Source organism: Chamaea fasciata, unplaced genomic scaffold (assembly GCF_029207755.1).
Source record: "Chamaea fasciata isolate MVZ Bird 193981 ecotype frontalis unplaced genomic scaffold, bChaFas1.0.hap1 SCAF_7, whole genome shotgun sequence".
NCBI classification, from domain to species: domain Eukaryota; kingdom Metazoa; phylum Chordata; class Aves; order Passeriformes; family Sylviidae; genus Chamaea; species Chamaea fasciata.
In genome coordinates, this window is record NW_027094092.1 from 60,298,524 (window position 1) to 60,438,079 (window position 139,556).

General features: G+C 48.1%; 2 protein-coding genes across 6 annotated transcripts in view; both read left to right on the forward strand.

The window, feature by feature from the left end:
* The first annotated feature begins 46,803 nt into the window (after positions 1-46,803).
* On the forward strand, positions 46,804-108,391 carry DDHD1 (DDHD domain containing 1). 2 transcript variants are annotated; one of them, XM_066189120.1, is made up of 13 exons: positions 46,804-47,503; positions 60,584-60,757; positions 72,428-72,556; positions 74,235-74,382; positions 85,096-85,202; positions 85,533-85,639; positions 95,102-95,266; positions 95,327-95,367; positions 96,744-96,819; positions 101,492-101,641; positions 103,457-103,709; positions 105,553-105,732; positions 107,824-108,391. In XM_066189120.1, the coding sequence occupies exons 1-13, from the start codon at positions 46,813-46,815 to the stop codon at positions 108,003-108,005; spliced, it is 2,403 nt and encodes an 800-aa protein (XP_066045217.1). In that variant the 5' UTR covers positions 46,804-46,812; the 3' UTR covers positions 108,006-108,391. The 2 variants fall into 2 exon arrangements, with proteins under 2 accessions (XP_066045217.1, XP_066045216.1); XM_066189119.1 differs by having other exon boundaries at positions 95,102-95,367.
* A 17,270-nt stretch (positions 108,392-125,661) lies between these two features.
* Positions 125,662-139,556, forward strand: part of FERMT2 (FERM domain containing kindlin 2) — a 50,681-nt gene continuing 36,786 nt past the window's right edge. For 2 of the 4 annotated variants that reach the window (XM_066189121.1, XM_066189125.1), the window contains exons 1-3: positions 125,663-125,790; positions 127,114-127,179; positions 128,066-128,234. In XM_066189121.1, the coding sequence (XP_066045218.1) occupies positions 127,117-127,179; positions 128,066-128,234 (232 nt within the window). In that variant the 5' untranslated portion in view covers positions 125,663-125,790; positions 127,114-127,116. Of the gene's footprint in view, positions 125,791-127,113; positions 127,180-128,065; positions 128,235-139,556 lie in introns of all 4 variants that reach the window. The other 2 variants (XM_066189122.1, XM_066189123.1) reach the window with 2 other exon arrangements.

The window sequence follows — 139,556 nt, forward strand, 5'->3', positions numbered from 1 at the left end:
GAAAGGTGATCCTGGTCTTGGTTCTGGTCCTTGGTGAATACCCCCAGCTCCTGCTCTGTGTTTTCCTCACTGGAAGCACGGGATGGTGATATGTTCTCAAGCTGCACTGTAAATCAGTGAAACTCTCTCCCAAGGATTTGCTCACGATTTGAAAATCTGACTTGAAACAATCCCCTTTCCCCCAGGGCACCATATGCAACTTCAATATATTGGTGGCGAAGGAAAATATGCTGCGCTTGGCGTTTACAATTCCCACTCTAATTTACCAGACAGGTGTTTCTGAGGAACAGCTCATCTGGCAAGGAGAAGGAGGGTCACTGGGCTGGGGATTGTTTTTTTCCTCCCTCGTATTTTCATAAAGGGGGCAGGCTTGCAAACAGTTGGTATAAGGAATTGCTCTGGGGAATGTTGTCCCGCCAGGTGAAGGGAGGCTCAGGAGAAGATGGCAGTGCTTGCTCAGGAAGGGCCCAGCCAAAATTCCTGATTTCCTATGAAACAGCTCCCTCATTATCAGAGGTGACCAGTGAACCAGACTGGCTCCAGTGAGCACCAGGATCTTGTCCAACCCCAGAGAAGCAGCCATTTCTTGAGACCTTCTCCAGGATGAGCAAGAACTTTACTGGTCCTGAAACTTGTGACTTGCATTCCCTGTCAGTCAGCCAGCAATTTCTTCCTTAGAGAGAAAAAAAAAAAAAAAAAAGAAAAGAAGAAGAAAAAAATGCAGCTAAACTAAATGAATCCTGTTCTGAGAGCTAAATATGGTCAGGACATCTGTGACCTCCCCCGACTTCACCCTGGCTGAGCGAGGACAATAGCTGCCATGTGCCACCCTTTGTTGTTGAGCCTGGAAAAGATTCCTAATCCCAGAATAACACACGCGTGGACCCACGCACGTAGGCACACACACACAAACACACATACCAGTGCTGCTAAAACTTGGATTTCTCATCCAGCAGGGAAGAAACTGGCAGCAGGACAGCATTGGGGGGGATGAAAGAGCCCCCCCCCCTTTGCTCCATAAAACCCGTGTGTACACCAGGGGTTTCCTTTCGTCTACAGATGTCCATTCCTAGTGTTACAAGGTGCAAATTCCGAGGTTGGGCAGGCGCTGGGAGCTGTGTTCTCATGTTGAAATGCCGGTATGTGGTCCGCGTGCCTCTGATCTCCAGAGTTTCCTAGCATGACATCTTTCATCATCATCATCAAGCCGGAGGACGCGGATACATGTGGCCACCAGATCCCCTTCCAGCGGGAAGACCGGGCCGCGTCCTTCACCTCCCTTCTTTCCCCCATCCTTTAAAGCTGCTCTTTCCCAACTTTGCGGGATACCTGGGCTCACGGCACCAAGCCAAAAGCTCCTCTGTTAAGGGCTGGAAGGAGGTGGTTGGGGCCAGCACAGCTCTAACCTCTCCCTGCTCCTTTGAAGGGGACGGGCGAGGGTCTCCCCGCCATCCCCTGCTGCTCCTCTCAGCTCGTTTTGCCCCACGTCAGGAAACGGTGGCCTTCTCCTTGGTTTTTTTGGAAGGAAGTGGTTAACTCTTCCTTCACCGCCCCACGATGGGATTCATTTGCAAATGCCCTCTTCAATCAAGAGCAAGGCGACCACAGAGATGGTTTGTGTGGGAGGGAACCAGGCTGGCTGGGAAGCCTGTGGAGAGCGGCCGTGACCGCCCGCAGCGATGGTCCCCTACCACGGGCACTCCCTGTTAAAGCCATCTCTCCTGGTCCCACAGGTACAGGGCTCCCTGTGTCGGAGATCTCCCTCCAGGGCTATCACTTGCGTTCGTGGGATGTTTCAGATTCACATCAAAGTGAAAGCTGCAGCAAGCGTGCGTCAAGTCAGCTTTGGCAGGACTCGTGGCCCTCCCTTTATTTTTTTTTTTTTTTTCCCCCAGTCCTTTTTCTTGTTGCTGCTCGGCCCTGCAGAATGTAATTAGAAAATGAGCCATTTATAAAACAAATGTTTCCGGGAGAAACTCCCCTGAACACCCGTGTCATAAAATTATTGAACACAGCGTCTGAGAGCGTTCAGGATCCAAGATTTCCTCGGGGCTCACCCTTATCCATTATTCTGTCACTGCTTCAGCTGGGCGGTGACATTTTACTGGCGGCACCCTGTTCCCCTCCAAAAGAATTTGGTCTTTTGGCTGTTCTGCTCAACCCTTGGTGTCCTCCTCCATCTGCTAAAACCATGGTGGGGATGCAGTAAGCCTGGGACCGCCTGGTTTATCTCTCGCTCCCCTTCCCAGAACATCCAAAGAGACAGAGAAGGACGATGATCCCCCCCCACCCCACATAATGGTGACATTTCAAGGGCTGAGCAAGGCAGTGTGACTTTCCCAGCTGGGATGTCCTCTCCTTTTAAAAATGCTCATAGCTTTTGCTCAAGGTAAACACTCTGAGCTGGAAAGTCCCATATTTCACCCTCCGCTGGGACCGGTTTTGCCCAACGCCTCAATTCCCACCGGAGCACCATATAACTCGCCAGAATTTCCAACACATTCTACAAAGTGCTTTGAGATCCCTGCCAGCTCCCTCTCTGGTCCTCTGGCGCAGTCCAAGAGGCAGATATTAATCTTAACAGCTATATGCTGGCCGGGCCCTGGTTGCCTAAGAGATTCTCCCTGAATTTATTTATTTGGATTTATTCAAAAGAGCATAAAAAGGAACACTCCTCCCAGACTCCAGGCTCACCAGCCATAAATTACAAAAACAACTACAATGAAACCACCCACAGCACCTCCCGCCCCTGACACGACTGTTTTCCTCCAACACCCGGCTCTGCAGCAGCAGCGTCCAGCTTCCCTGCAAGCCTCAGCATTCCTGCCTGGAGATGTTGACTGCAGGTGGCCCAAGGATTGGTGCTTTGGGAAGCCCTGTCCTCACTCCTTCTTCAGAGCTGCTGGGGTAGCACTTATGTGAGATGTGGAAGAAGCTGTTGATGTAATTTCCAGAGGACAGGATGATTGCCCAGCACTTTTAGAAATCCCCATGGACAAAGCAAGAGAGAATTCACGTGGGGCAGGGTTGGCCAGAGAGACTTCAAGAGGTCCAATCCCTGCAGGTCTTCTCATCCACCCGTCTGTCCAGACACATGGCTAAATAACTTGTTCTTGAAAACCTCCTGTGGTGGAGCTTCCACCTCCTCCCACACTAGGAATCCTGGTTCTCGCCCTTGGAAAACGTTTCCCAAAGCCTGACCTTGGTGACCCTTGCCCTTAGCCTAATCACTTTATCTGCTGGCCCCGGCAGACACAGATGAACTGCTTCCTATCTCCCATCCAGTGGGGAAATCCAAAATACTTGAAGGCTATTATCATATTTTCCCTCCGTTTTCTCCACTCTAGACTAAACAACCCCCAATTTCTCAGGGCCTCCTCGCAGGTCATGTTTTCTAGAGCTCTGTTCCCCTTTGTTCTTCCCCTCTGGATCCTCTCCAAGGACTCCGCATCTTTTCTCAAGTGTGGTGCCAAAAGCTGGATTCAATATCCCAGCCGAGGTCTTCCTGGAGCTGTGCGGAGCAGATGGATAACTTCGCATGTCTTCCTGCAAGCCTGATGCGTGTTTTGCTCACAAAAGGCAGAGCACTGCTGGCTCCTCTTCAGCCCACGATACCCTACGCCCTCCTCCAATGCACCCCAGCCCCAGACAGGGTCTGTTCTTATCAGCAGGGTCCTCTCTGACTGAAGGTTTTTTGGCTCTTTTTGCCACTCGTGCTGAGCTTTGGCACTTCCAGCGATGTGGGAGCAATCCCTGGAGGTTTGAGTGTCCCAGGGCCATGCTCCTGCTGAGGGAGGGAAGACAGCCTTTAAGCATAATGTCCTGGATTCCCATCAAACATTCCTTGGAGCAATCTGGTTTAGTGGAAGGTGTCCCTGCCCATGGCAGGGGGTTGGAACAAGATAGTCTTAAGGTCCCTTCCAACTCAAACCAGTATTTTGCTTCAAAACCCAAAAAGATTTGGCCCAACAGGGTAAGAATTTTCCCAGGCCTTGTTTCCTTCCCTGGTGAAGCTGTACCCAAATCCCAGAGGGATGCTATGGATGCTATGCTGGCTTGATTTTTGGGGCTGTGCTCATCCAGTCCATGTTTTCCATGCCATGCCAACACATCTTAAGGACTACCTTCAGCCCTGGGATGTGGAGACCCCTTGGATTCTGTCTGTTCTTCCCTCCAGGCCTGTCTTTGCCTTAGACAGCTGTGAATAAGGAGTGATGGGATGGCCACCATTGGATGGGAACCCTGACCTATAGGGCCAGATGCCCAGGGAAGTCCCCAGCTGGGACCAGGGCACAAGATGAAGTTCACGCACTTACTCTGCTGGACTCCACCACAATTAGGGACCAAGCTGAAGGTGTCACAGGGCACATCAGCTGTAGGTGGCCACATGGTCTGGAAAATTATGGAACCACAAAATCTTTTAAGTTGGAAAATACCTAAAGACCATCAAGTCCAACCCATTACCTGATAAAAACAAGTCCTCTCGGGCTGAAAGGAGCATCAGGAGGTCCCTAATCTGACCTCTGAGCTCAACCTAGATCTTTATCCAGTGTTAAAAACTTCCAAGGATGGAGACTGCACAGCCTCCTTGGGTCACTCACTCCGATGGCTGACCCTCCTCATCATGAGGAAGGTTCTTCTATGTATCCAGTAATTATATTCGTGGATCACAGTGATTTATTCTGTGTGATTTATTCAGTCCTCAAACCTAGACACAGGCCTAAATGAATCCTGAGACCTCAGTTTTAGCTCTACCGACCCTTCTGCTGCCACTTTTACGCAGAGCAGAGGCACAAAGTGGGATTTAGTGACAGGTGGGGATGTGCATGGTGCAGTGGGATCCAAGCCACCAGGACAGCAGAAGGATGAGGCAAAGAGAGGGCACTGAAGGGATAGTGTGCCTGTTCTTCCACAGTGGGGTCTGATCCTGGAGGGGATTTTGGGGCCCTGAGCAACTTGATCAAGTGGGTGGCACCCTTAACCATGGCAGGGGGATTGTAACAAGACCATCTTTATGGTCCCTTCCAAGACAAACCGTTCTGTGATTCCCTAATTTTGTTGCAATTTTGAAAAAGAAGCAGTCTTAAACAGAGATCCAGGCTGAAGTGGAAGCTGCAGGTGGAGTAACACCATTACAGAGATGTTGGACTCATCCCAAGCCCCAGGAGCTAGGGTCAGAAAAATCAGAATTAAATTGCAATGGGAAAGAAATCCAAACCAGTCCAGGGTGTGTTCATTCAGGATATTCTTTCTTTAACTCTGCCCTACAGTCAAGAAATAATGACGCAGTTATAATTCGAGCATGGTTGTGTTTGTAGACCTTGATTAGATTCATCTAATTAGATTCAACAAAGATTTTTCTTTCTCCCTTCTGTTTTCCTTTATGCTCTTCTAAGTTACAGTGTCATTTTGGGCAGATGAGGGCTGCCAAACAGTTAATAAACCGACCAGCAAATTCTCATAAAGATCAGCTTATTCTGCCATGTGCTGTTCCCAGAGCTCTGAGGAGGTGGAGCAGGGCAGGAACAACCTCCACCTTGCTGACAGCATTGTCTAAATCCCCTGGATTTGTGTCTGGGTTTAATGATGGACCCAGGAAGTGAATTGCTTTTTTTTTTTTAATTTCTGCTATGTGATGTTATGATCCATTTTTCGTACCAGAGTCCAAGGAGCTTAGGGCTGGAAATCCCAGCCCCACTGGATGCAAATGCAGAAATCACTGACCCTGTCCGACCAAGGTCTCACCTTGTTGAAATTAAAAGGGAAAACATAGTCCATAAGATAGAAACAAAGTCTTAAGAAAGCCTCTTAAGCAAGCGTGGCTGCACTTTTTATTCAAGAGAAAAGCGAAGTTCAGGAGAAAATAAAAACACCTCAGTGTTTTGCATGACTGATCAAAGACATCTGGAAGATTTAGAAGAAAACCCAGCAAGCTGCTGCAATTGATAAAAAAAGATTAGTGCAGAGCAATTTTCTTGGAGATAGCCAGGAAACAGCAGAATACCAGAGAGCAGAGAAAGGGATCCACCCTGAGGTGTCCTGTCCATACCCATGACTGACTCCAACAAATCCAAGAATATCCTGAGCTGGAAGGGGCTCACAAGGATCATGAGTCTGACTCATGGCCCTGCACAGGACATCCCACCATATGTCTGAGAGCCTTGTCCAAACGCTCCTTGAATTCCAGCAGCCTTGGGGCTGTGACCATTCCCTGGGGAGTCTGTTCCAGTGTCCAACACCCTCTGGTTCAAATCTGATGAAAACTCCACCAGGACAGAGTCGAAACCCAAACACTAAGGAAAGTCAGGAGACCTCTTGGGAATCAGAGGGCAGCTTAATACACTGAATGTCACAGCAATAGATCCATGATTCAGAATGGGCAATCATCAATGCAAGATGAACTCTTTACAGGAGTCAGAAATAAGCTGAAGTGATATAAATTCAGGTTTTTGGTCTCACTGAAAGGCGCAATGGCCACAAGGTTTCAACTGAGCATTCACGGGCAGAAACATTAGATTTCCTAAAAGACCAGTTAAGGTTTTGGAGGAGGGAGTCCACCAAGACCTCCAGAAGTAGGAGAGGGGCTGAAAGGATGAAGTCAGCAGGGACAGAAATGGGAGAAAAGCTATACATGCCAAGGAGATTCCAGGAGTGGTGATGGCAACAGCAGCACTGGCTCCAGCTTCTTCTTTAAGGTAGGACAGGAGGAAAAGGGGGGGAAGGTGTTCTTAGAAGAAGGGAAGGCTTGGCACTGATGGGGCTGTGGACCCCTCACCTGAAACTCCCTGAAACTGTGGCACTCGCTCAAACAGCAGCATTTTTTAAAAGCTAATTTTCAGGTCTTGACAGCAAAATTTTGAGTCTTGAAAGTGATCTCAGGCTTCACACCTTATCTGAGAAAAGTTTTTAAATAAACACTGAAATTCTTAGTCACATAACTCCAAGAACTGCGATATAAGGGTAGGCATTGAGAACTCCTTGATTCCCCTGGATCGTAATGCATCCTATGATCAGATTAATAAAGGAGGAATGGATTTAGGTGCTGGATCCAGGTCAAAATTCATTAATATTTGTGGATGTGGAGGTTGTGACTGCCCCATCCCTGGAAATGTTCAATTCCAGGCTGGATGGTCTTGGAGCAACCTGGGACAGTGGAAGGTGTCCTTGCCCATGGCAGGGGGTGGGACTGGATGATCTTTAAGGTCCCTTCCAACCTGAATCATTATGGGATTCCATGAACCTGTCTTGCCTTACTCCAAATGTGTCAAGCAGGGGCAGGGGGTTGGCAGTCCCCAAACGACAGTGGGCAGGAAGAGATGAAACTGGCAGAGATTAACTGAGCTGCTTTTCCCAGAAAGAGCAGTAAGGGGGATTCTCAGCCAGGACCAGCCACAGAGGGACACCAGGTCTTCTCTGGATGAGAGGGTCAATGCAAACAAGAGGCGTCACACATTCCTCTGTGCATCCCTCACCTACAGCTGGGCCCGAGGAGGTGGCCAGCTCGCCGCCGAAGGGAAGGGTGTGTTTGTGCAGCATCCCAGCTTCCATGTGGGCCATCCCAGAGCCAAACTACTGTTTGATTAATCAGCCCTTCGATCCAGCTCCCTGCCTCCCTCCGCGTGCACGGAGCACGATCCGAACAGCACGCACTGCTGGCCTTCAAGGGCTGGCTGAGGCAGCTCCTGATAGCGCTGTTTATACAGCTTCCCGATGGAAACAATGTGGATTTTATTAAATGATCCCATTAGTGTTTCTCCATGCTGTCATTGCAGACTTCAAACGATGATTTATGTTGGCTCGTAGGTCTTTGTCCTCGCACCGAGAGCGGCATCCAAGGACAAAGTGTTCCAGGACAGGGCGGTGGGAATCCTGCTGCTCTGGCTGCGGGGCTGTGCCGGGGTCTGAGCCCCCTGTGCCACATGCCAGGCAACAAAGGGGACCTTGGCTGGCCAGCCAGGGACAGTGACACGAGGCACACGGACACCTGCGACGGTCCTTTGTGTGGTGTGAGTCTCCCACACGGATGGCTTAAAGGCAGAGAGGCACAGCCCATGGAGACCCAACCGCAGGCGAGGTTTTTACGCTACTTGAAGTGGGACAGATCCTTTTATCCCAGAAAAATTGCACCTGTTTGTCACCTGCTGGTTCTTAGCCCTAAGAATTACATTTATACTGCCAGGCTGGTTTTCCCACTATTTTTTGCCATTTTCCCACCCCATTATTCCCTGGCTGATTCTATCCCCTAAACCAATTTTGTCCATTTTGCATGCATGCCGCTTTTCACCTCAGGAGTGAAGCAAATAATCCACTCAGTGAAGAAAACACAAGTTTGGAGTGGAGGACTGACCCCTCTGGGACGTAAAAGCCACAGACATCCACACTTGGACAAAGCAAGCTGTGGCAATGCCAGGAGTGACTGTGTAGTCAGTATGGATGGAGCCAGGAGTACATTCCCCAGGGAATCCTTTACATGAGCCTTGAGAGGTGTCAAAAATGCAAAGCCCATTCTTTTCAGAGTACTCCCCTGTGTTGCTCTGGTGTGCGCTGAGTTTGTGCTGAGGTTGTGGGAATGAGGCAATCTTGAGATGCATCTTCCCATACTAAAAAAATCCAAGGTTTTTGCTGGCAGGCACCACTTTTGTGTGCGTGTGCGTCCAAGGGCTTTGCTCTCAAAGCTCACCCTGCAGATCCACCAGATGACTTGGTCACTTTTTCTCTTTGCCAAGTGGGCAGAGGGCTCAGTGCCCTCATGTTCATCACCTCTGGGTGAGGGGGTCACAAAAACACATCCAGCAACTCCATGGCCCCGTGAGCTGCTGAAAAATCAGGCAAGAAGGTCTGACGCTGCTTTTCATGCACATGGGATGGCTGAGTGAGCCTGCTCCTCACCCTCCTGTTCAAACACAACCTCTTGCCCTCAGCTGCAGCGAGAGTATTTTACCCTGTGGGAGTCTCCCAGGGAAGATCTTCCTCTTTGGGAAACTGCAGTTGGAGTGGATATTGTGGAGAGGTTCAAACCTCCTCTCTCTCACCCATGTAAGGTCACTGTAACCACTGTAAAACAGAGCTTTCAAGTTTTTGGAGCCTAGCCTGTGACTTTCCCACTGTTTTTGTCAGCACCTGCACACACCAAATGTTTCTGTGCCTAAAACAGCACTACTGAGAGCTGCAGAGTGAAGTTGTAGAGAGGATTTGGGGAGAGCCTGTGCAGGATAGCAAAAGTGCAGTTCAGTTTCTGGCATATTTTTGGTTTAAAAATCACCACATGCTGAAAGCAAAAGTCAGAATTAAACCAAACAAAAATGCATCTTATCATCCACAGGTAAGTCTAAGATCCTGCAGCATCAAGAAGCTTTCCTTGCCCAGTTTTGGAAAGATCATATCTCTTGTGCTTCTTGTTTCTTCTTTATTTCTTCATTTCTTTTTTTTAAATTCTCCTCAGGTCTTCAGTGTATCAAGCCATCATCTGGCCAGGCAGGATTTGACTTCCATAGCACTGCAACAAACCTTGGACCAAACTCCAGGAGTTTGTGGCAATGCCCAGAGCAGCTCACCAGGGACTGGCTCACGAGGACTGGAGCAGGGCTGTCACCTTGCAGAGGACAGGCACCAGCACAGAGCTGCTCTCCTTCCCTCCGTGTTGGCCCCGTGTTGGGGGATGTGTTTCTTCCTCTGGCTGCAGAGAATGAGGGTCCAAAATCTGGCAGCAGTGACAAGAAAACGAACAGTCTTGCCTTTCTTCAGGATGAGGCCTGCTGTGTCTGGATTTCAACAGCACTTAAAAGACCACCAAGCCAGCACACTTCCTGCCACTCCAGTGGGAAATGGAATGAAAGCCCAAGTCTCAGGTGTCCACATGGACATGCCTGAGCGGGGACAAATCACAGAATCCCAGAATGGTTTGGTGGGAAGAGACCTTAAAGATCATCTCATTCCACCCCTGCCATAGGCAGGGACACCTTCCACTATCCCAGGTGGCTCCAAGCTCCTTCCAACCTGGCCTTGGACACTTCCAGGGATCCAGGGGCGACCACAGCTTCTCTGGGCAACCTCTTCCAAGAACTGTACCCAAAAAGGTCACAGAGGTATCCACATGCACTTTGCAGGTGAATCCCTCTCCTGGGCAAGGAGATGAGCTCTTTCCCGTGGGTCTTGCAGGGAAATGTTCCCCCAAAGACAGCATAAAGGCTGCCCATGTCACTACAGGCTAGAGAAACCCTTAAAATCGTGAAATACAGCAGAAGGGAAGAATGTATTGGGAAGGGAATCATATGGCTGGCTGGGAAACGCAGGGCTTTGAAAGGGGATGGGGCGGGGCAGGAAGAACATTCCTTTCTCACTACAAACGCCTCGAGCCGCTTGGGAAACATTCGCCGAGGCCGCCCGCTCGCAGCCCGTGGCCGGCAGCGCTGCTCCTGTCGCCGGCAGATGCTGCGCTGTGCGGCCGCAGGCTCACCCCAGACCACCACCATGGATGGAGAGGGATGAGGTGCCCGGAAAGAGGCAGCCTGAGCCCCAGATGCTGCGGCTGGAGATCGCCACGTGTGCCGGGTGGAGATGGCCGCAGGCAGCGGGGTCACCTTGCCCTGTGGCCGCCGCTGGGCTTCGCGCATGGAGAAGGAGGGAGAGGGAAGTGTGCTGCTGCTGCTGCAGGGGTGTGTTTTGCAGGTCCACGCGGTACTTGCTTCCCTCTGCCCTCGGAAGATGGGGAGAACTTGCAGTTGCTTCGTGCTTTCAGCTCAAACGGGGTTTTACAGCCCCCTCCCCACCTCGCTGAGAGGCACAGAGGATTGGCACCAGCCTCAGAGTAGGACTCCTTTCCACCACCCTCTTGCTCATCCCCCTGTCCATGCATCTGCTTTGCCGCATTGTTTAATTAATTTGTCTGTTCTTCGCCAAGTTTCTGAATTATTGTCAAAACCAAGGCTTGTGGATACATGGAAGTGAAGAATTAAACCCGTCCTCTGCATCTCAGGCTGGCAAAATTACTTGGGATGTCAAGGCCAATCCAAATGACCAAATGAGGATATAGGAACTGCTGGGCCCCTGGCTCCCCCTTAAGCAGCACAACCCCCTACACTGACTTCTGCAGACACCCAAAAGAGGGGACCAACCTTGCTCCCCCACTGCTGCATGTAATGCCACCAAAATTGGCGTCAGGACAGACCCCACCCTGTAATGGGTTAGTTTTTTCTTATTATTTACAAAGATCTGGCTCTTCCTTTTGATAATTATCAGCCACCCTTTGAAGTCGCTTGTCTCCACAGATGTTTGCTGCTGCCTGGAGACACGTTACTGTCCCGAATTGCTGAGGACACCCATGAAGAGTCACGGTAGGGAATTAATCCCACTGCCTCCTCCCTGGCACTAAACCACATGGGAAAGGTCTCTGCTCCTTCCTAAACTGGGACAAAACTCCCAAGTGCCAACAGAGTTTGTGTCCTGCTGGAACAATATTGAGTGAGTTCTTGTTGAGAAAGCATTAGTGTTCTGAGCCCCAGGAGACCCTGAGGGGGAAAAAGAGTCTGATTGCAGCAGGGGTGGGAGCAGGGTTTCATGCATCAACACCACCTGGGGCTGAGCTGGGTCCAGCATCCCCGGAGCTCAGTCTTTCCCACAGCTGGAAAAAGGCACTGCAGAAGGTGCAACAGCTGCCAGTGGGGATGCAGGCAGAGCACATCTCACCCTTGGCAGGCAACAGGTAGGAAGCAAATTTCTCCTTTTATTTTCTCATCCTGACCAGAAAGGCAGATTTTTGGAGCTGGTGGGAGACGCGTGATAGTTTGAACCAACAGTTTGCTGTTAGCACTGCAGAAGCGTGCTCTGCACGTTACCTGGTAAACAAACCATGCTCTGAGAAAGGAAGGCCTGTTTATAAAAGCTCCTCTTGACATTTGCCTCCTCAAATGTAGCAAAACATGTGCTAGGAATAGATGCATGAATGATCGAGTCTGTTTTGAGTCTCCTCTCTTCAACAACCAAGGAAATCCCTATGTACAAACATTTAAACTGGAACATCTGGAGCACAGTAATTTTATCTTGAAGATCCACATCAAACAAACCTGCAGCTCAGCCCGAGAAGATCCACAAATACTTCCCCAGGGAGACTCCAGTCTTACAGCTCGGGTACCAGGAGATCTCAGATTTGAAAGAAAGATAATTCAGCATCTCTTTATCCGCACCTGACAAATATTCCTTAAGAGGGCATTAGCATGAAATTATCGCTCTTAGTCAAACCCAAAGTGAAAGAGATTTGTCCCAATTATCTGGCGCAGGCCTTGAAATACCTGCTTTTAAATTTACAACCCAGAAAACCCCATGCATCGTCTGCAGGCAGAACTTTACCCGAGAAATCTCACTTTGGTTGCACTTTTTCTGTGCGGCTGAACTGCTAAAATAAGCACCCAGCCATATATAGCACAGTACGTTGGCACTCACAGCGGTGGGGGATGACTGGATTCAATTTTCCATGGAAGATGACAATTAAAATTGCTTTCTTTGGTATATCCCATCCCATTTCTGTTGTTTTTTCTGTTCCCTCCAAGCGCAGAGTAAATTTAGGACTCCGAGCTCCTTTTCCTTCAAAATCTCACTTCCAGTTTCCATCTTATTAAAGACATGACTTAACTTTAATGTGTGTAACATAAACGGCATCGTAAAGAGGAAGAATTAAAACAGCATGGGAACATTGGTGGTTTCAAGAGCAGGGGGGGAAAATGGCACAGCTTCTTTCCTTTTGGGTTGTTGTTGTTTACCTAACGGATAAACCTCGGCGTTCTCGCTCCTACCGAATGCTTCGCCTCGCCTTGCAATAATTGGGAATTCCACGTTTTGCGAAGTTGTTACATTATATCCACAAATAATCCATCTTGTCAAGTCCATCTCGTCCGTCGAAGATAAAGTTGGAGCTGAGTCACTGCAGACATCTGGAGAAGGTTCATTACTTGTAATTGCGAGCCCCTCTGTTAATGCACCCCATGAGAAAGGAGCTGACAGGCTGCATATTTCTGCAAACTGTTCCCAGAAAGAACCAATTTCCTGACTTCCATGTGGTGTCAATAATATAGGCATGAGATGGAGCAGTGCTTATGAAATATTAAATCTGCTTACAGGACCCAGCTATAAGCAAATTCAGACCACCTGGGAGGTAGAGGTTTGCACTGGGTATGTGGAGTTTGGCACTCACCTGGTACATGAGATGGGCTCTAATCTACACATTTTGGCGTATTTACCACAAAACTTCCTGACAGTAGTGCGGGGGGAAGGGAGAAAAAAGGTAGAGGGTGGAGGGGGTGAAACACATTTCTTCACGTTTAGAACTCAAACCTTTCAAATCACTGACATTATTAAATTTACTATCACATGCAGCCAGAGATCTTATTATTCATCGGCAAAAAAAAAAGAAGGCTGATATTTCATGGCTTTTGAGTTAGATCATTTTGGTTCATGCCAATGAAAACAAAGCATTAGTGTTTTGATGTTTTAATATAATGATTTAATTCTCTCATTGATATTAGAATCCAGAAACACAACAAACACGAAGACCCCTTCAAAATCCTTGAGTCAGAGCAAAGGCTCTTAAATCACTTCAGCACTCTGACCTCCTGTTTCACAGAGTGGATTTTATGCCAGGGACTTGGAGAAGAAGGGGTCCTTCCCAAACGTGCAGCATGACAGTGCTAACCTGCCTTCGGCGAGCTCGCCTGTGTAAATTGAAAAACATCTGGGCTCTTTTTGCTGGCAAAAGCAGCAGGTCCTTGACCTCAGAGCAGAGCCGTCAACTTGAGCTGCAAATGGAGCCTCTTTCAAAAATTCACCCCCAATTTTCCACCCTCTGGGCACTGCTACCCAGGAGGAAACCCAGCACCCCTGGGATGAGGGCGGACACGGAGATGTGGGAATGAGGACGAAGAAATTTTAATGGCATTAGTCCACCACCCATGTTTCACTCCCCTGTGTTCAGGGCTGGGGATGAAAAGTGGTCTCCATTTTTTCCAGCAGGAAATAAAAGACATTTTTCCTTCAAGAAAGATGAAGGGAAGAAGCAGAGCAGGAACAGGCTTTCAGCAGAGCAACAGGAAGATGCCAGCAAGCCTAATGGGGACATTTTGCTCTGTGCTACAATAGAAAATCATAAAACCTTAAGATCATAATCACAGAATGATTTGGGTTGGAAGGTTCATCTTGTCCCAACCCCTTACCATGGGCAGGAGCACCTTCCATTATCCCAGGTTGCTCCAAGCCTCCAAGCTTGATCCAACCTGGCCTGAAACACTTCCAGAGATGGAGCAGACACAGCTTCTCTGTGCCAGGGCCTTCCCACCCTCACAGGGAAGAATTTCTTCTTAAAATCTAATCTAACCCTGCCCTCTGTCAGTGTGAAACCAAAAATATGGGTAAAACATCACATGGAACTTACTAGAAACACCTTCCGTGAGAAGCTCTCTGAGATGACAGAGGTGGTGGAAGATGGGAGATGCACATGGTGCTGCAGGCCGAGAGCTGGGACACGCAGTGTGTAGATGCAGGACCGGGCCAGCTTGGCATCTTTGCGCCAGCCTTGCCACATCCACCCCATTCCTGGGAGGCCACAGGGAGCACCCCTTTCCTGATGCTGAGCTCCTCTGCTGGGGCACAGCACAGGACACAGAGGTGTGGGTGCACGTAGGCCTTCCCATCTATTCATTTCATGTGTGAGGGAAGGGCCTATTTTTGGGTCGCAGCCTCTTTGCTGCAGCCAGGATCTGTCAGCGGGACGTGACGTACGGCACCGTGGGACAGCGCTGCTCCCTGTGCTCCCCTCACACAGCAGGAATGTCTCTTGTTTTCTCTCCTCCAGACCATGTCAGAGCTGAGAGCATCCAGCCGGGACGGCTCAAGGCACAGGGAAATCAGGCAGCTGCCCAAAGCAGCCAGGGCCTCCCCGCCTCTGCTGGAGTGCAGGAACACCGCTGGGCTCCTGCCACTGAGGGAGGGCTGGGAATGAGCATCCATCACTTCCTGCACCAGCAGCCACCAGGACAGCGCACAAAGATCTTCTCCCACTCCCCTTCCTCACCCTGACTCTCCTCCTGAAGATCACCAGGCACAGACTGAGAAGCTCTGAGCTGGATTTGTCCCTTGCCACGCTGCTTAGACCTAAAGGTCTGGTGCTGCGGGGTGGATTTTTGGGGTTTTCTGCCATGTCCATGTCCTTCATCCACAGGTCATTTCTAGATACAAAGCGTAGATTGTATTTGTGATGATCAAGGCTAAAATCTCTCCCACGTCACGTAGGCTGAGCCTGGGGTTGGGCCCTATTCTTGGCCTGGTGCAGCTGGGTTAGAACTGGGCTGAGCTGGTGCAGGACCTCGTCCAGTCCCTGCCTCTGGTTATGCACAGGAGCAGGCACAGGTCAGGCTTTGCTGGGGCATTCTGGTCCCCTGGGCTTGAGGTGATACTGGAGTGAGCACCTGCAGCTTTGTAGTCACTGGCATGCTCTTCTTGCTTGCCTCATCCCTGGTTTTCCACAGAAATTCCACTGACATCGTCCAAAACCTGCAGTGAATGGCACTTGCTGGGGTTTATCCACTGAAGTCCCCACTTTTTCTACACTGTCTCAATCCAAATGACCAAAGTGTTCCCTAAAACTGGATTTGTTTCCATATTTGCCTTCACCCTCTGGCCACCACATTTTCCCAGCAGGGCACAGCTGATTCTCCCAGCCCTGCCTCCAGCCCTCTGCTGCCCAGCAGGTTTGTCTCTGCTTAGGCTTCAAACACTTCTGCTCCAAATTCCATCTGAGGTTGTGATGCCTCCTACAAAGCAGAGTTTTATCTGGTGAAGACTGGCATTGGTGCCTGAAGTCTGGAATGGGTGCAACATACTCTCTATATAGAAACAGTCTGTCCCAGCCTGTATCAAGGTAGAAAACACAGGAGCGTGGCTTTGCCTCAGTTTGGGTTTTTAAAATCAAAACATGTACAAGCAGAGTTGCTTTTACCCAACAGTGAAGCTCTGGCCATGACCTCTGTCACCTTCTGTGTCTGTGCAATGCCTGTCTCCCATCTCCTGCTGGTCACTAAAGAACCTGAGCCTGTGACTCCCGCATCTCCAAAAGGAAATTCAGCATTTACGTTTCATTGCAGGTGCCACACTCTGGTAACATCTAGAGTTTCATGCTTCTCATGCAATGGCTGTCCTGCACTACCTAAACAAGATTATTTAAAAATGTTAATAAAATAAATGAGTTAGGTCCTTTGTGTTCCTCAAAATAATAATAATGATAAAAAAACAAGTTCTGTTTTAATGAAGGGTGGAATCTGTTGCTCCTGAGAGCAAAGATTCATAGCTGGAATAAAGAGGGTTGAGCCCAGCTGTTTCTACTATGATGCCATATTTCATCCTTCTTGTTTCCACAGACAACTGTCCTTGCACAGCCCAATAAATTCCAACACCTCAGCTGACCAAACAACCACCGTGGTCAGGTGGGGTCTGACCAGCTTCCAGGATTCCAGCCAGCTTTGGGAGCTTCATTTTACCTCCTCTTCTCCCAGTGAATACCCAACATCACCATAACTATCATTGGCCTGGCCAGCACAGGGCTAATTTTTGCATCAGCCAGGAGGAGCTGCTCTGCCTGGCTGTCCATCTCAGCCTCAGCACTGTGACCCCAAATCCTCCATTCTGGCCCAGTCCTTTGGTGCCGAGCATGAAAAGTTGTGCAGACAAAAACAGGGAGGGAATCTCACCAGCCGCTTATCACCTCAGCAACATGGACTTGGTAACAGGCTGTTATCTTTAGCAGAAAGCAGCAACAGAAAGGAGACACCAGATCGCCAGCCCCAGGTCAAGCCCCTGGCGGGTGTCCTTACCAGTTATCAGCGTCTGCAGCTCTCCAGGAGCTCAGGGAACAGGGATGCTCTTCACCACCTGCAGATCATCATACCCATGCACCCAAAACCACAGCCAGCTGTGTGCTCCTGCCCACCAGCACGTGCCAAGGCACAGGGTGGGATTCTTGGGGAGGCATCTCCTGCAGGGCCAGGATTTTTACTTGATCCTTGTGGGTCCTTTCCAACCCAGGATATTTCGTGATTCTAAGGCTTTGGCCAGCCCAAGTTTGAGCCAGCTCCATGATCCATGCTGATTTACCCCAAAACAGGCCTTCTCTCTGTCCACCCTCCCAGTGCAAGCAACGTTTGCATCAATCCCAGCCCCCCTGCTTGTCTCTGATGGATCACAGTGACCTTTTCAACATATTTCTTGGAGTATTATAAAACATTCTTTGACAAAACAGAACAAAACAAAACAACCAAAACAGCCCAAACCAAAGCAATTTGGGTAATGATGGCCTTTTGTTCCACTTTATCCTGCACCAAACTCCATAGATGGCAACTCTGAACATTTCCCAGACCTTCACAGTAGAGCTTGGAACTGTCTCTCTGATTTATCGGTTGTTTCATGACACATGCATTTCTCCTATATAATCCCAGTGTTTTGCTTATAAGCCATATTATAACTGTGAATCAATCTTCTTTATTTGAACATCTAGGACAGATTCACACATCATTTCACCATTAACTAGGATAGACTCAGCCTTGCAGATCTTTCAGGTTTCAAGCCTGGCTGTGTTGTTTCAGTTCTTTGCTGCTGCCTGTGTTTTGTGAGAAAAAAAAGAAAAAAAAAAATTAAAAAATTAAAAAGCCAGACTTTGGGGCTTTCTGTTGCGGCTTGAAGAAGAACACAGGTTGTTTCATCACTGGTTGTGAGACATGTGTTACCCGGCTCATTAATTCACAACAGTTCTTGTTTTCTCTGCCTTTTTCATGCTGATGTGATACATTTGTGAAGTCCAGGGTTGTACTGCAAGTGATTAATGCTGCAGTAAAGTCTAATAAACTGAGATTCCAACAAGAAAGTGTGAAAAATGTAATCTCTAAAGTTCTGAAAGCTCACATATGACAAAACCCATAAATCACCCCAGAAGCAGTCATTATGGTGAGTTACTAACTAGATTATACAGCTGCATTTGTCATAATTTCCCATTACGTAGAGAATAAACCTATCAGGCTGATTTATGGCAGAGGGCTCCACAATATGGGAACTGGGACCTGTGCTGTTCTGTGGAAAACTATGAGAAATGTTGTGTCTACTCAAGCGCTGAATGGAAAAGGAAGGAGGGGAGATAACTGTCATTTGAAGGCACTGATTCAGGGACAAGGACTTCAGAGAGGAGTCAGGCTTACACCCATGGGCTGGCAGGAAGAGCATCCACCAACCTGCCCCAACACCACCAGCAGCACCAGAATGTGCTCTCCACAGGTGGAGGGAAGAGAGGAGATAGGATATCTTTTGAGGGGACCAAAGTCACTCATGGGAAATCATAGAATCCTAGAATGGTTTGGGTTGGAGGGAATCTTAAAAACCGTCTTGTTCCAACCCCTGACATGGGCTGGGACACACTGGAGAGTTGAATGCCTGGCTACTCAGAGGATACTCAAGGTTTTGGATTCCATGATTGTGGATCTTCCTTGGAGCAGCTGGGTCTTTTGGGAGCAGATGGTATCCACCTGACCTCAGACCACAGGCAAAAAGCTGGGCAAATGTGGGACGCATCTCAGTGGCCTCCCTGGTGCAGGGAGACCATGGCAGCTACACAGATGCTTTTTGCTCTTGCAATCCCTTTGTACTCAAAGGCCATGCTGGGCATTTCAGCTGGACTGGCAGGTCCGGCTGGGCAGGGAACAGGCAAGAGGCACTGCTGTTGTGACCTCCATGTGTTCACTGGGGACACAATGAAGATTCTGTTCATCTCGGACACAGCAGGAGTGGCCAGTCCCAGCTAACACAGCTGTGTGACTCTTGTGCAAAGCACCTCAAGTTCTCTGCCAGAACCATCCCTCTGCAGCTTCTTGATCTGAAGGAGATTGGAAGTGGTTTGGCTACACTTCCTTATCTCTGATGTCCAATAAACAGAAGGTTTCAGAGAGGCCTTAGGGTTGTGGGATCCAGACATAGTCATTCAGGAAAAACTGAGAAACACTCACTCAACCCCACTCACAGAAGAAGCAGTCCCATTACAAAAGCACCTCTGGCGCTTTCATAGTTGATATTCGGGATCATGTTCCATATAATTGATTCTATTCTTTTCTCTTTGACAAGAGCTCAGCAGTGGCTTCTGCACGCTTTGTGAACGGAGCCCCTGGGAGCCCATTTCCTCCCAGAGGGGCTGCTGTTGGTGGGTGCTGGGGCTTTTGTTGCTGGGCCCACTCAGAGCCCCTGAGCTGGGGTGGTGACAAAGGGCAGGGCTGGCCCGGCTGTGATGCCTCTGGCACGTGTGACAGCAGGGGGAGGTGTCACAATGGGGGCAGCTATAAAAGCGCCCCGCAGGTAACGCTGGCCCGGCACAGCCTGGGCAAGCGGTGAGTGCGCACGTGGCGGGGCTGGGCCGGGCCGGGGCCGGGGCACGAGCGCCGCAGCCGGGGCTGCATTGTCCCCCTGCATCCAGGGCCAGCCCGTCGTGTCGGCACCTTGGGCGGGCCACGGGGCTGCCGCTGTCCCACGGGGACAGGCCTTGCTGCCTGCCACCTGCCCGGGGCTCTCTGCCTCCGGACCTCACTTCAGCCACCACACACTCCCTTTGGTCGCCCCACTGAAAGCCTTGTCTCTCTCCTCCTGCAGACCATGACGTACAAATCAGTCCTTGCCCTGGTTGCGCTGCTCCTCTTCAGGGTGCCACAGCCCGTGCACGACGGTTTGGATGAGGATGCCCAGATGAGCCCTGAGGAGCTGGAGCGGGCTACCCCAGAGCCACCTGAGCCTGGTTGGGTGCCCCTGCTCGATGCAGCCTTGCAGCAAGGGCCCTACTGGGCTGCTGCTGAACTGCTCTCCCTGCCTTTGTGCCTCTGGTTTAGGCACATAAGAGCAGCCATGAGACGGAGAGCAGCGGCCCGGCGGGCTGAAGAAGAGGCGAGAAGGGAAAGGAGGGAAATGGAGCAGAGAAGGCAAAGGAACGAAATAGAGCAGAGAAGGCGAAGGAGTGACATCATGAAGACAAGGCTTATGTTTAAGAGGATGGTCAGAGAATTGAAGGAGATGTGGAGGACCATGAAAATGATAAGGAAGAGAATGGGCAGGCTGGTTGGAATGAGAAGGAAGGTGAGCAGGAGGGTGAAGGCCAGCTGGGCAGGCTTTTGGAGGAGCACAGACAGTGGCCTGTGTGAAGAAAAGCTTCCTGCTGGAGATGCTCTTTGGGCTGGCCAAGGCGAGCTGCACATCTCTGTGAGCAGTCAGCGCACCTGGCTCAGGGCTCCTGCCAGAGCCTGCCCCTCTTCACTGTGTCTCTGAATTGTATTGTATTAACTGCACCTAACGATGCTTTTCCCCGCAGAAGCCTCGCAATTACCCGACGATGTAGCCAACTGAAGGAGAGTTGGACGGGACGGATACACGTTAATTTAAAGTCTTGGATTGTTTAGAAATAATTTAGATATTTTAAATATTCACTTTAATGTATAATACAATTGTTCTACAATATAATAGTAATCATAATATGAACAAATACTAATTCTATTAAAACAAGAATATATTCTAGTCTATAATAATTATAATTTGTAGTAATAATTTCTGCAAATTATTGGAACGAACCAAAGCTGAAGTATGTTAAATTTTTATTATAGCCAAGCAATTGTTCATGACCTTCAGTATTCAAAAAACTTCATCATTGTATTAGTTGATACACAATTTATACCAGTATAGAAAAGAATTGTTAATAAAGGATAATTCTAATTATTATTTGCACTGTAAACACGTCAAGTACGTGATTGTTTTTTCAAAATGACACTGACTGCCCTCCTGTCTTGGGGAAATACCTTCCCACTACCGACTGCAGTCAGCGCAAAATTCCAATTAAGGCAGTGCTTGAACAAATGCTGTGTCTGTGAGTGTCCACAATGTCCAAGGACATCCAGTTCTACCCCTCTGCCATGGGCCGGGACTTTGCCCCCTGAAGAAGCCCTTGGAGAGCCTTGGGGCCAGCGAGCGGGGCCTGGCACGTCCGTGCGTGCGGGATGGCACAGAGCGGGCGCTGAGACCCCACCAGCTGGAGCAGGGAGCTCTGGAGTGCGGCCGGCACAGAGCCCTGGGCTCCCGCAGCTCTGCATCCATCAGGGCTGAGGCAGCTGCCCCAGCACAGCCGGCTGGGGACACGCGGCCACCCTGGGGACATCGCAGAGGGACCCTGCTCTGGGGCCATGCTGGGCCACAGCGGGGACTGCCCCATGGAGCTGTGCCCGGGGAGGGAACAGCTCTGCCCAGGGACAGGGCTCTGCGGGCAGGGCAGCAGGGACTGCAGGGACTGCAGGGACAGCAGGGAGGACACAGGGCAGGAATCACAGCCCACCTGTCCTGGGTGAGGCCCAACAGGCAGGCAGGATGCAGGACAGGCAGGAGTCCCCATCCTCTCTGCCCCTACCTGAACACAGGGACATAAGGCACAGGGGGAATGGGGACACAGCAGGCACCTCTCCTCTGGCAATATCCCACCTCCCCAGAGGCCCTGACAGAACGCAGGGGATGAATCTTTGGAAAGGGAACCCAAAGATGGGGAGGACGACACCGAGGTTATATCAGGCCCACACTCTGCATGCAAACAGGTCCATGGAGGAGAAAACTGGAGCAGCCACAGCAGATCCCTTCTGAGGGAAAGGTGTGTTTATTCCTGCACACGGGTGTCCTTTCTGGACTGCTACTGAGGTGCTGCTCCAGAATTCCAGGCTCTGGAGTATCTACACAACAGAAGCAATGAGGCAGAGGGAGAAGGCCAGGAGAGCTCGGGCTGAGGCCGGAAGATCTGAAGCAGAGGACACAAGAACCCAAGCAGAGGCTTAGAGAAGGAAGTATGAAACAGAGGTGGGAGGAATTTTGCTAAATAATAACTAAGTAGACAGGGTGAAAATGTGGAGATACAGGCCAGAAATTAGGCAGAAGGCAGCAAACTTTAGGCAAATTATCAACAAAAAGGCCACAAAAAAGAAAACCTTCTCTCCTGGTCTTCCAACAACATGTGCTCTTCCAGAATCTAGATTGTGCAAGTTCTTTTTGTACTTAACGAGACCTACAGTGCTGAATTTGTTCTGATCCAAAATTAAGCCAATTTGCACCCAGTCCTTCTGCTCCCTGAAGAGCAGAAAAACAATTGGGCAAAGGGAGATGGAAGCGAGACCATGCTGCCACTCATCTGAAAACTAGGAGAAGGTCTTTCAAGAACAATCCCTGAAGTGAGCACGCTCTGTTTCTGCTCACTCTAGTGACAGCGAGACCAGCAACAGGCAAGTGTAACCTGAGCAAAACACCTTACCTCCGTGACACCTGGAAGGCGACTTGAGAGATGTTATCACTGAGCAATACTTTGATCTACCAGGTGGGAGAAAAATGAAGTGATGCCACTTGTTTTTCACATGACTTCTTCACTCCAAACTCTCCTGGCCCACCCGAGCTCACCTGTGACATCCAGCTTTGTCTCAGATTCCCATCCCAGCCAAGCAGCTGTGGAGCTGGAATCTACCTTGAAAAATAAATGAAATAAACTCAAGCTGAAGAAGAAACTTTCTTTTGTGGCAGACAGAGAGGTTTGGCCAGACAGCAGAGCCCTCTTCAGTCCAGTGATGGGTAGTGAAGAGCTGGTTGAACCAAAGTGACCTTGCAGGCACTGGCAAGCTCCCAGTTGGGCCAAACTGGGGTTTTTCTGGTATAAATTGGGTACAACAGGTACCAGTGTCTGCCAGACAAATGCACCCAGTCATTGCAGCTCTCACTGTAGGTAGAAGACAAGGATCAGTCAAAACCAGAGGGTGGGAAATGCATCATGTAATTACAGATAGCAATTCTTGGAAGAAGGATTTTTGCATGGAGAAATTTGGGGTGGGGAAGGAAAAAGAGGGGGGAAAGGGAGAGAACTCACACTCTAAACCTAACAAATAATTTCTAAAGTGATTTGGCAAAACATGTTATCATGCGACAAGGTAGTTTCTCTTGCAAACAGGTGCAACACAGTTTTAGAAATATTAAATCTTAAGAGGTTTGCATTGCACAATAGATGGCAGCCAGAAAGCATGTTGATGTTTTTTGGCAGTGTTTCAGATGTCATGGTATTTTTTTTTCTTTAAAGCTTCCATCAGCAGGAGGCAAAGCCGTGCCAAGGAAAAGGAATCAAATCTGGATGCAGCAAGTCTCGCATTCAGACAGAGGCTCCCTGCCAGATGCTACAGGGCCAAATCGGAAACAACCACACTGAGTTCATTATGAAAACTGCATAATCAAAAGCCCGCAAAAAGGCAAAAAAAAAAATCTATCTAATACTTAGCTAAATTCTCAACTGTTGAAAAAGATTTTAAGAAAAATTCATCATAATCCCCTCTTCCTTTTGAGAAATTCCTCCCTGTTCATGAGATGTCCATGAGATGGCAGGAGTGCACTGTCCTGCAGAGGTCGAAGGACCGTCCCAACGGTGACATTTCCACACCGAGAATCTCACTCTGGCTGTGGGCACTGCAGACAAAACACTGATTTATCATCCTATTTATTGCTCATGGAAGGAGATAAGGAATTGGCCTCAATGGGCACATCTTCAGAGAAAAAATCAACTGGTCCAGTTTCCCGAGGGTGAGAATGACTCTGTTTCACAGAAAGATGTGGATATTAGAAAGGACCTTAAAGTTTATCTCATTCCAAGTGGGAGAGACATTTTCCACTAGCCCAGGTTGCTCCAAGCCCCATCCAGCCTGGCCTTTCACTCCTCTTGTTTCCAGCAGCCTCTTGCTTTGGTTGACAGAGCCCTGCTAACTGCAGACCCTGGATCTAGAAGTTCATCCCATGCCGTGCACAGGAATTTGTGACCAGGCACCACAAAACTGAAAGAGTGCAATGAGAAAAGGACCCAGACATCTGCCAGAAAGAAATCTGCAGGATGGGATTTAGAAATCACAGCCCTTTTATTTATAGCTGGGGATGACTGTGGAAACAAACCGTCAGGGGTGTCCCAGTTTTCAGCTCTTTTTATGATCCCAAGTTCTCCACACAACTGGGGCACAGCTGTGAGCCTGCCCCTGGTCAGACAGGATCCATGGCAGCCCCAGTTCTGTGAGCTGGGCCAAGGGATGGGCTGGCAAGTTGTGCAAGTGCTTCCCTGAGCGAGCCAGGCTGCAGAAGCAACATCCCAACAAGAGACGGATGCTCATGTCTGAAGAGATCCCAGCTGCCTCAACAGCTTCAAGAGAGCAGGTTGCATGATGGAGCTACTCTTTGCACACCCCTGGTCTTAAGCCAGGACAACTTCCAAGGTTTTGTCCACACTACCCAGAGAGGAAAGCAAAAAGAATTAGAATGGTTTGGGTCGGAAGAGATGTTACAGATCATATCGTTCCAACCCCACTTCCATTAAGCGCTGCATCAGTCTCACACTGGATCTTCTCTAGCAGAGGGTATAATTGGGATGTTACAGCCCACAGCTCTTCCCACTGATCCTCTCACTGCCTCTGCCTTGGAGGAGCAGAACTGGAGCAGTTTTGCTATGCTGGCAGCTCTCTGTGCACTTGTGAGCTCTCACCTACAGGCACTGCTGTGATGGAACAGGTCTGCCTCATACTGAGCAGAGGAGGGGGGGGCTTAGGAGCTGCTCAGAGAGACCCCAAAGTGTCACTTGATCTGTATGTTATAGTACAGCAAAGGCCCATTCCCTTTCCAGTGTCCCATCCCACAGCAAGCCAGGCATTCCCAGTGACATCACTGGAGCCTGCAAACAGCTCTGCTGCAGGGAGAGACTGCCCTCTGCAATAACTTTTCTCAATGCATCCTTTCAATTTCTTGTAGATGTGGCACTTGGGGACATGGGTCAGTGGTGGCCTTGGCAGTGCTGGGGGAATCGTGGGACTCAATGATCTTAGAGGGCTTTTCAAACTTAAATGAGTCTATGATTCCTTACTTTCAAATTTTCAAAGTTTTCCTGGCTTTCAAATTCCAAAAATTCACAATCCCTGATGTGATCTATAAGATGTCTTTACTGTTTTTCAATCCTCTCCTTCTCCTGCATGTGACATCAAGCGGTATCCCATGATCAAGTGGTATCCCAGCTCCTGGCTGCAAAACCAGTTTCTCATCAAGACACACAGACCCAATGCATTCCATTGCACAGGTGAACCATCTGCAGAAGCTGAAGTTTGTCTCCATCCATGGGCAGTTGATGGTTACGGACAAGGCTCTGAAAGCAGTGGGACAGTATGAATCCATCAGTGTGAGACCTGATTAGAAAGGAATTCTTCCCTGTGAGGGTGGTGAGGCCCTGGCACAGGGTGCCCAGAGAAGCTGTGGCTGCCCCATCCCTGGAAATGTTCAATGCCTGGCTGGAGCAACCTGGGATAGTGAGAGGTGTCCCTGCCCATGGAAGAGGGCTGGAATGAGATGGTCTTTAAAGTCCCTTCCAGCTCAAACCACCCCACGATTCTATGATCTGGCTCCTGAGATCCCACAGAGCCTCAGAGACAGCAAGGGGATGTCAAAGCAAAAGCTTTGAAGATGAAGGGGAGAATGGGGTGGGAATTTTCCCTTCCTCCTGAGGACTGTACCTTTCCCAAGGTTAGTGCCCCATTTCCAAAGTACATGCAAATCCACAAGTCTTGGCACTCTTCTTGAATGCGAATCTTGAACCCTCAGTCTGACATGAATCACTGCTGCTCTCTCCAGTGTTTCAATAAGTTATTAGAAAACCTCTCCCAAATGCATAAATCCCATCCTAATGCCCTCTGATGTCAGAGGGAAGGTGCCTGGTAATGTTGCTAGTCCTTGGATCAGGCCTCAGAAAAGCAGCTGCAAAATATAAACCTGCAGGCTCTGAAATTCATCTTTGCTCTAACTTGGTCTAAACCTTTGTAAATTACCCACAATGGGTCAGGGGAAAGAAAATTGAACAGCTCTGATCTGGCTGTGTTCCCCTGTCCTATAAAATCAGCTTACACCCTTCGGAAAGAGGAAAGCTCACTAAAATTCACGTGAAGCAGTGGCAGCTCCCATCCCACAAACCAAACTGTTCGAGAAGTGCAGAAATCATTGTGATGTTTCTTCACCTTTTTCCAGGGCCCATAACAATTTCCTCCTTGTTCTGCTCAGCATTCCCCCTGCAACTCCTTCCTGCCACCTCCCAATTGCCAAGAAATCCCTCCTGCTGCTGTGAGAAACATGAGAGTTCCTAGGAAATATCTCCTCACGGTGTGTGAAAGCAAGGGGGGAGAGGAGCAGGGATGTTTTCTTCTAGCAGGAGATATCATGGACAACGTGGTCATCTTGGGGGGTACCAGGCATTAGGGGTTGGGTCTGTCCTAGCTTGGGATGTGGGTAGATCGTTCCATCTTCCTCTAGCTCCAGTTGTGCCAATCAGCACAATAACAGGAATTATAAACTGAATGCCATTTCCCTTTGTTCTTTAAGGTGATCCTGAAGTGGCAGGTACTGTTACCTGGCTCAGCTGAGAAACTGCTCAGCTTTTGTCATGATTATCAACTCCCCAGATGAGAGAACAACAGCTCAGTGGGGAATTACAGAGCTGGAAGGGAGTAAAGCTGGGCAGTGATGGCTGAACACAATGTGAAAATCTCCCACAGGCAGAAATATGGAAATTTTAGCATGTTTTCCATTATGCAAAGGGCAGAATTCCGGTGCAGCATTGGCATATGCAGAACAGCTGGGGAAGGTGGGGATGGAGTGTACCGAGCTGTCACTTCTGGGGAAAACAGCCAAGTGCATTGACACTTCTCATGTAGGCTGGCTCCAAACCAAATGGCTTCACAGCAGGATTTCCAAATTACTACCTTGACCACGCCATGCGCTTCTTCCACAGTCTTAAAATCCACCTGTGTAAGTGATCGTTCCTTCCTTCCTCCAGGATAATTAATTTCTACCCTAAATTGCCACTTTCCAGTTCACATTTCTCTGGTCCCCGTGAGGACCTTAGCAAGGCTGAGAAACCCTCAGGCCTCACTCACACTGCCTTCATCGAGGTGTTGTTCAACAGCTTGTGAATCCTCTCTCAAATCTTGGTGGGGCATCTCCACCAGAGCTTTGCAGAGCCCGAGCCCAAGTAAATTGAATTGCAGGCGTGAAGGGCATCCCTGGGCCTGCTTAAGGTGCTGCTGAAATGTGGTCACACATAATCAGCCATTGAAATCAGCCAGCTCCAGCAGGAGCTGCAGGCAGGAGTGGTGGTGGCACAAGGTGGGCAGAGCGTTTGGCTCCAGCTCCCTGTTGAATTAAGTGTCAGGGCAGGCTGGATCCTAACAGTGGTGTTAGACCAGATGCGCTGCTGTTTTCATATCAGCAGGGATTACCGTGCTTAAAACCATTTATTTGATACTGACTAATGGAGGAAGCCTCAGAGGAGCGGGGAAATGAAAGAGGTAATCAGATATTCCGGAGCTTGGAGCACACACGCAAAATATTCAAAGCCAGCACGGTGCAGGTGCGTATTCCCGAACGTGGACTCCTTTGGCGAGTGACTTGGTTTTCCATCGGAGCTACTGTGTCTGCAAAGGACTTCCCAGGCTCCAGCTGCCATCTCGTGGTCACGCAAGACATCTGCCTATTTTATTATTTTTTTTTCCCCCCTCTGATTACCACCATTCATGGCTCAAGCAGTACTTTTCCAAGATTGGTAACGTCAAAAATTTCTGGGAAATGTTTTTTTTTTTCCCAGGAAAGCCCTGGTCGGAAGCATTATATTCCCAAATTGCAGTGGGCTTGACCTTTTCACCACACATTAGAGAGGATACTTTATTTTCCATTGTGTGGAAAGTAGTGATGTTTAGAAAAGGGGGACTTCAAGGGAGGAGGCGTGTTTAACATCCCTCGTCATCCTTCAAACCTCCAGGGAACTTCAAGCAGTGTTCAGCAACACTCTCAGGTTTGAATTTCGCCGCTGTCTTTCCCCGCTTCCTGATGGATCCCCTCTTGCCCACCTCTCAGGCAGGGGGGCTCTGGAGGGGTGGAGGATCTGCAAAGCCAGTGGGCAGCCACAGCAGCCCCTCTGAGCTGGACTCGCTGTCTGTTGGCTCATTCCTCTGAGCACTTGCTCCAGCAGCAGATCCCAGAGCCATCTGCAGCCCCAGGAAAACCAGCAGAGCTTTGAAGGAGATCAGAGGTGCATCTGCGTGGAACAGCTTGCGGTACGGAGAGTCCCAGGGTAACATCCTGGCTCTGGGGAAGATGATGGAAGTTTGGCTGGGTTTGCAGCAGGACCAGGGATATTTTTTTTTTTTTTTCCAGCCTTGTTCAGTGTGGCTCAGTGTCAGCAGGACCTACAGCTGCTCTGGGCATAAAGCAAGGCACGTTCCAAAAGCTCCTCTGGTCCGGAAATTACCTAGTGTGAGTAAACACCACGTGATACTCTGCTCCCTTGTCATGGAATCACAGAATGGCTTGGATTGCAAGGAACCTTTGAAATCCATCTCATTCCACCCCCTGCCAAGGGTAGGGACACCTTCCACTATCCCAGGTTGCTCCAAACCCTGTCCAACCTGGCCTGGAACACTTCCAGGGATGGGGCAGCCACAGCTTCTCCAGGCAACCTGTGCCAGGGCCTCACTATCCTCAGAGCCAAGAATTCCTTCTCAAAAGCCAAGCCCCAGGATCATGTCCTGGCAGGACCCCTGGGCCAGCTGTTGTTACAAAATGTCCATGGCTTGTTGTGCAAGGTCCTCAGAACGGAAAAGGCCGCACTCTTTTTATACAGTGTTCTTGTTTAGAGTAGATTTTGGGTCAAACTTTCACAGCATCTGATAACAATAAAATCCAAACATTTTCCCTTGTAAAACTGGGATCTGAAAATAATAAAACGAACGGGACCTACTGGGTGAAATAGGGCAGTAAATGTGTAAGGAGAGAAGAGGTCACTGAAACTGACTTCTAATGCCCCAGAGAGCTGACTGGGTGACATGTCTTCAGAATTGGGTCAAATTTCTTCACACAGAGGGTGGTTGGGCACTGAACAGGCTGCCCAGGGAAATGGGCATGGCCCCAAGACTGCCAGAGCTCCAGGAGCCTTTGGACAACACTCTCAGGCACATGGTGTGGCACTTGGGGTTCCTGGGCAGGCCAGGAGTTGGACTCAATGATCCTCGTGTCGCCCTTCCTAGTCAGGACATTCTGTGGTTCTAGGAAATGTCATTGTCCCGCTCATGGGGGCTGGAGTAGGACAGATAATGGGGTATTTTCTGTTGATTTTATTTTGGTATTTTGTGTTTAATCAAAACATACACACACACCAAAAAAAAGTCAGAGATTTGGTCCCATCAAAATGCACATAAGGTGCACTAGATATTCTGGGGTGAGCCCTGATCATTGCTTCTCACAGGCTTCGTCAGCCACCTTGTTTGTGCAGGAGTGATGCCAAGTCCCTGTAATCTCCTTTGCATCTCACACTGGCCAACCAGTTCCTTCTTATCTCTCCTTATCCTTCTTACCTGCTCCCCGAGCAGATGAAATCATATTTCATGCGCTTTGCTCAACTCAGAGATAAGAATCACCAGTAAGAAAGGAGGTCAGATGCCAGGTAAGCAAGGTTTGCTGCAGGAATGGCGGAAAAAACCCTCATGACAACACCAGTGAATCTGGCCTCAGGAAAATACCTGCACGGATGAGTTTCAAAACACAAAATATCAGCAAAAAGCTTTCTCAGGGCATTTCTGCCCTTTGGGTTTTTTGTTCTGCCATTGGTCTTGGCCAAGACACGTCATCCTCTTCTGGTGATTTCTAGCCACTACAACCGCTCCAGCAATTTCTGAGCTACCCTCCTGCAGGGCTGAGGGGCTGGTGAGTTGTGAGGAACCTCTTGGAAGACAGAATCATGGACTCCTTAGGGTTGGAAAAGCCTTCTAACATCATGGAGTCCAACCATTCCCCCAGCACTGCCAAGGCCACTCATGTCCCCAAGTGCCACATCCACACAGCTTTTAAATCCCTCCAGGGATGGAGACTCCACCACTGCTCTGGGCAGCTGCGCCAGGGCTGGACAAACGTTTCCATGAAGAAATTTTTCCTGATACTGAATCTAAACCGCCCCGAGCACAACTTGAGGCCGTTTCCTCTTGTCCTGTCCCTGCTCCCTGGGAGCAGAGCCCAAATGCCCCCTGGCTGTCCCCTCCTGGCAGGGAGCTGTGCAGAGCCACCAGGTCCCCCCTGGGCCTCCTTTTCTCCAGGCTCAGCCCCTTTCCCAGCTCCCTCAGCCTCTCCTGGTGCTCCAGACCCTCCCCCTGCTCCGTTCCCCTCTCTGGACACACTCCAGCCCCTCAATGTCCTGTCATGAGGGATCCAAAACTGCCCCCAGGACTGGAGGTGCCTGAGCAGTGCCCAGCACAGTGGGAATATGTGGGTGCACATCTCGTCAGCATGGTTGCCTTTGTGGACCTTGACTTTGGAGCTTCAACAGGTGGCAGAGGGAAAATCTGCCTTTTTCCATTCTCTGCCTGGACTTGGTGTGAAGGTTTAACCAAGTTCAACTCCCTTGCAGCGCTCTCCACATCAATGCCAAGTCTGGGCACTGGCTCAGCAGTTGCTGGGAACCTCTGCCCGTTTCTCAGCAGGGTTGTGCAACGGCACTGGTGTTTTTCAGCACCAGTGGTGGGGAATCTCCTCCTTTCTCCGGGCAAAATCGGCTTTCCTGAGACATAACCCAAGATTTTACTGTAAAACCGTGGAAGAGTGAGCCATGTCATCGGGGCTGTATGAATGAAATTCCAGCCTGTAAATGCTCGGGCTGCACACTCCCCACACTGGTTTATGAGCTTCCCTACACCATGATCCCGGTGCCGGCTCGTGCCGGCCAAGGCCACGGCGAGTTTACTGCACCAGGCCCTGGTGTGCAATTCCCTTCCTTTCCAAAGAGGTGTTTTACAGCAAGCTTCGTCTTGCCAGGTGCCACACACTCCCAGTTCCCATGAATTTGAGAGGCAGCTCTTGGCAGCCTGCAGGGCTTGGCTCATGCCGTATGAAGGAATGTTTCAGCATCTTTGGCACTCGGATTAACAGGCTCTGCGCTGCCAAGCAGAGCCAAAGCCGACTCCTCACACCTTTGATTAGAGCAGCCTCAGTCTGATTAGTGTTGCCCAATAAAATAATTTCAATCTTTAGTCATTGACCTTCAAGAAATTCCAATTTCTGCACTGAAATACCCTTTGCGGAGCGAGGATTCAGGTGCGATTCCAATTCCTCAGGACTACAATGTATTTCTCCTTATTTTATACTGTACACGATGTCTTTAGGATGGATCATTTTAGGAAAAAGACCTCCACAAAAAGAAGGGTTCTAATTGCTTGTATATTTCTTTTCTTTCATTTGAAGTCAGACTCCTGCAGAGACAAAAGGCACATCTAAAAAGCCCAGATTTGTGTGTGGGGCACAGAAAAGTCACCATTTTTCATAATTAGCCCTACTACTACAATTTCTATATGGATTTCTAAAGGCTGTAATATTTCCTATTTCATAGAAGCTACATGGCATGGGAAAAAAAATCAGCATTTTACCAACAGTGATGCAGGACTGTCTTTCCGTCAGCAGCTCTTTCTGCCAAAGGGCAGATCTGGAAATGAAAATGTGGAGATTGGATGGGGAAAAAAAAAGCAGTGTCTCATCATCACAGGATAAGTTTGAAAAGCCTGCTTTTAATGACTCCTGTAAGGAGCCACAGGGGATAGGAAGTTTAAATCCCTGATCCCTCCATCACATCCTTTTGGACAGTGTTGGATGTGCAGTTGCTGCAGATGGGTTCCAAATGCTTGGGATGGTCTGGCTGCAGAAAAACCAGCAAACTCCAAGACAAAAAAAAAAAAGAAATAAAACAAAAATAGAAGAGACTCCTATGGCAGTCATTTAAACAGTTGGCAGCTTTTTTATCAATCATTATTTATCTACTATGGAAGTGCAGCCAGCTCAGCCGTACTGACACATCTGAGCTTGCTTTGCGTGGAGCATGGACACAGTTCCAAAGAAAACCAACCAAACCTCCAGCCTGAGCTGGTTGGAAGGTCTGTGCATCCATCTCCTGCCTCCCCAGCATTGATGTTCTCCTCCTGCCCAGAGGGGAGAGGACAGGTAGGAGCAGGGCTGCAGGAGACACAAGCCCTTTCCCTCAGCCCTTCCTTGCAGTGGTGTTTTCACCACGGCGATTTTTTCCCTAATCCTTCTCTAAGAGGGGCCTAAAGACAGATGTGAGAGAGGGAGCAGCTGTTATTTGGCTTGGGGATACCTTCTGATCTGGATTTACATCCAGACTCTGTCAGAGCCCCATGTGCCCTCCCACAGACCATTTGATCATTCAGTGTTCTGCTTTACTCTCTGCCAATACGTTTAAATACTTCCTTTTTCTTGATTTTTTTTTTAGTTTCTCCTTGCAGTTTGCACATTTTGGGGAGCAAACATGGATGCACTTCTCTGTTTGGCACCACACCCAGGCCAGTGATTCTCTGTCTTGGTTAAGGCCTTTAAATCATACATAATCATATTTATTAAGAGCTATTAAAGCCTCCTGAACATTCTAGATATGTTATCATTTGAGCTGGTATATCTGGATCACCAGCTATGCTGTTGCCAAAAAAAGGGGGAAAGGATGATCTGAAATAAATAAACATCACCTGTACAAATCAAATTTGACCCAAGAGCTATTGCAGATCTTGAAGAAGAGTTAATCCAGGCTGAAATCAAGCCAGAAGGAAGCTGAATTTCCAAGATTTACTGCCTTGACACATCTCTGTAGTTGTGGTGAGTTTGCTGTGGGGTTAAGGAGGAGAGGGCTGTGTGGAGATGGTTTGGGTGATCTGTGCTGCTCTGCAGCATCAAGGGGGTTGTTTTCAGGGTGCCTGTGTTTGCTCTTTGCATTTCCCTGTCCTTCTGGTCTCCAAGGACCAGCTTGGTTCCTGCCAGCTCCCAGGGGAGCCCTCCTTCCTCCAGGAGCAGGCGTGGGGAGAGGGCTGGGTGCTTGTGGGGCAATCCTTCCTCCACCAGTTTCGTGCCTCCGGGGCACTGGATGGGGGATGGCTGCAAAGGGCCAGCTCTGATTTTTGCAGTGGCTGTGGAAGGAAACCCACAGCAAACTTGGATAAAGGCAAAAGAAAAGAACCCCATGTCATCTTGCCATCCATGGAAGTGTCCAAGGCCAGGCTGGATGGGGCTTGGAGCAACCTGGGATAGTGGAAGGTGTCCCTGCCCATGGAAAGGGGTTGGAATGAGACGGGTTTTTAGGTCCCTTCAAACACAAACCATTCTGTAGTTCTGTGATTCTGTGGTACTAGGATTCTGTAATTTTAGGATTCTGTGATTCTCTCTTCAGGGTGCCAGAGATGCTTTAGGTACCAACAGCTGGGTAAAATAAAATAAATCAAGAGCGCATGAAGCTCCTGGAGAGGCTCCTGCTTCCTTGACTGAACCAAACCCTCAGAGAAGCTCACTAACGCATCCACCTCAAGCCAAAGCATCTTTCAACTTGAGCACTCTCGACTGATTCGTAACAGGCACCTGGTGGTAACAAGGAGCTTCTCCTGACTGCTTTGAGCAAAATGTTTGCAAACTGAGCTGATGGAGGGAACCCAGAGGGGATGAGCTTCTTGTCAGAGGATGAGGCCACCCCCAGAACCAGGAGCAGCAGAGCTCTTGGGGGAGCGTTTTGTTGATGACATGGAGACACAGAGATGGTTTTTGTTCCCCATGAGCTGAAGCATCCACAGGCCACATAGAGAGGAAAAGCTGGATGTGAGGGAAAGGGAGGCGGCAAGGCGCTTGGAGAAAGCCACAAGGCAGAGGGATGTTTTCCCTAAGCGTAGTGTTTAATTTGGATGAAATAAATGAGCTTGAGCAGACCAAGAAAATGAGAAAAAGATTAATTGTCGAAGGCCTTTAGCACCAATGTTTGCCATGAAGTGACCAATAAAGGAGGAGAGATAATGTGTTTGCAGTTTCCTTGTGTAACTGACAGAGGATCCATGGAAGAAAGCCCAGATCCCTGCCTTTCCCCAGACAGTACTTGCAGTAGGTTCTTCCTTTCTTTCTACAAAAAGATTTGGTGAAAGCAAGGCAAAGTAAAGAGAAAAGATTAATAAAAATAGAAATCACTGCTTGATTTCAACTGTCATTTATGATTTGGCTGCCAGGGAAACAGATCTTTTCCCCATCTTATCAGCAGCCCTGAAACCTGACACATTTTTGTTAGCTTTGGCCTCTTTCCTGGGGTATTGCTTTTCCAGCATCCAAAACAGTTACAGAAGTTACAACAGTTGCAAAATGGGGATTCTTGGCTGGCTTTGCCTAGACCTTGAGAAAAGAGAGAAGGGAAGCATATGGAATTGATGGAGAATTTTTAAAAATTCACAAGACCAGTAGCAATCCTAGAATTTGAGAGTGGTGGGGCTTAGAAGAGACCTTAAAGCCCATTTCATTCCACCCCCTGCCATGGGCAGGGACATCTTCCACTAGCCCAGGCTGCTCCAAGCCCTGTCCAACCTGGCCTTGGACACTTCCAGGGATCCAGGGGCAGCCACAGCTTCTCTGGACGCCCTGTGCCAGGGCTTCACCACCCTCACAGAGAAAAATTCCTTCCCAAAATCCCACCTAATCCTGCCCTCTGGCAGTGGGAAGCCATTCCCTGTGTCCTGTCCCTCCATCCTTTGCCCCAAGTCCCTCTCCAGCTCTCCTGGAGCCCCTTTTAAGCACTGGAAGGGGCTCTGAGCTCTAGCTGGAGCCTTCTCTTCTCCAGGCCAAACAATCCCAATTCTCTCAGCCTTTCCTTGTGGGAGAGGTGCTCCATCCCTTTGGTCCTCCTTGGTGGACTCACTCCAAGATCTCCACGTCCTTCCTGTGCTGGGGACCCCAGAGCAGGACACAGCACTGCCTGTGAGGAGGGAAAGGGCTCTCCTCGAGCAAGAGAAGTTGTGCCTCTTGTTTTGAGCCATGTTCAGGTCATAGAGGAGGCAGCAGAAAGGGCAGAACCTTTTGTTGGGTGACTCTTATTGGAGTCTGGCTGAGGTGTGAGGCAGTGAAAGGTCCAACCCTCTCTCCATTTTCTTGAGGACCTGAACAGAAAGTGATGGACAAACAGACCCTCTGCTCGGGGTTTTCTCTGCCCACAGATCTCTAACTGCACCATATCCACCTTGACTGTGCTTTACCTCCCCAAGCCACAGCCTGTGATCCTGGCTGCCCGTTCAGGCCAGGAGGGGTGGGAACACACTGGTTTTATTCTCCCCCCCATCCGGAGCTGCTGACTTAAAATCAGTGTGGAAAGGGAGCAAGGCACAGGACACCACGGCCTGGATAAGGATGTTCACTTCACTAAACCTGTCATTGCTCGTGCTGCTCATCAGGCTGATGGCAGTGCTGACACCAGCTCAGGATGTGGCACTGTGTCACCAGAACCTCCCTGGTGAAACACAAATCCCAGGTAACAGCCCAGTGATAAGGCACAAACAAACCCGCAGATCAGGGCGTGAAATCAGATGCAGTGAGAGTGACACCAAACGCGTGCTCCTCCCTCACCCACCCGAAATTCCACACCTGTTCTGAGCCAATCTGAGAGGGCAGGTGCCTGTTTTTCAGAGCAAGTACCTCTTCGGGGAGCAGGGAAATGATCATTAAAGACAACAGCGGTTTGCAGATCCACCCTGCTGTACAAACATGATGTACACGACTGAAAGTTTCTAACTCATATATTGCCCTGGAGGGAGAGGGCTACTGTGACCTGGGATTTAAATAAACAAGCAGCCTTTCCTTGGAAGCCTTTGGGATAGTTTGGGGTATGATTTGACCCACCAAAGAAGGGAAAATACTCTGAAAGGTTTTGGTTGCTGCATTTGATCCAGCCCAGGGACAGATCCACGGGCCAGAAGCAGGAGGAGCTCAGTCCCCACACATGTCCCCATCCCTGGGACTCAGGAGGTGTTGGAAATACTCTTGGATGTCACTATTCATTATATAAATTAGAAATTCTGGGACTGTACATGGATGGAAGTGAATGCAAGTTGATGGGAAGCAAAAAGTTTGTTTCACAGTGAGATGATTGTCTGCCTCTGCAGAGAAATAGGGAGGAAATCTCCTCAAGTGGCCTTTTCCATAATCCGAGTCCTTGGAAGTTTTCCACCACAGTCGGGTTTCCTACCAGAGTCAGATTTTCTACCACAGGAGGATTTTCCGCATCAGATGCTTGTTCTTTCTCTCTCTCTCTCTTTTTTTTTTTCCTTTTTTTTTTTTTCTTTTTTTGATCCCTCTGTTCCATACAAGCACAGACTGCCTCAATTCAGCCCATAGGATCTTGGAAAATGGGAAAGTTAAATAAGTTTAACTGGAAGGAGCTCGCCTCTATTGACTTTCCCTGCCAGGCTCTTCACTACTTGCTAAAATAGAACTTCCACTATAAATAGAAAGGAGATCTCCTGCCTGCCCCACTGGCCTGGCTGAAAGAACAGTTGGCCTTCAGTCCCTCTCAAAACTACAGCTCAATCCATCTTCCAGCTCTGACACAAAAGAGGGGACCTTTTAGCAGTGGAAGGGAATAATTTGGCACTGGAGGCAGAGCAAAGCAGCTGGAATATTCATCAAAGAGCAAAACTGGAGTGTCCTGTAGGAGTTGGAGGCTTTTGAAGGAAGCGCTTGCATGTAACAAGTAAAGTATTTATAGCTGGAACGTGGTCCCAGGCACCACCTGACTGTCCAGCAGCTCAGGACAGATGACAGCAGGGTGGCTTTGGCTGCACAAGCCTCCTGCACAGTGACACACCACAGCCACAGGCAGCAAAGGTCCCACTCTACCTCCTAAAGCACGAGTCACGAGGCCGTTCCCTCGGGGCGGTGTGACAGCTGTCAGATGATCCAGGGTCACTCACCTGCTATCAGGTGACACCTCACAGAGACTGCAACGTCTTCATCTCTGCAGATTCATGCAGACTTAAAGGTCTCCCCAGTCAGGGGCTATTTCAGTCGGTGTTTAAGTCATACCTGGCTTTATGTGAGTATATACCGGGAGATATTTCCCTCAGTGCTTCCATCGAGGATGGGATGATGAGCATTGCTACCACGCTTTCCTAGAACAGAGCGTGCCACCAGGGCTGGGTGATACATTTAATATCTCCTATGATTCATTGTGCATAACAGTCATGGCAGGCTTGACCCAGAAATACATCCAGAGCATTGGGATCAATTGACAATAATAAACATTTGGGAAGGGAAAGGATGAACTCCAGAGAGCAGGTGAATTTTTAACCCTGCTGAAATCGATGGAAATTCTCACAGCAGGAGCAGCAAAGCCAGGATTTCACACATGATCACGCTGACAGTGACCTCAAAGTCACTTTTAGTGCCAAGTGTTCCCAGGGTCCCGCAACTCCAGCACCGCTTTTGGGTATTACTATGACAAACTATTCCTGTGTAACCTTCCAGGCCTTGTGACTCCAACCCCGAGGGCATTAAAATGTCATTTTTCCTCATCTGACCCTGCTCTCAAGATCCTCAGCTGTGAACTTTGGCACAGCCCCACACCCCTACAAAACCATCCTCACCCTGGCCCTCTGTATTCCAACTCTGCTCCAAGGGAATGAGGGAGTAATTTTCATTTGTTCCTTTTTTAATCTCTGCGTGCAGGAGCTTTTCACGACTTGTAACCGTGTCTTGTTCTTGGCTTCTCAGCCACTCATCAGACAGAGGGTTTTGTGCAGAATAAAAGGGGTTTTATTTTTCCTTGTGGTGCTTCCAGCTCTTGCTGTGTGTGTTCTGTCCTTTCAGATGCTTGACAAGCAACACCGGGGAGACAGTGACCTCTTACTCTTTACTTCAGCATCTACAGAAAGGAACCTCCCCATTTTCCCAAAGTTCTGGGATGGTTTCCTCTGGAGGATCTCAGAGCTTTGTCTCCTGGCTTCAGGGTTGGCCCTGTGAAAATACAGAGCCTTTGTTTCCAGCCTTGATCCTTTCAAGTCCACAGGCAACACTGACTGGAATGTTACACAACACCACTCCCTTTGTCCCTAAAAAGAATCTGTGTCACCTTCATTTATTGTTCTTGGACTTACAAAACTAATTATTTGCCCCCTTTGTGCCCAAACTCTCAGCATCTCCTCTGGAAATAAAAATAACAGAAAGAAAAACAAAAATGCAAAGGAATAAGTTTACTCTCAGATTATATTTTAAGGGCTTTGGTTACATGAAAGACCTGAAGAAAATGAAGCTTGGAGGAATTTCTGCATCCTGTTTCAACTGGTTGAAAACACCAGAACCACCTTTTCTTCCTTATTTTCACCCATCTATTCATCATCTCTAGCAAGGAAAATAAATCAGTGATAAGAACCCCTCTAACCCTGGCAACTGTCCCAATCCCAAGGCCAAGAGACACGTGACAAAGCTCTGCTGGAAGAGCAATTTGGAAAGAAGGGACATACCTTAGGAGTGAGGTGGCATCACTTAACCCTGTTCACAGAGCAGCTGTTGGCATCCTTGGGCATAGGACACCTCAATGCTCTGTGAGGAGAAGTGAAGAGGTTCCTGAGTTTGAAGGGCTTTAATTATCTGAAGGAGGGGACTTAGAGATGGATCAGACACTTCTCAGTGGTGCTGAACAACAGGACAAGAGGCAACAGGCAGAGAACAGAATACAAAAAATTCCATCTGATTATGAGGAAGAATTTTATTGTGCAGTGATTGAGCACTGAGCAGTTGCCCAGAAAGGGTCTGGAGTCTCCCTCACTGGAGATATGCAAGAGCCACCTGCACACAATCCTGACCAAGAGGCTCTGGGGGGTCCTGCTTGAGCAGGGGGCTTGGACCAGGTGATTTCCAGTGGTCCCTTCCAGCCTAAACCAGTCTGGGATCCTGTGACCCCGTGGTGCAGGACATGCATCTGGATTGAAATCTCACTTACGAGAGAGGTATTTTAAGCACCTCTGTGAGCCTGCCTTGCAACCAACTTTTCTGTAGCAAACCTCAGGAAAATGCTCAGGGGGTCTTGGCTAGAAGATTGAGTGCAGCTCCACATTTGAAGCTTTCATACTTTTCACATCTCTGTCCCTTTCTTTCCAGTGGGACAGTGCAGGACCATTTTTTTTTTAGAAAAGGAAGGAGCAATAATTCACATCCCACATTTCTCTGACAATGTTATTTTCCAGGCTCACGGTCAGAAACTCTTCCTTTATCCCATCAACTTTGGCAAGGTTACCTCACTCCAAGGACAAAATCCACAACCCTGGAGGTCCAGGATGAGGTAAGGAGGAGCCTGGAGTGGTGGCTGAGTTCACACCAGCAGCACATCTCCAGTTCAGCCCTCCCTTTGCCAGGAATCTCTCTGTGCCTGTCTTCCCATGAGCCTCACCTGCACAAAGGTGAACCCTTAACACCAGGATTTCACCAGATCAAAGCCTGAAAGTGTAAATATTTGTGTCAGGGATCATTGCTTCCTTCCTTTGTTTTCCCTGGAACAGGAGTAAAGGAATGTGGATCTGTGGCTTTGGAAGAACATTTCAGATCCAGCAAAAGGCACTTTGACCTTGGCCTAAGAGCAGTGCCAGTAGTGCTGGTGTTCAAGGAAAAGAAAAATGTAAAGACAGACAAGCCTCACATGTCTGGCAGCAGACAAAACACTCACAAAGGGGATTTTTACACCAGTTGACCAACATCCCTTCTAAACCAGCCACACAGTTAATGTTCCCTATGCAGAAATTATCACATTGCATGCAAAGATTTTTTGGAACTCTGCCTTATTTGATGAACAATATTTTAGCAGAGTTCAGTTACCAATACTCTCTGTGTATCCAAATATATTTGGATAGCTGTGAAACAAACCAAACCAAAACAAAACAAACAAAACAAAACAAAACAAAAAAGCAGAAGTGTTCAATAAATATTTCCTGCCTGTATTTGGGACAAAGTTGAATGCCATTTCCACGTTATATAATGATGATGAAATGCTTCCTACCCAAACAACTTAAAAAAGAACATCAAAAGCACAACCAACGCTTTCAAGCCAGCGAGTCTAGAGGACATGTGTGTCATCATTTGCAGAGCTGGCTCTTCAGACGGCTGTTCTCACACCAGGTGGGAATGTGAGAGTTTATGAACAGCCCAGGAGACCATTTCCAAGAAAAAAAAACAGCACTGAGTCAATATTTGAAGAGCGTGACTCAGGTGAGTCCACAAAGTTTGGCTCGTCCAGCCCCGCTCCTGACCCTGCTATGATGAAGTGGTTTGTACCAGCTAAGGAGGAGATGGAGAGTGGGGATGTGGTGGAACAGCAAGCAGCAGTTTTCATGGCAAATGGTTCCTGTCACAGAACAAACTTCATCTTGTTCTTTAATAAAATCGCAAGCACAGTTGGTGTCAGGAACGGTGTTAACTCGGTGCTGTGCAATGCCCTGATTTGAGGAGGGAAAAAAAAAAATAGACGAAATCAATGTGAGTGCATAGCAAATGGTTTAAAAATAGCTAATGGAAAGGTCTTAAAGTGGCTTGGAAATAAAGGATTCATCAATGAATAAAGGCTGTTTCTAATGGACTCTTGCAAGCACTTTCACTTGTGCTATTCATTGCGCTTTATGTAGGAACTGCAGGGAAAAAAAAGTTGATCACATCATGGGAGAGTTTCCAAACTGTAAATAGTTTCACTACTTAAAATTGCACTGATCAGAGCAGTTTATTCGTAAACAAAGTGCTGCCATGAGGAAAATTAGAAGAATGTGGTAAAATGAGTTCAGAGTCATGGGATCATTAAGTCTGGAAAAGCCCTCTGGGATCACAGAGTCCAGCCATTCCCCCAGCACTGGCAAGGTCACCACCCATGTCCCCCAGGTGCCACGTCCACATGGATTTTAAATCCCTCCAGGAAGGAGTCCACTGCTTGTACATACTTTTTTTTTCTTTCTTTTAAGTAACATTAAAATATTCAGAAATTATTTGCAGAGCATTATTCGTTCAGTTACAAACATTCTCACTACTTTTCCTCTTGGACAAAGGGAGATCCTTTGGAGCTTCTCATGGACCTCCTTTCCTCTTTCCCAGGAAATTCCCAACTGCATTGAGTCTGCAGAGAGGAAAACATGGAAATAAATATAAATATAAATAATATAGATATAGATATAGATATAGATATAGATATAGATATAGATATAGATATAAATATAAATATAAATATAAATATAAATATAAATATAAATATAAATATAAATATAAATATAAATATAAATATAAATATAAATATAAATATAAATATAAATATAAATATAAATATAAATATAAATATAAATATGGTGGTCTTCTGTGAAGGTCTTCTAGTAGGATCCTAGTATCCACCACTCTTAACCATAGGATAGAATATTCTGAGTTGGAAGGGACATGTATGGAAATTCACAGTGCTCTATGAATGACTTTTCAAAATAAAGGTAATTTGACTTTAGGACTTCTACATTTATTCCACTCAAAGGAAATTTTCCTCCTCTGGTGGTAAATGATATTTATACTTTTGGTCTTATTTTTCATTTCATGTAACTCTGTGCTAATGGAACCTGAGTCCCATGTCATGCCAGAAAGTTTCAAGCTCCTCCACATCTGTGAGCTCAGAGCTGCCAGAAGTAAAAATGGGGAAATAGTTCATTTTTGTGCTCAAATGAGAGAAGTCTGGGCTTCCAACACCATTTATACCAGCCCACCCCAGCCAAGACCTCCCAAAATCAAAGTGAAATCCATCAGAAATCATTCAGGAGGGTCTCCAGGCTCTGGAGTTCCCTTAATTTTGCCTTTAACAAACTGTTTTTAAGGCCATGTGTCCCCATAGGTCCCCAAGGAAGAACAGTCTCATCACAACCCTCCATGCTGTCGTTCAGCTTGATGATGATGATGATTGTGATCAACATCTGGTTCTCAGTTAAGTCTAAGGTTCTTCATCCTGGAGAGGAGAAGGCTCCAGGGAGAGCTCAGAGCCCCTTCCAGGGCCTAAAAGGGGCTCCAGGAGAGCTGGAGAGGGACTGGGGACAAGGGATGGAGGGACAGGACACAGGGAATGGCTCCCCACTGCCAGAGGGCAGGGATGGATGGGAGATTGGGAAGAAATTCTTTGCTGTGAGGGTGGTGAGGCCCTGGCACAGGGTGCCCAGAGAAGCTGTGGCTGCCCCTGGATCCCTGGAAGTGTCCAAGGCCAGGTTGGACAGGGCTTGGAGCAGCCTGGGCTAGTGGAAGGTGTTCCTGCCATGGTAGGAGTGGAATGAGATGAGCTTTAAGGTTCTTTCCAACCCAAACCATTCCATGATCTGAAAGGATACATGAGACAGGTAAAGAACATTTGGAGTGCCCCTTGTTCATTTGGAAAATCTTCCAAAATCTCCTTGATCTCAGACAAGGAGAAAAAGGAAGGAGAAATTGAGTAGGATGACATGAAGGGTGAAACACTTGTCAGAGGAGAAAAGATGTTGAAACCACACCGGCACTGATGGAAATGGGGATAAAAAAGTGAGAATCCTACAATCTGTGTTCTAAAAATCGATCTACAACGTAATGAACATTCCCTTCTTCTTCCCCACTGTGGAGAAAAATCTGGGACAAGGCTTCAGGGTAAGGTTACCTCGTGCAGCTCATTAGAAATGCAAAAGATAAGTTAAACAAACAGATTATGTCCCCATTGCTAAAACAATGGGGCCAAACACCCTGGCACAGCCTCCTCCCCTGGCTTCTTGCTTGTTCCTTGTTTGTCTCCTCTCTTTTCCCTCTTTCTCCATTTGAAAAGGTAGAAGAGGCACGCTCAGAGCTCCTTCAGTTGAATTCACAATGTTCTTGGAGCTTTTAGGGTTGGAAAGCGCTGCTGATGCATCCAAGGATCCATGTGCAGCGTTTCAGCAGGATTTTAATGACTCAGGGAAACACCAAGCCAGCAGTGAACATTTTTAAAAGCTTCACCTCCCCTTCCAGCCTGAACTCAATCTGGCCTCTCTCTGGGTTTTAACACACTCCATTAACAGGATTCCCCGGCTGAAAGCGAATGTAGGAGGTGGAGCACGAGCCTATTTTTGGACATCCAACACCGTGCAATGCTCAGAAGTCCCCTTGTCACTGCAGGCTGGAGGATGGAGACAAGCAAGATGTGTGGGAGAAGGGGGAGTTAGGGAACACATGCTCTGGACCCTGGGTTGTTTTTTTTTCCCCCCCCACAACTGACAGAGGGGTTTTGCTGAAAATTCAGGAGAATCACACACAGAGGTTTTTAAGGTGGGGCCACAAGAATGTACATGACACTCACACACACATTAGCTGTCTTTTTTGGGGGGTAAAGCCCCCCCCATCCACCATAGGCCAGCACAGGGCAATTCACAGGCAGAGGTGACACCCAGTCATCCCCTTTCCCCTGTTCTTACCCTAGGAAAGGTGTGCAGGTGTGTGAAGCTGGGGCTACAATCAGTGCGCAGCTACAGCCCCTGCCAGGCTGTTGGTCACAACAACCCCACGGAGTGCTCCAGGCTGGAAAACTGCCCTGTGGAAAAGGATCTGGAGGTGCTGGTTGAACATGAGGCAGAGTGTGCCCAGGTAGGCAAGAAGGCCAAGGGCACCTGGCTTGTACCAGCCACAGAGTGACCAGAGCAGTGACTGTACCCTGTGCTGGGCATGGTGAGGCACCTCCAGTCCTGGGGGCACTTTTAGGTCCCTTGGAAAAAGGCATTGAGGGGCTGGAATGTGTCCAAGGAAGGGAATAGAGCTGGGAAGGGTCTGGAGCACCAGGAAAGGCTGAGGGAGCTGGGAAAGGGGCTGAGCCTGGAGAAAAGGAGACTCAGGGGAAACTTTGTGGCTCTGCAGAACTCCCTGACAAGAGGGGACAGCCGGGGGGGATTTGGCTCTGCTCCCAAGGAACAGAGACAGAACAAGGGGAAACGGCCTCCAGTTGTGCCAGAGAGGGTTTAGTTTGGATATTAGGAAGAATTTCTTCACAGAAAGGCTTGTCAGGCATTGGAATGGTCTGTCCAGGGAGATGTTGGAGTCCCCATCCCTAGAGATGTCCAAGGAAGGACTGGACATGGCACTCAGTGCTCTGCGCTGGGTGACAAGGTGGGGACTCGATGGTCTTGGAGGTCTTTTCCAACCAAAATGATTCCATGATTCTGAAGGGTGTAACTGGCTGGGGGGAACAACCCTGGCCCAGCTGTGATGTGTGTGCGTGGGGACACTGCCCACACAGGGGGGACATTGCACACACAGGGGTGACACTGTACACACAGGGGTGACATTGTACACACAGAGGTGACAGAGGTGCAAGTATCAGCTCCCTGCCCATCCAGGTGTCCCCGAGACAGCAGTATCACTCTACCCTCCTCCCTCCTGGGCATGTTGCAAAAAGAGGGGGGTGTCTCAAAAACAGGTGACCCCACCCCAGTAAGCCAGGGTGTTTCTGGGAGTCTCTCCTTCCCACACCAATCCTCAGCCCATGGGAAAGGGTGCTGGGGGGGGGGGAACTGGAGGTGATCCATGGCTGCCCCTCATCAGTGGGGTGTGTGTTGGGATGGGGAGTTGTCCCACACAGCTGTAAATCCTGGGAACCCTCCCTCATCCTTTGGGGTTGCCAGGTGTTTTATCATACAGATAAAACATTTCAACACCCCCTCCTGCTGATTACCAGGTGTGGATTGGGGGTGGAAGCAACTTTCTCTCACACACACACAAACAAGCACAAGTGAACACCACCTTTTCCAGTTTTGGCGGGGGCATAGAGAAAATTTGGAGGAGTGGGGTCTCTCTCACACAAAGGTCACTGCAGGTGGTTGAGCCTGTGTCCCTGTGCAGTGACAGCAGAAGTGCTGGGGTGTCAGGAACCCCCCCCTTGGCATCAGGATGAGCGCTGGGGGTGTTTGGTGTCCCTCACAAGGCAGCAGGATGAGTTTTGGGGGTATCAGGATGAGTTTTGGGGGTGTCTCACCCCTCCTCCTCAATCCCCCATGGGGCTGTCAGATGTGGTCCCTTGCACACACACACACACAAGGGCACAAAATGTGCTTTAAGAGCATCTGTCACCCTCCTGGGGACACCCCCGTGTCTTGGGGTCATTGGCCATCTCACAGAGGGTTGTGTCAGGAGCCATGAACACCGGCTTGTGTCTGAGGGTGTCACACACAGGGGCACAGGCCACGTCTGAGGGTGTCACACACAGATTTACACACCATGTCTGAGCGTGTCACACTGTATCTGAGCATGTCACACTTGGTGTCATGCTCTGTCACATAGTGTCACATGCTATGTCACATGCTTAGTGTCACACTGTGTCACACACTCTGTGTCACACGCTGTCTCTGTGCCACACTCACAGTGTCACACACTACGTCCCACTCTCTCAGTGTCACATGCCATGTCAGTGTCACACTATGTCACACACTCAGTGTTACACTCAATTGCACACACAGTGTCAGAGGCTGTCACACACTCTCAGTGTCACACACTACGTCCCACACTCAGTGTCACCTGCTGTCTGTGTCACACATGCAGTGTCACACTCTGTGGCACACTCACATTGTCATACACTATGTCCCACACTCAGTGCCACCTGGTGTCTGTGTCACACACTGTCACACTCTGTCACACACTCTCAGTGTCACACTGTCCCACACTTAGTATCACCTGCTGTGTCACACTCAGTGTCACCCACTATGTCCCAGACTCTCAGTGTCACACTGTGTCACACTCTCTCAGTGTCACCCGCTGTCTGTGTCAAACACACAGTGTCACACGCTATGTCCTATATTCTGTGTCACACACTATGTCCCACACTCAGTGTCACACTGTCACACACTCAGTGCCACAGTGTCACACATTATGTCCCACACTCAGTACCACCCGCTGTCCGTGTCACACACGCAGTGTCACTCTGTGTCACACACTATGTCCCAGACTCTCAGTGTCCACTGTGTCACCCACTATGTCCCAGACTCTCAGAGTCACACACAGTGTCACACACTCAGTGCCAAAGTGTCACACACTATGTCCCACACATAGTATCACCTGCTGTGTCACACTCATTGTCACACACTATGTCCCAGACTCAGTGTCACACTCTGTGTCGCACTCTCTCAGTGTCACACATTATGTCCCACACTCAGTGCCACCCGCTGTCCGTGTCAAACACAGTGTCACACGCTATGTCCCATATTCTGTGTCACACACTATGTCCCACACTTGGTGTCACACTCAGTGTCACACACTCAGTGCCACAGTGTCACATTTTATGTCCCACACTCAGTACCACCCGCTGTCCGTGTCACACACGCAGTGTCACTCTGTATCACACACTATGTCCCAGACTCTCAGAGTCACTCAGTGTCACTCAGTGCCAAAGTGTCACACACTATGTCCCAGACTCAGCGTCACCCTATATCCGTGTCACACACGCAGTGTCACACTCTAACACACCGTCCCACACTTAGTGTCACCTGCTGTGTCACAATGTCGCACACTATGTCCCACACTCAGTGTCCCGCCCTCACTGCCACAGTGTCACACACTATGTCCCACATCCTCAGTGTCACGGTGTCACACTCGGCCTCCCTGCCGCTGTCCCCGCCGCGTGTCCGTGTCCGTGTCCGTGTCCGTGTCCGTGTCCGTGTCCGTGTCCCCGGGGCCGCGCCCGCCCCGCCGCCGCTCCGCCCCCGCCCGCGTCGCGCCGCGCGTGACGAAGCGGCGCCGCCCCCGCCCGCTGGTTGCCGGCGGCGGCTGCGGCAGCGCGGCCGGGCCGGGGCAGCGGAGCGGGGCGGGCTCGGGGCGGGGCGAGGCCGGGCGGCCCCGCCGGGCAGGGAGCGCTGCGGCATGGATTACCCCGAGCCCGGCTCGCCGCAGGGCGCTCGGCACCTGCCCGGCCAAGCCGGCGGCTACGGCAGCGGCGGCTACGAGCGGCCGAGCCGCGGCGAGGAGGAGGAAGCGGCGGAGCAGGAGGAGGAGGAGGAGGAGGAGGAGGAGGCGGCTGCCCGCGCCCGCCCGCCCCGCCGCCCTCAGCCGCTCCGCGCCGCGCTCTCCACCTCCTCCTCCGAGGGCGACCCCGAGCCGGCGGCGCCGCCGCGGGAGCGCAGCCTCAGCGACGAGGCCGCCGCCGGCGACTTCGACTCGGCCGAGTCCGGCGCGTCCCTGCGCTACTCGACGGGCACGGGCGGCGAGGGCAGCGAGGGCGAGGGCGCGGGGCTGGGCAGCAGCGACAGCGGCGGCAGCGGCTTCTCGCTGGCGGCCACCGCGCTGCCCGAGAGGCGGCGGCCGGGCGGCGGCCGGCCCCGCTATGAGGTGGTGCGGGAGCTGGGCGCCGAGGAGGTGCGCTGGTTCTACCGCGAGGACCGCAAGACCTGGAAGCCCTTCATCGGCTACGACTCGCTGCGCATCGAGCTGGCGTTCCGCGCCCTGGGCAGCGGCGGCGCGGGGGAGCCGGCGGCCGTGGAGCCGGTGTGCGTGCGGAGCGGGCTCTACGAGGTGGATGTGGCCAGCGCCGAGAGCTACCCCGTCTATTGGAACCGTGAGTGCCGCCGTGCCGGCCCGGGGGGAGGCGGCGGGGGCTGGCCGGGGTGCCCCGTGGTCCCGGCGAGGGCTGCGGGCCATCCCCGGTGCGCACGGAGCCTGCGCTGGGTGACCCCGCCGCGGGGACAGCGGCTGGCACAGCGGGTGACCCTTGCTGCCCCGGCACACGGACCCGGCAGTGTTCCTTTATAAGGGATACGGGGCAAATTATCTAGGGAGAGAGGAGTCGCGGTGCCCATCTCCTGCACGTACCTGAGCGAGGAGGGACTGGGAATTCCCCTTCGCGGCGCTGGGCATCGCACCCTGCCAGAGACACTTGTAAGGGAGAAAAGACTCGGGCATCCCTGAGAGAGGGAACACTGGGCCATCCTCCTCCCCGAGGATGAGCGGTACCCCCGCTCCTCAGGGTGTACTGAGCACAGCAGCCACTTCCAGCCAAAGGGGACTGAGCGTCTTTCCCCTTCTCAGCTCCCCGTGCACACAAACCTGAAGGAGATGACCTGGGGCATGCACGCTTGGCACCAGAAAAGGGAGGTCTGGGCACCTGCTCGTTTCTTGGCATGTGTGGAAGAAAGTGGGAGGGAAGGTGGCTGAGAACCTTCTTATGCTCTGCTTTTCCTAAGCAGAGGGTTGAGTGAGGGTGGATATTTGCCTTCAGCACTCTCCCAGTTCTTTCTCTGCACACATTTCCTTCAGAAGGAGCAGAGTAGAAACATCAGTTGTTTGTCCACTCCTCCCCACAGACATATCTTTGATCCCTCATCTTCAGTGAGGAATGTTGGAAGAGAGGGATGTTCCCTGGCTTCCCCTTTGTGGCCCTTGTCTTCTGCACTAGGAAGATGATGATCTTGTGCTTTATATTTTTCTCATCACCTGCCCTCTTGGGAAGGGCATGAAGTGCGATTTCTCCTCCTTTCTCTTGGAGGAATTGCAACAGGCGTCTCATACATACATAATCCTTAATTCCTACCTTTCCAACAGAGGGAAATTTGTTTCGCTCCCTCCACTTCAAAATGAGGTGGGAATACACCCCCTCTGCCACCCTTCCCCTTGTGTTTGTGTGTCCTTTGCTGGAGGATAGGAGACCTTGTGGAGCAGAAGTGAAAGAGGGGCAGAGACCCCAGCTCCCTGCCCTTTTCCTCTGGTGGGAAGGGCTCCCAGAGTCTTGCTGGACAAGTGAACCCCTGCTTTCCTGAGGCTGACAAGCTGTGCCACTGCTCACCTGCTGGTCCTGAGGGCTTGCTTTCCAACTGCATTCCCTCAAGGACAAAGGAGATGTGGAGTAGAGTGAGCTGCAAAGGAGCTGAGCATGGGCTTGGCAGAGGGGCAGGCAGGTTTTTCTCATTTTGAGCCTCAGGGGAACAGCAGAGCTCTTCCAAAGATGAAAACCAGGGCTTTCTGTTGCTTTCCCTCTTTATTTATCACCCTCTTCACAGGAGGGAGGTCCATAAATGACAGTGCTGTGCGGTACAGTTCACTTTGTGTGACAATTTGTCTTTCAAACCATCACCCCAGCAGACAGACAGTGAGCTCCAGGAGCGAGCAGAGGTCTCAGTCCACATGAGTTCTGAGCTAGAGGAGCCTGGGCACAGCTTCTTGGGCAGAAACTGGAGCTGCTTCTCCCTGTCACCACCCTGAAGCCCCTTGCTGTTGACACCTGCCACACGGTTCCTGGGAAGAGAAGATGCAGGGCATGCCGGGGAGGAGGAAAGTGCTGCCATCCCTGTAAGTGTGGCGTGGGGAGAGAGGGGAAAGGAGCCAGCAGAGCTGCCAGGTGAGGCAGGATTGCTCCTGGTAATGGGAGCAAGGAGCCTGCGCTCGTCAGCAGCTTAAAGGTTTAATTTCTTGACACTGTGCCTTGTCCATTTTGGAAGCTGATTCAGTCTCATTAAGCTCGAGGAGCAGATGTTTCAGATGACAGCATAGGCTGTGCAGAGACCGTTTCTGGTGCTGGGAAGGAGAGATTCCCAGAGGTTAGCACCAGAGGCAGGGGAGAAATAAACTCCTGGGCCTGAGCACACTAATGACGGGGATGATTTCTAGTCCTCAGAAAGCTGATTAAGGGCAGTGCTCAAGTCTTTTCTTATTAGCAGGTCCAGTCCTGGCTGCGATCAACTTTTGGTCTTTCAAAGGTCTTCTGGTGCCTTCAGGTTTAACTTCCTTACTGCAAATTTCCTGGCCTCTATTCCCTACAAGTGCCTTTCTCCAGTTATTCCTGACTGCTGCATCCAGATCTGAGAAAACAGCAAGGTCAAATCCCAGGATTCAGTCTTATCTGTGCCTTTGAAGGCTTTGGTGGAGCCATAGTTCTCATATTATTCCCGTTTGGTAGCATGTGTGTAATTCTGGATGCAAAGGGCGGCTGCTGCCCTGATGTGGAAGTGTCAAACCAGCTCTGAGTAAGGCAGGAGAATCCTCCTCTCTGTCCACACAAGCGTGAGGTATGATGAGTACAACTGACTTCAAATGTGCTGAGGTGCCAGTTGAAGAGTACAGAAACTACTGGCTGGTTTTGCTGACTCATGGTTCAGCTCAGAGCAAAGGTCAAAAGCTTTTCTCTTTGTTATTTTGCCCTTTTTCCTGTATGTGCTGGACTCCAGGGCAGGCTGCTCTCACACAGCCACCACGCTGAGTATTTGGTTCCTCAGCTGACAATTCCTGGGGCATCACAATGCCAGGGAAATGTTGGTTATAGCTTGGCACGTGCAGAAATATTTTTTTTTATATATATCTGCATTTTAAGCTCGCTACGGGATTCGTAGGTAACATCAGGAATATCAGCCTGAGTTACAATTTGAGCAGATTAATTACTGAGAATTTTATCCTTACCTTGTGACCTCTGGGATTTATTTAATTAATGCTGCAGTACCAGCAAGAAATGGTGCAAGAGGATGAAAATTGTTAGTGTAGGCTTTCAGATAAGTCAGTAATTTGGAGCAGGGCTGCTTCTTGTTTTCTGTGGAGATGACAAGTGTGATATTTTATACAAGGGCCTTCTGTTTAAATCTTAGATTGTCCAGCCCTTTTCAGCCCTCCCAGTTGAAGAGGGCTGCTTTACAACCATTTTGCTGTGGAGTTTTCAAAGTCCTGTGTGAGTCTGTTAAATCTGTGGCCCGTGAATTTTTGGGTGACACTCTCCTGTTCTCTGGCTTGTGGGTTTGTCCCATGCAACCACTGTCCTGTCAGGTGTTTGCTCTTTCCAGGCTTTTTTTCTTGGGTACACTGTCAAGTTGCCTGTATTCATTTAAATTACTCCACTCTCAGACAAGGGTTTGCTAAGGTTGGGGGTTTTTTTTTTGGTTTGTTTTTTTTAAATGTATATTATTTCTCTACCTAACAGCTGTTAAAGTCTATTACGTTAAAAGCCTGTTTTTGTACTAAAAAAAAAAAAAAATTTGTTCACTGGAACCATCCCTGAGTGAAGATGTGCTGATATAACAGGTATTTTACTGACTTTAATCTGGAAAAGACCTGTGAATACAGAGTGGACCACTGGGTCTTAAAATGAAGATCTCTCTGCTCAGGCTGGAATTGGGCTCCTTTAAAGAAACATTCTAGCTGCCTTCTTGATCGAGATGCAAATTAAGGGTTTGGAATCAAGAGTTTATCATTGTTTGTGACTTTCATTTGTTTTAGTCTGGTTTTAGCAGTGCTTTTAGTCATTTTACAGCATGCTTAGAACGTTGGTTTTGGTGTGCTGGACGATCTTTGAACTTGGTTGATTCAATTTCCTTTAAATAAAGGACCTTTTGATTAAAGGCTGAAATCCTGAATACTACTTTATGGCATTTTTAATCTCCTGGTATGGAATTCTTTTGCAAATAAAACACAGTTTACTTTGTAAAGGTGAAGCGTTGCTTTCACTATTCAGAATCTTCCTGGGTTCTCCTCTCTGTTTTTACCGTACCATCCTTTCAAAAACATCTCTAACTTAGTTTTTGGCCAGTTCCTTCCTGACCAAAAGCCCTGGAAGTGTTCCAGGCCAGGCTGGACAGGGTTTGGAACAACCTGGGATAGTGGAAGGTGTCCCTGCCTATGAAATGAAATGAGCTTTAAGGTTCTTTCCAACCCAAACCACTCTGGGATTCTGTGACCCGACACACCTAGATGAAATAACTTTTAGATTTGTATTAAATCACATTTGTTTGTGTGTTTGTTCAGGGTTTCTTTGTGGCCTCTCAGCAGGCAGAGCTTGGTGCTTTTGGGATGTTTTCACCTGGCCAGGGTTGAGGTGGCAGCACTTGGGGATGTGTCTGTGAGGGCAGGCTTCTTCCCTGCCCTCAGCTTTTATGTTTTATTTAAGCGTATTTAATCAAAATTCATCTGTTGTCTTTCTCATGTAAATGGGACCAAAATAATTCTCCAGTGGATGGCTCAGCTACAGCAGAGTAGCTGAGGATGGACATGGCTTAGAAAGTTGTGCTCGTCCTTTGATGTGGTCCAGCACTTTTCCTGCTGGATTCAGTCCCCAAGGACGAAGGCAGGAATATTTGGATTACAAGTTGTGGGCTGTTTTCTGCTGTAGCTGTGGCAGCAGGGAATGTTCGTGGGATGAGGAGGATGAGGAGTTCTGCTCTGACTTCATTCAGGCTTCAACATGGGGTGGAGAGTGTTGACATCAAAGGAATAGGATGGGATTTAATTTGGATTAAGGACCGATGACAGGTGAATTTTTGGGAAAAACAGCACTGAAAGCGGAGACCTTGCAGGAGCACAAGGATGTGTAAGAGCTGACACTGTGCCAGTTAGTGAGCAGAAGGCCTAGATGGAAAAAAAAAAAACAAAAAAATCTGCAAAAGAGCAAGAAATTAAAATAAGAAGCCCAAGCAGTTGTCTCAGAGGTGTCTGTAAGGTTGAAAACAGTGAGGGTGAAGGAGTGGTTTGAGTGTTGGCCAGGGAAAAGGTCACTGGTGTGATGTGATGTGTTTTGAGTGGGCTGCGAGTGGCTGGTGTGGAGCTGGAGAGGAGAAACTCCACAGGTAATAAATGTTGTAAATAGCAGGATTAATGAGCACCGGCATGAATGGAACAGAAGTGGAAGTGGGATTCCAGGCAGTGAAATTTACAGTGAAAGAAACTCGATTTTTTTTTTTTCCCCAGAGAAGCTGTGGCTGCCCCGGGATCCCTGGAAGTGTCCAAGGCCGGGTTGGAACGGGCTTGGAGCAAAATGGAACAGTGGGAGGTATCCCCGCCCATGGCAGGGGTGGAACTGGGTGGTCTTCAAGGTCCCTCCCAAACTAAAACATTCTGAGTTTCTGTGAAAATCATACTGGTTTTCTGGTAGGGGAAACCCTACAGGGTTAGAAAAAAATGGAAGGAAAATTCAAACGTGGGGATGAAAGGGTAGAGAATTTGGAGTAGATGGAAGAAAGAAGGGAGTTCAGGAGGACAACACAGAAAAAATAATCCCTCTGGTGGAAAAGGGAGGACTTGAAGCCATCCAAGGGCATAATAACCTTTGCTGTCATCTTGTTCATTAGTGGCAGGTCTGAGGTGTGCACTGAGGCAATCTTGCTCTTCTTTATTTTGGAGGCTATTCCAGGAACCTGTTGTTCCAGCTGATGGTCCGTGCTGGTGGAGCTGGGGAGCACAGCTGGGTTTTCAGGAGAGGGGTGTGAGGGTGGGATTGTGCAAGAGGCCCGTGGCTGGGGTTGGGCTGGGAGCACACATTCATTTTTAGAAGATGCTCACGTGTTGGTCATGGGGCACAGGAGTTGTTCTTTTGTGGTTTTAAAAAAATGCAGCTCTCCCAGTGGGGGAAAAGAGCTGATAAGGGGCAAACTCAGTGGTGCCAGCGGTGGAAGTGCTTTGGACCACTAGGATTCAAGTCTAGTGAGCTGTTTTAATGGGTAAAAATTCAATAAAAATACAATTCTAAGTTTAAAACTGCGGCCCATTTCATGTTTTGACAGTCCAAGGTGGGTTTTTTTATAATGAGTGCTTCCTGCATGTAAAGTGAGTTTTAGGATTTTGGCTTGGACCATCAGGTCTGTGAGACGAGCAGTTGTGGATATGGTAATTAAACTGTTACCTTAAACCAGGAAAATCCTTCCTGAAAAACTCAGGTCCTGGAGCCAGGCTGGGAAAGCTGAGGGTGCTCACCTGGAGAAGAGAAGCTCCAGGGAGAGCTCAGAGCCCCTTGCAGGGCTTAAAGGGGCTCCAGGAGAGCTGGAGAGGGACTGGGGACAAGGGATGGAGGGACAGGACACAGGGCATGGCTTCAAATTGGAAAAAGGGAGATTTGGGTGGGATATATGGAAGGCATTCCTGGCTATGAGGATGGGGGAGACCCTGGCACAGGGTGTCCAGAGAAGCTGTGGCTGCCCCTGGATCCCTGGAAGGGTCCAAGACCAAAGTTGGACGGGGTTTGGAGCAGCCTTGGATAGGGGCAGGTGTCCCTGCCCACGGCAGGGGGTGGAACTGGATGATCTCGAATTTCCCTCCCAACCCAAACCATTCTGGGATTGTGTGTTTTAGGATGATTTACAGTGTTGGTGACTTGGAGCACATTGATCACTTTTTGTGAGGTTTCTTCTGGTTTGACTGGAATCAGCCCCAAAGAGCAGCCTTTCATTCCTGATTGCTCAATTCACAGCGTAAATGGATTAAAAACAGTTCAGGGAAAACCTGTTTTAGGCTGTTGCTGGAATATTTCGGGTAGTCTTGGTAAATCAGAAGCAATTCCATATTTGCAGCAGAGCAAAACACCTATTCCTGCCTCTGGGATCCAGCACTGGAGCAAACACTGAGGCTCACAGGTTTAGCTGCTCTGGAAAAAAAATTTCACCTGTCCCAGAACGTGCAGAGTTCTCCATGAGACTCAAATGTAACTTACACCTGGAATTTAGAAATTGCTTCAGTGAAGCGACTGAGACTTACTGGGTGAAGCAGCAAAAGGATGATTTTTACTGCTCAGTGAATGAAACCTCTTTTCAGGTCACTCGCAGGCTCCAAGTTTGTGTCGCCCTGAAGTTTCCTGAGGCTGAGGCTTCACCCTTGTGTTCCTCTGCAGGACCTGTTCCTTTTGGAAGAGCAGGACAGGTCACACGTGTTTGTGGTTGAACAAAGGGAGGTCACCAGCTGGGATCAAACGAGTGGTTCCATTTATTTAAAAGTCAGTCACCTGCTGTGTTCTGAAATAACATGAGGGAGAGCTAGAAAGGTGTGCAATGTTAAGCTTTTTTTTTTTTTTTAAAGAAAAAAGGTCAAGTGTTTTATGTTAGGTAGCAAACATGAAATAATGCAATTTTAGTTTGGGGCTATTTTATTGCAACACCAGCACTCTCACAGACAAGAATTTCTTCCACAGATCTAAACAAAATTCCAGTTCTTTCAGTTTGAGCTCATATCTCCTTATCCTGTCACTAAAATTCCTGATGAAATATACCCAGGCGTGATATAAGAGGAATGGATAACAAAATTTTTAAAAATTCAAAAAATTTTTAAAAATTCTCTAACATCTAATATATTCCTTGATGTCATTCTGGAATATATTTTTATATATTTATTTATTCATATTTATATAGATAGGCACTGCCACGGGTCGCCCAGAGAAGTGTGGATGCCCCATCCCTGGAAGTGTTTCAGGCCAGGCCCTTGGTAAATGTATGAGCACCTCATTATTTAACTCACTTTCAGTTTTAGGTGTCCCATTTGTGGCCTCAGAGTTGCCTTCAGCTTGTGCAGATGTTATTCTCACGTGCTGCAAATCGTTTGCCACTGTAGTAAGAAGGAAATCAAATTGAAGGAAGTGTTACAACACCGAAAAGCAGGAATCTGAAATTACTGCACTGAAAAGCATCTCGACCTGGCGGTGTTTTATAAGCTTGTGTTTCTTGCCCGACTTCTTGGCTTTGGCCTTGGAGAGCTGGGAATTGTCAATTTGAGCGAAACACCAGCTTTAATTGAAGTTTCTGAGCCTCTGAATATTCTATGAACCTTTTAGATCTCATTTGTGGGTAAATCAACATGAGTGTCTTGGGACTAATGGCTGCAGAGTGCCAGGAGTGCCTGGACTTGGCCAGCAGTTGAGTTCTTATCTCTGTGTTTTCTTAAGTTTTCTCACACTTTCGTGCTCCTCAATCAAGGCAAGGTGAAAAGGGGTTGTTTGAGCTGTGCAAAATTGGAATTTAAGGCTGTGCCCTGACCAGCAGTGTGGTGGCAGGAAATGAATGATGGAATTGATGTGTTAATAAGGGAAATGAAGGCAGATTCTGCTCAGTTGTGACTTTGTTGTGATGGATTAGGCAGGTTTTTGTCCCCATTTATATTAGATGTGATCACACAGTTGTAAAGACCTTCTTGAAGGAGGAGTAGCTGGGTTACACACATCCACCACACATGCATGAAGTAGTTTATATGTTTCATATAGTTTTTATTTTAACATAATTCTCGTTATTCAGAGGATTTTTGGTGATTATCATAATGCAAATCACTCATGTCCTTATCGCACCATTAATTATAGCACTTGTATTCTTTTATTCTTTGGATTTTCAGGGGGAAGAAAAGACCCGTTTGTGCAAAAAATAAATAAATCCTTTGTTGCAGAGTAAATCTCTTAAACTGATTTTCCCTAAAAGTGGTAAAATACGTGTGACTAATTAAAATGAAGTGGTTTTCATCGACTTTTAATCGCCACCATTCAGATTTATTTAGAAATTCTTTTATAAATAAACCATGGTAGAGTGTATAACCAGTCAAATATGTTGATGTCTTTCAGTCTGAAGCACTGCCAGCTGCAGATTATATGGTGTAAGACTTAAGGCAGTAAAGAAATCAAGGCAAATCCTTTCCTAGGGATTGAGATTGCAGGGATAAGGATAAATAACGCTTCATTTATAGATTGGGAATTCTGTTTTGACAAAAAAAATAAATGAAATTACAACATGGTGTAATTCCAGTGTCTTTAACTCTTCCATAAAACAAAAGTAGCTGAAAAAATGTCGTTTAAGCTGTCTGAAATACTTGAGTATGCAAGACATGAATGAATTTATTGAAGGTGGAGAAGTGAGCGCTAAAAAAAATTGGTGAAATTGGGTGCTGAAATGGCAATTTGGGTTCATCATTTTTAAATGCTCTTTACTGTCACAAGTGTGCATCAAGTCTTGTGGATTAAACATGGGAGTTTTTCAGTGACAGCCCCCCGTGCAGGATTAAACAGAGGAGCTGTGGTTAGGAACCTCCTTCCCAAAGTCACAGGTTTTACTGAGAAATCTCATGTGTGAAATGATTTCCCCACCCCCATCCAGAGTATTCCAGGGAATTCCCACTGATGCACTTCCCCTGTCTTCATGAACCGAAGTGTCACTTGCTTTTGGAGCTGGTCACCTTTACAATTTGGTTGTCATAGAACTGGAGGTTGTCAGAGAGTCATGGGATGGTTTGGGTTGGAAAGAACCTTAAAGATCATCCCATTCCACCCCTGCCGTGGGCAGGGACACCTTCCACTAGCCCAGGCTGCTCCAAGCCCTGTCCAACCTGGCCTTGGACACTTCCAAGGGATCCAGGGGCAGCCACAGCTTCTCTGGGCACCCTGTGCCAGGGCCCCCCCACCCTCCCAGATGAGAATTTCTCCCTGATATTCCCTCCTAATCTCCCCTCTTTTAGTTTAAAACCATTCCCTGTGTCCTGTCCCTCCATCCCTTGTCCCCAGTCCCTCCCCAGCTCTCCTGGAGCCCCTTTCGGCCCTGCAAGGGGCTTTGAGGTTTCCCTGGATCCTCTCCAGGTGAGCATCCCCAGCCTGCCTCCACAGGCAATGCTTTTGTGCGCTCTGTGATCACAGATTTGATTATCTCGGTGCTGCAGGGCCAGGTTCAGTTCTCGGAGAGCCAGACCGTGCTGCTGATGGCAGGAAATGTCGTTCTCTGGCTTCCTCTTCCTTCCTGGTGGTTTTCTCTTGAGGTTTCCCTGTAGCTCGGTGTTCAAACCTGCCCCCTCAGCATTGTGATGGGGAATAAAAGCGGTTTGTGGTCCAGGCTGGTTTGGCTGCTCTAAGAGTGTGCAACTGTTGAAAGGAGGGAATGGGAGGGGGGGGAAAAGGCAATTTTTTGGTTTCCTCCAAGATCCCACAGAGCTGGAAAACAGGATTGCCTCACTCAGGTTTTTCAAACCTCCATCGTTGTCTTTAGATCTGAAAATAATTTATATTTATAAAGGGTGAAAATATTTGTATTTATATTTATGAACACCCTTTTCAGAGCTAGATCTATTAATTTATTCCCAAGCTCAACTGTTCTGCAGAGGTTTTACCTTAAATTTTTACTTATTTCCAACAGTTTTTCCTGGCTGAGCCTTTCTGGGAAGGACTCAAGTCGTGTTTGAGAGCTGCTGTTGAGTGCTATAGACTGCTCTTGTAAGGAACCACTCTGGGAAAGTTTCTCTCAGACAAAAAGAGCCTGAAAATGTTTATTTTAATACTTGATGGTTCGAATTTTAGAAATCTGTCGGTGGACATTCCCATGTGAAAAAACTCGAAGCCTTTCAAAACTGAAAAAGGGGTGTCTTGTATTCATTTAGTTTGGAGTACAAAGTAGTATTCACATGATTATTATTTAAAAAAAAAACATATCTCTGCCAGTGGATTCAGTGAATGGAGCCTCACCAGGCTGCTTGGTCAAGAAATTAAGGAATTGCTCCCAGATTTTCCCAGTGAGGATTAACATCTGACGTAGCCCTGTCATTGCTGCAGCCACAATGGGAGCTTTTATCTCCCTTCACATTTCATGTCTTCCTGCAGACAGAGCTTTGTTTGGGAGGGCAGCATCTGTGTGCCTTGGATGGGCTGGAAAATGGGGATTTCTGGCAGGTGTAAAATGTCTGGGAACACGGCAGGGGTTAAGGGAAGAGGCCGCTGTGTGTGGTGGCACCGCCGTGGTTAACTCTCAGTTCATGAACACTGAATCCTCGTCTTTCACCCTCCATTGATGGGATGTAGACTCCAAATTAGTCTAAATTTTCATTAAATAATCAAATTTTCTGCCTAACTTGCAGGCACTGTTGACGTCTGCATTTTACTGAGCCAACTCAGAACTTTGGTTTTTCTGATATTTCCGAGGATTAATTTTCCTTACACAACCACACCCTTGGAAGACTCCCAACCTCTCTATTCCAGCTGGTGGATCATGAGCACCCACAGCATCAGGAATTCAGCACACAACCATTGGCTCCTACCTGGAGCAGCTATTTTAGGAGGGCACACTCAGCAGTTCTGAGTGGCAGAACTGGGTCTTGCACTACTTCTGCGTTTTGGTCGGGCCGCAGGACCCGAGCTGTCTGTGTTCCACAGGGGCAGAGCTGAGCGTGCAGGGGGGTGGGAGAGCTTCAGTGAGGGGCTGGCGAGGGGAGAACCAGCACTTCCAGTGCCTGGGAAAGAAACTGGGATCTGTGGGAAGCTGGGATGAGGGAGCTGGCGATGCTCTGAGCAGTTCTTTTGGGCAGTTGTCGTGCCAGGTGTGCACAGAGGTGTTCTGCGGGATTCCCACTCAGGGAGGGCCGAGTGAGGGGAGTTCAGTGGGGATCTGGTTATCTGCTTTATTCCCTGCCATGAATTTTCCTGCTATTCACCTTTCTTTGTGGCAGTACCAGTGTCAAGGTGCCATCACCCACCTGTGTGCCCTCTTTCTGCCACAAAGGTGACAGCTGATAGTCACTTCTGGGGATGTAGAAACGGTGTTTTCCTCCAAATCTGTTACAGCAAAGGTTTCAGATCTGGCTTGGGAGTCTTTGGAGTGTTACTTGCCCCGTGGGGAGATTATTTCGAGGCGATTTTCCTTTTATTTCCGTGGCTTGTACGTTCAGTGGAATGAGGGATGAGCAATTCAGAGTAGTTTAGAGGTTCTGAGTAAATTGTGGAGGTGTTTGCAATTCTCTGTCACATTCTCATCTGCCAGCAGCTGGTGTGGAAATGACTTTTGGGCGCAGCAAGCACTTGTGGTGTGTCTGTAGTGGAGGGCAGCACAGAACCAGGAGTTTTTGTGACCTGAGCCACTGCTGGTGCTCACAGAGCACTGGAACCAGGCTGAAAACCACTGTCTGTGGCTGGGTCACCTCACCCAGCTCTGGTGACAGACCAAAGAGATCCCTTCTGTGCTCAGAAACTCTGAAATCTATTGTTTCATGTTTAATTTTCACCTGAATTCCATTTACTGCGTTTTTACATCTAGTGTTTCTTGTCCAATTCGTCCCTACCAGCTTTTTTCCCATCTCCAGGTGAGAACAGATCTTGGAGCAGTGAAGTCTATTTTCCCCCTCCCCTCCCCATCTTCTTTGTTTTTAAGCTTTTTTTTTTGTGGTTGAGTTCTTATTTGCTTTGTAGAGCTAAACCTTTGTGGTCAGTATAACACACAGGGGATATTTGCTTTTGGCTGAGTCAGTCTGTACATACACACACACACACACAAAAATAAATATATTTATAAAAATATACATGTACACTCCCAGTGTGCACTGGAGGTCACTGGTCCCACTGCTCTGTGCTCTCAGCAGACCCAAATCTGTGTTAATCCCATGAAAACTTGGATTCCTCTGCTTGATTTTCCAGATGCGGGAGGAGAAATTCAAAGCTCAGTTACAACAGGTGTCACTGTCCCAGCTTGTTTGCAGGGATGGGTATAAGAGGGGAATTTTTGCCCCCTGCAGTTAGTGTGGGCAACAATTAAACACAGTTGGATGCAGAATAAGCAACAAGTTGTGTATTTTTTTAAGAGATTTCTCTTTTGCCACGTGCACAGCAAATGCTGAGCCCCCACTTTCCTCGTTTGGAGAAGCGAAACCAAAATGAGAAGGGCAGTAACCAAAACCTGCCCTCAGTAAAACATTGATTTCAATTTAAAAAAACCCAAAACCTTGCATTTTTAAATACCACCATTTATGCTAATTGATGTGTAATTTGGATTGTTGGAAGTGCCCTGGAAATGTCCAAGGCCAGGTTGGACATTGGGGCTTGGAGCAACCTGAGCTAGTGGAAGGTGTCCACCTTCAGGTCTGCAGATCGCACTGCATTTCCTGCTCTCAGTTTGTGATTTGTTGCAATTTAAAAAATCCTCGTTTTTTGTTTGTTTTTTGTTGTTTTTTTTTTTAGAAACTGAAAAGATCCCTGTAATGCGTGGACAGTGGTTTATTGATGGCACTTGGCAACCTCTGGAAGAGGAGGAAAGTAACTTAATAGAACAGGAGCATCTCAACCGCTTCAAAGGCCAGCAGCTGCAGGAGAGCTTTGATATGGAAATATCCAAACCTGTTGATGGGAAGGAGGGTAAGATTGTTTAGATCACTATAATACATTTTTTTGGACGCTTGGGGTCTGCTTTTCCTAAGTAAGAACGCGATCTGCCTTGGTTTTTCATCCTGTAAATTGGGGGACATCAGTTTGTTCTCCCATTTTCCAGTGTAGGATTTCCTGCTGCAGCACGTTTGGGGGTTGCTGTAAAAATTATAGTCACGGAGAAACATCTTGTTCCCATTGTGTTTCATATCTTTTAATTGTGTCTGAAATCTCATTTCAAACTAAAATCTCTTGATGGGACAAGAGGAGTCAGTGTCCAAAGGCAAACTGGCTGATAGCTGTCTGGCCAGCATCCCTAACTCTGCCCTAAAGGGAGTAGGATCATTTTTACAAATCACATTCCATTTTCCATTTTGATTCAGGCTGGATTTATTAGTTTTCAGCTGCAGTAAATCTCGGGCATTCATTCTGTGGGGGAAGTCCTGACATTTTAATGAGCAGGCTGAGGATGTTCAGGTAGTGTTGCTGGAAATCTTGGTCTGCTGCATGGAACATTTTTGAGAACAGATTTCTGAAATCACTGGTGTGTTACTTAATGCACACAGAGCAGCTATTGCACAGCAAAAATTCACTCTTTTTGCCCTTCACACTTTGGGATGTTGCTTGAACAATCTACAAACCACAAGCTGCAAGTACAGAGGGCCCTCAAGATATTTTAGTAGGGATTTGGCTGTGTTATTCTTTTATTTCTTTAAAGAAACTTTATTTTTTAAAGTGCAGCTGTGTGCAAAGCAGTTCCACAGTGTAGGAATGGCTGCTGTGGCCAAGAGTTCTTATGTGTGATCTGCACGACCACACAAGTAAAACCTTGTCAATAAATTGGAAGCACAGTGATACTCAGGGTAATTCTGTAATTACTGTAAGGAAAACCAAAGTGACATTTGTTGATTTAGGGAGTTTTTTCAGCATTACAGAGTGTTTCTAACTCCCCTTTAAAACCAGTGAGGAGGTTATGAATATTTTTTTCCCCTATTCATACTACTTTAAAAGATCTTTTCACCTGGCCAAGGCTGCAGAACAATCTTCTGCTTCAACAGCTCTGTCAGAAAGGTGCATGAAGTGGTGTGACCCCTGAGCCACAGCACTGTGCCTGTACAAACATCCTCCTGCAAGGCACTTTCACCTGTATTTTCTGATTTATTGTCCCACAGGCACAAAGCTCGGGGTTGTTAGTGGCAGGGATTTATGCTTTTTACATGGAAAGCAAATCTTTGTGGTTCCTGAGTGCTCCCAGCCTTTGGGAGTTAAATTTTTGAAGGAAGGAAGGATGACTTCAGCGGTACTTAGATTCTCCTTATGGAGCAAATAGGAGAGATCAGGGTTGGGTTTCTTTTCAGATGAAGTCTGGACTATGGAACAGAAATTTTCAGATTTGATGTTGCATGGACTGGGGAGAGTGATAAGAAAGATACGACCACGAATATTTATAAAAATGTAAAAGAAAAAGAAACTCCAAATTCAGGCGCCAGTGCCTTTTCTGAAACCAAAGTTAAAAAAGAAAAAAGGGAAAAAAAAAAAAGGAAAAAAAAAAAAAAAAAAACCAACAAAATAAAATAAAAAAAGCAAAAAACCTACGGGGGGGGGGGGGGGGGGGAACAAACAAAAAACAAGCAGTGGAATATCTGTCAAGTCACCAGTAGTTTTCAGCAGGGTTTTTTGGTTGCACTAGGAGACTTGCAGGACAATCACAGCTGGCAGTGTGTGAAAAGTGGTTTTGTCATTCTAATTTGCCTCTCAAAACCTCTTGGATCCTCTGGCATCCACAAATGCCATCTGCAGCGGCACTGGGAGAAGCTCTGCAAGTTGCATTATTGCTGATGAAGTCAACATAATTAGCTGAATTCAGTTTATAAATTCCTTAAATGCTCCAATTTGTCGTAATTGCATCCTGTGTGAAACAGTTTTTGGTGCCATCAAGGTTTACAGGTACCTGTTATTTATGATCATTGAAAGTTGAAATAAATCTGTAAATATCCATTGGGATGCAAAGTGACTGTTCCCAGTGCTGTGATAAAGCCTTGTGAGGGATGAAAAACTGGCTGTGTCCTCTGATTCCTCAGCAAAATTAATACAAGCTGCTGTAACAGTCCCTTTGTACCAAGAATTACCGCAGTGATTAAATTTATTAATTCTGCTCCTGGGTTGCAGCGTGTTAACAAGGAAATAACCAAGCTTCATCCAGGGCTTTTGGAGGTGATAGGAGGGATAAATGGCCCATTATTAAACTCTTAATCCAAGCAAACCTTCCCCTGAAAGTGCAGAATTATTCAGGTAAAGGGTCTCCAGCCTGTAGCCTAAAAATAACATCCTGGCCATGCTGATGTGTTGTGTTTTTTGGGAGCACAATGAGCCTTAAATGCAGAAGGGAACAGAAAGCACAGATGATAGTGAATGATTCTCCAAGCTCTGTTTTCCGTGGGGCAGCTTGGAGATCGCTCCTTTGCTGAGCAAACTGGAGCTGCATTTTGATTTTCGTCCTTACAAAGTGAATTTTGTGCCTTGCAGAAGGAGCTTGGTTTATGATGCCTGATGCCAGTGACGACTCTGGGTGCCTGATCCCCTTCAGTGCATCAGATAAATTATCATTATAATGGCAGGATGCAGAAATGGGGCATTTTATGATCCAAAGGTGCTTGGCCAGCAGGTTAAGGGAGGAGATTGTCACCCTATGCTCTGATGAGACCCCTCTGGAATTCTGTGTCCAGCTCTGGAGCCAGGCTGGGAGAGCTGGGGGTGCTCACCTGGAGAGGAGAAGGCTCCAGGGAGAGCTCAGAGCCCCTTCCAGGACCTAAAGGGACTTCAGGAGAGCTGGAGAGGGACACCAATATAGCAGTGACTGAGCTTAAAATTTACATAATGACAGGAGATTAAGAAAGTGCCTTTTCTTCATACTTAGACAGACAATGAGGTCAGAACCTATCTGAAGTAGCCCATCAAAGGAGCAGCATTATCCAGAGATTTCTGACCTACCCAGAGATTTCTGGCATTCCCAGGCTGTTGTCAGATAAAACAAGGCCAGCTGAGTTCCTGTCGTCCATTGCTCCCTGGCCTTTTTCGGGTATATTCGTTCAGTGATGATCAAGTGACACCGAAAGCTTTATTTATGTGATAGGAAGGTAGGAACAGATAGAGTTCTTTGTATTTGCGCAGAGAGGTGCTCAAAATGCAGCTGGAAGTCACCCAAGCAACCTGCTTCAAACCTGAAATTGGAGCTGACTTTGAAGTTGATCCTGATCTCTGGAGAGGATTGGAACAGATGAACCCCAGCAGTTCCTCTGTCAGGAGATACTCTGTGATCAAGTCTGTGATTCCATGATAGAAATACAGGGAAAAAAATCCTAATATAAATAATATATAGAATAAATAGAATTATATAAATAAATAGAATTAATGTTTCAACACATTGATTTTGAGACAGCAGAACTCTATTTTTTTTTTCTTACAGAATTCAGTATGTGGTCAAGGCCACAAAGCCTCTAAAAATTGCATTTGGAAGAGATGATTTTTTTTTTCCTTAGCTTTCAAATAGTATTTTCTCACTGTCTAAAAAGTTCATACAGGTTTTTTGGCACAGCTGAGTTAACCTTTAGATGGGAAACTGCCGTTCAAAGAATTGGAGAGTTGTGCAGGTCAGGAGGGATCTCTGGGGATGCTCAGATCCAACCTCTCTGCTCAGAGCCACGGATCTGATGAGAGCAGGTTGCTCAGGATGTTTCCTGTGGGATTTGCAGTATGTTCAAACAGCCTCTCTGGGCAGCCAGTTCAGTATTTTACCACCCTGACCATGAAAAAGCAATTTTTCTTCTACTTTCCTTGAGTTTCCTGTGTTAATTCTTCCTGAGGGTTACGTCCCCGAGCCAGTAGAATATTGTCAATTAAATTATTCCATGGAATCCCAAGTGCTGTAGCTCCGAGCCCGATTTTCCTCCCCCCCTAGAGAAGTGATGTGCAACAATAAATACATTTAATTTGCACCTGTACTGAGGCATCTGCTGACAGAGCTGTTGGGATGACTGTGGCAGGTGACAAAAGTGTGGAATGTCACTCACTTTACTGCATCAGGAAGTGCTGAGGCCTGGGGCCTTGCAGGACGGGGCAACAGGAGGAGATTTGTCTAATCTAACTTTTAACCGTCCCCTTACACTCTTTGGGGGGGAAAAAAAGAGTGAAAAAATTGAGTTTAGGACCTGACACTTCTGCTACAAAATCTGGTGGTTTTTAAAAATATATACGTTCTAGTTCTTTCTAGAAAATGTGACTTCTTTCTTTTCTTTTTTTCCTGAAAATGGTGATACTAATGAAAAAAAAAAAATGACACCCCTTTTAAAAATTTTACTTTGAAGCTCAGTGTTTTTACTTTTAGTTCTCTACTACCTCCCTCCCTTCTCCCTCCCTTCTTTGTTCAAATGGAGAGGATATAAGGAGAAATCAGATGCTGCATGTCTTAAGCGAAAGCATTCCCAAGGTACAGTAATTGGAGATTTCTTTTTTTTTTTTTTTTTTCTTTTTTTTGGTAGTGCTCCTGGCTTAGGAAACTTGAAATTCTAGTTTGCTTGTCTCAGTTAAATGTTAGATTTACATGCTTCCGTTTTTTGAGCTGTATCCATGCCATTTCCTTCCAAGGGGAAGGAAAAAGCATCCTAAAGCTTAGAGGAAAAGTAGAAGCGTTGTGAGTCCTAGAGAGAAGTAGATGCTCATAGTGTCACGCAGTAATTCTTATTAGAATTGTTTGTGACTGGTGTGAACTGCAAACATTTGTTTCTTGCACTCTTTGTGTGTGGTTTGGCTTTTTCAGTAAAATAAAAGTGACTTTTTTTAGGATTGCAGCAGGCCTGGTACGAGATTAATTCTGTCAGAGAAGGAATGGAGGCTTTCTACCAGACACTGTTTTGTTTGCTGCTTTCTTTTGGATAATAATCTTTAATTTTATGTTATAATTCATTTTTCCTGCAGCTTTGAAATGAAATGAGTCCCTGGACATGGGCTGTAAAAGGGGGAGCTATATGGAATATAGCTAAAGGCTGCTGTGCTGCAGAGAACCACCCTGACCTTTGCAGCAACTGATGTCGTGCAAATTTGTTTCAGAAAGTGGGGGGAGATCTTACAGGAGCCATTAATGATTGCAGAAGGCTCCAAAGTTCTTGTCACTGGGCTCTCTCTGCCACCATTAAAGCCAGGAGTGATTAAACTTTCACTGACTGCAGTTATTATGGAGCTAGACTTCTAAAACCTTTAATTTAAAATGTAAATGAACGTGGTAGGTTTAGAGTTGTTCTTGTCATACCTTTTATTCTTGTAGCTCCTGGGGATGTTGTGAACTCTGAGAATTTATTTTGACATGCTTAAATGTTTGCCTTTTGACTTCCTTTCATTATTTTTTTTATGTGACTGGGTCCAAATGAAAAATGCCTGAAATCAAAATGTTTACTACTTAACTTTTTCCTGCCTCTTCTCACACGAGGAACCCGAGTCTGTTAAAGGTGAATCAGTGTAACTCCAGCAGTAAGAAAGGACTTCTGCCTTTTCTTTTGTAAATTGAAATTTTGAAATCAATGTTGTGCGGGTTTTTTTTGCCCTCAGATGACGTTCAGTTGTGGCAATGAATGTGCTCAAATTGAAAAAAAAAAAAATTGAAATTAGGTGGTTGCGTGGCAGATAGTGACGCTGGTGAATTGAGAGGTGGTGGACTGCGATGTAAAAATGACAGCAGTGTGAGACATTTTTAATTAAGAGCAATGGCCTTTTAATGGCTCTTTCAGAAAACAAAAAAAAAGTAAGAAAAGGTTATTAAATCTACAGGTTTACGTACCAGAACATGAGAGTCATTTACAACAGCAGCCAAATGATTCTCTCAGCTCCATGTACCATGTGTCAGGCTTTTGTGTGGCACCTGCTGCTTGCCAGACGGATTAATTTAAAAATCCTTGAGGGAAAAAAAAATGAAGGCAGGAGAGGTTTTGAGACAGTCTGTATCCATCCTCTGGTCTTTACCCTGACTGGAATGGCAGTACCTTTGTCCTTGGAGGCAGTGTCAGCCCTGAGCACTTCGAAGATGCTTTTCCCTGCATTGATTTTGACTTGAGCACCGTCAAAATCTGGGGAGAAAAGATCCCACCCCGTGCTTTGGTCTTGGCAGGTGGATGAAAGCATCAAGTAGAGAAGCAGGTATTTAGCTAAGAAAGGTGTTTAATTGTGAGCAGTTGGCCCCAGGAGGTGTTCAGCTCCTCGAGCTGGGAGGATGTTTCCACGTGCACATCCCTGCCTTCTCCACAGGATCCTTGCCATGAGCATAAACACAGTGCAGGGTTTCCGCTCCTCAGTTATTCTCCATTCCTCTGACTCAAGATGAGTCAAAAGCCTAATTGAGATCAGGTTCTGCAAGGCTTTAGGAATATCTGTGCTGAGTTTTATGGTTCTTTTTTTTCATATTTCAGCTTTTCAGGGGGATTTTTTTCCCCTCAGTGTTCATCTGTCTTGGTGAAACTGGAGGTTTGTGTGATCGTAACCATTGATTTCTTCAGCTGACAGAAATCCTTTCTTGATCCCATCTTCCATCTCCAGCGGGGCTGAGCTTTTCATGTGCTCACACTGTAGGTGTCTGTCGTGGTTGGTATTCCTGAAAAGTGTTTCGTTTCTAAGTTGTGGCTACAAAAGAACCAAACATTTGGCCTCGTCTCCAAGGACTTGGCCTTCAATGCCAAACTGAAATCCTAGAAGGGCTTGGGCTGGAAGGGACCTTCAATCCCATCTCATCCCACCCTCTGCCATGGGAATGGACACCTCCCACTATCCCAGATTGCTCCAAGCCCTGTCCAACCTCGCCTTGGACACTTCCAGTGATCCAGGGGCAGCCACAGTTTTTCTGGGCAACCTCAGAGCCTCACTACTCTGAGTAAGGAACTTCTTCCTTACATCTAATCCAAATCTCTCTTCCTTTAGTTTAAAACCCTTCCTTCTTACCCTCTCTCTCTCCCCATGTGAAAAGTTGGTCCCACTCTTTTAAAAGCCCCCTCCAGATTCTGGGAGGCCGCTGTAAGGTGTCCCCAGTGCTTCCTCTTCTCTAGAAAAGTGTGCAGGGGTTTTCTGCATTTGGGGGAGATGCACCTACAGAGAGATGTCTGTAGGAATGCTGCCAGTGTCAGGGAAGTGCTGCGTGGAAACAAATCCATGAAAAGTCTGGTCCAGAGGGAGATTTCTGTCCCCATGGATATATGGGAGAGATGTCCTAGACAGTCAGATCTCAGTGGAGCTCAGCACCATCCCAGCCTGGTGCCCTGGTGAGACTCCTCAGGTGTGGGATTTGTGCTCCTGGAGGACACAGCAGGCAGAGGGATGAGCGAGGAGAGATTCCCCTGTGCCTGTCCCACTGTGTCTTGCTTTGGAAAGACTGCCAGGGAAAGCCAGAGCTGCTCTTGGAATGGAGAATGTAAACTCCCTCCCTCTGAATTATTATAATTTTGAAATTAAGGGGCTCTCAGGCAAAGATGTGGGAATAGGAACAACAGTTCTTTACTAGGAACATTAAAAATGTAGTAGTACAAAAAAACCCCAAATAAACAAAACAACAACAAAAAAAAATAACACTGACAGTGAGAGCACAACCTGACCCGCTGTTGGTCAGGGTGTTGGTGTCAGCCCAACCCAGTCCTCCTGCAGTGACAGATGTGGTTCTGCTGGAGCAGAGATGATCCTGGAGAAGGCTCCAGTGGTGCTGGGATGGGTCCGCTCTCCCTCTGGGAATCCAGTGCACACAGGCTGTGCTGCTGTTCTGAATGCCAGCTTTGATCCAGGCGGGAATGCTGGGCTCCTCCCCCTGGGTGGAGCCTCTCCCCGTGGGATGATGGGATTGTATCAGCCCTGCAGTGAGCCTGGATGGCCCATGGACAGCAGATATCCCCTGGAGGGAGGATGGGTCCTGGAAGGGATAAAGAACACGGCCCCACCTGGTTTAACAGCTGCCCATTAACAGAAGCCGAAAACAGAAACTCCCCTCCTGGAGTTGTGTGGAATGGGTTATGCAAGAGATAAAACACCTCCCCAGCCGGTTTCAACAGATGGGAGTAGAGCACATACTTTCGGTTGCATATTGCAACCCAAGACACGCTGCCTCATCTGAATTCTGTGCCTGGGCACCCTCAGCCAGGTTGTCACACACTTGGTGGCTCCCTGACACGCTGTGACACCTCCTGGTGTGCACAGCCCCTGAGCTGTCAGTCTGAGCCCCTCTGGAGCTTCACAGAACACTCACTGCTCCTTCTGCGCAGAGAACGTGAATCCTGGTCTCTCCTCATCCTCAGGAAACATCATTTTCCCTTCCTCAGGTTCAGTTTCGAACCAGCAGTGTCAGTCTTGGATATCCCATGCCTGCAAAGCACAGTTTGACTATTTTGCTTTTTTGGGGTTTTTTTAAGGATGTTTCTTTTCAGACTGCTGTCAAGTCCTCCCTAAAGACACATTTCTGTGTTCCCTGTCTCACTATTAACACTCCCTGGGGCTGTCAGCAGCAGAAGCTGCTTTTGGTTGAATTCTCAAGGGGTTTAATAATCTGTTCACTGTCAAAATAACCACAGAATCGAATCGGAGAAATGTTCAGGTTGGAAGGGCACTTAAATCCCATCTCATCCCAGCCTCCTGCCATGGGCAGGGACATCTCCCACTCGACCAGGTTGTTCCAAGCCCCATCCAGCCTGAGGAAAACGGTTTGTGGACATCACATCCAAGGTTTGAGGATGAGTAGATGTCACAGCGTTTATAGAAATTAAAAAGACAAGAATCTTAACAAAGATTTTTGGTTTAAAAAAAAAAGGGAGCAAAAAAAAAAAAGCTCCAAAGCAAAGCAGGGAATGTGTTGGTGAGCAAAATTTACTGAGAGAATCGAAATGTAAATATGTCAATTAAAATTGCAGAATTCATTATCTTTCTGGCAAATCGGTAGATTCTCTGGAAAGTGTTGTCCACATGCCTCTTCTGGATCCTGCCGCTTCCCTAAAAAAACTTGTGCTATTTTGTGGCTAAAGGAAAACTGAGAAGCAAGGACCAACACATGATTTTTGGGGGGTTTTTTTGTTCTGTTTCTGTGTAGAAAGGAAGAGTTCGTAGTCCAAGAAATTGACAGAAATTTATCTCAGCGTGAATGCAGTGTGTACATTAATAGCACATCTCAGAGAAGTTCCTCTGCAGTCAAGGGACGAGTTTGGTCCTGCTGAAGGTCACTGCCACTTTCATGTGGTGTTTTGTTAACAGTAAAACGTATTTTTAAGGATCTCTTTTGAAAATGTTACTAAATATGCAGAGAAATAGTGCTGAGTATTCCCTAGAATCACAGAATGGTTTGGTTTGGAGGGGACCTTAAAGCTCATCCAGGGACACCTTCCGCTATCCCAGGCTGCTCCAAGCCTCATTCAACCTGGCCTGGAAAACTTCCAGGGATCCAGGGGCAGCCACAGCTTCTCTGGGCACCCTGTGCCAGGGCCTCACCACCCTCACAGGGAAGGATTTCTTCCCATTATCCAACCTACATCTCCCCCTCTTTTCCCATTAAAAGCCATTCCCTGTGTCCTGTCCCTCCATCCCTTGTCCCCAGTCCCTCTCCAGCTCTCCTGGAGCCCCTTTAGGCCCTGCCAGGGGCTCTGAGCTCTCCCTGGAGCCTTTTCTTCTCCAGACTGAGCACCCCCAGCTCTCTGCTGGTGACATTTCTTTGGCCGCAGCTCGGGACACATTTGGGCTGCAGACACACATGGCTGGGTCATGTTCATCTCCTCATCCACCAGCAGCCCCAAATCCTTCTTCTTGGGGCTGCTCTCAATCCCTTCTCCCTCCAGCCTGGATTTGTGCTTGGGATTGCCCTGACCCAGGTGCAGGACCTCACACTTGGCCCTGCTGAACTTCATTTGAAGTCCTTTGATGCTTCCACATCTTGCAGTTGAAGTTGATATTCCTTCCATGTCCACGTTCAGGAAGAGCAGCATAAAAGCGAGGAGTTTGTTCTTCCCAAGTGGGAATAATTAATGCAGCATAGGGAAAAGCTGCTTGTTCCTTTATGTTCCTTCCACTAGAGAAGCTGGACTCGATTCCAGAAGGAATTTGAGCATCACTCCTCCACAAACTGCTGGTTTTTTCTAGTGGTAATAAGAGATTCAATCACATCTCTTCCTCTTCTTTTTTATTTTTTTTTTTGGGACATTGAACACAGCACCCTCCAAAGGCATCCAGCTTCCATCCCTCCTCTACCAACTTCCCCAGGAGCGTTCTCTGAGAGGGATTTTTTAGAATGCAGATGGAACAATTCTTGAAGACCTCCTGGACAGACTATTTCTGCTCTTCAAAGTCAGGCTTATTGCTTGCCTCTTCTTGCTCTGTCAGTGTAAAACAGCGATGTAATTCCAGTTATTTTGGTGAATCAGTTGTTTACCACAACACAAGGGCTAATCCTCTCTTAATCCCTGTGTTCCTTACAGATTCCGTTTAGTTTTTCATCAGTCTGTGTCAAGTCTGTCTGCTTTGGCAAAGAAACAAAAAATATTGCAGGAGAGAGAGGTCACAGCATCTGGCTGAGCGTGGCTGGTTTGTGCTGTAGCAGAGTAAAAATTGGAAATGGTGATGGCTCAGGCCTTCTCAGAATGTTTTTAGAAGAGTATAAAAAATTCATTCGGGTGATTCAAGGAGGAGACAGGTTAGAGCTCTGCTCGCTACGGAAAAAACAACCCCAAAACAGCCCTTCTGCGTGTTTTCCATGACTTTGGACTTTGCAGCAAGAGCAGTGACAGTAAAATCACCATTTCTTTGGTCACAGGGCTATTGCTGTTGTCAGCTCTCCAAATGCTGTGCACCTCACGTCCGGCGAGACCTCAGCAGCGAATTTTGGTGAAATCCAAATTACCCTTAACTCAGCTGTGGCACTGCTTGGCTCCTGCAAGCTCCAAGCCCAAGATGGTTTTGATTTGCATCACAACGTGCCTGTTGTTTAATCCTGACAGTCAGGCTGTGTGTCATGAGGTCGGGCCCGGAGCTCAATCAGTTCCAAATCTGGAAAAACACAATTAGCGCACAGAGAAAAAAAAAAAAAAAATCCCGACCGCCGGAGCTCTTAGTGGCTTTTGAAAGAGCTGAATTCTGTTCTGTGCCAGAAATTGCTCATTCAGAGGCTCACTGAGCTGCGTTTCCAGCTCTGAGATATTTCTGAAAGGGAAGAAATGCAACGGAGCCTTCTAGCAAGGGAGCTTTGAGAGCTTCTGTGTTAGAGCAGGGCAGCTCTCGTGGGAGAGAGGGCTGAAATTCCGCTTTTTTTAGGTGGTGAACACACCTGGGGCAGCCACCTGGTCATCACACCTACCTCTAGTATTTCAGGATCCATTACCCTGCCCCCTTTAAGGGAATATTTTGGGTACTTCCCAGCCCAAAAGGAGGGTGGGAGGGGAATGATGTGTAGGGTCCTCACAGGTGGTCTTCAAACTCCTGCTCGGATTAAACCCGGCTGTAAAATTTCCTCAAGGTAAGAAATAACACAAATTTAGGCGTAATGGAGCTCTAGATTTTAACCTGTGTGTAAATCACCCTTCCCTCTCTGTCTTTGTTTAAAGAGGCATTTTTTTCCCCCCCTTCTTCCCCACCTAAATTCAGCGTTGTTCCTTTCTGCTGCAGCTATTCATAGTCTAAAGCTGAGCCGCAACCACGTGGACTGGCACAGCGTGGATGAAGTGTATCTGTACAGTGATGCCACCACATCCAAAATTGCCAGGACTGTTACACAGAAGTTGGGGTTTTCCAAAGGTAAATCTTTCCCAGGCTTCGTAAAGAATATCGTAAATGCCAGCATTTGATGTTTGTTGCTTTAGCTCCTAAAGGATATTTCAAGTTTTAATGGGAGTAGCCCGCTTTGGCCATCGCATTTTTTACTTTATATGAGTATTCAGAGTCATTAGCTTATGTTAATAATTGTAACTAGGTGTGAATATTTTAAAATTTTGGTTTATTTACATTATATGTTTGATTTATTGTATTTTAGTTTTATTCTGTATTTTGATGGGTTTGGATGCAGCAGTCAGCATTTCGTAACAAATACATGAAAATATTACAGTGGCAGAGTCCAGAAGCTATTAGAAAATTAGAATTATTCCTGTAATAATATAAGTATTGCAGTTCCTTTTGCAACCTTAGTTTTACTGCTGGGTGCTTACATATTGTGATGCATTCCTAAAATACGTGACCATACCTTCCCTCTCCCCACCTCCACCCAGCCTTTTTTTCTGTTCATGCAACAGAAGTATGAACTGACAGGAAAGGGCATTTAGACAGAAATTATTTCCAGTAGGAATTCAGGCTCGTTTAAGCTCAAAACTCCCAGTCAGAAAGGCAGCAAAGCTGAGATGGTTGGAAGAGAGGGTGGTGTCTCTCAAGGAAAAAGCAGATTATTGCCAGCTCAGAAAACGGGAACTTGTCCTCTGCAGGACACCAGAGCAAGAGCCTACACATGTGCCCTGTAATTAATGCCCTGTTACCCCCCAGGACTCCTGGGTGAACACTTAATTAATGTTTCCTAAAAAATACTGTCATTCAGTTCCAAAAGAAATGAAGTAATTTAACCAGAACGCCATTGGGATAATGTGTAATAAACAATAAGATCTGTCCTAAATTATTTGTAGGGGAGAAATATCAAAAAGAAGTTCAGCTGGTAAACAAAACCTGTCTTGGGTAAAAAATGCCCTTAGTGGGTTTGGGGTGTTCTCCTCCTCTTTAAAGCCAAAACAAGTTGTTAGTTGCAGTTTTTGAGGCCAGCACTGGTGCTTGGTGTGGTCCCCTGAGTGTCACTAGAGGGGGGTGGAGGCACGTTGTGCCCTTGGGTTTGTCAACACAGCAGGGACAAAATGCCCACATTTACCCTGAGGAACTGATTTTGAGTTTGGCCACTGAGCTGGAGAACGAGGGGAGAAATTTCAGGCTGGACCAGCTCAAAATGGAGCAAGTTTTCCCTATCAAAATGATAAATTTTAAAGCTTTTCAACCAGCTCTCTTAGTTGGGGTGGGAAAAGTGACAGCACTTAATCACTTACGTGGCCAAGTCATTTCCATGATCCTTCCATGCTGGGGGAGTAAGGTGGAGACAGAAGGAATTTCATGGATTGAGACACCCAGGAGAAGAGTTTTGTGTTGTAAAAGTGGGTGCACAGTTACACAACTCTTTTCTGAAGAGTTGTTCCTCAAAACATACCTGAAATGAATTCCCCTTTGCAGTGGAAATGGCTGTTGATATCACCTGGCTGCTCAGATCTTCCAGGGGTTTAGAAGTGCCTGTATTTAAAAATAGAGGCTAATCCTTTAATTTCACGATTCTGTATTGTATAATCTGATTTTCAATGTGTTGTCCTGAGAAAAGCCAAGCTTCTGTCAGCAGACGAGAGCCCTGCACTTGGCAGAATGTCACTGATGTGGGATAATGTTCTTTCTGCAGCTTCAAGCAGTGGGACAAGGCTACATAGAGGCTATGTAGAAGAAGCCACCTTAGAAGACAAGCCACCCCAGACTAGTCACATTGTGTTTGTTGTGCACGGCATTGGGCAGAAAATGGACCAAGGGAGGATCATCAAAAACACAGCCATGTGAGTGCTTTGGAATGTTTGAAGAGACCTTAATTGTGAGGCTGGTGCTGTGAGTGACAGCAGAGCCTTTGGTTTGGGCTGAATCTTCCCCTGTTTTCCTTCTCCTCCTCTTCTCCTGAGTCATTAAGCTTTTGTGTTGTGGGTGCACTGTTTTTTATGTTAATTGGGATGTATGGACTTAGGGAGAGCAGCTGTGAGCCAGGAGAGAGGAGATTTATTCTGGTTTTATCACCAGCACTTGTGGCTTTTGGGGAGCTGGTCAAGAGCACTAGGGGAGGTTCAGCTTGGACGTCAGGAGGAATTTCTCCAGGGAGAGGATTGTTAAGCATTGGAAGGGGCTGTCCAGGGAGGTTTGGAGTCCCCATCCCTGGAGGTGTCCAAGGAATTCCTGGATGTGGCACCCAGTGCTCTGGGCTGGGGACAAGGTGAGGGTTGGGCACAGCTTGGACTCGTTGACCTTGGAGGTCTTTTCCAACCTAAAGGATTTTGTGTGAAATTCTGGCTTCTGTGGTTTTGGCTTTGCTGAGCAGGGAGAGGTTTCTCATTCGATCAAAATCAGGGGGAATGTTGTTTCCAAGTGATGCCCGGGTGAATTAAGTGTGCAACAACTGGGAAGTAACTGAGCAGAACATTTTTGAGTAAGTGGAATGGGAAAGTTAATTTCAGAGTGGAGTCTCTCAGAGCTGGTCGTTGGGATAGTGGGCAAGCAAAGTGTAACCTGTGAAAGAAGGGGAATGGGGAGATGGAGGAATGTTGTCATTCCTAACAGGGCAGAAGCCCTTCAGGAATGAGGCTGTTGCTGTGAGACTGCTCGTGGAGTTCTATGCACAGAAAAGCAAAACCTGACCTAAAGGCTGTGAAATCTCTTCACTGAATGTGTTTGGTGAAGAGTGGTTTGCAAATGGCTCTTGGGAATGATGTTTTCCCAGAGCTGTGGCTGCTCCATTCCTGGGAGTGTTCAAGGCCAGGCTGGGGCCCTGGTCTAGTGAGTGGCATCCTCACTCATGCCAGGGCTTGGAACTTCATGGTCCTAAAGTCCTTTCCAACCCAAAGCAATCTGTGATTTCATGCACCTGATGAAGATGGTTGTGAATCTTAGAAAAACCATGAAGTCCTGATGACAGCTGTGTGGGGGACAAGGTGGCATTGAGGACTCCCTCATTAGCTGAAAGAGGAGGCTGGAAAGGTGTTAATTACAGATCTGGGTGGTTCAGTAGGGGTGTGTGTGTGTCCCAAATAGCTCCATGTTCCAACAGGAACGCTGACAAACCCAGTGGCTCCTGTGAGAAGAGCTGAGACTCCTGGGATTTTGTGGTGGGAGCTTTTGTCACCCTCCCTTTGCCCCCAGAGTGACACTCTAGGCCAGTGCTTGTGTGCTCTGTGCCATCGTGTCATCAGCCTCTTGTGTCCCCACGGCTCTTTGTGCCACTCCAGTGTTCTCTGGGCTGCCAGGGTAAACCTTTTGATGTCACTTGGGTGTCATTTGTCACCTCAAAGCACCAACCTGCAGCTGCCCACCCCACTTCCTGCCACTTCACTGCTCTGTTATTCACGTTGTTTAAGAGCCAGCAATCCAAAGCAGAGAGAAAAAGGATCCACAGCCTTTGGTTCAGTTTTAGTCACCAAAATAAATGTGAAAACTTCAATTTTTGTGGGGTGGAATTACATTGTGGGAATGCAGACAGCTTCAGTATAAGCTGCTGTTTTAACAGTGACCAGAAATAAAACTTCAGCCTTGGAATCATTAAATTTTTCTGCTTTATCTTTCTCCCTCCTCCTTTTTCCATAGATACAGGGGTTATATGGCAGGATTAACTTCAGCTCAGGTCACAGTGCAGAGATGCTCATTCCATAAGTCCCGCTCTAATTGGCAGCCCAGCACATGAAATATTTCCTCCAAAAGGGACTCATGACTTTATGAGCTTCAGTAAATCTCACTCATATCCTCAAGAAATACCAGACAGCATTGCATAGCCTTTTAAAATGCTAATTATTGGCATAAATTGTGCATTCTGCACAAAATTTGCAAATTAAAGCATCACTTTAGATTGAAGTATCTTTACTTTTTCTTTTTCTTTTCCTTTTTTTCTTTCTTTTTTTTTTTTTTTTAAATAACGACTTAAAACTTATCAGTGAGGAACATCCCATATGTTCCAGGGAGAGATTTCAGAAGGAATGTCTGCCAAGCTCTCACAAGCCGTACTGGCACTTTCTGTTAGCACCTTCATCCATGATATTTGTGTGGTTGTTGTTTGGTTTTTGGGGTGGTTTTTTGACACGCTTTTCCATTAGGGACACCGTGGTGCCTTTTGATAAAGAAAATTAATAAGGAAAAGTTTTTTTTTTTTGACAGTTCACACTTTGAAGTTGAAACTAAGGAGAGAAGATGTCAGTGGGGGGGGTTTTTTTTGCCTTTTAAATGCACATTTTTTAGTAGGAAACCTGTAGCTGGACCCCACCAGGGCTCATTTGACACGTTCTGTCCTAAGGTTACCACCTCGAGAAGAAGCTGGTGCAGCTCACACAATGCTGCTGCATCATTAGGCAGATCCTGCTGGTTACAGAGGGGAAAACAAGAACCCTTGTCCAGGGAAATTCCAAATTGTCTGCACTAATTTCATTAAGGACCGGAGCTCAGTCTCCTCGTTAGGGTGGCCGGATGCTGTGGTTGCAGGGTGTCCTGTGAGTGGGTAAATGGAAAAGCTGCATTTTATGGATGCTTGGATGAGCAGGTCTGTGGTGGATGTGACATAATTTTGTTTCTTCTCTGTGTAGTTAAACACATTTATTATCTAAATGTAGCACGGCAGCTGGTGCAACAAGCTGCTCCTGTCAGCACTGATATTCACTGGGAGCTTGTCTGGGAAGAGACAGTCCCTCCTCCAGGCTGGAACAGGGATTCAGCTGCCCCAGCATGAGCGGAATAATGTGCTCTGAGCTGTGTTGGTACCACAGGGATGGTTATTTAAGGGACAGGGCTTTGTAGTCTGTATTTCTGCCCAGTATAAACCAAAATATTGTGGCAGAATGTGCTTAATTGAAGGGGGTTTTATTTGCCATTAGTTGCAGAGTCCTGGAATTCCTTGGTTTGTGAGAAGACAGAGTGTTAGCTTTAAAATAAATCTCTTTGGGATGTCTTTTTACTGTCCACACTCAGAGATTGTTATTTGGGATGTATTTCTTTCGTGGAAGTTCGTCTCTGGCTTTGTTGAATTTGTGGGTGGATGGGAAAGAGAGGTGTTGTTACACACATCGAGTACAATTTAGAATCATGGAATGGTTTGGGTTGGAAGGGAGCTTAAAACTCATCTCATTCCTTTGGCAGGGACACTTCCACTATCCCAGGCTGCTCCAAGCCCTGTCCAGCCTGGCCTTGGACACTTCCAGGGATCCAGGGGCAGCCACAGCTTCCCTGGGAATTCTGTGCCAGGGCCTCCCTACCCTCACAGGGAAGAATTCCTTCCCAATCTCCCATCCATCCCTGCCCTCTGGCAGTGGGAAGCCATTCCCTGTGTGCTGTCCCTCCATCCCTTGTCCCCAGTCCCTCTCCAGCTCTCCTGAAGGTTCCCTTCAACGCCACGTTTATGTCACCCCAGATCCTTCTCCAGGCTCAACAATCCCAACTCTCCCAGCCTTTCCTCGGAGGAGAGCTGCTCCACCCCTTTGATCATCTTGGTGGCCTCCTCTGGACATCTAGGAATGTCATTATCCATGTTCCCAACCTCCTTTTCAAAGCTCCTGTTGTTTCACCTGACCCAGCTGAAGGTCAGACCTTTCCCCTGCCTTAGGCAGGGTTCAGACCTTTAGGCTGAACTCAATTTCATCAGCTCCTGAGCTTGGGGGATGAGGGAAGTGACTCTCCTGTGTTTTTCCATAACAGCTGCACTGTTGTGTCACTTGTGGGCTGCTCTCAGCCTAAAACTGGGCTCTGCCTCTCTCTGAACCTCCTGTTTGGATTCCAAAATCACATTTGTCTGTGTTGCTGTTCAGAGCACAAGAATTGCTGCCTGGACCAGCACCAGCATCTTGTCCTAATCACCAATTACATATTTATTGCAAGCCCCGTTAGAAAGCATTTTAATTGTGGATTATCATTAGGAGAAGTACTTTGGAATAGCTATTTTGGTACATTTCCATTGATATGCAAGCCCGGGCAGAGCCTCTCAGAAGCCTTGCACTGCAGTAATGTGTGCTGCTGGAATCTCAAATAAAGATTTTCCCCTGTAAAATCTTTCCTATAATTTTAGCTCTTCAGGTATTTGGTAGCTTTATGTTCCATTTAAATGGCTTTTGTTGCATTAAATACACATGAGATGCTTGTTTTTCATCCTTTGGTGCGGGTATTAATTCTGAATTAAGCACCCAGCTGGCAAATGTTGGCTTACAGGTTTCAACTTGAGCTTGTCTTGCAAGAGGAGTTCAGGCCAAGAGGTAAAAGGTGATAGTTAGGGCATGGAATGCTTTTGGAACAGCTTGTTTTGTGAATATTTATTACCTAACACATGGCAGCGTGTTGGACAGGAGCTGTAGCAGCCTGTTCAGGATTTGGGTGTATCCTCAGGGCTGTTCCCATTCCCAGCCTCCCCCCATCCCTTGTTTCTGCCCTTTCCCTGCCCACACCATCACACCTGTAAACTGGACCCCTCCAGTTGGTCTGAAAATGCAGGATTCCATCTGGAAGATGGGAGTGAGGGGCGCTTGGGGTTGGGAGAGGGCAGCGGGGAGAGGGAGTGCCTGCAGTGCTCCGTGCCAGCCCCTCCCTGCAGGGCAGACATTCCTGCCCTTTGGGAAGAGAGTCTGGAGCACCTGGATCTCCCAGGATTGTCCCAGGATCAACCAAGAAAGCAGCTTCAGTCCCTCCGATCGTGCAGAATCCTGTTACTCTTCGAAAGGATGGAGTGTGAATCCCAGTCGCGCTTCCTTTGTTTGCATCCCATCTCTCCTCTGAAGCAGGATGAGTCTGTGTGTGTCGTGGAGCAGCAATTTTCACAGCAATTTCCCGAGAGCAGCAGAGAACAACAGCGGCAGAACACGACTCGTGTGTCTTGCAGTTGCTCTTTGAAATCCGCCCGTGGCGAGGCTGGAGTTGGCATTTCTGCAGCTCAGCTTTGGGACGAGTGCCACCCTCCCATTTCCTCATCTCTCAGCACATCTCCCTTTTTATTACTTGTGGCTGCTGCTCTCACTTCAGCTTAGCAAACTTAGCCCGAGCCAGCCCTGAATTTCCTCAATAAAGTGGTATTATTTCCTCAAAGAGGCAGAGAGCGCTGCCCTCCCTTTGAGGGAACTCCAGGGCTGTGAGAGCAGTTGGGGAATGATTTAAAACAACCATCCACCAGTTCTGTGACCAAAATCCAGGAATGGATCCCCAGGGCTTCGCAGGGAATAGTGAGAGTTGAGGTGTTTTGTTCAGGGAACATCCCATAGCCCTGTCTCTTAGAATCAGGGTGATGGGATAAAAGGTTATGACTTTAAGGGTAGGCTTAGATGAAATATTAGCAAGAAATTCCTCCCAGTGAGGATGGTGAGGCCCTGGAACTGAAGAAGCGGTTGCCCAAGTGGCTGCCCCATCCCTGGAATGTCCAAGACCAGCTTGGACAGGGTTTGAAGGAACCTGGGAACGTGTCCCTGTCCATGGCAGGGAGTGGAACTGGATGAGTTTAAAGGTCACTTCCAACCCAAACCATTCTGGGATTCCATGATTTTATGAAATCAAGAGCTCACAGTAAGTAGTTGGCAGGTTTAAGGCTTGAATTAAAGACCATTCCTTATTTCTCTCTCATGGATCATCTGGCTGAAGAGAGTCTGCAAAGATAACTTGAAATTAAAATGAATAGTTTCTTCAAGCTTTCAGGCATTTTTCTGTGTTAACATCAGCATCATTCTGCAAAATTTGGGCAGTAGCTGAAGCTAATTCATCTTTTTGATTTGAGTTTGCAACTGCCCCGTTTTTAATGGAACATTTGTAAATCCTACACAAAGCTAGTAGCATGAGATTAAAAAAAAACAAACCCACAGTAATAATTCTAAATATGCTAACATATCTCTGGAATATACTCACTTAAGCCAGGATGTATATCTGTGAGAAGATGGGTTTGTTATTTATTATATTAATCAGGGAAAGGCAGCCAGGCGCATTTTATTCATGGTGAAAGTACCTATTTTCAGGCTGTTACTTCTTGCATGGAAAATAGCAATATGTCAGAATTCTTTCTAAGGTGTTCACTAGTGGGTTTTTTTTTTTTTTTTCTTAGAAAAACCACAAATTAGAGTTGTTTCCTTGTGTTTCAATGCACGGCTTCAAGTAATTGTTGCTCTGGGGTCAGTATTTCAGCATGCATTTGTATCAAGTGAATTCTCTGCCCGTTTGGATGAGGATTTATGACTTCAGTTGGTGTTAATTTAACAAGTGAGTAGAGGGATTTGGCATCTAATAAAATTCAAAAAAGAAATTTCTTTTTAAGAGCCAGAAGAAGAAGGAAAAAAAAATTACTTCATCTTTATAGCAGAACAGATGAGCAGGTGTGTGTGCGTGCTGGGGGTTTGCCTGTGTCTGTAGCTGCATTGCCTGGAAATTACACCCAATTTCCTGCAGCATTTCTGCCAAACTGCTGATCAGAATCAGTGGGGGATGTGGTGCAGTGCCACTGGATGTGGATGGGGTGGGTTGCACTGGGAATTTCAATGATTCCTGGGAGCAGGAGATGGATGTGCCGTTGCTGCTGGGAGATAATGAGAGGATAAGCGCAGCTCTCCCAGCCGGTGACACCCGTGAGGTGGCAGGTGACAAAAATGGGTTGAAACTGAGCTTTTGTGCACTTGTGCCAGGATGAGTTTTGCAAGCCCCGAGGAAGAAATGTGCAGAGCTGGGGTTTGGTTTTCTCCTGGACCTGAGTGATTCAGTTTGTTCAGGAGAAAAGGCTCCAGGGAGAGCTCAGAGCCCCTGGCAGGGCCTGAAGGGGCTCCAGGAGAGCTGGAGAGGGACTGGGGACAAGGGATGGAGGGACAGGACACAGGGAATGGCTTCCCACTGCCACAGGGCAGGGATGGATGGGGGATTGGGAATTAGGAATTCCTGGCTGGAATGGTGGTGAAGCCCTGAGGTTTTCCAGGGAAGCTGTGGCTGCCCCTGGATCCCTGGAAGTGTCCAAGACAAGGTTGGACGGGGCTTGGAGCAGCCTGGGACAGTGGAAAGTGTCCCTGCCAATGGCAGGGGGTGGCACTGGATGATTTTTTAAAGTCCCTTCCAAATCAAACCCTTCTGGGATTTTACAAGTTCAGGACTATTGTGCTGGTGGCAGGATCACAGCTGAGCAACCTCAACTTCCCTGAGGTGAACCCACATCTGAGTAAAATCATTTACACTTCCAAGGTTCTGGATAAGGACACAAAGCCAGCACAGTTTTTTAGGAGGGGAGACCCAAAGCTTTTCCTGAAAGGTTTGACAGAATTGCAAGGCCACATTATTTTCTCCAAACTCCTGGGTTTTTTTGCTTTGACTTTTATTTAAAAAATAAAAAACAAACCCTGAGTCAGTTTGTGAACAGCTTTAATAAGAACTGGACCCTTTCAAACAGCAGAAAGCTCTGTAGTTGTTGGATTTAAAGATGCAAAGATTTAGGGATGTCTAATAGCTGTTCCTCCACAATATTTCCAGCTGCTGCTGATGTATAAATAACGTGGATGTTTTTTTCCTGCTCTAATAGCACCAGGTGATTTACCATTTCCTTCACTTCAAGTTGTTGTTGCTGTGTAAAATTCTGTGCTTTGTTCATACAATTTTTCTGTGCTTTTACTGCTTTTAAGCCGAGCAGCTTCAATTTGCTGCTTGGCTAATTTCCTCCTAAATTTCACTATTTCTGAGTTCTTCTTTGCTGGTGTCGAGCTTTAACCCCAGCCTGCAGCTGCAGTGGGATGGGGAGGAGAATTGGGAAAAGGTAAAAACCCATGGGTTGAGATGAAAACATCATCATCATCATCATCATCATCATCATCATAATATAGGGGAAAAAAAGCCAGAAATAAGTGTAGGTCAGCTTTCCTGACCATGTTCCCTCCCAGCTCCTTCTGCAGCTCCTTGTTGGCAGAGCATGAGACTTTGAGAAGTCCCTGATTTAGGGTAAGCACAACCAAAACAACCAAAATATCAACATTATTCTCAGCCTAAATCCAAATCATGCTGTACCTGCTACGAGGAATGAAATTAACTTTATCCCAGCCAAAACCACCCTCCTTCATGCAGAGGAAGTGAAGCTGACTTGGCAATACCAAGGAGTTGTGGGCATTTTCAAAGGTCTCCTTTGTTCTGCTCGCTCAGGAATGTTCATATATTCACTGGAATTTTATCTTCTTTGTAATCTAGAAATTTCCATGCTGAAGTTGGACTCTCGCATGTCCTGTTGTGTGTGAGGGTGGCAGGGAGGGTTTTGTGCTTGGGCAAGGATGGGTCAGCCTTAAATCAACCCTGATTTAAGCAGATCCTCTTGCTGATTTTTTTTTTTCCCCCCCCTTAGCATGGGAAGGATATTCTGCTTTACTGAAACCTTTGCCATCTTGTTGGACAAGAATCCAGGAGATTAGGAATGCAATCACACCAGGCTTTAAAAATAGAGATGCTGAGCAGTTGCATTTCTTGGCTGTTTGCACAGGCCTGCAGTAACTGCTTTGGAAAAAAGGATGGAAAGGATGCTGCTTCCCTTTCCCCTTTTTTTTTCCTCACTTTCCCCTTTTTTTCTTCACCTGCTTTTTTTCCCTTCCCCATTTTTTCCCTTCCTTCTTCTTTCCCTTCCCCCTTTTTTCCTTCCCCTCTTTTCTCCCCCTTTCTTTCTCACCTTCCCCTTTTTATCCCTTCCCCCCTTTTCTCCTTTTCCTTCTTTTTCCCTTTCCCCGTTTTCCCTTTCCCTTTTTTCCCTTCCCCCATTTTCCCTTTCCCTTTTTGCCTTTCTCCTCTTTTTCTTCCCCTTTTTTTCTCACTTTCCCCTTTTTTCCTTTTGCCCCTTTTTTCCTTCCCCCCCTTTTTCCTTTTCTCCCCTTTCCCCCCTTTCCCCTTATTCCTTTCTCCTTTTTTTCCCCTTTCCCCAACTTTTCTTTCCCCCTTTCTCCATGTCATTTCCCTTCCCCCTTTTTTCCTCCCCAGTGTTCCTTTTTTTCTTATATTTCATCAGAAAATAAGTGTCAGGATGGAAGAATATTTTCACTGCCTCTCTCAAAAACATGGTACACGATTAATCTGGTTTTTTAGTAGCATAATGAACCTTTCCTGGGGGGGGGGGGGGGGGGGGAACAAACAAACAAACAAACAAACAAAAAAAAACACAAAAAAGCATGAGAAAGATGAAGAGATAATTTTAGAAAATGTTTTGGGTTTGTTTTTTTTTTTCCCAAACCGTTGGCTTTCATACCCCTTCCTACCCCATCCTTCTCAAGACAGGGTTTTGGCAGAGTTATCCATATAGGATTTTTGGATAGTGCAGGAATGCCCAGAACATGGAGCAGCTGAATGGAGTCGCAGGTGTTGGCAGTGATTTATCCTGAGCTGTCTCATTTCTCCTGAAGAACAGAGGAGCATTAATACATCCAAGGAAAGTGCCTCAGCTCAGGGATTAAACTCACTAAAAAGCTTTTGGACAGGTGGAAGTGCAGGTGGAAGATTAATGTCATTGTGCCTTTGGTTGGAGAATTAACAAAAAGGGGGTTGCTTTGAAAATTAAGGGGGGAAACACATGGAAACACTGAAATAAATAAAAAACTTGATGCTTGGTACTGGGAACCAAGTGCCGGAAACTCAGCACTGGAGTTGGATTTGGTTTGTTGTGCTCATCTTCAAAAATGGGAATACTGTTGGGGCCAGGGTTCAGGTGAAGGAAAGAAAGGAAAATAAAACACTTCCTCACTTTGGATGCTGAGTGACATTGATAGAATGCCTGGATATTTAATATTTTGTCTGATTTTGTGCTGGTTTTTCCTTTCCCAGTGACGGGTTTTGCACACAACACAAAGTCATGTTTTTAAAAGAACATAATTTATCATTATTCCCATTTTCCCTCAAACAACAGAGAGGGTCAGAGATACTTTGGGATTGAGGTATTTTGTTTTTCTCATCCCTTGAGAGAGGTGCAGCAACGTTCATGTTCAGATATGCTGTAAAAATGAAAAGTCTTTTAAAAGCCTCTCCATCTGCTCCTGCAAGTTAAAACACTCATAAGTGATCCTGTTTCTCACCCTTGGAGCTCTCAAGCCTTCCAATTCAGTATGTAAAATTAAAATAAAATTCTGCTCTCTCAAGCCATATTTTTAAGAGTTTTCTTTGTGTTTAAAAGCCCTGAATTGTCTTGCTTCTGTACTGATCAAATGGTTGATTCCAGTGGATTCCAGCTTTCCAAGCAGAGGTGAAATTCTTCATTTTCTATTTTCTGATTTTCTAATTCTTTTCTGATTTTCTAATCCTTACCTTTCACATTCAGCCCCAAACCCACCAGAATTAACAGATACATTTGACTTGAGTTTAGATGGATTATATTAAGCCCATACTGTGATACATTCAGCCTCTTTTGAGCATGCAATGCACAGAACTTGTTCATTGCATGAGGGTTTTAAGTATTTCATAATAAAAGCTTGAAATCGAGGGAATTACATGTTTTAGTAGGGATGGAAAAGCAGTAATTCAGGAAATGTGTAGTCTTTACAGGAAAACATCCATTTCTTTTTTTGTAGGATGCGAGATACTGCAAGAAAAGTGGAAGAAAAGTATTTTTCCAATCTTGCAACACACGTGGAATTCCTTCCAGTGGAGTGGAGATCAAAGCTGACCCTCGATGGAGGTACAGGACTCAGTTCTTTTGCTGCTCCAGCAGCTGCAGAATTCTCCCCAGGACTTTCATCTGTGCTCTCTGCTTGTGCCAGGCTTGGATTTTTGTTTGGTTTTGTTTGTACAGCTTTGAACATTTCCATCCCTGGAAGTGCCCAAGGCCAGGTTGGACACTGGGGCTTGGAGCAACCTGGGATAGTGGAAAGTGTCCCTGCCCAGGGCAGAGGGGTGGAACTCGATGATCTTTCCAACCCAAACCATTCCATGAGTCCATTTTATCATTCTCCTGGATGTAATTTAAGTCTCCTTTTGTTTTTTTGGTTGTTTTTTTTTTTTTCCCCAGACACCGTGGACTCCATAACCCCGGATAAAGTGCGGGGTTTGCGGGACATGCTCAACAGCAGTGCCATGGACATCATGTACTACACCAGTCCTCTCTACAGGGATGAGGTAAGTGTGGAAAACCTGGTTTCGTGTAGGTTTCACTAGAGCAGGGCACAGAGGCCGAAAAAATCTGGATTTGGGAATGTCAGGAAAGTTTCCTTCTAAGGAAAACCTGAGTAAAGGGTGTTAACACTTTGTAGATGTGTCATGGTCACCCACAGTAATCAGAGTTTTAAGACTGAGAGGAGAAGAGAGACAGCAAAAAGTATGATCCATGTCACTTATTTAGAGCAGAAACATCTAAAATGGTTCTGTATCAACAGCTGAGAAATGGGGTGGGATTCAATGTTGTTCTTCTTAATTTCTGCATATTTAGAGCAATGGGAGTCCATAGAGCTGAGGGGTTTTTTTACCTCTGACAAAATCCACGGATATTTGTCACTTCATTTTTGCTGTTCCTGAAGACAGATGGGATGGCAGCACGAGCCAGCCTGAATGCATTTGGGTGCCCTTGCCTTGCAGGGAAACCAAAATGAACCCCAGTTCCTCAGTTTATCAGGGGACTGTGTATATATGTGTGTGTGTGTATGTATGTATATATAGATAGATAATATTTTAATATATCATAGATATATCACATGTTATATTATATATATTGTGATATATCACAATATGTCATGTAATATAATATGTGAGATATATAAATTATATATATTGAGATAGATAGATATAGATATAGATATAGATATAGATATAGATATAGATATAGATATAGATATAGTGGCTTGAATAAATGATTCTAACCTGAATAAAACATGGACAATGCTTCACCCCAGTAGCATCCCTTGTGTATCACACTGGAAAAGCCCTGTGGGGCTGTTTTAGGATTAATTTCTTTAGGAATTGGAGCTTTTTTCCGTGTTGGCTGTGTTATGTATGGAGTAGTGTTAATCCTTTTGCAGCCTTGGTACCCTGAGCATGGTTAGACTGGGGCAAGGTGAGACTTTTAAGTTTTTTCCTGGGTATTTGATGCTACCTTTCAGTAAAATTAGGTGTGTTTAAAGTCCTTTAGACTGGCAACACAATTTTCAAACTGAAATCTGTACCTCTCTTCCTGCTCAGTAATGGAGAATTCATTGATCAGGGCTCTCCACTGTCTCTCAGGTTTCCCTGTCTGAAGCCAACCAATGAACTTTTGTGGCAAGCGATGGAAATTTCTCTGGCAGCTTGAAAAGAGATATTTTTAAACTGCATTAGAGGCTTGGCATGTCCGTGGACATCTTATGGGAAATGGGTTAGTGAGTAAAGTTCAGGTGTACTGGCCAGCAGTGCATGAAAATTTAATTCATTGCTCAGTAGAACTGCAGTTTTACAGGTTTATCACCATCCCCTGGGTGTGAGAACTGGCATAGAAGGAGCGTGCTTAGATCTGATTACAAAATACTAACTTGGTTCTTTTCATCAAATCAAATTAATTTCCTTGAAATGTTTGCAACAACACACGCAGGTTAGTCTTCCTTATCCCATTTTATTTCCTGTGAGCTAACTTTGCAGAGTTTAACACAACAGTGTCAAATGGAGCATTCTTCTGGATGGTTTTGCCGTCTTCAGTGTGCTTTTCTTTGTGGCACTTTGCTCCTTGCAGCTCAGAAACGAGTCTTTGAGGATTCACATGGTGACACATTGCTCAGAATTAATGTCCCTGCTCACTGCTTTATGGCCCCAACACAATTCTTTGTGTACTCTGGGCACTGCCAGTGCTTTCCACCCAGAAATCCTCAAAGGATCTCAAAAGGAGCTTACTAAACTTTCCTTTGCCCCTGGGAAATAAATTGAGGATTGTGGTGAGCCAGGCCTAGAGAAGAGTGGAGCTGATGGCTCTCAGCAGCCATGGAATCCCAGCCTGGTTTGGGTTGGAAGGGATCTGAAAAAGTCATCCAGTTCCACCCCCTGCCATGGCAAGGACACCTTCCACCATCCCAGATTGCTCCAAGCCTCATCCAGCCTGGCCTTGGACACTTCCAGGGATCCAGGGGCAGCCACAGCTTCCCTGGAAAACCTCAGGGCCTCACCACCCTCACAAAGAAGAATTCCTTCCCAATATCCCATCCATCCCTGCCCTGTGGCACTGGGAAGCCATTCCCTGTGTCCTGTCCCTCCAGCCCTTGTCCCCAGTCCCTCTCCAGCTCTCCTGGAGCCCCTTTAGGCCCTGCCAGGGGCTCTGAGCTCTCCCTGGAGCCTTCTCCTCTCCAGGGGAACATTCCCAGCTCTCCCAGCCTGGCTCCAGCCCTTGGAGCATCTCTGTGGTCTCCTCTGGACTCTCTCCAGCAGCTTCTTCTGCTGTTGGGGACCCCAGGGCTGGCAGAGCATTCCAGGTGGGCTCTGCTGTGACCAAGGCAGGGACAGAATCCTCCCCACTGTGCCAGGGCTGGCATTTTGGGCTGCGAGCACCCAGGGCACAAGGCTTGGATAGGAATTTTCTTCCCCCTTCAAGGATCACAACTTTTCCTTTCAAGCTCCTTCCCACTCTTTAGGCAGCTCATTAAGGGGTTTGCGGGTGGCAGCCCCTCTTTCCTTCCAGGGGAAGGAGCCTGGTCCTGTTGGTGTCACAGGAGAGCCCAGAGCTCTCCCAGGGGCCCTGGATTGCTCATCTGAGCCCTCCCAGAGCGTGGGGGGTGACCCCCTCTCTGATTTCAGCTATTGTTTCTTCTTCTCCGGTGTGGCAGGAGAATATCCGAAAGGTGCCTCTGACTTGTGGCATGTGCTGTGATACCAGACAGGCTTTAATAATTCAGCACAGCACCATGAACATCCCGGTCTGGTCTCAGACTGCAGCCAACAGATTCAGCTGGGTTGTTTTCATGGGAGAGAATTGTGCTGTATCCTCCCCTGTACCAAATCCCTCTCTATACATTACCCGGATGTAAGAAAAAAAGCAATAAATTGATATTCTGATGCACAGAGGCCTATTTCTAAATGAACAGTCATCTCACATTCTGCACCTGACCTTACTGGGCCATCTGTGGTAACGTAATCTCGGGTTTTAGTGTCCTCAGTGGGTGACTTTGTTTCACATCTGTGTCACTGGAGCTTCATATTTCTTTAATAATAAATGCTTGCAACACAGACTGTTAGTTGCATAGTAAATTCAGAGTTGTCACCTTCGTTATACTGTTAAGTGCCTTTTTTTTTTTTTTTACTGATCCTCCCTGTACTTACTTGCAGGCTGATTGTAATTCTGTGAATTATTGATTCATGCCTTGGCAGAAAACGCCTTTAGTGCAGGATAAATAGAATTTACATCCATCATCCCAAGATTTCTAAGGATTTATGCAAATATTGCGCTCTAAAAGTGGAGAAACTTTGGATGTCCACCTTCATGGAACAATTTATGTTGGAAGGGGCATTAAGGATAATCTCATCCCAATCCCTGCCGTGGGCAGGGATATCTTCCACCAGAACAGGTTGCTCCGAGTCCTGACCTTGGAATGGCTTCATGGGTTTGCCCGTGTACACTTACTTAAAGGAGAATTAATGACTAACCTCTTGAAATTTGGGACAAGTATTAACTTTTACCAGAGCTTTCACCCCTCTTGGGTTGTTTTCCAGTGGAAATCCCATTCTCTTGTGCACTCCTTTCAGCAATAAAAGGCAGCTGCTTCAGGTGTGTTTGAAAACAAGATGGGAAGCAGGATATTTTAAGCTGAGATTATTTCAGGACCAGTTTTGCATATCCTGTTTGAACCTAATAGTGAAGGAGCTGCCTGGCAGCACTTCCATGGCTGGTTTAATTAATTTGATTGCCCTTGAATGTATTCTCAGCTTTATAAAGTGATTGGTTCGTGGCTGTGCCTGAACCTAAACTTCATCTTGAGCACAGTGACTTGTTAGAAATGGGTCAGGCTCAGCTTTTCAACAGGAGGGGTCCTGGGAGAGAGACTCAGGCAGATCCACAGATTCTCTTTCTGTATCATCCCCAAGAAACAGAGCCCTTGCCGTCTGTTCCCACAGCCACGGCTCGTTCTGGCCTCTCATCTGTTGTTGTGACACTCCTCTGGCACCCATCAGTGATTCCATCAGGGAATGTGACAACTGTTGTCTCCTCGGGGGTCAGCAGCCTCCCCAGCTCTGCTGGCACGTTCTCCTGGGCCACGTGGAGCACCAACTCCTTCATCTTCACTTTCCCAATCCTTCACAATCCACCCTTGAGCTGCAGCTCCCCCCCTGCTTGGCTTGCCAGGCCCCTCTTCCCCCTCCAGCTGGCTCACACTCCCTGTTGCCTGCTGGCTGAATTTCAGACGAGTTTGCTGCACTCTCTCCTGAAGTTCTCTTGACATTTGGGAAGAGCTGCTTGCAGAGCTCGCCGTTCCTCAGATCTCCTTCACCTTCCTTTCCCTCCAAGCCTGCAGGAACAGTCCTGCTCTTCAGGCTGGAGAGGGGGCAGAGGTCAGGTGTCCTGCACTCCCTTTCCTTAGGTACCTATCTGTTAATTTATTTTCCATGGGCTTCACACTGTTCATGTGGGAAGATTGGCCAGGGGAGAGGATCCTGTGGAGACAGCACAGAGAAAGGAGCAGCACTCACTAACTGTGTTCCTGCTGTGCTCAGGTGCCAGAATGGGATTCTCTGCTCCCTGTTCTCTTGAAAAAAACTCATTTCCTGGCTATTGAGAGGAAAATGTCATTTTCTGCATTTTTAATTCTGGTGTGCACTGAAAATCCCCTTCAACTCCAGCAATCTGCCCGTAAAATGGACCAGGGGATGGAATTCTGGATCTCCTTGGTGTGGGTCCAGGGGGTGTTTGTCCACACACGCATCCCAATTTCCTTCTGCTTTGCCAGGAACATGCTATCCGTGCTTATTTCTGCTGGTGTCTTCAAGGCTTCTTTTCCTCAGAGGAGGATGAACAGCTGTTTGGGATGCTGGTGCTGGAATTTTGAGGTTGAGCAGCTGTTTGGGGTGCTGGAATTTGGAGGTTTGGATTTTTCCAGCTCAGCACAGGATGCTGGTAATGCTCTGCAGAAAAGGGCAGCAGCTCTGGATGTCTCACTCCTTCCACAATTTCGTGCTCCCATCATGATCCAGCAGCTCAGGCTTGCCCAGTACCCAGGAGGAGATAAAAGATGATTCTGCTGCCCTTTTTATCAGCGTTCTTCAGCCTGAGGTGACAGGGATGTGTCACCTGACTCAGATTCCCCGTTTTATCTTTACAAAACCCAGGCCTGTGCCACCAGGATTCCTGAATGGACGGGGTAGGCTGTTATTTTTTGAGTTCTTGGAAGCCATGTGCCAGGCAGGCACATAACTGGGAAAGCGAAGGGCATTTTTGGCCTCATCAAGTCCAGCCTCCTGCTCTTTAGTCAGCACTCTGATTTTTGGCTTCCCCCTGGAATTGCACGGCCCTCAAGCCAGCTCTCCACGAATGTGCAGAAGGACCATGCCTTGCTCTGCCTTTAAGCTGGTTTCTGAAGGGCAGAGAGCTTTTAACCTCAGTTAGTCTGAATATGAGCTGCTGCCTTCTGAGCAACTTGATCCTGCAGGCTCGAGTTTCCTGCAAGGAGGATTTACTGGCAAAACTTCAGCTGATAAAGGGAGATAATCTCAGAATGGTTTGGGTTGGAGGGGATCTTAAAGCCCATTTCATTCCAACCCCCTGCCATGGGAAGGGACATTTCCACTGTCCCAGGTGGCTCCAAGCCCTGTCCAGCCTGGCCTTGGACACTTCCAGGGATTTGGGGCAGCCACAGCTTCTCTGGGAATTCCATCCCAGCCCCTCCCCACACTCCCAGCCAGGAATTCCTTCCCAATACCCCATCTCTTTTCCCTCTATCAGTGAGAAGCCATTCCCCCTTGTCCTGTCACTCCAGGCCCTTTCTTTGAAATCCTTCAGTGTCCTCAGGCTGTTGCTAAATGAGCTCTGAGGTAGGAGGGCCAGCTGGGAGGATGGGATTTGATACAGCTTTTCTGGAAGAAATAGGAATTGTTCCCTGTGTTACAGTGTTTGATCTGCTCAGGAACAGGCAGGTAAAGGGGCTGCATTCCCCTGCTCCCTCTGGAAGAGCTGGGGGCGATGGAGCAGAGCAGCTGGAGCAGGTGACAGGGAAAAACAACAACTCCATCGACTGCTGCCTCATTTATTCTTTTGGGAGGTGTTTGAGGCTGTTTAGTCTGTGGGAGAAGCCTTAGGAGGTTGGGAAATAGGTTGGGGAGAAACTCAAGGAATCTCAAGGCTTTTTGTAAGGAAAAGCCCTGTGGAGACCTGGGTTGGAGAAACAACTGCCACTGTCCCCAAAAAGTGCTGGGAACTGGGAGGGAGGATGGAAGAGGGGAGTTGGAAAGAGAGAGAGAGAGGAGTCTGGTCATGCTGCATTCCACTATTCCCACCGTTCCTGGAGATTTTTTGGGGTGATTCCTGCTCTCCTGTTTTCAGGCAGAACCAGCGGGTGCTTCCCAAGTACATAATAGATCCCATGGACCAGAGGTTTGGGGCTGGCAGGGAAACCAGTGGGAAAAATGGTTGATTTCAGCAGGAATTCCTTGGATGGAGGTGCAGGGAGAGCAGGAGAAGGCTCCCATTCCCTGTAACCCAACCATGAAATGCAGACATGGAGCAGCCTCTTGGATTTGGGAGGCTGAGGAGGGAGTTATTTTGTTGTTTGGGGTTTTATTTTTATTTAATAACATTTAATTAAGCCCTTTAGAGGCAGTAGAAAGACGAGCTGTGCATAGAAGGATCAGCTCTTAAAAAAATTATTATAGTGATGCCATTTGGGAGGGAAAATTTGATAGGCAGTCTTATTTTTCATGTTTAAATCCAACAAAAAAAAAATCACTGATTTTAGGCAATATAAAGCCACTTAGTGTTTTTGGAAGATATTTTTACATGGATTTTTAGAACATATCAAGCTGTAACTACAAAAGATTTGGAAGCAGTGCATGTTGCATTTACTGGACTAAAACCCTGGTCAAACTTTTCTTTCACAAGTTGGAATATTTTATGCTTTTTAAGACTAAGGAAGCAAATCAGGATTAAATCATAGAATGGCTTGAATTGGAGGGCACCTAAACATCACGTAGTTCCATCCCTCAATAAATACTACCTTAACTTCATATACTGCTTAACCAAACAAGTTTTAAGATGGGGCTTTAAATGAATATTCATTTTCTTTTCGGTTCCTTTTGGTTTTCTCCCTTTTTTTATTTTTTTTTCCCCTTACTCTGCACCACAAAGGTTCAGTTTCTAATCTTAGGACTGGCACAGGACTGTTGGCAGGACGCCAGCATGCATGAAGTGCTCACTGCAGGTGGAGGGCTCCTGGTTTTGGCAGAGCAGCAAACCAGACCATTCACAGTGCCTGGAAATCTGGAGCTTTTCCCACAGCAGAGCTTCCACTCCACAATTACCTCAGGGATTTGGAGTTTAGGAATGATCTCCATCAGAAGATTTGGTTGAATTCGGTGCTTGGACTCTGATCTGCAAAATTGCAGATGTGCACCTATCTGGAAATCCATGAACCAGTTCTTAGTTATGTCCATGTTTGTGCCTGATTTCCCAGTAACAGCAAGTTTTTAAGAAGGAGGAGGATTAAAAACAGAGTTGGACTCAGTGTCCAGCCAGAATTTTCCAAGAATATTCTGTTTTATGCCCTCAGATTGCAAGCTCAGATCTTTATAATGGGAAAGCCATGATGCCAGAAGATTATTTACCAGTTCCTGGCAGGAATCCCCAGACAATTTGATTTCAGCTGATTCTTGCTATTTTGTGTTCTGGGTTTTAATCAAAACCTTTTTAAATGGAAGAAATACCAGCCAGCCACAGCTCGTCCTGATTGACATTTTCAGCTCCAGCTCTTGCTGAAACCTCTGCCTGTTTGTTCATGTGGGAAAGTTTGTGCCCACAGCCTGTGTAGCCCCAAATGGAAGAAGAGGCAGCACCACAGTCAAAAATACTTGAAAATGGGTGTTCTGATACTCCTTTCTCCAAGCTGCTGCAAGGCTCTGATAATCATTTCGCATTGCTCCAGGCAGAGGGTTTGTTGTGTGGATTCTCACTCAGTAAAATGTGTATCAAACACTGGCACTTCTGCTGCCATTCATATTTATATTCAGTAATGACTCAGGCTCTTGAAAAATCATGTTGAAATTATATGTTCCATAGCTTTAATTTCCCCTTGCTAACAAGGGAATGATTTGCACTCTCTTGTTTGTCCTCCTCCCTGCCACAGCCTGGAAGCATTGCTCAGTTTCCATGCTGAGTTTCACAGGCAAAGCTGCTTTTTTTTTTCTTTCTTTCTTTTTCCTTTTTTTTTTTTTTCTTTTTTGTACTGGCCAGTTCCCAAATCTCATGGTTTCCAGTGTTTCTCTCTAAAATACTTTCTGGGAAGCTGTATCTTTTTATCCTGCAGTGTAGGGTTTGGAGCAGATAAGCTTCTCATAGAGACTCCATGAACGTAGGACCAACATTTATTGCCGTAGCACTATAGGATTAGTCTGTGATGTTTAAGGACAACGTTGCGCTCCTGCTTTTCCCCAAAAATCCCTCCTGGAAACCTATAACCAGAAAACTGGGTTTTTTAAAGCATTTATATCAAATGTTCAAATTCTGGCTCTGCTTGTCTCTTCTTTGCCTTTTTTCCCTTCCATATCATCCTCTTACCTGAGATGAGGCTTTTAATTTTTTAGCAGCATCGTTTCATTCTGATTCCTCGGGGATAATTTCCAGCAGGTGCAGGTGTAGGAAGGGAAGGAGGACAGGAAGCTGCCTCTCCTTTCAGCCAGGCAATGGGGAGGAGAATGAAAGGCTTGATGAGTTCAAGCCTGCTTTGCTGAGACCCAGAAGCAATTTGAGGATGTTTTCCCACAGCCCATCCAGGCTCTCACTGCAGTGTCTGAGCACGTCGATTTCAGTGGATTTCTCTCTTCCCAGTCCCCTTGTTGCTCACAGTGAAAAAGGAAGAAGGGGGTATGAGGTGTTCAGTAGGGTGATGCCAAGGTTTATGGCAGAGATGTGAGTTGATTCCAGGTCAGGTGTGGCTCAGGCTCCTTCCATCCTCCTTCAATTAAAAAAGGAGCTGTTGATACCAGCAGAATGCTCAGTGCAGTGCTGCAGGAAAAGGAAGAGAGCCCAGCAAGAAGAGGAATACAATACAGACAACAGTCACTGTTGAGCCAGTGAAAACCAGGTGCTGCTCACCTCAGAGGGTGCTGCTAAGTGCTTCAAGCACAGCTCAAACACTTCAAAACATTTATTTTGAAGTGTTTATTTCAGTTTGATGCCTTGGCCCATGCAGTGCAGCTGTTTTAGGGTCACCACGTGTCCTGTGTGGTGGCTGCTGGTGGCTCTGGAGGGGACGGATGAACCTCTGGAGTCAGTGACCATCAGCCAGGCAGTTGCTGCTGCTGGCCATGGGATGGAATCTTCCCAGCCTGATTTATCAGGAATGGGGTCAGTGTGGGGTGGGGAACATTCCTGAACATCAACTGGAGCCACAAGATGTTGACACTAAACCCTGTCTCCTCCTCACCCAGCTGGTGAAGGGGCTGCAGCAGGAGCTGAACCGCCTGTACTCCCTCTTCTGCTCCCGGAACCCGGAGTTTGAGGAGAAGGGAGGGAAGGTCTCCATCGTGTCCCACTCCCTGGGCTGTGTCATCACCTACGACATCATGACTGGCTGGAATCCAGTCAGGCTCTACGAGCAGCTGCTGCAGAAGGAGGAGGAGGAGGAGCTGGAAGAGCGTTGGATGAGCTACGAGGAGCAGCGTCTGCTGGAGGAGCTTTACGTCACCAAACAACGGTAATGCCCCCGCTCCCAGGGATCCAAGGAGATAACCACATCCCTGGGGAACGCCCTCTGGGTGTCTCCAGAACCCACCAGGGCTGTTATCTTGGGTGGCTGGTGGTGTTCTTCTGCTGGGGCTGGGTGGTGAATGCTAAACACAGCATAGGGAGCTCTGACTCCACACAGACTCACGGAACGGTTTGGGTTGGAAGGGACCTTCAAAGATCATCCAGCTCCAACCCCTTGCCATGGCAGGGACACCTTCCACCATCCCAGGTTGCTCCCAAGTCTCATCCAACCTGGCCTTGGACCACTTCCAAGGGTTGGGGATATTTGTGGTGCTGTGAGACACCCATCAGAGAATCTAAAATTAGCAACTTCAGTCATTCAAGTTTTTTTTTTGTCGTGATTCATGACAAATCGTGAATCACAGGTTTTTGGTTCCTTCTTGAAACCAATCTGAGTATTGGGGGGTACTTGGGAAGCATTAATTATAGCAGCAGCCCTGCTGTGGTGGAGAATCAGGATGTGTCTCACTAGGGATGGGTGCAGGATGTCTGTCAGCTGCAGGGCTGGTCCAAATGCAGGACTTCTGAGAAAAGGGAAGTTTAGAAGCCCTAATGAAGTGTTGCAGTGTGAAGATGACCCTTCAGGCATGTCACAAACATATAATCAGGGAGAAAAGGCCATTTTCACACTCCTTAGGCATCCTCTGAAGTGCTTCCACAGAAATCCCGAGTACCATTTGACACTGGCACTTCTGCAGAGAGAGAGTGGCTCTCCCTTCAGTGAGCAATTCAGTGTGAAATGATGGAAAATAAGACTGCTGACATCCTGTAACCTCTGGAATTTACTGGGACTGAGAACAGTTTTACCCATCCATATGTGTGCTTTACATTGTAGCTGCTTTTTAAATTCAGGCCAACTAGAAAAGCAGGTGAACAACCTTTTTTCATGGTAGTTGAAAGGACGGGACACCATTCTCCAGAAATTCCACCTCCATACAGAACTCCATAATGCCCAGACCGTTTCCTGTGGCTTTGTTGTTATTTGGGGGGGGGTTAAAATAAAATAAAGCAGGTGATTTGGCTGCAAAATCACCAAGGAAACAGGAGGTGAGTCAGGTGCTCCTGAGGAAGGAGGGTGGGCAGATGCTTGGGGTGGTGAACAGGGGAATTGTCATGTCTTGATTGATTCCTTCTGTGACTGGAGAAACAGGATTTGACAGGCATTGATTCTTAATCAGTTGAGCTGCTCCAGGAAATACTGACACCATCACTCTCTCTTCCCAGCAGACAAAAACTGTTGGACCCCCACAGGAATGCCTGTTTGGATCAGAGAGGTTAAAGCTGCATTTTTTAATGGATCTCAGAAAGATCTCTATTTTCTAGGTTGAGAGAGATAGAAGAGAGGTTACATGAGTTAAAGGCATCCACCATATCAAAACCACCTGTCTTAAAATTTAAGGTATGTATGTTTAAGAGGTTTCTACTGAATTTTTCTGCTTGCTGTAAAAATACACCTGTGGTGTGATTCATTCTGCTTATATTTATTTTTTTCCCATGCCCCTAGACACGATTTTGGCAGAATAATTTAGATGTTGGATGAAGTGTGTGTACGAACATGTAAAAATGCTGTTGTATTCATACATTATTATTTAATTGCAATTCTATATTTGTAATAAATTTTGAGCAACCTGGTTTAGTGGGAGATGTCCCTGCCCTTGGCAGGGGGTTGGAATGAGCTGAGCTTTAAGGTCTCTTCCAACCCAAACCATTCTGGGATTCTGTTATTTATGTTTATATGAAATTATATGTAAACATATATGTAAATATATAGATTATAAATATGTTTAATACATAAACCTAGTTACTGTATTATACACACACACACAATTCCGTGGGAAGATAAAAACCCTTTGGCAGATTACATCAATCACATATTTTAAACAGTTTCACTTCTACTCCATTGAATAATCCATCTTCCTTGGGGACTCCTTCTAACGTGTCACATCTCTGAGCAAATCTGATTGAATTTCCTCCAGGAGTGGATTTTCCTTCCCAAACTCTTCTGCTCTGACAGTTAGCACACTTTCAATCTCATGAAGCAGATTGCTTGCTAATCAGCTGTACAAATTGCTAGAATTCCTTATCTTTGGGAAAAGGCATTTTCCAGCTCCTGGGTGGGATGTGCAACACTTCCTAGTTGCTCAACTCCATCCTGAAGTATTAAACCATAAAAATGTGACATGATAGATGAGAGTAAACTGGATTATTGTTTCTTAACTTGCCATTTTTCTTTCCTTATGAGTTCAGAAGGGCTCCTGGAAGCCAAGGTCAATGTTGAGCTGTAAAAAAAGAGGAAACTGACCATACTTCATGTTGTCACAGCCTTCTCCTTTTCATCACTGCCTGAAAGCATGTGTCAGGCTATTATCTCTTCCATCAAGGAAGCTGGAGTCAGGCTGGTCCTCCCCCAGCTCTGGCAAAGATTATTCTTCACTCAGTTGCATTTAAACTGAAGGGGTATTCAAGAGTTGCTTTTTAGATGGAGAGGAGAAAAGAAAAGGGGGAAGAAACTTTAAATAAAAGAGGACTTTATCTACCTAAATAGATGGACTAGATCTGTAATCTTCAGGTGACATTACCACTGCAGTTCATCCTTTTTCTTGCCCCTAATGACAGGGAGATGGTTTTGGTTTTTTTCTGTGAACCTTCACGCTGGTGATTCCCATGGCTTGAGACAGAGCTCCAGGGGGAAAAGCTTTCCATGGAAATGATGGCAAGGCAAGATTTCAGCAGGGTGACTGAAATAGGATTGTTCATCAGCAGACCCATCCAGCTCACTGAGGGTGACTGGTTTGTTGAAGGAGAACAGCCTTGTTCAACCACCCATCCCTTGGCTCTTCGTGCCAGCTCTTCTATGGACTGAAAAAAAAGAATTAGGGTTCCCAGGATGGGACAGAGTCACTGGTGTCACATGAAGGAGGAGAGTTGAGCAAGCGCAAAGGTTGCTTTTGGCAAGACAAATGCAAGAAGAAATACAGCAGCTTGCTTGGTTCGTGCTTAATATTAGAGGAAATGAAATTATTGACTCCATGGGGAGGAAAAAGCCCACAAAACATGAAGATTTATGGGGTGCGTTGTACTCTAATAAAATATTGGACAAGCCACCAGAGTGGGAACTTGAGGGGGGAGAGATCTTTGTCTCTCTTCCTCTGCTTGTCCTCAGATGGGATCATGGAAGAACCTGCTAGACCAACCAGGAGCTCTGGGGGTCAAAAGCAGAGCCAACACCCCGTTGTAAATTTAAGGTTTAGAATCACAAGATTTAGAATTCTTCGTCCCAGCCTTGGAAGAGGAGTTGGAGTTGAAGGATCATGGGGAATGGTTGTGACACCAACCCCTTCATGCCTCTGGTGTATGCAAATAGGAAAGTTTTTATTGTAGGATGGTTTTCAGTCAGGGCAGGGGAGAGGAGAGCAGGATGTACCTCAGTTGCTCCTTAGGACTGACATGGAAATCCGTTTAAATCTGGCTTTGCAATGTCCTGGCCCAAAATACTTGAGGGTTCCTCAGCACTTCTCACTCGGCCAAGGTTGCAGAAACTCCTCTGGAGGAAGGTTCAGCCTGAACCTCATGTTCCTTTGTGCCCAGCAGAGAAGGGCTCTGCTGCCTCACTTCTGTTGACTCATTCAGCTTTTTTTTTTTTTTTTTTTTACTTAATTATGAAAATACTGCAGTGCTAAGTTGAATGGATGACTCCTTGGCTCAGCTTCTGCTTAAAATACAAATAAATTCATTAAGTCTTCTGTTTATGAATCATAACCAGGAGAGGAGTGCTGCTCTCAAAGGTCATTTTGTAAACATGTCTCCTGTGTTGTTGGAACATTTACAGGAAAATGCCTCACTCCTGATTCCAGGAGAAACACCAAAATTAATAAATATTTTCTAAAAAGATTTTGATCTTCTGTTCCCAGTGGGTTTTATAATACAGCAGCCTGATCTTCAGCCACCTTGCAACAGCACTGACAGTCTAATGGCTGCAGTTTTAAGGATTTGGGGTTTAGAATTGTAGAATTAAGGTTGGAAAAGACCTGTCCACCACTGAACCACGTCCCCAAGTGCCACATCCACATTAAATCCCTACAGGGATGGGGACTCCAGCACTGTTCATCAATAGAAATGATGGGACAACAGCGGGACAAAAGCCACACACCATGTAACCACTGAAACCAATTACCTTTTGAGGGTTTTCCCATCTCTTTTGAGTGCCCTCTGCCAAGGGCAAGCTGGCTGGCGCTGTCTGATTCCTCCCTGAAGCAGAAAAACCATAATTGTGCCTTTCAGATGCTTGACACAGGAATGTCAGAGGGACAGGGTTAGAGGTTACTTACTCAGTTTAAAGGATTGCACTGGGAGTGTCTCTTTCTGTTGTGTTTGAAGATGAAAAAGCTTTTTGTCCAAGCTGCCAAAACACGAGGTCTGTGTAAAACTTGGGTTGAAGAAAGGAAAGGAGCTTTGCACCAAGTGACAATTTTAATGACAGAGCAGTGCTGTGCTGCACTTGACATGGAATAACCATGCTGAAGGTCTAGTTTTTTCTTTTTTCATCAAGTTGAGACTTCTTTTGGAAGGAAGAGGGGTGGTACCAGTGCCAAGACGGAGTAGGAGGAACCTTTTGTGCAGCACTGGAATCCAAGAGATGAAAAGGACCATTATTCCTATGCCCTCATTCCATGTGCTGACATACAGGGAAGGCACATGGCATTCCAGGGATCCTCCACGTGCCTTTAGCAAGAACTCAGCAATTTCTCTTGCTGGCTGAGCATCTGGTGATGCTAAAATTAATTTTCCAACTGAGAAAATAAGGGTTGAAAGGTAATTCTGACTCTTTTACCACTGAGTTTTCCATCTGATGGTTTTAGGAGGCAACGTCTGAGGATTGGTGGCGGGGGATCAGCATTGAATTCTGACCTTGGGTTGGTTGTAACGACCCCAAAGTGCAGGTTCAGTGACTTCTCAGATGTGGCAGCTCAGATTTACTCAGTTGGTGTTGGAGGCAGGACTTGAGAGCGAGGTCACAGCAGCTTTGGGTGACATCAGAGTGTCTCAATGGGCTGTGCCTGCCCCTGGGACATGGTGGCACTGGTGACAAGCACCATCCTGTTCATTTAACCCCAGCTGTGTGTAGCAAGAAAATCATGGAGAAGTTGGTTGGGAGAAAAATGAGGAGGTCTGGCAGGTTTGGAAAGCTCCAGGAGAAATCAGACTCATTTCTTTAGACTCTTCTTGCTCCATCCTTTCCAGCGCTGGTGGACCTTCTCGGAGTTCAAATATCCAACTTGATTTTTGGTTTTAGCACCCCAACATGCAGCCAAGGGCAATTTAACCCTCATTTATTGAGGTTACGGTGTTCTTCCCCGTTGCATTTTATCTTCTTTTTTGCCAGGGTCAGGATTAAATGCTCAAGACAGTATTTCTTGTTTGGACTCAGATGTTTATTAATTCTTATCTATAGTACAGTCTCACAAACCGTGAGTTCTACAGCACTTCTAGCAAAGAAACTAAAAAATGGAGCCCTGTCTCTCTCTCTCTACAAGGCCTTTTGAGAATAAACTGTCCAATTTAGAAATGACACCTAAATTATTTTTACTTTGAACCCAATAATCAACCACCCGTGGTCCCCAATGGGGACTTCTCTGTCCAATTACAAAATACCACCCAGACCCATGAAGAAGAGGGTGAAAAAGAAGGACTCAGCCTCCACCCTAAGTCCTCCATCTTGCTTTATATTTATTTCTATATTCTAAAACCTTAAATTCTAAATTTTGCACCCTGTGATATCACACCCTTCTATCCAAACTCCACACCCACAATCCCAGAGCTGTCACTCAGTTTTGGGAGCCTTTTCCAAGGCCTCAGGTCCAATGCAGTGTTTTCTTGGGGGTCAGTGTCTGTCAGCACAGAAAGCCTGAAATTCTCAGCTTCCAGGAGTCCAACACTTCCCTGTTTGGACTGACCAAGGCTTTGAGTCCCTCCGTTAAAACCAAGAAATGAGGCAGAGAGTGAAACCAAATCCAGCCGAGTTAGGAAGCAGCATTTCCATCCTCCTTGACATGGATGAAATCTTCCCCCAGGTTGAGAATTTCTTCTGCATGGGATCCCCACTGGCAGTGTTCCTGGCCCTGCGTGGGATCCGTCCCGGAACCAGCGGCAGCCAGGACCACATCCTGCCCAGAACCATTTGTAACCGGTTATTGAACATTTTCCACCCAACAGATCCAGTGGTGAGTCTTTAATTGCAGTCTCTAGTCTTTCACCGTGCCTGTTTTGGAGCTCTGGGATAATGTGGGATCTTCAAAGTGTGTGAGTCAACACCAGTGTGTTCCAGCAGAGGATTATCTGTTAATGGTTATTATACAATGGCTTGGGGTTTGGAACTGGAGAATAACATTTCCTACAAATAATTGCCATAAATAACGTATTTTTTGCTTCTCTCTTCACAGTAACAAGCATAAGATTTGGGATTATTCTGATTTTTTTTTTTTCCCCAAAGAAATAATCCTTTTTTCAGACAAGGGTTTTGAGTTTAACTTCCTGGCTTCCATTAAAACATCATCTGTCCAAAGACATTATTGCTGTTAAAAAAGGCTTCACAAGCAGTTTACAAGATAATACAGAAAAGCAAAGACTGGGGTTTTTTTTCCCCAAAGGATCCTAAAAGTAAAAGTTTGTTGATAGTATTTGGGAGAGGATTTTTGGTGTAGCTTTGCCTTTTCCTTATTCCACAGCAGCCAGTGTTGGCTGTTACCAAACAGTTACTGGACTTTTGACCTGCATCCCCTTGGTAACTTCTTTGATGCAGGTCTGAAGTGGAATTTCACGTACAGCAGCAATTTGGGGAAACTTTCCTATTTAAAGTCGCTGAATTTAAGTATATTCAGACTTCATTCCAAACATGGTCACGTTCAGATCCAGCTACTCCAGAATTTTCCTGGGTTATCAGGGACAATTGGTTCCACTCTGCAAATAGTAACTTCACTTCGTTTTAAAATAAAGAAACGCAAGATGCTTTTCTACATCTAAGTGGACAAAGAGAAATAAATAATCAATAGGAAAATATTTTTTTAAGTAAACATAACTCGTGGTTTGCACAGGGGTCAACAAAGAGCCATCAAACAAAATGTTTACATAGCCAATTCCTCTTGATTGGCTAGAGTGTGTTAGAATGAAGCTTACATGGAGTTTGTTCTCTCAGTAAAACCATCTGTGAGTAACCTGTGTGTTGGTAACAACGTGTAGTACAAGTGTTGTAATACAGGTGTTGCAGAGATGTGCAAAAGCGAGCTCACAAGCAACTGTGCAGCTGATAAACCTTCCAGGCTGTGAAACTAAAAGTGAATCCGACCACAACGCTGATGAATTTCTGCGTGTGGCCAGAGTGTTTTCAGCCCCACGAAGGTTCATCGCGCTCTGAGGGTCGCCGGAGTGTGAAGCCTCTCAGAAATGGCTTTAAAATTCAAATGAAAATTTAATTTAAAATTAGCGAGATGGCGTGAGCGGAGGTGTTTTGAAAAAGCAAAAAGGTTTTCATTAAAGTGAAAAATAACAAACTGTACAGCACAAAAGAATAAAAGCCGTGCAAGGTGCAGGGAGGTTCATTACACCTGCTAAGACACCCTGAAAATGCAATGAGAGACACTGTGCAGTCTCTTTAAGTATTCAATGACCTAGGGAGGGGTTTTTGTCCTGCTGCCCAATAGAAAACAGCTACATTTCTTGAGGAACAGCTAAAACATCCAACAGGTGCCTTTGTCCTGGCACTGGGCCAATTATGATGAGAAGAGCATGGGAGTTTCTGGTTCATCTTCCTGGTAAGTTCAGGGGTGAAACTGAAACTCTTTCCTAATATAAAAACACCTATTAAAGTGTGGGGATGCACTGCGACGTAACACCAGCGCTGTGTCACCTTCTAGGCCTTGCTTAGGAGAGATATTCTGGATTTGAGCTTGGAGAGAGCTCTGGATGGGAAGGGAAAGTGATTTTATTTTTCCCAATCTGGGCTCCCGGGATTGATCTTCGCCCCGAATTCCCCTTTCCAGGCCTACAGGTTGGAACCCTTGATCCTGAAGCACTACAGCAACATCTCGCCCGTGCAGATCCACTGGTACAACACGGCCAACCCCCTCCCTTACGAGCACATGAAGCCAAGTTTCCTGAACCCCAGCAAAGAACCTACCTCAGCCCCGGACACGGAGAGCGCCTCGGCCGCGCCCAGCCCCACCACGTCCCCGGTCATGGTGCGCCGCCACTACGGGGAGTCCATCACCAACATTGGCAAAGCCAGCATTTTGGGTAATGTCCCCTCTGTCCCTGGGCTGGGATGGGACACGTCCTCTTGGGTTTTTAGCTTCTTTTCTTCTTGGTGGTGGAGCCGGGATTGATGCACGGGAGTCGCGGTTTCGTCTTCAGGCTCGGTGTTTATTAATTCTTATCTATATTACAAACTCACCAGCCATGAGCTCTAACTAGTATGTGTCGCTGTAGGACATGAAAGAAAGGCTCCAAATCTTTCAGAAGGCAAAGAGCATAGAAAAAAAGGCTTTATTTTCTAATTCTTACTACCTTTCATAAGGTGTTCCAATACACACTTAACAGGATTGGTGAATTGCAAGGACACCTCTCTAATCCCGTTGGTAAAACCAGAGAAACAGCAAAACACCACCTGGAAAAAGATTGTTTTGAGAAAGGAGAGTTGTTCGACAAGATTGTTTTGAGAAGAAACTTTCTGGAGAAATTTTTCCTTGGGAAAAAGTCAGCAGCTGCTAGCAGGCTAAAAATCTTTCAGACTTAGAAATATCAGGCCCACAAGTGTCCTTGCCATGGCAGGGAATTAAAACTGGATGAGCTTTAAGGTCCCTTCCAACCCAAACCATTCCATGATTCTATTCCTGTTCCCTGCACAGAATCAGAGAGTGGCTGAGGTTGGAAGCGACCTCTGGAGATCATCTACCACCAACCCCCCCAAATCCCTGCTGGCAGAGGATGGTTTCAGTGAGTTCTGTAGGTGTCTGGCTTGGTTTAATCCCAGCTGACATTTACCGTGAAATAAAAACCAGTGCATTGGAGTCAAAGCTTGGGGGAGATGATGCAGTTCAGGCAATTGCTGCCTTGTTTTTGTCTGCCTTATTGAAGTAACATCCCGGTGATTTAACAGTTTCCACTCTGCTTCGTGGGAAAAAAAAAAAATTAAAGCTTGTCTTCTGGTTCTATTTTCTGGTATTGGCAAATAGCAGAAAAATCACACCATGTAACCCATTACAGTTACCTTTAACTCATGATTCTACAATAGGAAATTCAGGCTGGTTTAATATAAAGTCTGTTCCTTTCTGGCTTTCTGAGTCAAAATAAGCCCTGGTTTAAGTGAGCTTAAATTCCCTTCACTGGAGCTTATACTTGATCGTGCACTTGCAGTTTTTGTTGACTCAAGGCTTTTCTTTAGCTCTCTGTGTGGGATTTGGGAGAAGCCTAGTGCCAGGAGTCTTCCCAATCAAATAAGAATATAAAAGCAGTTTTTCCTCAAGTAGAAATATGTGGTATTTCAGAGCAGAGTGGCTTTTTGGGGGGGGTTTCTATAGTAACTTGAATGTCTTGTCCATGAGGTGGCAGCAGAGTCGGGATAAAATACGACAAAACTACTCTTAACTTTCATATCCCTCTTCCTGAGCAGCCAAAATAGTCCTTTTAAAGGATGATGTAACATTTTTAAAGGTCTGTTAGGGCAATGGACCCTTAATAAGATAAATGTCTTAAATGTGCTAATGGGATTTTTAAGTGCAGAAGGCACCAGCGTTGTTAGAAAGCATTTTTTGTCTTAGTCTTAGAATTCATGAAAGAGGAATCACAACATGTCCTTCAAAGCAGCAGATTGCTTTCTGCAGATGTATTTCATGGGGGTTCTTTATCCCCCTAAATACAGCTTCCAAATTACAGCTTTTGCTGGCGCAGGAGATGAGTTTGGGGATAAACAGAGCCCACTCCAGCCAGATGTTCCCACCCTAGGGAAGCACCAGGAGTGTTTTCCTTCACTCAGCTCCAATGGACAGGGTGCTGCAGGGACTTCAATTTGCAGTGACTTTAATTTTCAGTTTGACCGATGGATCTTGGGTTGTTTTTTTCCCCTCTGTGCTGAGTGCAGGAGCTGCGAGCATCGGGAAGGGCCTCGGTGGGATGCTCTTCTCCAGGTTTGGCCGCTCCAGTGCCACCCCCCAGACCATGGAGACAGGAAAAGATGGACCTGAGGGGGAGGAGAAGAAGGCCACGACTGTTGGGACCCCACCTTTGCCACACAGCAGCTCGGGATTCCTCGAACCCACAGGTGAGTGAAACAAGAGTGGGGTGGGGGGCTGGAAATGACAGGATTTGCTGTTGTGGGTTTGCCACAAAGCGATAAATGTTGGATATCAAAGCCAGCTTGGACAGGGCTTGGAGCAGCCTGGGATAGCAGAAGGTGTCCCTGGCCATGAGATGATTTTTAAAGTCCCTTCCAACCCAAACCATTCCGGGATCCTGTGAATCTGTTCCTGGACTGGATTGAGTTGGATCGGAAAGAACCTTAAAGCCCATCCCATCCCACCTCCTGCCACGGGCAGGGACACCTTCCGCTAGCCCAGGTTGCTCCAAACCTCATCCAGCCTGGTCTGGGACACTTCCAGGGATCCAGGGGCAGCCGCAGCTTCTCTGGGCACCCTGTGCCAGGGCCTCCCCACCCTCAGAGCCAGGAATTTCTTCCCAATATCCCATCTATCCCTGCCCTCTGACAGTTTAAAACCCTTTTTTCCACCTAAACTCCCAATTCCCCCATACATTTCCCATTCTGAAGCACTCTGGATTTTAGGACACGTATGACTGGAAACAGAAGCTGCCCTTGTCCTGATCTGAACTGCTCAGAACAGAAAGTGCAGTTTTAGCAGCTGGGTTTTTTGAAAAGCAGAGGTACTTCCTCGCAGGAAATTCATCCTTGGATTTATTTCTGAGCTCCCCCTTGGCACTGCTACAGGACACAGAGGAATTTTTTTTGCAATAGAAAGAGTCACAAGTGTCCTGTGACAGCATTCACATGATGGATTGCTGTCTGTTCATACTTATTTCAACAGATAACCTGTCTGAGTCAGTGTTTGAGGGCAGGAAACTTTGGGTTAGACGTGAGGGAAGTAGAGAAGCAGGACAGGGAACATCACGGAGCTGCCGAGGAGGGGAGTTGGCACACTGAGGGTTTCCTGCATGGATCCTGCGTGCTGGAAACCCATCCCTGCTCCATAGAAGGAGAACGTGGAGCAGAGGCCAGCGGGGCTGGGAGCTGAATGATGCAATCCCCACCGAAGGCTGTGCTCACAGAGGGCTGTGGTGGGGTTTGGCTCCCGCCCAAGCTCCCGTAACGGCCTCTCAGAGTGGCCTTCCTGCACAGCCACTGGGGTTTTTTTGGATAAACTCTCCTTCTTGGAAATGACTCTGGTTGTCTGCTGGCCTTCCAAGGCTCTGGCTCCTTGTCCCTGCTGCAGAGTGGGGCGATGCTCCTGGGGAAACAGGGAGCTCTGTGCCGTGTCCGCCGGCGCTTGTGCGATGCTCCCTTCCCGTCCTCCTCCAGCCAGGAATTAAAATTCCTTCAAACTGCCTTTGATAAACGGCTGCAGTTTTGACTCAGTCTGGGGCTTTGGCTTTTGTAGCTCAGCAGGCTTTTAGGGGTTTTTTTTTTTTTGTCCTTTCTTATTTTATTGCTCCTCGTGGAGATTTTCTGACCGCTGAAGTGCCTTAGCACTAGGTTAACATTGGCCCAGTTAAAATGCAGCGGTAATTGCCTTGAATGTGGCATTAATCAAAGCAGCCATTGAAATAAAAGGGGAACTGCTGAAATGTACTTGGAATAATCAGGATATTAAAAGGGCAGAGCTGTGGAGGGACGACTTTACAGGAAGGGCTTGTAGGGTTGGGTGTAGTCCCTTTGTATAGACACTAAAAATGCAAGAAATCCATTTATTTCAGAAAGTTTCCTACTGGGGCCTCAGCATTTGCTGGATATTTCTCTGCAGTTATCATAACAAGTAATAAGTATATTTATAATAAGTATATTTGCAGAGTTACTATAAGGAAAACAGCTGCTTGAAAAAAAACCCCTGAGAATCACAGAGTCATTAAGGTTGGAAAAGACCTCTAAGAACAGGTTTAGTTTCTTTTATTATTTTTTTTTTTTGACTGAACTCAGCACCACTCTTAGGTTTGTGCTAAATGCATGAGGTGCATTGAATATTTCTGTATTATTAAATCTTGATTTAGTTGAGTGCCCTGCGAGATGTAAACACCCAGAGACTGCGTGTGTTGTTTGTGCAACAACAGAACCAGAACACAAAACACTCTGGTGTTTTTGCAGCTCTAACATCCTCTCTTGTTCCTTTCCTTGTTCCTTTTCCAGTGGAGCTGGAGCACAGGATCGACTTTGAGCTCAGGGAAGGTCTCGTGGAGAGCAGATACTGGTCTGCAGTCACATCCCACACTGCTTACTGGTCATCTCTGGATATTGCCCTTTTCCTCCTCACCTTCATGTACAAGCAAGACCAAGAAGAGACTGACAAATCCAATTTAGACACTATTTGAATTTTTTTGACTGGGGACAGGAGGGGAAACTTTCAAAAACCAGTGGCACAAAGCGGATGTTTGACTGCAGAGCTGCAGGACCTGTGGCATGGAGGTTTCAGGTTTAAGTGCATGTTTGGGGGGGGTTTTCCTATTTCTAAAGAGGAGAGGCTATTTGTATTTCAAAGCACTTTATAGTTTTCAACGTTTTGCAGTGCTGAATTAGGCCTGAAAGGACTCCAAATTCCTGTCAACGTGGACTGTACAAAGAGCCAAGACAGCATTGTAGCATCCCGTGAGCAGTTGTGCTTGGGTGACATCCTTGTTGATGACCATAATTGCTGTTTAGTTCATTAAACTATTAAAAAAAGAGTCGATAAAAAAAAAAAAAAACAAACAAAAAACAACAACAACAAACCAAACCTAAATTGATTTCCATTAACAAAAAAAAAATACATGTTCAGTACAAACCTAAACCTGCCATGTGCTGATGTTTTATGTACCCATGAATAACAAGCGGTGGTGTCATTTTTCCAGGACTTTATTCAGCTCCACATCCAATTATCCCCACGTTGGAAGCCCATTCTGACTGCTGGCTTCTGAGGGCCTATCCTACGTGACACATTTAGAAACTAACGCTGAAGAGAAAAAAAAAAGAAAAAAAAGAAAAAAAAAAGAAAAAGGCATGAGGCAAATATTTGAAATACTGTAATTATAATTTATTATTCTCTCTAATTGTTTCATTTTATTCCAGTGTATAAAACATTACTTTTTTACTGATTTCTTTTGACATAATTTAAGAACCACATTTATTTTCTACAGTGTTAAGACTTTTTCTCAGAAATACATATCTTTGTACTACTATTCAAATGAATATATGGACACTGTGGCACACTTTAAGTATTTTTTCATTAAAAATAAATATTTGTGGTTTCACACAAATGACATCAGTCACGTTCTTCTCAGAGGTAAGTGCCTTTGCTTTTTCAGGTTCCAAGTGTTTCTCAGGCACATCAGATTGGTTTGCAGAGGATCCAGCTGTCCTTTGTTTACCATAATTAAATCCATACATGTGTGTGTTTGTATAAAAACATATGGATGTGTATATTTATGTGCAGGGGGAGAGACGGCACCATAAAATAAACTTGGTGAGGCCTGAGAATAGCAACATTTAGATTAGGTTTGTATCTGAAACTAATTCAGAAGTCAAGAGGGAAGTGTTGGGATGAAAGGGAATGATCTCCAAATAAAACACCGGAGGGTCATTGCTGAGGTTTTAGAACGACGTGGAAGGCTCTGGAGCAGAAGTTTTGGATATTTGCCCTCAGAACTGCCTCTGCCTGAGGTATTTATGATCTGGATGGCACATGTGGGAGCTGCAGAGCCTAAACGTTGGTTAAAATAGCAAAAAGCTCAGGCTGTGGTGTTGGTGAATTGTGTTCGCAGTGTAAACAGATGTGGCAACATCAGCCCAGAACAGAAACCCCTGAGTTCCCTGTCTGGGGAGACAGGGTGGCTCTTCTCCCAAACTATATTTATTTGGGCTGCTCCTTCCCTGAAAGCATTGGTAAGTTAGGATTCTCTGCTGCAGTTAGGGATTTAGGAATAATTCTGACGGGGGGGGAAAACAAAGAAAAAGGGAAGGGAGGAGTGGAGGGGAATGGGGAGGGGAAACGACACAAACAGCACTGCAGTGAGCCAACATCCAACATTCAGATGGTGGAAAGGACCCTGCTTCGGTGTGGATCCGTGAAAAATCCCATCTGGCCTCGGAAAACTGGAGCTCTCCCGCCTGACCTGTTTACCCTGGTGGATGAGCAATCCCAGGAAAGGAAAATAACCCCCTGAGAGGAGGAAGCCTCTGCTCCAGCAAACAGCCTTGTGTTTATAGGACTGGGCTCTCCAGATAAGTTGTTTAATCAGCTCCTCCTAATGAGGACAACTTAAACACAAAAAGGAGAATCTCCTTTTATATTTAGAACGTGCAAAACGTTTCCAAATGTGCATGGTTGGTGTTTCAGGGCCTTGAGCTGGATTGTGGCACTGCCGCCTTTTCCCTTTCCACCACGGGATCCACACTGGATCCTTTTTTAAGGGCCGTAAACAAAAGGGGTTAATTCCTGCAATTCTTGTGGTCTGTGGAAACCCTGCTGTTGTCCAGGACATGTTTCAGATTTATGGAATAGCTGTTCCCCTGGCCTCAGAACATGCTGGTACTTGCTGACTGCTCTCCATATAAGGGAGGAGATCCGACTTTTAGGTCCGTGCCCCTTGGAAAATCGGGGAGAAGGCAGAGCTGAGGAGTAAATCACACTGCTGGGAGGAGGAGGGATAATGAGAGCCAACACCTGATTATCCCTTTGTGTTTTTCCTGAGTTAATGAGTGTGTTTATTTGTGATTCTGCCCTAATTAGCAACTGCCTGGACCACCTACTAATCTCCCGAGCTAAATTCCGAATATAAAACACACCTTGAAAGAATCAATGGAGATTTATTCTAAATTGTATGCAGAGATGTTAAAGAGGCTTTCATCTTTTTAATCCTCAAAAAACACCCCTCATCCTGCTGCAAAGGTGAAATCCTCTTTGCAAAGCAGGTGGTGAAGGTGGTGGAAGGGTTGCCCCATTTCTGTTGTGTGGTGCAGCACAGAATTCAAGTAGGGTCACGTCTGCTGCTTCAGACTTTCTGGTCAGATGCTCTGTGGCATAACGTGGGGCTGGAATGTCCTGGCTTCCAGTTACTGACTTGTTTTCTTCTGCAAGGATGATGTTGAGCTTTCCAAGCTGTGTTGACTGGTGGTTTTTCTTGAGAAACCAAGATAAGGAGAATGCTCCTCGCTGCTGTCAGTTTTCTGCCTGATACCGACCGACCTGTTTTCCAAACTTGGCCTTGAGGTCTTTGTCCGACTTTGTTGCTTACAATGGTTTTGCCACAAGGTCATTTTTGCAGATAATGAGCATGAATTGTATTATTTTTCTTAATTCTGTCCCTCTGCTCCTAATTATCCTGTCCTGGTTCTGCTGCAGCTTCCTCTCCATTTGCATTCACTCCCTCCCTGCTTCAGTGCCAGAGTTCCTGGAGTCAGACACACTTTGCTTTATTTCACCGTGGACAGTCTGGCTGGCCAACTTCAATTATTTTATCTCCTTTCCTAATTAGTTGTATCAGGCTGAGCTGAAACATATTTCACATTCCCATGGTTACATTTTGCCTGGTTGCCACCTGTTCGTCCTGGTTTCCTGCTGCTCCTTTCCCATGTGCTTGGCTCTTGAGCTGACTCTGCTGTACCTCAGTTGTTGGGAATTGATATTTTTTTTCAAGCTGAGTTCATGAATCACTGTGTAAACTGTTTGCACTGAGTTAGTTAATGTATATTTGTGTGCCCTCTGCCAGGCGAGTTCGTCTGGAATTCCTTGTTCCCCCTTTTTCTCTTACTAGCTTGGAGATGAGATTTCTGCTTCCACTCATCCTTTTTCTGCTGGATTTGGGCTGCAGGTGATTGACCTGTACAGGGTCACCTCCCCAGGCTCTGCCAAACATCTTCAGTCACCATCAGAAAGCTTTTACACACCGAGGCCCAGTTTGATCTGTATTTAATAATAATTTTCCTCCCTCCAAAAAAATCCCCACCGTTTCTCTTGGTTTGGCTTTTCCCTGCCTCTTCCACAGGAGGTTTTTTGTGCTTTTCTCTCTTCCCCACTTCTCTCCAACCTGTTCTGAAGTGCTGGGATTTCATTCCTGCTGGATTCCTGCCTGCTGGAATCAGCGTTTGTTTCGCGCTTGTCTGAGCATCCTCAAGACTTTTAGGGGAAATCTTGGAACCCGTTTGAACCCCAAGAGGCACATCCCGCTGTTGTGACCCCCAAGACTTCTGCTGAAAGCTCAGCATCAGCAGATCCCACCTGGAATGTGCTCAGCTCCCAGGATGGCTTTGCAATGCTCTCCCTCACTGCATTTGTGTCGCTCTGGCTGCTGCTGTCAGTTCAACCCCGGCACTGACAAAGCACTTTCTGTCCTTGTCAGTGAATTCTGGCACTTCAGCCAGCAGCGGAGCTGGGCTGGGCTCTCCCAAGGCTGATTCCTTGCTCCTCATGTTTCTCCTGCATCCCTGGGGACCCATTTGACCCCCACTTTGCTATAGAAATCCAGTGGTTTGTGTTTCCCTGCGTGCCTTCGCAGAAGCTCCAAAACTGGCAGCAGAGCTCAGAGTGTGTCAACACTTCTCCTCTTGTAAGAGAAGTCCCAATCCATGGAGAGAAATACCTGGCTATGAAGTTTCAGGTCACCCTGGGGGGGTCAATGCTCCCTGGGTGCCGCTGGGAAGCAAATTCCAGCATCAGCCTTTTCCCCTCTCTCCCTCTGCAGCTCTCCAGCAAATCTTGGCCAGTCCTTCCCCTTCAGGAGTGAGAAAAACTCCCTGGAAAAACGAGCTGTCCCAGGAGCCATCTCTGGTGGTTTTGAAATCCTCGATGATTTATCCAAAAAGAGAGGGGTTTCATTTGATGATTCTGCGAGCATCTGCCACGGATTAACTCCTCTCTTTGTTTCCTAAATAAAATACCAGTTCTTGCAGCTACGCTGCCCATTCCCTGGGGCCTCACTGATCGTGGGCATGGACAGAGAATCCCAGAATGGTTTGGGAAGGGACCTTAAAGATGATCTGATTCCAACCCCCAGTGGGGCTGAGATGGGAGAGGGGAAGTCCAAACTTCTCTAGCACACTCGAGCTCCAAGGACTCCACATCCAGTTTGTTGTTCTTGCTCATTTTATGGCTCTTCCAGTATCTCCAGAAAGTCAGGGTTTCATCTCAGGCCCGTCCCAGACTGTGCTCTTAAAGGGCGGCTCTGTCTCACCATTTCACTGCTCCATCCTGGTGTTCTGTTCCTATTCCTCTGCCTGCGAAGCTCAGACTGGTTAGAAACCAAGGCCATGGGGAGAGGGAAAGGAGAGCAACTCTACTGACCTTGGATTTGTGGTCTCTTTCACCTGCTGGTGTCTCTCACTCCTTCCCAAAGCAAAAATTGAGGTTGTGCTGCCACCAGAGAATCCCAGAATGGATTGAGTTGGGGTGGAAAGAACCTTAAAGCCCATCCCATTCCACCTCCTGCAATGGCAGGGACACCTTCCACTATCCCAGGCTGCTCCAAGCCTCATCCAACCCGGCCTTGGACACCTCCAGGGATCCAGGAGCAGTCACAGCTTCTCTGGGCACCCTGTGCCAGGGCCTCCCCACCCTCACAGCTGTGAATTTCTCCCCAGTATCTAAACTAAACCTCCTCTTGTGAAACCTGGCCGTGGTTTGGAGCGGGGCTGCCCCAATCTCTGCCCTCTGTCACTGAGTCCAGCTGGGCAGGAACAGCCCCCCTGGCTCCCAGGACAGGGGTTTCCTGTTGGAAAATGCAAAATGGAAAAAAAAAAAAAAACAAACTCTGAAAGATGAGAAGTGCCAAAACACGCACAGATGTTTTATCTTCCCACCTTTCCATCCCACTCCTGCTGTGCTGAGCTGAAAAGTCCAAATGAGGAACATCCATACTTTGAGTCTTACAGTGCCAATGTCCTGCTCTGATGACTTTCCAGGATGTTTATGACTGCAGGATTTGTCAGAAATTTTCACATTCGTAATTGCTTTTAAGTGACCAGTATTGAAGTTTAAAAATAACTGTACTTTCAGCTTTGCTAGAAGCACTTTCAGTATGGAAATTTAAGTTAGAGTAATTTGCAAAGAGGGACAGACCACTTCCAAAACAAACTCCACTTTCTAGGACAAAGGGGAAGGGTTTTAAACCAAAAGAGGAGAGATTTAGGTTGGATATTAGGAAGGAATTCTTGGCTGGGAAGGTGGGGAGGCCCTGGCACAGGTTGCCCAGATTTGCTGTGGCTGCCCCTGGATCCCTGGAAGTGTCCAAGGCCAGGCTGGATGGGGCCTGGAGCAGCCTGGGATAGTGGAAAGTGCCCCTGCCCATGGGGCACTGGATGGTTTTTAAGGTCCCTTCTGACCCCAACCGTTCTGCAATTCTATGATTCCATCTTCCACTTGCTTCTTTACAGCCCTTTGTTCCAGCAATCCCTCCACGACATTCCACCAGTGTTTTCCCAAATAGTTTCACAGCCTCTGGGCTCCGTGCTTTGGACAAGGTGAGATCCTGTGGGAAAAACAACCCTGAAGGTTCTGGGATGTGGGAGTGGTGTGTAGCCCTGAGTGCTCTGCAGGGAGGGCTCACACTGAGACAGCAGCCGAACGTTTTGTGCTTCCAAAGCCTGTTCAGATGGGATGTCTCTGTCTCTTGGCAAACTCCTTGGGAATTCTCCTTTACGCCTTCCAGGCTGCCCCTCCTCGCATGCAACGGAGTGGAGGGGAGTTATTTTTGTATAAAACTGAGGTATTAAAAACCAGCAGGAGACAGGGAGGGAGGTGAGGCTGCTTTGCGGTGGTCGCAGGAAAAGGGAAGAGGGCAGAAACGTTCCTCCCAGCGCGGCGTGTTCCTCCGTCACGGATTCCACCTTCGCGTGTGAGACGCCACATCTGCCCGGGGAGGGGAGCAGGGGGAGACAGCCCAGGCAGGAGAGGAGCTGATTAAATCAAGGAGAAGTTTGGCAGCGCTGGGGAACAGCCTGACGTGGATCAGCCGGCACGTGTGCAGCACATGTCAGAGCTTGATGTTCCCGGCCGGAGCCGTGGGCGCGCGCAGAAGGCAGGGAGCAGGATGGGAGCCACGGACCTCCCTCCCACCAGGGCTCTGCTCTGCCCACAGCACCCTCTTACTCATGGAATCCTGGAACGGTTTGGCTTGGAAGGGATCTTAAAGCCCATCTTGTGACAACCCCTACCATGGCAGGGACACCTTCCACTGTCCCAGGTTGCTCCAAGCCCCAATGTCCAACCTGGCCTTGGACACTTCCAGGGATCCAGGGGCAGCCACAGCTTCTCTGGGCACCCTGTGCCAGGGCCTCCCCACCTTCCCAGCCAAGAATTCCTTCCCAATATCAAATCGAAATCTCTCCTCTTTCAGTTTAAAACCCTTCCCCTTTGTCCCACCAGTTATTCTTCTCTTATTCTGCTCACCGTGAGCGCACTTGAGCAAAGGAGCTCACCCGAATCGTGCCTATCTCAAGGCTTCTCCTGGTGGGATTTCACTCCTCCAGCGACCACACTTGTGCCAGGCACAGTTCTGCAAGGCAGCTCATGTCCTGGCAGCTTAGATGGGATCTCCCAGAGCCCACAGCACAATCTGCGTCCGGGGAACTGCTGGTCTCTGCTCCTAGGGAACAAGAGACAGGACAAGAGGAGACGGCCTCAAATTGCACCAGAGGAGGTTTAGATTGGATATTAGGGAAAATCTCTCAGTGGAAAGAGTTGTCCAGCCCTGACAAAGCTGCCCAGACCAGTGGTGGAGTCCCCATCCCTGGAGGGATTTAAAAGCTCTGTGGATGTGGCACTTGGGGACACGGCTCAGTGGTGGCCTTGGCAGTGCTGGGGGAACAGTTGCACTTGACCTTAGAGGGGTTTTCCAACCTAAACAATTCCACGATCCTGAGCCCGTCCCAGCCTTGCTGCCCCATCTCTAGCCCATTTTCAGTGAGCAGCCTCAAAGGAGCAGCTGATTCCTGTCCCAGAGCCACCTGAACCCAGGCACTGACGGATGGCTTAATCTAGAAAGGGCTGATGTGGCAGCTCCCACCCAGCATCTCCAGGGATGCTTTCTAGGGATTATTCCCTTCCCTTCCCAAGTCCTGGGGCTCCCTGAGAGTTACAGCTTTGACATCTGCAGCCACACAGCCTTGGGGAGAACAAATTGTTGAGGTTTCACTGCTTCTTCCTGCAGCGAATTTCAATTCTGAGTGGCCTCAGGCAGTGCCTGGGAATGCCTGGGAAATCTGCAGCCCCTGTCAGTGCCGAGCCCTGCAATGCGTCCCCAAAGAAGAGCAGAGTCATATGGATTGTGCAGCAAACGTTTTGCCAGTTTCTGGTTCTCCTTCACAATCCTGATGGCATTCTTGGCCTCCTTGGGCTCAGGATTTATGGGGACACGTTCCCGGCCTCCTGGGAGCTCTGGCTGTTCCTGGGTAAGGATCAGGCTGCTCCTGGGTTTAGCCCGTGCTCTCAGGAGAAGCTGAGTGTGGAATCTGAGCGGGGATGGATTTATTTTGCGCATCAGTTCCATCTGCAGCGCTCACTTGTTACTCCACAGCCAAAAGCTGTGTTTAAATCAGGCCTTTTAAAGCCTAAAACCTGCTGCAAAATTTCCCCCTCTCCAAACAATTTAATTAATTAACCAGCTAACTCAGCTCTGGCTGGCTCTCCCTGCAAATACCCCCATCCTGAACGAGATTTTTCCTTAGATTTGGATGAAATGCAATGATTGAGTCATGATTTTTTTTTTTCCCCTGGCTGGAGCAGGGAATGTTGCTCACAATACTGGCTGTTGCCATATGCTTTTTTCATCAAGTTAAAGGGTGCAACTTTCTTTTTTGCTTCCCCCTCCACTGACTCACTCCCCAAATATGTTTCTGGTTAGGATGCCTTGTGACTTCTTCCTGACATAAGGTTTTCTAGTTTGCAGGCAGCTTTGGGAATCAGCCTCTGTGAGTTCTGAAAGGTCCCAGCTCCCGGGAGAAGTGTCCTGGAGAGAAGGAGCAGCAAGATGCAAGCCTGGAGTTTGGGTGCTGGCAGTCTTTGGGAGCTCTCCTGCTCCAGGAATGGTTTTCCAGAAGCCTGGAAGTCCAACTCCGATGCCCTTTGCGTGAGGAATGTTGTGCCTGGGGAATGCCTGCGGGAATTTTGAAGTGATCTCTTTTCTGGATGCTGAGCAGAGCCAGGATTTGGACTGGATGATCCTTGTGAGTCCCTTCCAGCTCAGGATATTCTGTGATTAGGTGAACTTGGCCTATTATCTGTTTGCTTTCAGGAATGCTGTGAGTGAAGGATGGGAGATGCTGCCTGTGAAGGACCTTGGAGAGACAGACAGACGGACTTGTCCCTCCTGGAGTTCCTTTAAGGCCTTGCCTTCAAGGGCCACCTTTTGCCGACCCCCCAGACCTTCACCACTGATGCCAAATTCCCGTGGAAAAGGTGAGTGAGGAGCCATCCATGTATCCCAACGTCCCAGTGGGCAGCTCCCATCACATGGCCAAGGGAAGGAAACAGCTCCCCACCCCCCCAAAAAAAGGAGGCTACAAATCATTCCAGTGGTGTTTCCTGAACCTGACCCTGACCCTGCACCTGTGAGATGGGACTGGCTGTCTGAACACCGGTGTCCCCCACCTTTAAGGATGTGCATCCCAAAGTCTTCACAGCCCAGGAGATGCCAGAGGCTGGGAAGAAAATCCTGCCTCTCTTCCAGCTGCAGGAACTGAGATGCTGAGAGTTAAGTGGCTGGCCTGAAGCCAGAGTGCCTGGAAAGGAGCCCAAATCCTCCCTGTATTAGCTGGGATATGACCCTGCAGCGTTCCTTGCCCTGCTGGAAATGTCACTCACGATCTCTGGAGCAGCAATCCTGCAAAGAACATCTCCTGCTTTTTTCCCCCCCCCCTTTTTGAATTTGCTTTTCCTCACAGGACAACCCCCATCTGTTTGATCTTGTGAGATGCAGGAGGGCAGCAACACACCAGCCTCTCTCTCGTAGCACTCCTCATTTCCTACAGCCTTGCCTGGAAAGCTGACTCCGGGCTTCTCCACTCTGGGAATGTTCCAGAGAAAGCTGTTCCAGCTGAGTGATTCTCCAGCAGCACGTCCCTGCGTGGTGGGTTGGTGGCAGAAGACACTTGAGGACAACAGCAGGATGGCTCTGCCTGATCCCGGCACCTCTCCCAGGGAAAAGAAATTGGGATTCTCCTTCTCCCTGCACCTCCTCAAAACATGGAAGCTGCTCCTCCCTGTGCCACCTGGGATGTCACCTGCCACGACCACAAAGCAGCTTGGGTGTGGGAGGTGGCAGCTGTGGTGTCACCTGCCAAAGCCACCTGAACTGCCACTGCTGCTCCCAGGATTTGGGCTCTCCTAAGGAGGGGCTCTTTCTGCTGGACAGCAGGTCCCACCTTTCCACTGGGGTCTCTTCCAGGAAGAACAGGTCACTTATGACCAACACTCCTCTCCTTGGAGATCCAGGAGTGAATCCTGCAAGATGCTGCCTAATTTCCCTGTGATTTGATGGTACTTTGGAGTTTTTTATTGTGGGGTGTTTTTTTCCCTTATTCTTTCCAGCGCTGCTATCACTGTTTCTTCTTGTCCTGGCTCTGTCACCATCCAGTGTCATCACTTGGGAGATGGAGCAGGAGGAGGAGGCAGAGGTGTTTCCTTGCAAGGAACAAATGTTGGAATAACCCATCCTTGTTCAGCTGGCAGCATCTCCAGTGTCCCAAACACACTGGAGAGCTGGAAGCAAAGCCTGGCCACTCCACAGCCCTGCAAGGAAGGACAGGGGACCAGAGGCTTGGAAAAAAATACTCTGGCAGTACAACCTCATGGATTTTCCCTTTAAGAAAAAAAAACCCTGGATGTGTTCAGGATTTTGGTTGTTGGATGGGGCTTCGCTAAAGCAGCCAGTGCCTGGTGCAGAGAGCTTTGGGAGCCAAGCAAGGTGATAAATCCCTGACTGTTCATCATTGACATTCCAAGGTGGGAGAGCACCAGGGGCCTGGGTTGGGCTCCCAAATCTGCCCAGTGCCCCTCTGGTGGCACTGAACTTCCCACTTGTTCCTTCAGTCCCTGGTCCCCAGAAACTTGCAGATCCCAGCTGAAAGCACGACATCCATCATGGGGAATAACCCCCCTCCAGTCTGATGGGACAAGGGGTGATGGTTTTACACTGCCAGAGGGCAGGATCAGCTGGGAGAGTGGGAAGGAACTCTTCCCAGGGCAGTGAGGTCCTGGCACGAGGTGCCCAGAGAAGCTGTGGCTGCCCCTGGATCCCTGGAAGCGTTCCACGCCATGGTGGTCGTGGGATAGTGGAAGGTGTCACCCATGGCAGGTGTGGAACAAGATGGGATTTAAGGTCCCTTCCAACCCAAACCATTCCAGGATCCCACAGTTCCATGATCTCTGCCCCAGTGGCCTCTCCTCACCTGAACCAATTCCCCTCTCTGTGCCATTCCCCTTCCCAAGAGCTTCCTGATGGCCTGTGAAGCCACTTCAGAGCGTTGACCTGATCTTCTCCTTGTCTCCAGGATGTTTCCTCTCCTCCTGCCACGGGCCTTGGCCTCTCCCCCCACCCTCCCACGGCTGCCCGGCCGCGTCTCGCGGCGCATTCCTCCGCGTCGGAATCTCCGCCTTGCTATCTAAGGAGCTGAAGGATATTTCCAACCCAGCCCTGCCAGAAAATCCTGGCATCCACCTCCACCTCCCGTCCTCCTGCACACGCATCCAGCTCCTCGAGCGCTCTGATTCTCTGCCATGTTTAAACAGCCAGCACTGACAGGCAGCTCTCGATCCAGCAGGTTATTTTCTTTCCTGCCTGGAGGGGTTTTATTCCCCCTTTTCCAAGCCCCAGCTGGTTCCTGCAGTTTCCTCTCCTAGTGACTGGGTTGGACTCTTCCTGCTGAGTGTCCGTGCTGAGATTTACCTGCAAGTGGGACTGGTGCAAGGCTGTGCTTGGCATTAACTTCAACCCACCTCTGCGGAGAAGTGCAGAATCACAAGAGTGGTTTAGGAAGGACCTTAAAGATCACCTGGTTCCAACCCTGCTGCCAAGGGCAGGGCTGCCACATGAAGCTGGAATGAAGCTGTTGCAGCTCCAGCATCCTCCAGTTCAAGCAATGAGCCGTCCAAAGGTTTTTCTGGACGGAGAAGGTGGGAGAGCCCTGCTGGCACGGAGTGGGCACCCAGGACTCCTGTTTCTGGCTTTTAAAACCCTCTGATGGTGGGGTCACTCCTTCACTCCCTCATATCTAAACAGCCTACCCAAAGAGCCAGTCTGAGTCTTCCTCCAGGTGATTTGTCCATTGCTTTTTGCCCATCCCTTGTGGAAAGGCAGAACTGGGCACTTCCTCCCTCTTCCATCCCTCCCTCCCTAGATAAACCCTCTTTTATCTACCTGAAGATGTTATCATCGTTCTTTCTTTCTCTAGGGTAAACAGCCTGAATTCTTTCAGCCTTTCCTCCACGGTCACTCTCCTGTCCCATCAGGATCTGCTGAGGAACTGGGACTGGGGGGGTCCTCAGTGGGGCCCTCCATGAGCCCACCTGACCCTTACTTTGCAGGGAATTTTTGGGGCTGCACCAGGAGCACCACAGGACCCTTGGCCGCACGCACCTTGTGTCTTCCAGGAGCTCACCAATCACCTCCATTTCGTGGGATTTGGGGGATTCCCAACATGATTGCTCATTCCCAGCCAGCTCAGAGCCCATCTCCCTTTCCTAGGGGAGCTGCTGATCGCCTCAGAGTGCTCTGCTCGGAGACGAACTTCATCCCACCCAGCTGATTCAATAACATCGACCTTATTAAACCACTCTGCCCTGCTCTGTCTCTATTTTTCCAGCACTAACTGCATTACCATCCCGCTCGCATCCGATCCTTCCGGTGGAGGCTGGAGCTGGAAAAGCACAAAGCCATGCAGCCGTCTGGGCATCATCCATCTCCCCCTTCCCACAGCACAACAGGTTCCCGAATGTGCTGCAGCTTCTCAGGTGTCTGAGGGGCAAATAAAAGGCAGCAACCCCTTCCATAGACGGATTTGTTTTCTGGTTATGTTCCTCAAATCCCTTTTTTTTCAGCTCAGAACACCTGAGAGCTGAAGTGATCCACGGTGGGGAGACGTGGATGTGACCGGGAAATCTGAGCTCGGTGTCCATCAGGGCACAACCGCCCCCCCCCGTTTCCCTGCAGCCTCCCAGTGTTAATTTCCCTTCAAAAGGAAGCAATTTGGGGTTATTTTTTAACCAGTTTATTTATTTAGCCCCTGCACTCAGGGGCTGTTGTGCTTTTTCACAAAGAGAACCACCCCAGCCACCCTGGGCAGCGTGAGCCCTGCTCCAGCCGGGATCTGCATCCTCAGGGGTTGTAAGTCACTGCCGTGTGTCCAGCCTGGAATTCTCCACCTGGAAAACGGGAGAAAATCGCTGTGATTCCTTCGGCTGCAGCCATTCATCGCAGGATATGATCAGGGAATTTGGGTGACCTGTGCTCACACACACCCCCCAGCACAGCAAGAAGAGCCAGGATAGAGAATCCCCAAATTCCAGAATGGTTTGGGCTGGAAGGGACCTTGAAGACCATCTCATTCCAACCCCCCTGCTACGGGCAGATATCATTGGCTTTGGTTAAAAATAAGACAGCAGAGATTTTTGGGGGGCTGGAGAGCCCCATGGACACCCCAGTGAAGAGTTTGTAGGGGACAGTGCTCCCCCTGGACCTGTGATTTGGGGTCTGGGGCAAATTTGGGTGCCTCACACAGGGTGAAAGTGTCTTTCTCCATCAGGACTGTGCCCCTAAACACCCCACAGAGCCCTGCGGTGTCGCTGCTTTGCTCAGGGACCTGTTATCAGCCAGCTCTCACAGAGCTCTGATGTGGGAAATCGATAAAAACTCTCTTTTGGTGCTTTTTGGTCTTTGGCAGCGCATGAGCAAAGGCGGCCAAAGCCCAGCGGCTCCGTCCTTGGAGCCCTCCTCCTCCTCCTCTCTTCCTCTCCTCCTCCTCCTCCTTTCCTCTCTCCTCCTTCTCCCCTCCTCCTCCAGCCTCGCAGCTTCCCGCAGCAGGGGTGGGATTTACCCGGAGGGTGTGATTTATAGGACAGGTGTGATTTATGGGGCTGCTGCTACACTCGGGGGGGGGGCTTTGCAGCAGCCTTGGAGAGCTCCCTGCACCTGCATGGCTTGCTTCGAGTCCCTTATTCCCGAGGTTTTGGGTGTTTCTGGGATCAGGCAGTGGGAACAAGAGGTGGTGTTTCTGCTGCCAGCCTGTCCTTCCTTCTGGCTAGGCTTGGGGGCCAGTGGACCCCATCCTTAGGGAGCTCGAGGCCACATGGGTCCTTCTCAGGATGCCACATGAAAGGAAGGCGTGGGATTTTGGGGGGATAATTGGTCCACAAGTGTGTCCCAACAACTGGGTGTTGCCATTCCCCTCCCTGAGCTGCTGCTGTCATACCCCTGGTCATGGGGATGAGGAATAAACCCAGCTCGGAGCATTTTTGGGGGGGCTCTGGGGTGGGGACAGGACCCCGGCACCAAGTGTGTTGGTGGTGGAGCCAGCATGGAACATCCCAGTGCCATCCAGAGGGGATGAGTGGCCCAGGCTGGGGCTTCTGGGGGCTCCACAGTAGGAAAAGCCATCCCCATCCTCATGTCCCTTGAGCACTGCTGGGGATTTCCTTCTCCATTCCACAATTTCGGGATTTCTGCCAAGCTCCAGAGCAAAACCCGAGAGCATCCATAGAGTGAGAGTTGTCCAGCGTGTCTCAGGGATGCCCCAGGCCTCAGTTCCCTAAAAAAGCCTGTCAGACCAGCTTCACCTCCCCCTCAGAGAGGGAAAACTGATGGGCTGGGAGCCAATTTCCCGAACCGTTGGGGAGGGAAGAGCTGGGGCTGGGGAGATAACGGGATGTGTCGGTGCCAGGGCTGGGCTGATGCTGCAGCGCTCGGTGGTGCTGGGTGTGGGACTGTCCCTTTGGGTGCTGGGGACAGTTTTCCTCCCCTCCTTCACCACCTGGGAGACCTGCAGGGTGCTGGGTGGCAGCACAGGGTGAGTCCCCACAGCTCCACTTCCCATCGAGTGGCTTCCCCCAAAAGGGCCTGAAGAGCAGCTGTGAATAATTGATGGTGGAATTTGGGGATTTTTTTTTTCTTTTTTTTTTTTTTTTCCCTCCAGTAAATCACTCCCAAATAGATGCTTCCCACTTTCTGCCCAGAGAAATGTCAGAGCCATCAGATGAATTATTTGGGATTTTTGGTGTTTCTTCTTGCTGACTAACAGTGGATAAATGATTCAGGGTGTTACGTCTGACACTCCAGAGCCACCAGCCCCAGGGACGGTGATTGAGTGTGGCCTGGATTTTGGATTTTCTTTCAGCCCCAGCTCCATGGGAGAAGTCCAGCCTTCCAGCCTGGACTTGGCATTTGTAAAGGCAGAAGAATAGGAGGCCTTCTGGAGGTGGAGAAAAGCCAGAACGGGAGTGGCAAAGGCTCAAAAAATCTGATGGACAATAGAAAGTGGTTTAATGTGTTGCATATTGTGGGAGAAGGGAGGGGGTGTGGGAGATGTTTGAGCCTTTGGGCTGGATGGAGGCGATGGTCCAACATCCCTGAGAGTTCTGGAGATGTCTGAAAGATGGATGTGGACAGCAGCACCTGAGAGGGACAAATTCCTGCATCCCTGTGCAGCATTTACCACAGGAAGTCACAAGGTGAGGATGATGAGTGGTCCCAAAACCACCAGTCAGGCACAGGTGATGCAGAGGAAGATCAGCAGTGGGAGGGATTCCTGGGCTTGGCTCTTGGGAGACACTCAGGCACCAGGCAGGGAGGTGCAGGGATATTTTGCAGCCCTGGGGATGAATCGGCTTTTAGGAGAATTTACCTGGGATTTATCCAGACTCTCCATCACATGGATTCAAGCGTTCAGCTGACAACTCCCTTTGGCTCAAAGTGATGTTATAGGATACTCCAGAACCTGCCAGCCCTTCCAGAAGGACACAAAATTCAAGGACACTCCTGACACTGGGGACAACCGACCAGAAAATGATTTGGGGCACGTTGCTTCCTGTGTGGGCCAAAGCAAGAGTCACACTCAGTGGAAACATCAGAAGGACACAGAAAAGGGCTAAAAGATAAATGACAGCACAGGAATTAATGTCAGCAGGAAAGCAATGCCTGACACAGGCCCAGCCAGAGAGCCAGTGGAGTGCTGTGTAACGAAGAGCGGATTGGAGAGGAGAAAACCTCCCAGCCTGAGGCTTCGAGAGCTTAATTAACCCAAATACCTGGAAAGAAGGTGAACAGGGGACAGAGAAGAGCCCTGCAGGAAGGTTTGTCCTGCAGCACAAGCCTGGCAGGCTCCAGTGCAGCGTGGCTGATTTCAGGAGCTAGAGGGAGGAAAATGAGAGAGGAATTTGTAGCTGTAGGGCCTCAAAACCTCAGCTTGACTTGCCAAGGAACAGGAATCTCAATCCAGCTTTGCGCCTCTTATCTCAGCATAGCTCTATCTTGCACCTAGGGTTTATTCCGGGTGCTGCCAGGGGAAGCTGTGGATGCCCTGGAAGTGTTCCAGGGCAGGTTGGACAGGGCTTGGAGTGACCTGGTCTATGGAAGGCATCCCTACCCATGGCAGAGGGGGATAGAGATTATTTTTTAAGTCCTTTCCAACCCAAACTATTCCAGGATTCTTTTCTATGATTCTGTAACCTTCGGGCATGAAGGACCAGGCTGGATGGTTGGGACAGTGTTGAGTCTTGGCCTCTGGCTTCACCCCATGTGGCCTTGGCCATCAGAAAAGGGGCATGAACAAGGACGTGGAGTGACAGGATGAGGAGAATGGCTTCCCACTGCCAAGGACAGGGTTAGATGGGATATTGGGAAGGAATTCCTGGCTGTGAGAGTGGGGAGGTCCTGGCCCAGGGTGCCCAGAGAAGCTGTGGCTGTCCCTGGATCCCTGGAAGTGTCCAAGGCCAGGTTGGATGCGTCTTGGAGTGACCAAATCACAATCACAACCTAGAAAGACTAAACCTCCCCATCTCCTGTGCCTCTTCAAGATCCCCATCACAGATATCCTTCGTCCTTTCATTAGGGAATACTGGATTAACTCCATGCACGACCCAGGTGGTGGCGCATTTGTAGGACACATAGCCACGACAGCGTCATTGCTGTGCCTTTACATCGAGAAAAACAGAAGAGCCACGTCATGTGGATGCTTCTGAAATGACAAAATCGGGGAAGAGTAAATGTGGCCAGGAATAAACAAGGAAGCAGAGTTACCCAGCATGTTTTCTTTGCCAGGAGCGTGACCTTGCCCCTGCTGGGAAATGGTCATTTGTGAAAAGGGAGCCTTGGCTGCCTCCAAAAGACACTTGGAGGCGGAAAGGGATGGAGAGATGAGGGATTGGAATGGTCTTTAAGGTCTCTTCCAACCCAAACCAGTCTGCAATTCCATGATTTTGTTAAGTGAAGAGCTTGCAAACCCCACGTGAAGAGTGGGGTACCAGTGGCAGTGGTTTGGAAAAGAGAATGTGGGCTGGGAAGTGTTGGAGCCACAAAAAGTGGAGAGGATAACAAGCATCTGCATTTCTCCTCTTTGGTTGGATTTTTTTCCCTGAAACCTCATCCTTTTTAAGAAAGAAGCTGCAGACAGGGAATGTGAAGACCCAGGTGAAGCAGAGAGGTGACAGGAGCCTGCTCACCACCAGGTCAGAGCATGTTGTGCTCAGAGCATTTGAGGAAACAGAGCATTTGTTTACACAGAGATTCGGGGAATTTCTCTGTCTCTGTGTATGGAGAGAGGCCGGGCGCTCAGTGCTGTTGCTTTCCCAGCTCCAGTCACCCAGCAAAGGCACTGAGTAGCAGAGTTCCATGGCTGGTCACCCTGGGAAGAGCCAGTCTGACCGGCTTGCCCGGAGCAGCCAAGCAGGAACACAGGCAGGGAACGCCAGCTGCTTTCAACAACTGCCCATAACACTTTAAAACCCAAAATAGAGGTCACAAGCTTAAAAAAAAAAAAAAAAAAAAAAAAGGGACAAAACTGACTGGGGCCAGGGAAATCGTCATTCAGCTTCACCGCTCATTTCTCAAGGATGCCCATGGAGCCATTTCACTGGAAAAGTATCCTGGTTTCCAGGAAGAAGGGGCAGCCGGGCTGGGAGCTGCGGCGTGGGCAGGTCTGGTAGGTATCATCCCAATCCCGATGGAAGCGGCCATGCGTTTTGGCACCTTATTTGGCCATTGCTGCTCGTAGGGAGCGAGGACTTGTTGCAAACAGCGGGAAGAGCCCTGGGGATGCTTGGCTGCCTCTGACGCAAGAGCTGCGCCGGTGCATTTTTGACCTTGCTTTGCCTCTCGGCCGAGCGCTGCAGCTCAGGGAGCCTCTCCCTCGGCATAGGAAAAGTGCCCCTGGGATGGAGAGGGCAGGGAGAGGGGATTCCTCGGGGAAAGGGAAACTCTGCGAGCGGGTTTAGGAGCAGAAGGAGCCGGCAGCCTTTCCTCAGCGTGCAGCCAGCTGTACTAAAAGGTTACCAGCTCCGCGGGGCCGTATCCAATTGCATCAGCTGGGAACCTCGTCCAACACGCCGGGCCGAGAGTAACCCTTTCTATTTATTGCCCTATTGTTTGAGGCTGGAGGAACACGGAGATACCATCTGGGAAAGCTTTGTTGTTCCAGACCGGCTCTCGCCTGCGCTCCAGAGTCACCCTCTAAATCACGCTCCGGCTTCCACATTTGGGGGGATGGGATGGGGGTTCCTCTGACCAGGGATTGAGGCCCCAGGAGGGTTTGGGGGGGGGAGGTCACCTGCTGCAGCGTCACCCAGTTTCCCTCTGGCAGCATCAGCCACGTTAGCAAAAACCCTTGGATAAAACCTGGCTAGGTCTGCCCAGAGTGACCTCAGGAAAGGTTTGATTAGTATTAAAGATATTAAAGATATATTAGGTATTAAAGCAGAGGGACAGGTTTTATAAATGTCTCCATTATAATGGCAAAGTGAAAAATGCAAAAAAAATTTACCATCCCGTTAGGAGGTTTTGTTGCCTGTATGGTGCCAAAGCAACCTGGTCTAGTGAAAGTTGTCCCTGCCCATGGCAGGGGGCTGGCACTGGATGGTCTTTAAGGTCCTTTCCAACCCAAACCATGCCGTGATTCCACGGTCCTGAAGCTCCCACCGCCATTCACCGGGAGTGTGGGAATGGTGCTCATGGAGACAGCGCTGGGCCGGCTGTGGCAGAGCCATCCCCGAGGCTGCCGGGCGGGCACAGCTTTGTCGGGATGTGACTTCCCATCACCTGGCACGGGGCAGGATACGTCCACAGCACTGGACCTCAAACCACAGCCCCTTCCGCGTGTTGGATTTTCAGGAAGCGCGGTTGCTTGGCGGGATGTGTGTATCACTGGGTGGAGGAGCTACAGGAAGCGGATAATATTTTTTTTTCCTCCATTTGTGCCGGTTCAGACCCTTTTATTTAAAGACAGTTCCCATTTCTCATATTCACACAGACTATGAGGATGGAGGGAACCGACCCATCTCCCAGCCTCAACGGGGGCACGGGCTACTATGCCAAGGTAAGGTTTTGCCGATCGGGAAGGATTTTTCCTATGAATTTGGGGCCAGTGTTAAAAAACATCCCAAAGGGTGCAGAGTGGGTACGGCTGCCGTGGAACCCACGAGCGTTTGGGATGCCGAAGTTCCGTCAGCACTAATGGATGCTCTCCGGGCTGGCTCCCGAATTTCCCCCTCTGGATGCCTTGGGACCAGTCTAGCCGGGCAGGGCTGAGCAAAGCCGGGCACAGCCGGGCCGGGATGAGATAAACTGGGATGAGTTGAGGCGGGATTAGGTGGACCGGGCTGGGCAGAGTTGGGCCGGGCTGAGCCGGGACGGGCTGGGCAGAGCCAAGCTGGGATAAGCCGATCTGGGATAAACCGGGCCGAGCCGGCATGGGCAGAGCCGAGCCGGGATGGGCAGAGCCGAGCCGGGATGAGCCAGGCAGAGCCGAGCTGGGATAAGCCGGGCTCGACTGAGCCGAGCCGTGTTGAGCCGGGCTGGGCCGGGCCGAACCGGGACAATCCCAAACCGGGCCGGACCGATGCCGGCCGGGCCGCCCCCCGGCGATTCCCGGATGTTGGAGCGGCCCCCACTTGCTCCGTCCTTCGCTTCCATAAAAGGCCAAGGGGCCCGGCAGCCACAGGCGCGTTTTTCCTTTAATTATTATCCCCCTCCTCCTCCTCCTCCTCCTCCTCCCTCTCTTCCCTCCCTCGCCGCGCTCCCTCCGCCCCCCGCTCTGCCCGCCCGCGCTGCTCCTCCCGCGGCGGCCCCTCCGGAGCGGCGGCGGCGGCGCGGCCCCGATCCCGCCCCACCGCGCCCCCAGCCCTGCCCCGGGGCGCGGAGCGGGCACAGCCGGGCCCATCCCGCCGCCGCTGCTGATCCCGCTGCCGCTCCGTCCGGCGCAGGAGGCCGGGGCCATGGCGCTGGACGGGATCCGCATGCCGGACGGCTGCTACGCCGACGGGACGTGGGAGCTGAGCGTCCATGTCACCGACCTGGGCCGCGACGTCACCCTGCGGGTCACCGGCGAGATCCACATCGGCGGCGTCATGCTGCGCCTCGTCGAGAAGCTCGGTGAGTTCTCGGGGAGCCCTCGACCTGCCCGGCATCCTCCCGGTGCTCCAGTACTGTGCTGTTCACTCCCAGCACCCTGCTCCGGGATTGTGCTCCAGCTCCCAGTGCAATGCCCGCTTTAGCAGTGCCTGCCCAGTTTAGCCCCCAGCACCCTGCCCGGTGCAGTGCCTGAGTATCCCAGTTTAGCCCCCGGCACTCTGCTCCAGGATTGTCCTTCGGCTCCCAGCACCCTGACCCAGTACCCTGCTTTAGCTCCCAGTACCCTGCTCCAGGACTGTGTTTTTGAGTCCCAGCACCCTGCCCCAGTTCCCAGCGCCTTCTCCCAGTACTGTGCTTTAGCTGCCAGCATCCTGCCCCAGTGCAGTGCCTGAGCACCCAGTGCTGTGCTCCAGCACCCTGCTCCAGTATTGCGGTTTAGCTCCCAGCACCCTATCCCAGTACTTCGGCTCCCAGCATCCTGCCCTAGTCCTGTGTTTAAGCTCCAGTACTGTGATTTAGCTCCAGCACCCTCTCCCAGTACTCTGCCTTAGCTGCCAGCACCGGGAGCCCCCCACTCTGCCCTAGCCCCCCGTCCCAGGCCCTGCACCCTTCCAGGTTCTCCCTCTCACCTCCTCCACCAGCCAAACTTTACCCCCCCGGGGCCTCAGCCCCATCCGCCGGCTGCCTCGCGCCCGGGATTTTACACAGGCTTAGGAAACAGCTCCCTTTTCTCCTTCGGGGGCTGGGGGGTTTGTGGGCGCTCCACGCTTCGCAGCAAAACTCCATCCTGCAGTTCCGTGCGAGCAAAGCGCTCCCTAAGCGCCCGTGGGGTGACGTGGGCGAGGGGACCTTGGGGACACGGCGGTGTGCGGTGGCTTTGGGTGCGCACCTGGACAAAGAGCCCGTTTCGTCCGGGACGCGTGGGAACAACGGGACGTGGCCGTGGCTCGGTCCCCGGCGGCAGCGGGGAGCCCGGCCCCGCCGAACCCTCCTCCCCCTTGTCTCTTTATGGCTCGGCTGTGTTGACTCAGCGGTGCAGCCCGGGCTGATGGCTGTAATTGCTCAAATAAAATATTAATTGCGAGGTCCCGCGCGTGCCTGCGGCTGTGGGAGTAGCGGAGCTGTCAGCTGCCGGCCCCGCTGGGCTGCGGAGCCCGCGTGTGCCTCTAAAAAAGCCCATCTTCCCCCCCGCTCCCCGTGCTTAGGTTTTGATTTATTAATTATCTGGAGTCGCAGGAAGGAAGGGATGGATATAAATGCGGGTTTCGAAAGGAAGCGAGCGCTCGCATCAAAGGGTCTCGTGCTGGAGGTAGCCTGAGCTCCCCGGAAAACTTGGTTTTATTATTCTGGTTTTCTTTTTCCGCTTCAACGCTGGAGGTGCAGGAAAGTTTGGCTGAAGTTGAGCGCTCTGTGGCCGGGGGAAAAAAGCAAACCAGCTTTCTAGAGGCGATAAAGAAATCCGCCCGTGAGCGAAGGAGCGATGCTGGGTGCCGGGAGACGCCGGAGCAGATCCAGGGCCCAAGAGTGTGTGGAGAGCCAGGCATGTGCGCGGGGCCGGAGCCCGGCGAGGACCTAAATTAGCTCCTGACGTAATCCATCCCCCCCTAAATGTTTGCCCGGATCCTCTCCACTTGTTAAATTAGGGATTGTATGAGAGGGAAGGAATGCGGCGGCCGCAGCGGCGTGGGGAGAGGGGATGGAGCTCCCCGGGGGGCTGAGCCCCGCCGCCTCCCTTCCCGGGATGGTCACATCCATGGATATCTCCGGCTGTTGCCTTCCCTTTCCCCTTGGCTCCCGTCGCCCAGCCAAGCTATACGTATTTAGTTGCTTTTAATCTTCCTTCGTGTCAGCTCTTCCAGCCCTCTCATTATTTTTATGGCTCCTTTGAGCTGCTGCCAGTTGAGCGGGGTCGGGTTGAGCGGAGCGGGGTGGGACGGGGCTCGTTCCTCATCCTCCCGTGCTCCTCAATGCCTCCCTTCATCCAGCCTCCGCTCCACATTAATTCATTTTGCAATTTTTCCACACTGAAACCCTTGCCTTGCATTTTTAACCTCTTCCTCCCTGTCATTCCTCTGTTTAATTCCTTACTTCGACAACTTTCAGTGTTTAAAAGAAGAAAAAAAAAAAAAAATTCTTGTCCCGCCAAGCAGATTTTCTGCTGTGAATTTTAAGGAAATTTTTTAAAAATAAAAGTTTCCTTGCACTTCTGTGTTTCCCTGTGGGATCCCCCATGGGCCGTTCCGCTTGCACACTGTGGGGAAAGGAAGGAAGGTGGGTCACTGCCTTGGGCTGGGATTTGCCTGCTCCATCCTTCGGGACAAATCCTGCAGGCTACGGAAAGGAGATTTCTGTGGCCTGCCCGGAATTCCAGGGAAGTTTAGGACATCAGCGGGGATCTGCAGCACATCAGCCACACTGTGGTTGCAGGGTGCTGGTAGGAGCTCTTCACCATCAGTGAGCAGTGGGGAAAAACGCCTTCCCTCCTCCCAGCAGCCAGGAGAGCTTGGAAAAGGGGGAAAAAAAAATCTCGATTTACATCAGCATTTATTGATGCATGTAGGAGAAAGAGTGCAGTAAACATCCTGTTGGGATGAAGCAGGAGTCGAGCAAAGTCTCTTCCTCCTTAACTTCACCTCTGCAGGTATCCATAAATCCCATGGGCTGAGCCCCTGCCTGCGCAGGGCGGCTGCAATCGGACTCTTTGGGAACAGGCAATTAAAATCCGTGGCTGCTGCAGGCAGGGATTGGAGGAAGCCCAAGCAGCAGACAGGGATTCTGGTAACTCAAGTGAATTGCAATGACCTGTTGGCTCCCCTGTTATCCATCACCCGCTGGATTAAGCCACTCCGTTAATTGAGCCGTGCCAAGTTCTTGGCAAAGTCACAAAAACAAACCAACAAACTGCTGAGGTTTTAAGAGCAGCAGCATTTAGTTGTTCTGCGAGGGCTGGGGTCTGTACTGGAAACTCCTGGTGCTCTCTCTCAGGGTTTTTTAGGAATTTTGCCACTATTGACTTAAAAACAGCAACAACAAAAAAAAAAAAAATAAAGTGAGGTTTAAAATCACTGGGAGCAGAGGAAGGAAGGAAGTGAACGCAGGTTATTGTTGTTGTCAACTTGAGGCTGTTTTAAACACATGGAATTAAAAAAAAAATCCTGCTTTTTTTGAAAGGCGCTTGGGAGGAGCTCTGTGGAGTTTATGGAATTCTGTGGGATGTATGGGGGATGCTCTGCCTGGTCGTGGGAATAAAGGAATAGCTGACAGAAACAGGGCAGGGGGGACAAATGGTGTCTGGCAGAGGCACAGCCTAAGACAGATGACCTAAATGTGCACTGAGCAGATTCACAAAGTCCGTGGATAGAAGTTTTGTGATGGAAATGTGGATTTCTCTCTGGGATTCTTTAACAGGCAGCTCCTGGGGTTTGCTGGGAGCACTGAGCACCTTTTTGGGCTTGTACCTGAGGAAAATAGATAAGTGAGTGAAAAAAACCCCCGCAAGATCTGGAATTACAGGTGTCCTTCTGGACCAAAAGGGGTTAAGGATGTGGTGGCATCCCTGTTTTAGTGACCTGGGATGGGCAGGGGAGCTGACGTGGGTAAATTTCGAAGCAAACCCTCTGCCCTCAGACAGGCTGACAATGGCAGGCAGTGATGACATCTCCTGAAGCCTTGGGGGGATTTTTTGTGAATTGAAGCCGGGGTAAGGCTTTGTGCAACTGGTTTAACCTCCATTGTTCCCCTTGGCAGCTCCTCCTTTGTCTCCTTTGTCACCTGGGAGAGGGTGGGATGTCACCTGAGGACTGGCACGGGGGAGTTGTCCCATGCAGTTTTGGTTGCAGCACTTCAGGCTCCTTTTCAAAGTGGTTTCAGCCTGCAAACGTGTCTGGGTTTCACCCCAGGGGCTCTTTTCACCACCAGATAGGCTTTGCTGTGTTATCTTCCAAGGCTTTCAGCTCCATCCCTTGCAAGATCAATTCTAAATATTAGTGTTGTTCTGCCTGTGAAGCCTCCTCTCCTTAATGGACCCCTGAAAGGTTTATGAATAAAACACCAACAAAGTGCAGCGTCACTGATTTGCCCAGGTTTGTGTTTGAGGTTTTGCAGTGCTTATAAACACTCCAGGCCCTCGTGAGACTCGCTGGGGAAATTTTTTTTGCCTTGCAACTGGAATGAACTCTCGGAAACAGCTTGAGGCTATGGGAGAGAAATACGGAGTCCTTGTCCCAGCTCATTCCTGTTGTAAACACCAGGCAGGAGGAGGCTGCAGGGTTTGGCTTGTAGGTGGCTTGTTCCTTGTGCCTTGGGCTCTGCTGGAATGAGGGATCCACATCTGGGGACTCCAGCACAGGAAGGACATGGAGCTGCTGGTGCAAATCCAGGGGAAGCCATGGAGATGCTCCAAGGGCTGGAGGCCCTCTGCTCTGGAGCCAGGCTGGGAGAGCTGGGGGTGCTCACCTGGAGAAGAGAAGGTTCCAGGGAGAGCTCAGAGCCCCTGGCAGGGCCTAAAGGGGCTCCAGGAGAGTTAGAGAGAGACTTGGATCAAGGCACGGAGTGATAGGACAAGAGGGAATGGCTTCCCACTGCCAGAGGGCAGGGATAGATGGGATATTGGGAAGGAATTTCTTCTCTCAGAGTGGCTGGCCCAGGGTGTCCAGAGAAGCTGTGGCTGCCCCAGGATCCCTGGAAGTGTTCCAGGCCAGGTTGGACAAGGCTTGGAGCAGCCTGGGATAGTGGAAGGTGTCCCTGCCCATGGCATGAGATGGGCTTTAAGTCCCCTTCCAACCCAAACCATTCTGGGATCCTCAGATTGTAGCCACGCTTCCCAGAATTAGGTGTCTGAGCACCAGTACCTGGGGCCAGGTGTGACTCAGGGCATTTCTCCAATCTGTGCCCACGATGTCACCTGGACACCTTCACTTGGGACATCCACAGGTGCTCATCTGCCCATCAGTTGCCACCTGAGATGAGAAGGATTTTTTCCTTCAAAACCAGCCCTGGTCACTCCTCAGTGTTGCTTTCTGAGTGCATGAGAGGACTCCAAGTGCCATTCAGTCCTCGGGGAGCTGTTTGTGTTCCCTGTGGGGCTGGCTGCTGGGAGCGTGTCCCAAATAATGTCACAGACAGGGGTGGTGTTTGCTCTCGTTTGGGCAGGCACTGACCCTGCTCCAGATATCCCTGGACAATTTCTTCCCAAGCTTTTAAACAGCAAAACTTGAGCAGCTGGCAGGCGGTGGGATGGTGAGCACAGAGAGGGATCTGGCACCTGCTGAGCACCAAAGTCCCCCTGCTCCAGATCCAGGCAGGATTTTGGGCTGCTCCGAGTTGGAATTGGTACCCTGCCGGATGCTCCCACTTCAGCAGCATCCTCAAGGAGACCAGCTCCCATTCCCTGCATTTCCACATTGCCCCTTGATTAATCCCTTCACTCGTGGCCTGTGCTGTTCCTCACCCTCCCAAACAGCACATTTTTGGTGACATTTAAGTGACAACGTGCCAGTGCTGTGGACACACACCCCCAGCCATGCACATTGATCCGTGAGGGGCTGGCTCATTCCTTCACATGCAGCTTTGGGCTCCAGGAAGCTCCTACGTGGGCTCGGATTGATCGTGGCTCAAATAAAGTCCTCTTTGTGAGCCCGAGTGGAATATTCAGCTGAGCTGCCAACGACAGAGGAATTCAGGGTGGGGGGAGGTAAAAGCCACATGAAGGCAGCTCCAAGCTGCAGTCACAGCAATTAATATTTGTCCTCAGGAGTGGTGATGATTCTTTAGGGGTCAAGACAATTAAGATTTTATTTTTATTATTTTATTTATTTATTTATTTGATTCTGTCACTGTGAGCCATCAGATTTGGCTGGAAAGAGCTACACAGGTCCTGGTGAGAGGGGATGGAGCATGGGGTGGGAGGCTGTGTTGGTGTTCCTGCTGATCCCAGAGCCTGGGTTTGTCGCACCACAGACAGGAAATTGTTGGGTTTGCTGCTCCCACCCAGCCCAAATCAGTAGTTTCCTCTTCCAGCTCCCTCAGGTTTCGATTTGACATCAGGCACGTGGAGAAGCTGGTGTCTGAAAAATCATAGAAATCATCATATTCACACACTTCCCCTTTTTTAAATACTTTTTTTTTTTTTCCCTTTTTCTTCCATTTTCCTCTCCATCAGGGCTTGTGTTTCCACCAGGCATCTGCTGAGCCTGCCTAAACCATACAAAAACTCCGAGAAATCGTGCTCAGAATAGAATCCCTGGAAATGTTCAAGGCCGTGTTGGACTTGGAGCGCCCTGGTCTGCTGGAAGGTGTCTCTTGGGGGTGGAATTAAATAGGTTTTTAAGGTCCCTTCCGACCCCAGCCACTCTGTGATTCTATGATTCAGCAAACCAGGCACCTGGATTTTAACCCTTGGTCTTTGATGTGATAAAAAAGAAAAGGAAAAAAAAAAAAAAAAGGATTGTGGACTACTGCCTGAAATTGTGGATGTGGGAAATGTTTACTGAGTTGGGAAAGATGAGGGATTGTTTGCACTGCAAACTTCGGTTGTTTCAACATCACCAGGGATACCAGCACCACCAGCTCCTGGTCTGGGTGTTGGGGGAGTTTTTTTAGGGGTGGTTTTTCTGACAGATGAGGGGAAGGAAGGAGATTCACAGCCCTTGTGGAGCTCACTGACTTCCAGCCCTGGGTATGCTTAGGGTGAGAAGTCTGATGGTGTGAAAACATCTTGGAGAAGCTGCATTTCCTCCTTCTCATTCTGAAATGTGAATTAACTGATCGCTTAGAAAGGGGCAGAGAAACAAAACTGAGCAAAACTCATCTGGCAGGATTCAGTTCTCAATGTTCCTGTGGCTTTCTGGGGTTTTTGGTGTGTAATTCGGGAAAATGCTGAGACCTCCCCCCTCCCCCAAATTCCTGTTGGATGGAATTTTAGCAGAGTTGCTGTAATTTAGGGGTTTTTTTGCCCAGGTTTGCCTTTCACACATTGCTCTCATCTGGGCTGAAGCTTCTACCAGGTAGAACTGTTGGGACAGACCTTGAGAAGTGCCCAGGAAACCAGAGGAAAGCTTTTTTTATTATTTATTTATTTATTTGTGCTTTTTTTATTATTATTTCTGGAGAAGTGATCTTGGTTTCTCTTTCATTCACCCGTTTTCCAGCGAGGCTGCAACACCTCTGGATTCACCTCCCACTCTGTGGCCATCCAGGTGTGAACCTCAGCTGGGAGCTGTGTTCATGGCATGGCCCTGTGCCAGCCCTGATCCCACTCTCCCAGACCAGGTGGGGTCTTGGGACACCTCCACTTTTTGGTGAAACGTGGCTGAATTTGGCCAACAGGTTGAGGACAGCTCTGGGAGGGGATGCACATAAAAAACCAGCAGCTGCAGGAACCTTCCCCTTTGGAACCTCAGCTGATTTTTAGCTTGTAGAACATCCTGACAGCACCCAAAAAAATCCATCTTGCCAATGGGTTTTAAACCTCTTCTGCTTGCCTGGTGGTTGTTTTCTTTCTTCTCCCCTGCTCCCTGCAGGCACGGGTGCTTTGGGAAGGGTTAATTGCTGAAACTCCAGTTCATTTAGAAAGTCGGGGCTTTATGAAATTGCCTGAAGGAAGCTTTGTCCCTGTCTTGCTCAGCTTCCCTTCCTGGCTGATGCTCCCCAAAGCTTTGGGGAGTTTTGTCCTGCTCCAGAGCTTCTGCAGCAGGAATTGTCCCTGTCCCTCATGTCCTGCCCCAGGGCTTTAGTGCCAGGACTTGGGCCTGAGATTGAGTGAGGCAGATCCAGGCTCAAGGCTGGAGGTGTTAAAATCCTTTTAAAAGTGTTTTGTGTTCATTAATGAGCTTGGGACAACAGGCAGAACCGAAAAGAAATCATGGAATGGTTTGGGTTGAAAGGCAGCATCTCATTCCACCCCTGCCGTGGGCATGGACTTCTTCTGCTATCCCAGGGTGCTCCAAACTTTGTCCAGCCTGGCCTTGGACATTCCCAGGGATCCAGGGCAGCCACAGCTTCTCTGGGCACCCTGTGCCAGTGCCCTGTTCTTCCAACAATGATCCCACATGGATCTGTAAGAGAAGGACCAACAGTTACAATTATGGAGTGGGGTGAGGCTGCCTGAGGTGTCCTCAGGGCTCCAGACGTCACTTTCCAGGGATCTGAGCTTTACCCAGGGATTAACCGTCATTAAAGCACTTGGGGAATTGCCTGGTGGGAGGCTGGGATGTCGAGGTTGGGAATTCAGGTTGCCCATCATCCTCCTTTCCCTGCCTGATGCATCATCCCTCCCAGGACACATCCTCTGGCTCCCTTACTGGGTGTGATGTCTTTTTGGCAGGACCAGCTCCTCTGGCTTGCACATTCCTTGGGGATGAGTCAGGACTGCAGGCTGCTGTCATCCTGGGACACTTGTCCTTTTTGGAGAGGGAAGGGAGTGTGATCCAGGGCTGGAGGGAGAGGGAGGCTGGGCTGCTCCTCAGGACAGCTCCCTGGAGAAGTGCTTTTCCTTCCTTCCTTTCTTTCCTTTCCTTCCTTCCTTCCCTGCTGCATTTCTGCCCGATGCTTCTTATTTTGTGCCGGCTGAATCATGGAAACCACGCTCCTTAAATTGAGTTTTCGGCCATTTCTCATGATTCCACGGAGGCAGGAGAAGCCAGTGAAAGCCTCCTCTGGAGGACTGCTTGATGAGTGAATGGTGGGGGGACAGTTGGCAAAATCAGGTTGTGAAGATCTTGTTTCAAAAAGAAAATCCAATTAAAAAAATACTGATCCACCCTTGCTTTCCTTTGTGCCATAGAAAAATGAGTTATCCACATTTCTCTGGGTTGCTGGTGCAGGGATTTAAAGGAATTCTGCCACAGCACTGGCAAAGACCTTCCTGAGCCCCTCACTGCTGGGGGTGTTGAAGGGCTGAGGTGACCTCAGCTTTCAGCTCCTCTGGAGAGTTTCCTGATATTCCAGCTGGATTCAGCATCACTGGAAAACTTCTCTCCTTACTCAGGGGTTTAGACAGGATTGGGTATGGCTGTGCAAGCATTTAAATGGAACATAAAGGTATACCAAATATCAGAAAAGCTAAAGATTTTTGAGAAAATTTCGCAGGAAAACGTGATGCCACATCCCTGGAAGTGTCCAAGGCCGGGCTGGACGGGGCTTGGAGCAACCTGGGATAGTGGGAGGTGTCCCTGCCCATGGCGGGGGGGTGGGACAAGATGCAATCCAAGTTAATAAACTTTCAAGTAAGCTAATTGAGCAATCCTATTAACACTGGAAAGAGCTTCCTTCCTCGAGTTTACTTTAGAAAAACAGTGGCTTTCAGGCTTGTTAGGATTCGCTCTTCTCCCTGCATCCCACGGGCTGAGCATCTCGAGCCCTGCACTGCCAGGAGCAGCACTTTGGGATAGCTGGAGTTTGTGTATCAGCCCTTCAGGACTCCAGTTACCACCCCTGCCTCGTCAAGGCAGGGACTTTCCATTGCAAAGCTCACTGAGGATCCCAATGAAAGGCAATAAAAGAATCCCACTTGTTTTTCCAGCAGCGAGTTCCCTCGTTAGCGGCAGACACTCCGTAATTTCCCCGAGCAAGGACAGACACATGGAACATCCACATGCAGCATTGCATCCCAATGTGCTCAGCCTCTTCCACTGGGCTTTTTTTTTTTTTTCTCCCTCTCCCTCCTCCTTTATTCCTTGCTCTTGAATCACTCTGTGCCACTTTCACGGGGGCTTTGACGTCAGGGCTTTGCCATGAGCGTGTGCCCTGGCACACGGGGATAAGGGGGAGGTCTCCTCAGCTGGGTCGTGCTCATGGAATCACAGAGTTGGGAACAAGGCTCCTTTTGTCCCTCTTCGTTTGGTGCTTGGTTTTTTGCTTTATTAAGTCAAACTGTTTTTCATGCAGGGAATATTCTTCTCAGGCTGAAATTCCAGCACCAGGTCCAGCCCCTTTTTCGGGCACCTCCGTGGATGGGTGTGGGTCTTCTCCTGAATATTTGTTTTCCTCAAAATAAAGTGGGATGAATTTTTTTTTTGCAGGGGCAGATAGTGATAGGATAAGGGGGAATGGTTTTGAAGAGAGGAGATTTGTAGTCCCAGCTCAGTCCTGTTGTAAACACAAGGCAGGAGGAGGCTGCAGGGCTCTTGTTCCTTCTGCTTTGGACTTTGCTGCATCCAGATCTGGGATCCTCATAGGAAGGACATGGAGCTGCTGGAGAAAATCTGGAGGAGGACACGGAGATGCTCCAAGGGCTGGAGCCGCTCTTCTCTGGAGCCAGGCTGGGAGAGCTGGGAATGTTCACCTGGAGAGGAGAAGGCTCCAGGGAGAGCTCAGAGCCCCTGGCAGGGCCTAAAGGGGCTCCAGGAGAGCTGGAGAGGGACTGGGGACAAGGGATGGAGGGACAGCACACAGGGAATGGCTTCCCACTGCCACAGGGCAGGGATGGATGGGATTTGGGAAGGAATTCCTGGCTGGGAGGGTGGGGAGGGGCTGGGATGGTATTTAATGGGCTTTAACGTCCCTTCCCACCCAAACCATTCCATTGATTCCATGAAAACAATGGTGAGGGTTGCCCATGGTGGCAGGTCCGGGAGAATTTCAGGTACCATCCTCGTGTTATCCGTGGATAAAATGCCTTCCACAGGTGGTGGCTGCTGTTTCCATTGCACGTGTCAAAGGCATGTGGGAGATGTGATTCAAGCCCCTCTCAAGCCCCATCAGCTCTGGGAGCATCAGCTTGTCCTGGCTGCAGCTTTATTGCCTCAACCTGACGAGAATTTTATGGGCTGTTTATCTCCCCATTTCGAAGTATTATTTTTCAAGTGTTATGACCGGAGGCTGGAGGGATTTTTGTTCCATTTTGAACTTTGCTCTGCAGTTAAATCCCCGTTGGGGGGATGGAGGGGGCTCTACTCCAGTGCACTCCAGAAAGACTCATGTTTTCCTGAAATTATAGATTTTGCCCCAAGACAAGTGGCTGTGTCACCCAGCAAACACACCAGCATTTCTGCTGGACTCGTGATAAATGAAAATAGCTCTGGTTGTACTTTTTTTTTTTTTTTTTTGGCTCCATAATTATCCTGGAAGGAGTGGCTTTGGCATGTTTAAAGGAATCCGGGTTTCCAGAGGTCACTGGGAGCAGGGAGGAGGCTGGAGGGAAGGAGCAATGGGTTCAGCTACACAGATACATGAGTGTTACATTTTATCTACATATGTATTGATATAAAATAAATATATAACCAACATGAATACATATAAATAAAAATAAATATATATATAATTAAGAAAGATCTTCAGCATCTTTGGGACCTTTAGTAACTCTCTTGGCTGTTGTGGTGTCCAGGGCCAGGAGTTGGGCTTGAT

Excerpts from the sequence above, each read along its gene's own strand:
- DDHD1 (XM_066189119.1), top strand. The coding sequence starts at position 46,813 with ATGGATTACCCCGAGCCCGGCTCGCCGCAGGGCGCTCGGCACCTGCCC. Across the intron at positions 60,758-72,427 it reads ACCTGTTGATGGGAAGGAGG|CTATTCATAGTCTAAAGCTG; the intron begins GTAAGATTGTTT and ends TTTCTGCTGCAG. Across the intron at positions 72,557-74,234 it reads GAAGTTGGGGTTTTCCAAAG|CTTCAAGCAGTGGGACAAGG; the intron begins GTAAATCTTTCC and ends TTCTTTCTGCAG.